Consider the following 143,607-nt stretch of genomic DNA (forward strand, 5'->3'; position numbering starts at 1 on the left):
AGGGAAGGGAAGGGATCACACCCAATATTTCCTTTTATACATCTAAAAGATTGGCTGATAGACAAAGGGGATAACTTGCTTGCCACTTCCCTGGAGTTTGACCTTGAACTTTCCCTACCTCCCATTTTCCCACAACCTGGGTCGAGGTCTTTGTGAACCAGCAAAATTCCTAACCCAGAGTGTGCCTTCCTCGCCGGCTGCCGCTTGTATGCCGACTCTCGCTCGAGCACGGAGGCGCCACCTCACCTTTTCAAACCCAGGGAAGCAAAATCGCTGGCCGCAAACCCATCTCTCAGCATTTTCTCGCCTGACACTTAGGCTCTGATATATATTATGAAGAGGCTCTTGGCTGGCGATGTTCCCCCTCCTGCTGCAGAATGCTTGGATGGTTATTTTTGCATAGCAGCTAGTCAATATGTTTCCCTTTGGTGATATAGTAAGTATTAGGAAGCAAATAACTGCAGGCAACTTTCTATAATAACTTGGGTAATAACAATATTGCCGGCTTTAAAAAAAAAAAAAAGGAAAAAAAAACACTTTGGGCCTGGAGCTTATTGTTTAATCATAACAAAAGGCAGACGGGGGGTGGGGGGTGGGGGGGGTGGCACATAGATTTGCCAGGGTCTAGAGCTCACATCCCCATTTCTAATTAAATTGCTAGTAGCAGAAAGCGATGACCTCGGCAAAGACAGGTTACAGAAATAATCCTGTTCGCTAAGCTTGGCAATACGGAATTCTTCCTAATTTTACTTTTCGGGTCCTCTCATCAGAACGAGAGCTTATTCTGGGCCTGGGGTTTTATTTATTATTTATTTATTAGTCCAATTTATATGCTGCCCTTCTCCGTAGACTCAGGGCGGCTTACAATGCATTATAGCAATAGCCTGCATACTTTTTTTTTTTGGTATATACCTGCTTATTAGGGCTTTCGGCCCCCCCCTAAGCGGTGTTGTTCTATACAAAGCTGGCTTATTGCCCCCACAATCTGGGTCCTCAATTTACCTCCCTCGAAAGGATGGAAGGCTGAGTCAACCTTGAGCCTGGTGAGATTCGAACTTGCACTAATTGCAGGCAGCTGGCTAGCACTTAACAGCACTTTAGTCCGCTGCACCACCGAGGCTCTTCTTTTGCAGAGAAATGAATGCTGCCTGTCACGCCCTGGCCATGACCACCATGGCCACATCCATCCAGCCGGTCATTAGGGCAGAGAACCGGTTGTTAAATTATTTGAATCCCACCACTGATTGAATAGAGCTAGCAGAGTGTTTTAATGGCCAGATGCCCTTCCTGTTGCAATGTGTTGCCAATAACATCTGCTTTTGTTCAGCAGATCTATTCTCAGTGTGCCCAGAGAGAGAAGTATCTGCCTCTACCTAGGATCGAACTCACAGCCGCCTGATTGTGAGGTGAGAGTTCCACCTCGCACCTCCTCTCACAAACTTAGATGCTTCTGATAAAGCACCCCGGCTTTCTAAAGAGGGGTTCCTCCACTATTTTATCTCATGCATCTCAATGCTATCTCATTCATAGCTTCTCTGCTAGCAATTAGGAATCTTGAGCATTGCTATAACCATTGCTCGAGGTCCTTCTGGCTCTCCTGTAGGACAAAGACCTTGTTGATGTCCACGGAGAACTTCACATCTAAATATACCTTGGATGCTAAAGGCTACAGTAAAAAACCACAGAATTTGAAATAACGTGGAGTCTCTTTCCTTGAAGCCATGTCTGAGATGGTCCCATCACACCAGGAAAGTAACTCCTGGTCCTGTAATAAGCCTAAAATGACTATGTAGCTGTAATGCCTCCAACCCAAGTAATTGATGTGCTAGAAGCCGTGTTGCACTTGTAATCCTTAAAACATATTCCAAGCATGCTATGGAATCAGGAGATGATTGTATTTCACACACACCTTGGAGAACATCACAAGGATCGGTGTGTTACTACTAAACAACTGGTGGATGGGACACAACGTAGTCCAGGGCTTGCAGGAGGAAAACAACGATGCTTGGCCATCGATGGACAGGATCTGTCCTGATTCACCATATGTCTATTTATCATACGAGACTCCCTGTCTATCAACTATCAACTTGGAAATGAAACCTCATATTCTTCTTCATCTTCTTCCCCAAAGGTTTAAGGAAGCAGGATGCACAAGCTATTACAGCCAGGGGTGGGCTGCTGGGGGTTCGCAAGGGTTCGGGAGAACCTCTAGATAAGATTCTGTGCAGTTCGGAGAACCCCCAAATCCCATTCCTTGCTGGCCGCGCCCACCCTGCCCCACCCAGGAGTCCCCACGCAGCCCGTTTTAGATGCAGGTAAGTGCAGGGCATGCATGGAGACTCTGAAGTTCGGGAAGGACCTCCAGAGCCTGGGGAGGCCATTTTCGCCCTCCCAGAGGCTCGAGGAAAGCCTCCGGAGCCCGGCGAGGGCAAAAACTCCCCCACCTCCACTGTGATGCAGGAGGACAACTAGGCCATGCCCACCATGGCCACACCCACCCAACAATTGGGCAGTGAACCCCTTGCTAAAAGTTTTGAAGCCCACCCCTGGTTATAGCTACAAAGTATGTTCCAAACGAAGAAGAAGGAAATTTCTCTACAACCTGAAAAAATCATTTGACTGTCCCTCGAACAGGGGTCTATCAAGGTCTCCTGCCTCCGTTTCTGCAGCTGGAAGTTGCAATAGTTGCTGAAACATAACTAACGCTCAATAAAAGGCAGCAGGGAGGCTCGACTTGATTAAAAGCAAGGTTTTCAGTTCCCCCTCATCAGCATCCTCTGCTTTAATTTATCTGCCCCTGGGCCAGTGAAATACTGGCTTGTCTTAGAAAGATGCGCCGAGGATACGGACAATGTAGATACTGGAGATGACATAATGGGTCATAGGGGAACCGGTAAAGGAAAAGCTATCGAGAGTGCATTTCCTCCATGGGAAGTAGCCATCCATTCTGAGACTTAATGAAAACTCCCACTCAGATCCAGCCTCGCATCAGCAGAGCCATTTCTTTTCAGATTCCCAAACAGTCAGGGGCAGCTCTGTTTTATGTTGCTGGCTCAGCTCCAAAACTGATCCCTTACTTGTAAGGAGAGGGAGGGGGAGGAAGTCACAGGAGCTGAGTAGAGATATTATAGCTATTATTTAGGAATTGAAAGGAATTCTAGAAGCCATGCTTGGCATGCTTTAACTGTCTCTTTCTTTCTTTCTTTCCTTCCTTCTTTCCTTCCTTGTTTCTTCTTCCTTCCTTCCTTCCTTCCTCCCTCCCTTTCTTCCTTCTTCTTCTTCCTTCCTTCTTCCTTCTTCCTCCTTCTTTCCTCCTTCCCTTTCTTCCTCTTCCTTCCTTCCTTCTATCTTCTTCCTTCCTTTCTTCTTCTTCCTTCCTTCCATCTTCTTCCTTCTCCTTCCCCCCTCCCTCCCTTCCTTTCTTACTCCTTACCTCCTTCCTTCCTTCCTCCCCCCTCCCTCCCTTTCTTCCTTCTTCTTCTTCCTTCCTTCTTCCTTCTTCCTCCTTCTTTCCTCCTTCCCTTTCTTCCTTCTTCCTTCCTTCCTTCTATCTTCTTCCTTCCTTTCTTCTTCTTCCTTCCTTCCTTCCATCTTCTTCCTTCTCCTTCCTCCCTCCCTCCCTTCCTTTCTTACTCCTTACCTCCTTCCTTCCTTCCTTCCTTCCTTCCTTCCTTCCTTCCTTCCTTCCCAAAGAAGACATGAGACCATGTGAACTCATCCTTCATGGCTCCTGCACACGCTATTCCTCAAGTGATTTTTCCAAGCACGTCAACGTGGAACACAAATTCTTTGGGACTGATCAGTCATGCAAACTCTTGGGTCACCATCCAATATTACTATTAAATAGAAAGAAATGGAAAGTTTGTGCTGTGATAATGCAGGCTATGCCTAGGGCCTGATTTCATTAGGCAGGCAGCCTGAGAGCTGGACTGTAGCACTCAGCCTACTGGAGAAATCTCATTATATAACACTTACAGAATACATGAAGTGCACATCTTAACCCCAGGACAGTATAGGATGTGAGAGAAAAGATAAGACTTCACAAAAAGCCATGCAACCTATAAGCAGTTTCTGGAGACCTGCTCGAAAAGTTTCCATAAAATAGTTGGAAAGATTCTGTAGGAGAAGAACAGGCAGAGTTGGGGAGGTGGGTGGAATTTAATGCATTATCAGCTTAGCATCATTGCATTCCCAAACCCAACCTTTCCTGAATTCCATTGACCCTTATCTGGCATCAATTTAGTGTTGTACTTTAGTTGACCAGATGGTATATAGATTTGTGTCTATTCTATTCTATTCTATTCTATTCTATTCTATTCTATTCTATTCTATTCTATTCTATTCTATTCTATTCTATTCTATTCTATTCCCTATTCTACGCCACTCCACTCCACTTCACCCTACCCTACCCTAGATTTATCTACCTGCAGGTAGCCATCCTGACATTATACACAGGAACTGACTGCACCCACTACAACGATAAGCACAATAACAATCTGCAGAATAACAGACGGAGAGCAGTTAGTCCTCGCTTCACCGACATCTGCAACTTTACTAGAAGTTTTTTGCCCAACAAAACAGGCATCTGTTTTTCTTCTGTACTCTTTGGGTGCTTAAAACTTTCTTTCGTGGCTCTTTTTAGCTTGCTTTATTCTTGGAAGTGGCAGATACTACCCCTCCATGCTGCTATTTTCTGTTGCAGAGTGTCTGCAGCTTCCTTAGCTGTCTACACTTCAAGATCTAAAAAGAATTTCCTCCAGATCTTTTGCCTTAAGATTTAATTGCTGCATTGGAAGCCAGAGATCCTGCAGATCACTGGAGAGATGATGGAGAGATGATTAGTTGCAAGAGTCCACAGCCTTTGGACTCTTGCAATTAAATCCCTGCGAGAACATTAATTTCCACTTGTTTTTCTTTGCCTTTCCAAGAAGTGTGAAAAATAATAGCAATAGCACTTAAAGTTATATATGGCCCCATAGTTCTTTACAGCACCCTCCTGGCAGTTTACAAATATAAGCATATTGCCCCCCAACAATCTGGGTCCTCATTTGACCAGCCTCAGAAGGATGGAAGTCAACTTTGAGCCCCATCAGGATTGAACTCCAGGCGGTGGGCAGAGTTAGCCTACAATGCTGCATTCTAACCACTGCATCACTAGGGCTCTTAAAATAATAGCAATAGCACTTAGACGTAGTGCTTTGCAGCCCATTCTAAGTGGTTTACAGAGCCAGCCTATTGCCCCAAATAATCTGGGTCCTTGTTTTAACGACCTTGGAAGGATGGAAGGCTGAATCAAATTTGAGCTGGTCAGGATCAAACTGCTGGCAGTGGGCAGAGTCAGCCTGCAATACTGCATTCTAACCACTGCAAGAGAGAGGGGGGAGAGGGAGGGAGGGAGGGAGAGAAGAGAGAGAGAATATAGACAGTGATAGATATTGTAGATAGACAGAAGATAGAGAGATATATGATAGATTTTAGTTAGCAATAGCACTTAGACATATATACCGCTTTACAGCCATCTATAAGCAGTTTACAAAGTCAGCATCTTGCCCCCAACAATCTGGGTCCTCATTTTACCCACCTTGACAGGATGGAAGGATGAGTCAACTTTGAGCTGATCAGGATCGAACTGCTGGCAGTGGGCAGAGTCAGCTTGCAATACTGCATTTTAACAGATAGATAGATAGATAGATAATAGATAGATAGATAGATAGATAGATAGATAGATAGATAGATAGATAGATAGATAATAGAATATAGACAGATAGAGAACCTGATAGACAGTGATAGATATTGTAGATAGACAGAAATAGAGATATATATGATGGATGATAGATAGCAATAGCCCTTAGACTTATATATCACTTCACAGCCCTCTCTAAGCAGTTTACAGAGTCAGCCTCTTGCCCCCAACCATTTCGGTCCTCATTTTACCCACCTCAGAAGGATGGAAAGCTGAGTCAACCTTGAGCCGATCAGGATCGAACTGCTGGCAGTGAGCAGAGTCAGCCTGCAATGCTGCCTTCTAACCACCACGCCACCAGAGCTCCTAATAATGCAGGTACTCCTTGACTCACAACCATTCGCTTAATGACTACGGCACTCAAAAAAAGTGGCTTATCACCCATCCAGACATTTATGACCGTTGCAGCATCCCTACTGTCAGACGATCAGAATTCAGGCACTTGGCAACAGGCATGTATGTACTTACGACAGTTGCCGCATGTCAGGGTCATGTGATTGCTACTTGTGACTTTCCCGGCCAACCTCTAGCAAGCCAAGACAACGGGGGAAGCAGATTCACTTAACAACCCGCGTGACTCACTTAACAAGTGCCGTGATTTGCTGAACAGTTGAGGCAAGAAAAGGGCCCTTCACAGAACTACTTGTGGCTGTTTACTCAAGTGGAATAAGAGCTACTGGAAGGAAACGGCATCATCGTGGCATCCATGAGCTCACTGGCCCCAAAGCCTCCAGAAATGAGCCATTGCTGCTGGTTTCAGGCTTAAGAACTGAAACGATGTCAGCCACTAAACGTGGACCTTTGTGGATGGAGGAATTCAAGGTGCTTGCCTGCCCATTGAATGATGAGTTACATTCTGTGGTCCATCCACAGCATTGTAGAATTTCCCCTCCAATCCAGATTAGAACCTGTTTTCTCTTCCTGCGTTGCCAGATTTTATTTTCCTACTAACGTGCAATGGGGACCTCTACGTACATGTAAAAGATTAGCTTCGGTGCAGTTTTAAAAGGCTCCGCTAAAGCCAGAAAGTGTATGTCCAACCAAATTTGTAGCAGTGACCTTCCCTCTCTCTCCCCCCCCCTCCGTATCCCCCTCCCACACCACCAAGAGTGGGGTTTATTTGTTCACAAGCTGCCCAGCTATGCCTGATGGATTAAACACTCCCCCCCCTTCCTCCTCCTCCTCCTCGGCTTGCAAGGTTTTTCAGGATGCAGCTGGAGTTTATATTCCCTTCCACGGATAGAGTGAATTTTGTGCCACGCTCTTCAATTAGCAAGTGGATTGATCACTTTTCTGCATTCAAACAATACACAGAATGTTAAAAGAAATGCCATATGCTGGATTGCACCACATGCTGAAATAGACACAGGCAGAAGGACTGCTAACCCAAAGTCAAACTTGATCATGCCTGGCATAACGTGGGGGCTGGCATAATGTTGTGGCAGGAGCTTTTTTTGCCTCCAAATCCTAAATCCAGAGGATTGTGGTCTTTCTTAGGAGCAACCGAAGGCAGCAAAACAAGAGAGGTTACGAGGTTTTTGAGCCATTTTGGTTTATCCTGATCAAGCTATTGCCTGCCTTCCTTCCTTCCTTCCTTCTTTCCTCCCTTTTTTCTTTTCCTTTCTTTCTTCCTTCCTTTCTTTCTCCCTTCCTTCTTTCCTCCCTTTCTTTCTCTTTCCTCCTTTTCTTTGTTTCTTCCTCCATTTCTTCCTTCCTTCCTTCCTTCTTTCCTCCCTTCCTTTTTCTTTCTTCCTCCATTTCTTTCTTCCTTCCTTTCTTCCTCCCTTCCTTCCTCCCTTTCTTTCTCTTTCCTTCCTTCCTTTCTTTCTTCCTCCATTTCTTCCTCCCTTCCTTCTTTCCTCCCTCCCTTTCTCTTTCTTTCTTCCTCCCTTTCTTTCTTTTTCCTTCCTTCCTTTCTTTCTTCCTCCATTTCTTCCTCCCTTCCTTCTTTCCTCCCTCCCTTTCTCTTTCTTTCTTCCTCCCTTTCTTTCTTTTTCCTTTCTTCCTTCCTCCATTTCTTCTTCCCTTCCTTCTTTCCTCCCTCCCTCCCTTTCTCTTTCTTTCTTCCTCCCTTTCTTTCTTTTTCCTTTCTTCCTTCCTCCATTTCTTCCTCCCTTCCTCCCTCCCTCCCTTTTTCTTTCTTCCTCCCTTTCTTTCTTTTTTCCTTTCTTTCTTTCTCCATTTCTTCCTTCCTTCCTTCCTTCCTTCTTTCCTTCCCTACTATAATGCTGCTACCCCCACTTTCTCCTTAAAAGTATCCACAGGGAGTGAGCAGCAAGGGGAGGTGGGGAGGAGATGAGCCCGGTTAGTTATCTGAGAAAGAAGAGGAGGGGGGGGAAGAGGTTCCAAACGCCCCCTGCCCACATTCAGCAATTCAAGAGGAGGGCATCGGGTGAGCATCGCCAGCCCCTCACCCCCACCCCCGCCCCACCCTCTCCAAAGTCCCTTCACGGAGGATGGAGAAACCCCCTTCGCTCCCCCAGCCCAGCAGCAGCAGCAGCCGTTCATCCCCAGCCGGAAATCGGTCTTGAACTGAATCAACTAGTCTTTCTCGCTCCTCTCGCCCCCCACCCCACTCCCATCACTCACTCACCCACCGCCGCCGCGTCTCCTCGCCCCCAGTTCGAGCTCCGGCAGCCCTTCTTCGGCCTTTCCAATGCAGACTTCCAGCTAGGGGGAGACGGAGAGGGCGAGAACCCCCCCCCTTTTTTTTCTATTTCCCTCCCCCCCCCCAGATTTCTTGTTCCCTCAGCTCCTCTAGAGGGACCCACACATCCCATGTTTGAACAAGAGCCTTGGTGGCGCAGCGGACTAAAGTGCTGTTAAGTAGCACCAGCTGCCTGCAATTACTGCGAGTTCAAATCTCACCAGGCTCAAGGTTGACTCAGCCTTCCATCCTTTCGAGGTAGGTAAAATGAGGACCTGGATTGTGGGGGCAATAAGCTGACTTTGTATAAAAAAAAGAACACCGCTTAAGGGGGGCCAAAGCCCTACTAAACAGGTATATACAACAATATGAAAGCTATTGCTTAACGCATTGTAAGACGCCTTGAGGAAGGGCGGCATATAAATCGAACCAATAAATAAATAAACCCAAGGGGACCATATTTGGGTATTGGGGAGGGCGGGGTGGCGTCTGATTGACCTCCCGACTATCTCAATCTCCTTCGGGACTCCCCTCCCCTGCCCTGCCCCCCACCGGTTCATTTTCCTTTCCTTTTAAACCCCCCCCCTTTCCGGGGTCTCTCCGGGTCATGAATGGCTTTAAAAAAAAAAAAAGCAGATAGGAAAAAAAGGGAAAGTGACGGCCACTATTGCTGGGGGACGGACCGGGGGGAGGGGGCAGGGGGGGTTTGTGTGGAGGGGGTCCCATTCCGCCCTGCAGCCAGGATACACCAGTGGGTTTGCAAAGGGGAGGGAAGGGGAGGGGGGCTCTTCCAGGCGTCGGAGGATCCCTGGCCTGTGAAATAGGGGGTGGGCTTTTGAGAGAAGGGTCTTAGCTTGAGGATAATACTCCACCCATCCACCCACTCGATTTATTTATTGTTTGGCTGAAACTTGAAGCACAGTTTGCGCTTTTGCGGAGGGGGGGAGGAATCAAGGGAGATCCACCCAAAGACCCCCACATACACACCCCGCCCCTCTAAGGATGTTAGCCCGGATGGCTCGGGAAGGCTACTGCTTTGCAAAAAAAGAAAAAGAAAAGAAAAGAGGAAAAGGGGGGCTTCGTGGCAGGCGACGCCTCCCCCTCCCCACTTGGGACAAGGCTCCCGTGGGATGAACGTGGGGAAGCGCCACTTGCGGGACCACCAAGCGCTGGTCTCTCGCGGAAGGTGCTTCCTCATCGGCTATCTTTCCCCTCACCCCCACCCCCACCCCCACACACTAGTTCCCCCCTTCCTCCCATCCAGCCCCCTCCCTCCGGCTTCCTCTAAAGCCTTTTCGAAGCCAAGCAGCCAAGCCAAAACGCCTCTCCGAAGCGGACAGTTTCGGGGGGGTCTGCCTTTCCTTTCCACCTCCCCTCCTTCCCTCCTCAGTTTGGATGGCACGATGGGATGTCGGGGTCTGGGGGGAGGGGGCGTGTCGCTTCCCGATGCAACCCTTTTGGATTTCAGGGAGACACCATTTAATTTTGCTCTCTTCCTTCCTTCCTTCCTTCCCTCCCCTCCCTCCTTCCTTCTCTCCCTCCTTCCTTCCTTCCCTCCTTTCCTAACCCCACCCCACCCCTCCCCGCCGTCTCTCCTTTTCGGAACCGGCCTCGCTCCGGAACGTCAGCTGGCGAAGTCCCTCGCATAGGTTGAGCGGTGTGTTGGTTGGAGACTTGAAGCGAGGGGGTTAAAAAAAATTTTTTTTAAAAAAAAGAAAGGGAGGAAAAAAAAAACAGGAGGAACCCAGCTTTTTGATTCCTGCGTTTAATTCGGACCTTGCATCGCTAAGGAGGTGGTGGAGGGGAGAGAGAGAAAGAGAGAGAGAAAGAGAGAGAGAGAAAGAGAGAGAGAAAGAGAGAGAGAGATTTCAGATCTGACTGGCAGGAGCAAAGCAGAACGAAGCGGAAGAGGGGGAAAAAAAGGAATATTGCAGAGACCAGGCGTCTCCTTTGGAAGAAGAAGAAAAAAAGATCACCCCTTAAGAGGAAAGGGGGAGGGAGGGAGGAGGAAAAAGCCAAAAATATACGACCTCAAATGGGTCTGGCTAGCAGATTCTGGCGTTCTTCCTTCTCTTTGGACACCGGAAAATCCCATCCGACGCAAGGAAGTTGAATGGGAGGGTTTGCTTTGCCCTAGGAAAGGGGAGAGAGAGAGAGAGAGAGAGAGAGAGAGAGAGACGAGAGGGGAAAAAAGAAGCCGTCCAGATTTCCCATTCTGTGCTCAGGAGGATCCAAGCTTCCAGACCTCATGACCATTGGATTTCCTTGGGGCCACCTGGATGTGGATTTAATTCGAGCTTCCAGAAGCAAAGGAGGAGGAAGAGGAGGAGGAGTGGAGGGGAAAACCATACTGTTCAGCCTGTTGGACTTGGAAGGCGCCTTGATGTTGTAGAAGCCATCTCTTGTTTTGTTTTGATGATGATGATGATGATGATGGTGATGATGATGGTGATGATGATGATGATGATGATTTAACCGAATCCTGGACCGGGTGGCCAACTCTCTTGTCTAGAGATCTACGCTTTGCCATGGGATTGAAGATTTCCTAGCCTGGCGGCGGGGACCCTTCCTCCAAATTTTTTTTTTCCCTCTCTTGTTCATTTGCACCTTAAAGGATACATTTATGAGATGGAAAATCGAGGGCTCTTCAGCGCCCTGTCTTACTTGATGCTTAATGCTCCCTTACTGCTCCTTGTACAGGGTAAGTCGGCAAACTTCTCCCCCTTTTTTTTTTTTACTATTTTTTTTTTTTTTACTCTAGGTATAGCAAAATAAGGCAGCCGGTTGAACGTGGATAGCGAGGGGAGGAGGGGAAGGGGTGAGTGTCAGAGAGAGCCTATCCTTCTGCACAGTTGCCACAGTTATTTTTTTTTTAAAGAAAGAAAAATCAGTGCAATGTTTATTAACACATCTGTTTCCCGAAAGGCAAAACACTCGGCTAAATTGCTACGCATGTTTGTGGATAGAGAAATCAGAGAGAGAGGGAGAGAGATGGAGGAACGGAGGGTGGGGAAAAAAATATGACTCCCTGTTAGGGGCAGCTATGGGGTCGTAAGCAGCCCCCCCCCCCTCTTTCACGGTTGCAAATGGCACGGTTTTGAGGCTGAAGGCAAAGGGTGCATGCAGAAAACACAGCCAAAAGCTGCAGGATTGGGGGGCCAGCAGCTGCACTCTGCTGCAGAGAGTCAGGGAAATCAAAGCTAAACCGGAGACGGTGGAAAATGGTGGGGGAGCAAAGGACGCCCGTCCCCCAAAGCCGCACAGCTGCCGAAAGGGGGGGGCAAAGCAGGGGTGCTGGCAGAGCCGAGGACGTGGGCATCCGAAGGGAGGAAAAGAGGAATTTCTGCAAACTTTTAGGGGCTCCTTAGCCACTTGTCTGACATGGATGGGTGCCGAGACTGCAGTGATGGGGAGGGAGCTCTACCTGATATTGGGGAGGGGGGTTCCCAGTCCCTCATTCAGAAGGAGAGGGAGGACTGGTGAACTTACTGGCTGGCACGGCAGGGAGATATGTGTGTGTGCCCTGTTCTGAATTTGAAGAATGACTTCAGTAAGGTTTTTGGCATTCAGAGGGTTTGCTCAGATTTCTTGCACAGGTTTCCTTGGTTTTTTATTTTTTGTTTTTTTTTCTTTCTTTCTTTCTTCGGTGTTTGTGATTGTGTACCTCCAGGGAACCTGTTTGTGGCAATAGCTCCACGGGTTGAAGGATGCTGCTCTGGTGCAGTGTTTTGCCTTGCCTTTCTGGTTTCTTTTAGCAAAAGTACTTGGGAATGCCTTTCTTTCCTTCGTTCCTTTCTTTTTCCCTTCCTCCTTTTTTTCTTTCCTTCCTTCCCTCCTTTCTCCCTTTCTTCTTTCCTTCCCTCCCATCCTCCCTCCTTCATCTCTTCCCCTCTTTCCTCCCTCCCTCCCTCCTTCCCTTCCTTCCTCTATTCTCTCTCCTTCCTCCCTCCCTCCCTCCTTTTCCCTCTCTCTCCCTCCCTCCCTCTTTTCCCCTCCCTCCCTCCCTTTTTCCTGTTCTCCTTCCTTCCTTCACCTCTCCCTCTCTCCTCCCTCTTTTCCCCTTTCTTTCTCCCTCCCTTCTTTTCTTCCTTCCTCCCATTGCCTCTCTCTCCCTCCCTCCCTCTTTTCCCTTCTCCCTCTATTCCTTCCTTCCTTCCTTCCACCCTTCCTCTCTGCTACCCTCTAGTTTCCTTGTCCTTCTTTTTACCTTCAGCTACGTTTACCGAAGTTCCTAAAGATGTGACGGTTAGGGAGGGAGATGATATTGAGATGCCTTGTGCTTTCCGGGCCAGTGGATCTGCCTCTTACTCCTTGGAAATCCAATGGTGGTACCTTAAGGAACCAGCGCGAGAGCTCGCACACGAGTTAGCCATCAGTGGTCCTGGCAGCAGAAGCAAGGTAACGAAAAATAAATAAATAAATAAATAAACGAACCCACTTCCCCAATGATGCAATTTACATTCTCCCACTATTAATTAAACGTGATTTGCTACACAGTCTGTATGGTTGGTAGAAACGGAGGAGGACTTCAAGCAGCATTTTAGCAACGTAAGGAGAAAACTGCATTTTCTGGGCTAATTCAGACACACAGGCGAAGTACAGAATCAACCCAAGTGGGTTGGGGACCATTTATGCAGTCCTTTCCATGGGTGCTCAAAATAATGATGGATCTGTGTGCCTAGTTCAGGAGTGCTGATTAGTATCCGAAGGGTCAAAGGTGTATGAGATCTCAAAGTTCATATCCAGGAACATGATGTCACCACCTAGAGACTCCGGTGTGCATCTGGCTGCAATGTTCAGACATTTCTGCTAATTCTGTATGTTATGGTGCCCGATAACTAGCGAACAACATCCTAGTTGCAACGTATTAGCAAAGCAAATGGTTTGCATCCTGGGAGTGAACTGCTTTTTTTTTTTTTCAATTTGTCGAGCTGAGATTCGTGCTTTCAGTTTTCAAAAGACTTCTGAGAGGCGATGAGCCTTCGTCTAATGCTTCACCCTGCAGCTTTCTACAGGAAAGTTTGCCACGCAGATAAAAATCACGTTGGGGGGGTTGGTTATTCACCATCTTTTCCCTGGCCTTCTGAATCCACTCCGGGGTGAAAGGGTTTGACCCAGCCAGACCCACAGTTTAGATATCTTTGGTACCGACGTGAGAAACGTGTAAGCTTCTAGAGATAGAATGGGATAGCAGAGATGGGTGGTGTTACTGATAACTAATATTATGTCAGTTCTGGTTAGGGTGGAGGCAGCCCTCCAGTCCTCTCGTACGCAGAGACAACGTACACAGTGAGAGGCGAGCAATCTCTCTCTCGGTGAATGAGACTTAGGTTGGTTTAGTGGTAGGCTGGAAACCAGGAGACTGAGAATTCTAGTCCTGCCTTAGGCATGGAAGCTGCTTGGATGATTTGGGGCCCATCACAGACCACCTCACAAGATTGTGGTAGGCAAAATAGGAGAAGGAGGGAATATTAGATGCTATATATTCGCTGCCTTGAAGGTGGGATGTAAAAATAAATAATAAAATGAAATATAAAAAATAATAAAATAAAATAAGATTGTAGAATTCGAGAGGATCCACTCGGATCATTACTAAACTACACTGGGAAAGAATAGATGGGGAGGTGGGGAATGAATTCCATGCACCACAGCATAAATACTGATTTCCATCCATTCTCAGCTTCAGGATGAGAACAGGATGGCATGCAAAGTACAATGTTCCAGAAAGATAGTATTCCAGAAATTCTTGTTATTGGCTTCTACCGGCACACTTTTTAGGATTATTGTAGAACTTTACTAAGAAAAATTTTTTAGAGAAATGTTTTGGTGACATTTTGGTTGGCCCTAATACCTTGTTTGTATATTTTCTTGCCTTTCCTCTAACTTAGATAGATAGGTGACAGACAGACAGACAGACATATGTTCGATGAGATGGGTGGGTAGGTGGATGGGTGGACGGACGGACGGATAGACGGACGGATGGAAAGATGGACAGATGGATAAATGGATGGATAGATGGATGGATAGATTAGGTGGATGGATGGATGGACGGATGGACGGATAGACGGATAGACGGATGGATGGATGGATGGATGGATGGATGGATGGATGGATGGATGGATAGACGGATGGAAAGATGGACAGATGGATAGATGGATGGATAGAGGGATAGATAGATTAGATGGATGGATGGACGGATAGACGGATAGACGGATAGACGGATGGATGGATGGATGGATGGATGGATGGATGGATGGGTGGGTGGGTGGGTTGGCAGACAGACAGAACTATATAGGCTACAAGTTCAATAAAGAGTAAAAAAATATGATTGCAATCAACTAAGGTAATATGGTAAGGTTGGACTTGGAAAGATCCCATTGGTTACAAACTGCCCTTTGAATCATAAAAATATAATAAAGTGGGCAGTCCTTTTATTGTGTTGATCTCCATTCCTTCATAGAATTGGAATGACTTCAGTACAGTGATAAGGGAGAGAGATACAGTCATCCAAATAGGCCTACACATTTGTCTTATTGTAGTGGTCCAGATGTTGGACCAGGATTGGGAAGATCAAATCTACCCTCATCCATGAAAATTCCTGGGGGGGGAGGGTGGTGACTTGGGCCAAGTTAATCTCTCTCAGCCCAACCCAACCTACATGGATGCAAGGAAAAAAGGAGAAAGAGATCCAGTATACACCACCTTTTGCTCCTGGAGGAAGGAAGGGCAGAATATAAACCTAACAAAAGTAATCAATAACAATTATTTAATAAATGTCCTGATTTTATTATTCATATTTCTATGCTGCCCACTCTCCGAGGACTCTCAGCGGCTTACACCAAAGACAGTATACTAAATAGCATATTGCCCCCAACAATCTGGGTCCTCATTTTACCCAACTCGGAAGGATGGAAGGCTGAGTCAACCTTGACCCAGTGAGATCTGATCCGCTGATCTGCTGAAGTAGCAGTCAGCTAATGTTTTACAAGAGGACGTTGTTTTCCCAAACAGTATTTACTTTGGACCATGAAATCGGCTGACGTCATAAAACAAATAACAGCACAAGGTTCAGCAGGAAGGGCCATCAGAAATAATTTCATTCAAGCTCAGCCAGTCAAGCTACAAAACCCAAGAACGCATTCATACATGTCGTCTTCTTTTCAGTGCAAAAGGGACCAGAACCAAGCTGCATTTAGGGCCTCTCTGTCCATCGACTAATCAATCAAACAAGAAAAGGAGCTGATTTAATTTCCCGAAGAGGAAATGTCATCGTTAAAGGCCTAACCCTTAAAAGATTTTAAAATAATCTTCCAACCAAAAAGAACATCTACCAGGGTGGTTAAAAAAAGTCAAGATGGTGAGACACACACACTAAAAAAAAAAAGGAAAAGCCCTCATAATCATTCTAGAAGGTCTCTGGCTCGAGCAGGGGGTTGGACTAGAAGACCTCTAAGGGCCCTTCCAACTCTATGATTCTAGGATTATTTTAAAATTGTAACACACACACACACACCCATACACAGACACACTTGGACGCCTTGGCAGCCAAATCTTTCCTCCTCCTTCAGGCCAAGGTAGTAATTTTTCTCAAACCACCATAAGCTTTAGAGCAGTGTTTCTCAACCTTGGAAGCTTGAAGATGGGTGGACTTCAACTCCCAGAATCCCCCAGCCAGCGCTGCTGGCTGGGGGATTCTGGGAGTTGAAGTCCACCCATCTTCAAGCTACCAAGGTTGAGAAACACTGCTTTAAAGGTTCACAGCAGCATTTTGAATTGAGTCCAGATGCAAACAGTCCCCGGGGCCAATGCAAAATTATTTTAATGAAATCCAAATAATAAACGCTAAGTAATAAGGGTCTGAAAGGCAGTCATTATCTTAAAAGTCATATACTTCTTTTTCAGAGCTTCCACTTCTAACAGGGGTGTATTTAACAAGCATTTTTTAAAAGTGCGGGCGCGAATATGTATACGGACAGATTTTATTATGATCAACTTGAATAGTGTAGTGCAGCCCTTTTAACTATTACTCTCACTACCGAAATGAGTCAAATGGTTGGGGGTTGTTGTTTTTGTTTGTTTGTTTGTTTGTTTGCAACAAACCTACATAAAGATGACTTAATAATTAAACGGTGAGATTTAAGTGGAAGACAAACATAAAAGATTAAGATGATTGACTGGAATCTCATACTGTATGTATTTAACCATTATCAGTGGTCTGTCATCTATCATCTGTCTATCTATCTATCTATCTACCTATCCATCTATCCATCAATTCCTGTCTCAACATTTGTATTGAAGTTACTGAGAGGTTGGTTCTCAAACTGAATTTGTGTGGAAAGCTGGTTTTGTCTTCTTTGCAAAGCCAATAAGCCAATCCTATTGAGATCTTAAAATTCATTGCTGTTAAGCATGAATTAAATCCTTCCTTCCTTCCTTCCTTCCTTCCTTCCTTCCTTCCTTCCTTCCTATCTTCCTTCCTCCCCCCTCCTCCTTCCTTCCTTATTTCCTTCACTCTCCACTTCCTCCCTCCCTCCCTCCCTTCTCCTTCCTTCCTTCCTTCCTTATTTCCTTCACTCTCCCCTCCCTCTCTTCCTCCCTCCCTCACTTCCTTTCTTCCTCCCTCCCTTCCTCCCTCCCTCCGTCCCTCCCTTCTCCTTCCTTCCTTCCTTATTTCCTTCACTCCCCACTCCCTCTCTTCCTCCCTCCCTCCCTCCCTTCCTCCCTCCCTCCCTTCTCCTTCCTCCCTTATTTCCTTCACTCTCCCCTCCCTCTCTTCCTCCCTCCCTCCCTCCCTCCCTCACTTCCTTTCTTCCTTCTTTCCTTCCTCCCTCCGTCCCTCCATCTCTTCTCCTTCTCCTTCCTTCCTTATTTCCTTCACTCCCCCCTTCCTCTCTTCCTCCCTCCCTCCATTCTTTCCTTCCTTCTTCCTCCCTCCCTCCCTCCTTCTTCTCCTTCTCCTTCCTTCCTTCCTTCCTTATTTCCTTCACTCCCCCCTCCCTCTCTTCCTCCCTCCCTCCCTCCCTTCTTTCCTTCCTTCTAAATAAACAAGATCTAAAGAATAGTTTGTTGCTTGACAAAATAGAGTTCAATATGCAGATGATTCATTCTAAATATTGAAGGGTTGTAGGGTTTTCCCCCTCCATTCTAAACTCAGTTGGGACTGTGCTTGTCCACCCTCTGGAGACATTGCGGGCGATCTCTGCAGAGGGATGATTTATGTCTCCTCTTGACATGTGATAATTAAATGTAGTCCAAGGGAAGCAGGTGAAGACTTCAGAGGCTGTTTTCCTAGCAGCACTCGGAAGCAAAGCTCTGAGCTCGCCGTTGGGTTTGAAGGGGCTCACTTGCCTTTAATGCATGAGCATCAGTCACAGCAAGGACCGATCATCCCTCGGCTGAAGGAGAAGCGCCTAAAGATCCACTCGCAAGATTTATGGATCTGTAGGTGTGGTCAGACAGGAGTGTCCAGTGGGGGAAGGGCAGGGAATTGGGAAAGTAAAAAATGGCAGCTCTGAGTTGCTACCATCTTGGCATTTTTTTTAACCCTACCCCTCGTGGATCTCCCTGCAGGCAGGAGCAGGGGTGGTATGCACTTACCTTTACTACCCATTCGTAAATGGGAGAGCAGGATCTATTCACATGCGCAGAGCATCAAAAACAGGACGTGATGACGTCCAGGCGGGTGGGCGGAGCCTCCCGCAGTCACCGTTACCAGTTTGCCCAAACCGGCTGAATAGCACCACTGGGCAGGACCCTCTGTAGAAGGGATTTCAAAAGATCTTTGAACAAAAAAATCTATTGATCCTTTAGATTCCCCCCAATCTTAGAAAAAGGGGAGGGTTTGCACAAAGATGCACCCTGAACCCTCAAATGCATTCAAAGGAAATGGTCACCTACATGCAAAGAAGGAAAAAAGGAATTTTTATGGAGGTGGGAATCCTTATTTGTCTTTGTGACGGATATGCAAGTTCACCGCCCTTCCAGCTGGCTCCCAGAAAATTACACTCAGCCATTCCCGCCTCTGTAAAATGTCCTGAGAATTATTGAATAGGTCTGGGGGGTGGGGTGCACTTCATTTGCAATAGGTCTGGGGAGGGCTGCACTTCATTGGCCTTCGCCCTGGCACCTATTTCTTGCTGGTAGTACAATGGGAAAGGCTCTGGCCTTGCAAATCAAGCTGCAGCAGGGAAGGCTCGGTTGAGAAGTCCACTCTATGCCTCTCTCCATAATCCTGCCACTCTAGGCTTTCCACTTGTCTCCTGTCGGGCAGCCAACAATGTTTCACCACGATGGAGATACCGAACCCTCATTGGGCTCTTCTTTTGGATGCCTCGCCATTTTTGTTTTTTTCCCCACCCAACCAACTCCTGCAAACTAATTCCTCACCATTGTGCGCGATTGTGTGACTTTTGACTACTTCAGCCGATGGGATGGGCAGTCTGATTGGTACCTAACGCGGCAGTATCAACAGAGCATGGAAAGTTGATGCAGGATGGGTCAGAATGCAAATGAGTATTTATTGAAATTCTGAAAACCCCGTGCAGCTCACCGAGTCGCTGACTGATAGGCAATCCTCTGGAGTCGTCAATCTCCCTTGAGATTCCAGTACTGCTGGAATTGATTTGCAAAGCCATACAGATACCCAGCCACCAGCTGCTCTTGACGTGGGGTGGCATGTTAAGAGAACGGAATCGGCAAGGAAAATAACAATTCCACGTTGGCGAGAGACCTCCTTTGGATGCACGGAACGCACTGAGCCAACTCAAGCTTGACTGGATCTCTGCAGAGCCGAGTCTGTGATTGTGATGGGTTCTGCTTGTCTAGTCTTAAAACAAAACTCAAGTGGAAATCATGGGAAGTTGCCTTCCCAACACATCTGGAAGGCAGCCTGTTGGAAGAAGTTGTCCTAAATGCAAAGATCTAAAATCAGTTAGGGGAAAGGATTATTGAATGTAGGACTGTGGGGCTGAGAGGTATAGCTTTTTATCCATACCTGTGGCCCAGTTCAGAGTTAGGAATAGCAATGGCACTTAGACTTATATACTGCTCCATTGTGCTTTACAGCAGTCTCCGAGCAGCTTAAGCATTATTTGCACATTGCCCCCAATAATCTGGGTCCTCGTTTTACCAACCTCAGAAGGATGAATCAATCTTGAGCCGGTCAGGATTGAACTGCTGGCAGTCAGCAGAGTTAGCCTGCAACGCTGCATTCTAACTACTGCGCTACCACAGCTCTTATTAGTACAATCTTATTTGTTTGACTTAGGTACTTCCTTAGGGAAGGGGAGAAGGGAGAAATACAACATGTTTTTTTTTTCTCCTCTGTTGCAACTGTGGGCTGCTAGAAGGGAAGGCAGATCATATCAGAGCATTGAAAAGGAAAGGAAAAATCAATATAGCAACATCACTGAGACTTACAGCCTTCTCTAAGCAGCGTACAGAGTCGGCCTGTTGCCCCCAACATTCTGGGTCCCCATTTTACCCACCTCATAAGGATGGAAAGCTGAGTCAACCTTGAGACCTGGTGAGATTTGAACTGCCAAATTGCAGGCAGCTGGTAGACAGCCGAAGTAGCCTGCAGTACTGCACTCTACCACTGTGCCACCGTGGCTCATATCCAACCCACTTAATCAAAGCTCCTCCCCTTTCTTTTTATATATATATATATATATATGTCACGTGTAAAAAAAGAAGAGGTCTTGATCTCAGAGTTGCAGCTGCCATCTTGACTTTTTTTGACCCTGCTCCTGATCAATTTGGACCAGTTAAGGCAGTCTCTCTCTCTCTCTCTCTTAAGCCAGGATCATCCTCCTCTTCTTTTAATGACCCCATCATCCCTTGTGGGGTGGAGTCTGGGCGACTGAATGGAGCTGAGTGTTTACTGGCCGGTTGCCCTTCCTGTTGCCAATGAGGAGTTTTTTTTTTTTTTTTTTCTCTTTTTTTTTTTTTTTTTTTTTATTGAAAAGGTTTTCAAATACAAATTTTTCCCCCTTTTTCCCCCCCTCCCCCCCCTCCCTAACCCCCCCTCCCCACCCTTCCCCCCCTGTGACTTCTTCGTAACAAAAAAAAACCCTAATTCATAACAGATTACTTACTCCCTCCTCAAAATACTGACCTTTACTTACTAAAAATATTATAAATCCCCCTTTATCCATACATTTCAGAAAAGAAGAAGAGAAAAAAAAACAAAACAAAAAAAAAACAAACACATTATACTATAACTATTATAAAATAACTCTAATTTAGCATAATAGTGTTTTATATCTATGCATTATTGCAACAATTCAAAACCACCTTCCACTTTAAAACTATACAATAAGTCCTACTTTAATAACATTTCAAAGCGGGCTCCCCATAAAATCTAATTTAACATTTATTCCACTCTATCCATTTCCTCCACTCCCCTAAATGTATCACTTAAAAATCCCTTTTCTTAAACTAATCAGTCTGTAGCTAGCTTATTCACCCACTGTCTTACAAATTTACCATACACAACAATTCTTGATATCTTTAATTCACTGCCCACACTACTTAAAAATATATATATATATATATTCCATTATATCTAAATAAAAAAAGAAAAGACAATAACTTTAAATTTATAGTCCATATAATATCTTCTTGAAGTCTTTCCACTGGATTGTTAAAACCAACATCCATAATAGGGTGACATAGCTTGCGGATGCAACAGTTTATTCAAGATCTCCAATCATATCTGCCCCCATCAGTAGTAAACATCTTCTTATATATATAAAAGTAAAAACAACCACCCGAGTGACATTATAATTGTGTTCCATATAATAATAATTGTGGGTTTCATCAGGATTAATAATTTCCATCATCGTATTGGGTAACAACCCGATCTTCTGCATGTCCCAATGTGATTCTCTTGCCTTATAATTCAAGATAATTATAATATATTTATCAACACAAAAAGAAGTTTCAAAATAGATAATTCAAAACCATCAATTTGAGGCTCTTTCCATGTCCCAAAATTACGGCAATGCAGAGATCTGCCACTATCCTCAGGATGATATTGACCAATATGTCGCCTCCTCTATGTTTTCACATAATCATTCATATTTTAAAATCACTGGCTTCACTGTTGCTTGGGTTAGAAATTTCTATTTTTGTACAACCTATTTCTTTTTTTGTTTTCTTTTTTTTGTGGGTTTGACCTCCATCCTAATTTTTTGTGTCTCGCATTTCTTTTTTATCCCTTGTATATCCTCTAATTGGTTTCCATGCTTGTCCTTGCCTTGATAAGTCATCACATTAAAATCAGATGGCACTTCTCTCAAATTTGTAGATAATCCAGCTGGGGTATCCGATAAATCCAAAGGCAATTTATCTGGTACAGTCTCTGTCTTTAGTTCCAGCTCCTTCTGCTTATCCTGTATTATATCTGAAGACGTTAAATTCATTTTCAACCTATTTTGATAAAATTCTTCCGCCCTTTCAACAGTATTTAACTGGTATCTTTCTCCTTGATATCTCAATATAATACCAACTGGGACGTCCCACCGGAATTGAATATTTCTCCTTTTTAACTCAGACACCAGAAAGCCAAATTTCTTCCTTTCCATTAGTATCTTAGGTGGGAGTTCCTTGTAAATCCAAATCTTTCTTCCATACAATTGCAAATTAGAATTGAAGGAATTTTGCACAATTTTATTCCTAATTTCTTTATCTGAAAAATAGATTACCACATCTCTAGGCAATTGCCTTTGCTTGGCAGTCCAAGAGTTTATTCGATAAGCTCTGTCAATCCTACAAAACACTTCCTCAGGTTGAATCTTTAAAATCCCAGCTAGAAATTCAGAAGATATTTTCCTTAAGTCATCTCTGTTATTTTCCTGCAAACCTCTAAGTCTTATTGCATATTCTGTGAAATTATATTGTATCTTTAGAACCTCTTTTTGAATCCTCTGTTCCAGATATTCTACATTACCAGACTTTTGGTCAGCATCCATTTTAAATTTTTCTTCTGAACTATAATCCTGAATATTTAACAAATCATTTTCAATTTTTTGAATTCTATTGTCCAATTTATCTTGAATTTCATCCATTTTTGACTCTAGTAAATTAATATTTGTATCCAACCGAATCATGAATTCTGGCAATTTTAAAATTTTTTGCTGCAAAAAGTCAAACTTGGATTTCACCAATTCCTTAGTTTCCTGCTTAAATTTTTCAAGTTGCTGATTCACAATCTCATCCCTTCTTTCAATCTCCTCTAAGAGAAATTCTATTATATTAAAATCAGGTTTCTGGGACTGAAGAGTTAAAACATATTGCTTTAAATTCTTGGTGGGGGAATCCCCCCCACCTATTTGTTTGTCTGACTTCACAAGCCTCAGTGCCATGTTTCCGCCTAAGCAGGCTTTGTTAGAAGAAGAAAAAAAAAAAAAACAAGACAAAAGACTTCCAGCCAGCAACACTCAAGCCTCCAGGGAAGAAAGAGAAAAACAAAAACAGGAGCGGAGTTTTGTCTACAAATGTAGCCAGTGGTATTTATTCCGCTACATTGTAATAATAAAAAACGGAAGAACTTTCCCTCTCAAACTCTTCTCCAGCCGCGGCAGACGCCATTTTAAAAAGAAACTTTTTTCCTCTTTCTCTTCCTCTATTCTCTTAAGTAATTTTTAAAAGATAAGTAAAATACTTGCGCTTCAGTATTACAGGTCCAGCTCACATTTTCTTTGAGTAATCTGTCAAATTCGCAGGCTTGCTTTTGACGCCTGGCTCTGCATTAGCAGAGGTCTCCCAAAGCCCGGAGCAACGGCTGGGGATATGGGGCATCTCATCCGCTCCATCCCAAAAGTAAAAGAAAAACTTTTGGGACTCTGCAGAGAGTTCTACCCACCCCTGCCGGCTCTATCTCCGTTTCCTCATGGGAACGGAGTTTTTTCGAGCCGCCGTTCCGTTGTGAAGGCGGCTCTGACAGGCAGTGGAAGCTGACGATCCCGAAGGAACGTCTGGCAGCGACAAACAGCAAACAGGAAGTCGCCAATGAGGAGTTTTGTTCAGCAGATATATTCTCATTGTGCCCTGAGAGAGAAATATCTAACCTCTACCTAGGATTGAACTCACAGCCACCTGATTGTGAGGCGAGAGCTCCACCTCTAGGCCACTGCACCGCTCCTCTCTTAAGCCAGGATCCTGCTCCAAATTTCCCCACTATTCCAAGCCAAAAAAGAAAGACCACGACAGATTTATTTTATTGGAAAATAATGTAATTCTTCTGGAAAAATTACAAGGAATGTATCAGCCATTTATTCTTGGATGCTGCTGCGAAACCTTTCTTTGATTAAGAAACACCGACACCCACTTGCCGCCGATCAAAACTGACTTCACCGAGAGCGATGCTCTTAGCCTGAATTAGCTTTGCTCTCTGCCAGCACAGTTGTGGCACAGCCAGCTGCGATCAAGGAAAAGTGCATGTCTCCTTTTTTTCCCCCTCCAATATCTCCAAGCACGCAACTTTTTTAAAGGATGCAGAATAGGTTAATTGTGTCTATTTTTGCATAATCTCTTCGGTCTTCGTGCTTTTCTCATCGCAGTCACTACATTGGTGCAATTTTTTTTTTAAAAAAAGCAGAGACTCGCACCGCTGTAGCTTAAACGTGCCCACGCTTTAAGGTTCACACTTCATATTGGGTGGCTTTCTGTACTAACTTATTGCTGTTTGTCTCTGTGTTTGTTCAATGGGCTGCCCGTCAAAATATCCCAAGGTGGTGTACAAAGCTATAAATGTGTAGCACGATCATTTTTAATAATCCAATAAGAAGCACAAAGGGAAATTCATCCATTAGCCAGCAACATTAAAATGCTTCAAGCATCATTTCGAGGCACTGTTTTATCTTAGGGTAGTATTCTTCCTTCAGCAAAATGGGCGGCATACAAGTTCGATCAATAAATTATTCCACAAACTCTGCTTAAATTATGGCAGCAACTGGCTGATCTTGTGTGAACTCGGAAGCTAAGTGAGGTTGTACCTCGTTAGGACCAAATGAGAGACTACTAAGTATCCAGATTGATTAGAAGGTCATAAAACAGCCTAAGAGAAAGCTGTAGGAGCATTTCTAAGAGAGCCACTGGCTCTCCTGCTCGAGCAGGGGGCTAGACTAGAAGGCCTCCAAAGTCCCTTCCAACTCTATTATTCTATGTTCTAAGCTTCAGCATCGGTGGGTTTCAAAAAATTTTACTACCGGTTCTGTGGGTGTGGCTTGGTGGGCGTGGCTTGGTGGGTATGGCAGGGGAAGGATACAATAAAATCCCCATTCCCTCCCCACTCCAGGGAAGGTTACTGCAAAATCCCCATTTCCTCCCGATCAGCTGGGACTCAGGAGGCAGAGAATAGACGGGGGCGGGGCCAGTCAGAATTTTTACTACCGGTTCTCCAAACTATTCAAAATTTCCGCTACCGGTTCTCCAGAACTGGTTAAAACCTGCTGAAACCCATCTCTGTTCAGCATCCTCTGAATGTTGTTGCTTTTCTCAGCATGACAAAAACCATGTTGTGACATCAACCACACGCCTGGAGGGCGAGAGATTTTGTAACCCGTGTAGAAAAAGGACGGGGGGGGCTTGTATTATGGTGCCCCAATGTTTCTTTCCTCAACCTGAACCCCTTTGTGGATGCCCCTTCCTGGAAGTGGCCATGAAATCTCCAGGAGCTGAGTTTGACTTGAACAGACTTTGATCTTTTCATTCGGCAACTGCTCTGCACTCAGGAGGCAATCCCATCGTTGGGATATCTCCACTGAGAAAGACCTGTTGCGTTGATGGCGAACCTTTTCAGCACCGAGTGCCCAAACCAGAACGTGCATGCATGTGCGGGCATGTGCGCACGCCAGAGCGCCAGAAATCTGAAGACCAGCTGGCCAGTACATGTATGTCCGTGCCAGCCAACTGGTCTTCAGGTTTCCAGCATGTGCATGCACGCCAGCCAGCTGGTCTGTGCATGGGTTGGAGCACTGGAAACCCAAAGACCAGCTGACCTGCATGTGCATACCTGTTTTTTGGCCTTTTTTTGGCCATTTTCAGGCCATTTTCTGAGCCGCTTTTCAGGCAGCTTTGGGCCAAAAAACAGCCAGAAAACAGCCTGAAAATGGCCCAGAAAACGGCCCAAAAATGACCTGGTTTTTGGCCATTTTCAGGCCAATTTTCGGCTCTCCAGTGCCTGTGAATACCAGCTGGCTGGCAGGCATGTGCGTGCCAGAAACCAGAAAAGTAGCTGGCGATGGCACCTGTGCCCTCAGAGAGGGATCTGTGTGCCACCTCTGGCACGTGTGCCATAGGTTCGCCATCATGGACCTATTAGATTCACATCCTGGGGGGCAGAATCAAGATGGGACCACAAACAGGGCTTTTGCTGGCATGGCTCAACCCAACAGTTGGTTGGCAGAGGAGAAAATAGAGGCCTTGGTGACTGTGATCGATGCCCTGCCCTGCCCTTGTTTTGACATGTGCTACATGCCAAAAGGGATGAGGACCTCCATCAGGTAGTCACAGCAGCCATTTTGACTTTTTTTTTTAACTTTCCTTGCCAGGAGCCTTGGTAGTACAGTGGTCAAAGGCACCCTGTTATTAAGCTGGTTATTAAGACCAGCTACCTGCAATTACTGCAGGTTCGAATCTCACCAAGGCTCAAGGTTGACTCAGCCTTCCATCCTTTCTAAGGTAGGTGAAATGAGGACCCAGTTTGTGGGGGCAATAAGCTGACTTTGTATAAATATACAAAAGAATGAAGGCTATTGTTTAACGCATTGTAAGCCACCTTGAGTCTCTGGAGAAGGGCGGCATATAAATCAATTTTTTTAAAAAAAATGCCCCAAAAGGAAACACCCTTCCAGAGCCTCTGCAACCATCCTTTTCACAATTTGTATTGTGGACGCGGATGCTGCCTTCCCTTCTCTTGAGTCTTTAAAGCTTATTTCGATGGGTTAGCTCGGCGTTTGAAAGAGCCTCTTTTCAATGGCTTTGACAACAGACCTGCAGGGTGGGAAGAAAAAGCTTAAATCACGTATAAAGACATTAAAATGATTGCACGGTAGGAAAATTGATTTTCAAAGCTAATATTTGAATGCCGGGTCTTTCCCCAGCTTCACGCCATTGCAATTTCACATGCCTGTTGGAATTGTATTTGCTTGAAATATAATAAATTAAGTGATTTCTAGTTCTCCTTGCCCTCAGCTGCTGCTTTCTGGTAGCAAAACTATATCTACACTGAGCCACAGTGGCGCAGTGGTGAGAGTGCGGTACTGCAGGCTACTTCTGCTGACTGCTGGCTGCCTGCAATTTGGCAGATCGAATCTCACCAGGCTCAAGATTGACTCAGCTTTCCATCCTTCCGAGGTGGGTAAAATGAGGACCCAGATTGTTGGGGGCAAGAGGCTGACTCTGTAAACCGCTTAGAGAGGGCTATAAAAGCACTGTAAAGCAGTATATAAGTCTAAGTGCTTTTGCTATTGCTACATAACAGGAATCTTCTCAATTCAGCTGTGATTCACCCAGACCATCTACCCAATGAGTTAAGAGTCTACTCCCAACCCAAATAAATTGGCACCACATAAAAGGATTTTGAGAAGTGCTATCCATTCCATCTTTGTGGAGAGGGAAAGAAGCATTGTCCCTGATCTTCAGAAATCTCTTGTTTCATTTTTTTCCCCCTTCCTTTTCTTTTTCTTTTTCAGGCAACCAATAAAGATGCAACTAAGATCAGCGTAAGTACCTATCAAAATGCATGCATGTCTGCATGGGGTTGTTTGTCTGTCTAAAATATTGCAGGGGTCCCTCGAGGTTAGATTTCTACCTGCCCTGAAAACGGACGACGAGGCGCCCAAAGGCAGCAGAAGTCATTGAACATGTTCGGGAAACGAATGCCTTTCTATCAATTCATTCCACGCTCGTTATCAATTAGCAGCGAGGCTTTTATAATTAGCTAATTGCCCTGCTGATAGAGCAGAGTCTGTCTTTGGCATGCAGATACTGTAGGTGACAGTTTGGGAAAGTCCACCTTCCTCCTGAAGTCTGTTGATCTTCAGCTAGTAGAGAGACTAATTTGTCTCGGGGGTTTCTCATCTCCTCAATTTCTAGTCTCATCCCGTAATAGGCAAAGCCAAGAGATCAGGAAGCCACGTCCCCCCCAGGAGATGTTCAAAAGGAGATAAGCCACTGTTGGGAGAAGCCAGGGTAGAAAGCATGGATCTCTTCATTCTCTCTGTTGTGGCCTGCCAGTGGCCAGTGGAGCTGGCAGCAGATTCGGACAGTGAGGAGGTTGGGGAGGAACATGGGCCAGTCCTGGAGTCTGGGGAAGGCTCTGATGAGGGCTCTGCATCGGAGGCAGAGTGGGGGCCAGGGCCATCTGACAGTTATCAGCTGCCTTCAGAGTCAGACATCAGTGGGACAGAAGAACAGCTGGAGCCTGTTCCCAGTATGCGCATGCACAGAGTTGCCAGACGAAGGGAACAGCTAAGGAACAAGGGTCGACTTGGCAGTAAGGCCACAGGTGGACGATGAATGGCCCCTCCCAGAAGGAATAAAAGAGGAGCGAAAGGGGAGGGGAGTTTGCAGGAGACAATTAATTCGCCTAATTGGTTCATGACTCTCTGAGGCTCCTTGCCAAGTTTTGAAAATGTCGGCCTGGCAGCTCTCCAAGCCAGATAAGGTCTGTGACTGCAAATTCACCCTTTGCTGGATGCAAATGAGAAGAATTCACAGTAACTTAATAAAAAGGGGTTTTTGTTGGGATAAGGAGTCTGCTTCGTAGTTTGGGTCAAAACACTCTCTTCCTCTCCATCCAGTAGGAAAAGGGTAGATCATTTTGCCCTAAGCTTACTCTAATGACTTGTGGAGCACTTTTGAAACTGAGCCAAGGACCATCTGAATTTAGACCAAGGGCTTCGTGTAGAGGTAGGGCCACCAGCTGCCTAACTGAAGAACAGATTATATTTATACATTCAGAAGAATTAAAATACTCTCTCCTTTCTAAGCTTGTACCGCTTCGAGGTACAGATGGGAATTCTACCTATTTGGATGAAAATGCTGGGGTTTTGTTTCAATGGCAAAAAAAATATCCTCCCCATTAATGGAGAAAAGAGGACTCCAAGAAACATATGGCCCCACTGTTTTTACTAAAATCCGAAGGCATCTTTTTCATCAGAGTTTTGCTAAGGTTTCATCTTGTACTTAAAGTCTTAAATGATTGGAGAAATGGTAGGACAGATACAGAAGACCGTAGAGCTAAGGTTGAGCCTTTTACTCCCCCAAAACATAATGATCTGTGTAGACTGGAGGGTATAAGTTTAATGGATATTCTTAGTACCTCCATTCTTTCTTTCTTTCTTTCTTTCTTTCTTTCTTTCTTTCTTTCTTTCTTTCTTTCTTTCTTTCTTTTCTTTCTCTCCTTCCTTCCTTCCTTGTATTTACCTTCTTTCCTATCTTCATATTTCCCTCCCTCCCTATCTATCTATCTATCTATCTATCTATCTATCTATCTATCTATCTATCTATCTATCTTTAGATTAGATTAACCGAGTTGGAAGGGACCTTATAGGTCATCTAGTCCAACCCCCCGCCCAAGCAGGAAACCCTACACCATTTCTGACAAATGGCAATCCAATCTCTTCTTGACAGTCTCAAGTGCTGAAGCTCCCACAACTTCCGAAGGCAACTTCTGTTCCATGGGTTGATTGCTCTCGCTGTCAGAAAGTTCCTCCTTATTTCTAGGTTGAATTTCTCCTTGGTCAGTTTCCATCCATTATTCCTTGTCTGACCTTCAGATGCTTTGGAAAATAGCTTGACCCCTTCTTCTCTTTGGCAGCCCCTTAAATATTGGAAGACTGCTATCATGTCTCCCCGGTCCTTCTCTTCACTAGACTAGCCATGCCCAGTTCCTGTAACCATTCTTCATAAGTTTTAGTCTCCAGTCCTATCTATCTATCTATCTATCTATCTATCTATCTATCTATCTATCTATCTATCCAGTATCTATCATCTATCATCCATCATCTATCTATCTATCTATCTATCTATCTATCTATCTATCTATCTATCTATCTATCTATCTATCCAGTATCTATCATCCATCTATCATCCATCATCTATCTATCTATTTATCTATCTATCTATCCTTCTTTCTTTCTTTCTTTCTTTCTATTTCCCTTCCCTCGTTTTCTTCCTTCCTTTTCTTTTCTTTCTCTCTCACTCTCTCGCATGACAGCTAAATAATTCAGATGCTGTAATGAATGCCAACTTTAAATTTGTGTTGTGTGTCATTCTGGTTTCCAAACTGCTTTCTCTTCTTCTATCAAAAGGATCACATACTCTTTTGGGCCTGCTGAGTGAGCTGGCATGAGTTTGTCCTGTTGCTGATTGCACCTTAGACTTCAGGGACTAATCCATCATTCACCCACCTCTGTCAAGTTCATTTAGACTATATTACAACGGAACTACGCTTGTTGATTTGAAACACCTTTCTGTTATATATATATATTGCACTATTCTTTGTCCCTACTTTAAGATGCAGCTTAGTCATGCTAGCTAAACCCTGCCAGGCCCTGCTTTTGAAGTTACGAGCTATTCAAATACAGGAATAATAATAATAATAATAATAATAATAATAATAATAATAATAATAATAATACCCTCAAAAAATTGAGGTGTGCCATTTTTTTCATCTGAAGACAACAGAAACAACGTAAGATCCAGGTTTTAAGTGGAGAGCAGCTAGACAAAAACTAGATTTTATTTTACATTTACATTTCATTAAATTAACAGAATGCGGTTGATACGTTATACGTTGAATAGGGTGAAGACTTGAATTGGTCTCTTCTAGCTGTGTGATGCTATAATTCTGTGGATTCCCCCCAAGGCATTTCAATGTTTCCTTTCTTTTGTTCTTTTTCTTTCCACCTCTTTCTCCTTTTCTTTTTTTTTTCCCCTTTCTTTCTTTCTTGGAGGGGGAAAAAAAAGGAGAAATCTTGGGCCGGCTGAGATTTTTTTTTTTTTTTGGTGAGCTTTTGCAGAGAGGATTAAATGCAGACACTGTATTGATACTTTATTGAGGAGAAACGAGCCCTGGGTTTAGTCTGGAGAACAGAAAGCACAGAATGAGTGTCTGGATGTGATTGGATCCTTTTCTTTCTGTAAAAGGATGAAGACAGGATTTAAAAAAGCCCCAGCACGTTGGGGGTTGATATTTTGACAGGTGATATATTTTAAATGCATTGTTGCTGGAAAGGGGAATGGCGAGGATTAACGACCCCGGCTGTTGACTGTAGTAGAGAGATGCATTTAATTAAGGGAAGAAGGAAATGGAATTAGTAGCTGATTTTGGAGGAGAGAACCCAGTGCTTTAGAAATAGTCAATGTGGGGCTGGAGAAATAGAAATGGACATAAGCAAAGACTAACAATGGCGATGCATTTCATTCGGGAGAAGGGCAATTCAATTTGGAAGATGAAGAGCACCCTCAAAAGGTATCTTTATGTTAGCTTAAACTAGATGAATCAAAGAACGGTTTGATTTTTTCAAGGCATGGAGGTTTTTTTTAGTAACCCCATCGTGAATATTGCTCGGGTTTTTTTGGTCTCTGTAAATAAACCAATCTTTGCCATTTTCGAATCTTGATTTGTGCTTTAAGGCAAGGTGGGAATGTGTTTGTCCTCTGTTTCATAAATCACAGTAAAACAAGCCGGGGCTTAAGCATAATATGTCAACCTAAAATGTAACAAAAGAGAAGAAGTAAGGTTCAAGCTCCTTGAGAAATTGCCCCTTCTGCCTTGGAAGTCCTGATTCAGGTTCTTTCCTGTACTGGGAACATTTACGGTCATGTGAGAGGGAGATAAAAAGAGCTTTTGCACTTAATTGGGGGCATTTTTGTGTGGAATGCATTAGAGCTTTTCAACTTTTCTGACACTAAAACAGATTCTGAGATGGCAACGTTATTTGTTATAGCTTTCAGTGAAATTCAGGTTAGTGCTACAAATCCTTCTCTGGTTTATCCATCCATAAAGAAAATAGAATAGAATAGAATAGAATAGAATAGAATAGAATAGAATAGAATAGAATAGAATAGAATAGAATAGAATAGAATAGAATAGAATAGAATAGAATAGAATAGAATAGAATAGAACAGGAGAGAGAAGAATAGGATAGGATAGGATAGGATAGGATAGGATAGGATAGGATAGGATAGGATAGGATAGGGATAGGGTGGAGTGGAGTGGAGTGGAGTGGAGTGGAGTGGAGTGGAGTGGAGTGGAGTGGAGAGTGGAATGGAATGGCATGGCATGGCATAGCATAGCATAGCATAGCATAGCATAGCATAGCATAGCATAGCATAGCATAGCATAGCAGAGGTGAGGTGAGGTGAGGTGAGGTGAGGTGAGGTGAGATGGAAGGGACCTTGGAGGTCTTCTAGTCCAACCCCCTGCTTAGGCAGGAAACCCTACACCACTTCAGACAAATGGTTATCCAACATCTTCTTAAAAACTTCCAGTGTTGGAGCATTCACAACTTCTGGAGGCAAGTTCTTCCATTGATTCATTGTTCTGTCAGGAAATTTAGATCTTCCTCCACTAAAAGCCAACCTCCTTCAAACCATAATCATTTGCTGTGGTCAGGAGGAGGAGGAGGAAGAGGCTTTAAAACTGAGGAGCAGATATGAATGACCTATGAAGATGGAAACGTTTAAGCAAAAAATCCCTAATTTCGTAGAAAGGATGGCAAAGTTTTCAACCAGGTTTCCTGGAGAGCATCATACACTGAATTGGAGCGTGTGTGCAAAATGCCAGAAAGGCTATGATAACGTGATTTGAGATGCACTGCTAGAAGCCATCTTATTTTCAAACCATGTGATGACAGGATGTGGATCAGAGGATGGATTTTGCAGAGAGATTTATCGTATCCCTCCATAAAAAGGCTGGGAATTTGAGAATTAAGAGCGCCGATAAAACGAGAAGGCAAGAGGGTGGCAATAGAAAGAAGCATTATGGAAGTGCTGCTTGTGTAAAAATCTGCGATATTAGCAAGACTAACTTTATTTCTTGCTACCTCTCCCAGCCCTTGAGACCATCCTACTGTATGATTAGTAGATCTTTGGTCCATGAAATGGACTTTGAATTGCACAACATGTTGCCTGACTGCTTAATTGTCTCGCCTCATTAAATCTTCTTTAGATTTGACTGCACAGAGCAATTTATAACTAAGAGAAAGCTATGGAGAAATAAGGCCATCTCACCCTCTCAAACCACAAAAATAGAACTGCGTACTAGGACAAACGCATTGTGGGATCAGCTTCAAAAAAGGAGGCAGGGTCACAGCACAGAAGAGGAAGAGCCAGTGATGACTTGATACACAATGTCATGCCTGGGAGATTCCATGGGAGTTCTGGCTGTGGAGACAGAAGGTCCAATGCTCAACGCAATGATAGCTTCAAAAAGATCTAATAACCCATGGAAGATCAGCAGTCAGAAGCCCATCAGTGTGGTTCCCACTAGAGTGCCTTGGACTCAATGATCCATAAGCCCCAATCGGTGTTCCTGCCTACTGGAAAAAAAAACAACAACATTGCACAGTTCAAAATATCTGGAGGGTGCTGGATGGAGGAGGGCTACTAGGGAAGGGAGCTCATGGTTTGTAGAACTGTATCGTGTAGGTATGGAATGAGTTGGCTGCTTCTGTCCTCCTCTTTCCATGTTGCATGTTGCTCTGATGGGAAAGTGATCTTACTGTCCGCAACCTTCAGGCTTCCTGAGGCTTTGTTCTGCCTAAAGAAAGAGTATTTATCTGCTGTCTACTAGGAAGCAAATCCCCTTGAGTTCAAGCAGGAATAGGGAGAGCACCTTTGGGCATTAGGTGTGATGAACATCAATAGGTCTTGCTTTGCCTCCTGTGATTTCCCCTTGGCTTAATGGTGGAGACTCTAGAGAGGACGAGAGTCACCTGAGACCCTCCCTCTTATGTCACCACTGTTGCTCCCTTTCCTCTTTCCTAATTTGTCCTTCTGGGTCTAGAAACCCAACAGGGAGAGCGTAGAAAATCTCCAAGGGTTAGAACACAGAGCCTTGGTAGTACAGTGGTCTAAAGCACCCCTGTTATTAAGACCAGCTGCCTGCAATTACTGCAGGTTCGAATCTCGCCAAGGCTCAAGGTTGACTCAGCCTTCCATCCTTTCTAAGGTGGGTAAATTGAGGACCCAGCTTGTGGGGGCAATAAACTGACTTTGTATAAATATACAAAAAGGATGAAGGCTATTGCTTAGCGCATTGTAAGCCGCCCTGAGTCTCCGGAGAAGGGCGGCATATAAATCAAATTTAAAAAAAACAAAAACAAAAACCCCAAGGCTTTACTGCCGTCTGATCGCCGCAGAGACCTCACCATGCTCGGTTACCCTTCCGCCCCAACGACCCCCACAGCGGACCCCCACCCCGCCTCAATAACCTCTTCTCTCTCTCTCTCTCTCTCTCTCTCTCTCTCTCTCTCTCCTCTTTCCAGACGGTGCGCGTCCAGGGCAATGACATTTCGCACCGGCTGCGGCTGTCGGGGGTCCGGCGGCAGGACGAGGGCATCTACGAGTGCCGGGTGTCGGACTACGGCGACGAAGACACGCAGGAGCATAAAGCCCAGGCGGCGTTGCGGGTCCTGCCGCGTTTCTCGCCTCCCGACGTGCAGGCGGCCGAAGCCGTCTCGCACATCCAGAGCAGCGGCCCGCGGAGAAGCAGCCCGCCCGGGCGAGCCACGGCCGAGCCCGGTTTGGGAGACAAGCGCCTCCTACCGGCGCAGGGTGAAACTGCCGCTGCGGCCGCCGCTTCCTCCTCCCTCTCTTCCTCCTCCTCCTCCTCCTCTTCTTCTTCTTCTTCATCCTCGGCGTCTTCAGCGTCCGCCGCCTCCGCCTCTTCCTCTTCTTCCAGCCCCGCCACCGTAGCGGCGGCGGCGGCGGCGGCGGCAGCCTCGTCGGCCTCTCCTCGGCCAGCCTCCGCGATCGTCCTCCCGCAGCAGCGAGGATCAGGTAGGTGGAGCCGCAGCGACACCCGGCGGCGCGTGGCGGAAGCGCAGGGGAGCTGTCCGTGGTGCTGAGCGCCGGCTTGATTGGGCGGCCCCGTAAGACGCGTCCAGACGCACCTTGCTCTGGCTTGTTCAGCCGGAAGACTCGCTCCTTTGATGCTCGGTTGGAGTTCTACTTGAGCTCGTCTTTTTGTGACCCGTACAATCCTCCTTTGATGGTTCAGATGAACAGCCCTCTTGTTTTTATTTGGGATGCTCTTCTATCAAAGCACAGGGCAGGATGTGGGTTGGCTTTGCCCGCCACTTTAGGAAATGGTTTGGTTTTTTTTAAATTTGATTTATATGCCGCCCTTCTCCGAAGACTCAGGGCGGCTTACAATGTGCTCAGCAATAGCCTTCATCCTTTTGTATATTTATACAAAGTCAGCTTATTGCCCCCACAAACTGGGTCCTCATTTCACCTACCTTAGAAAGGATGGAAGGCTGAGTCAACCTTGAGCCTTGGCGAGATTCGAACCTGCAGTAATTGCAGGCAGCTGGTCTTAATAACCAGCTTAATAACAGGGTGCCTTAAACCCCTGTACTACCAAGGCTCTTGGGTTAAGCTGGGAAGAAAGCAATTGACCCAAAGGTCTATGGAGATTCTCAGTCATCCGGGACATGGTTGTCCCAAAGGTGTTTTTTCAAGAGGCAACTGGACTTTCTGGTTTTTCTTTGAAGACGTTTCACTTCTCATCCAAGAAGTTTCCTCAGCTCCTTCTATTCCTCACCATCCCGTCAGAGGTGAAGAAGCTTCTTGGATGAGAATAGCAATAATCAACCTTGAGCCGGTGGGACTTGAACTGCTGAACTGCTGAACTGTTGGCAATCAGCAGTCAGAAGAAGAAGCCTGCAGTAGCCTGCAGTACTGCACTCTAACCACCATGCACCATGCTTTGAAGCAAAACATCTTCAAAGAAAAATGAAAGTCCAGTTGCCTCTTGAAAAAGGGCCTTTGGTACAATTGACCCAAAGTTGTCCTCTGAGTTTGGGTGGATTTGGGTGGAAGCTGGGTCTTCCATTCCAACATTGTATAACCATAGGTCACTTTGGCTCTCAGTATGAACTCAATATATTTTCCCAATAGCTTTCCGTTCAAATAGGAAGCCTTAAATAATTATCAATGCATGCTTACTACCCCAGGTTGCCTTGCACTAAATTTCAAAGAATTTAGCCTGATGAAGATAAAAAGTATTTAAACTGAAAAGGACAAAAATTGGGCACGGCTTGTGATACATTGTGTTTGAGTCATGTCCAGAAATGTTCTTTTTGAGGAGGGATGGAAATGGTTCTTTGAAGGATGAAAATATTTCTGTGATTGGATGGTGTTTTAAGACTTCGAATATATTTCTTTCAATGAAGCTCTTACCCTATGAATATTGCCGTAGAAAACCTCTTAGTTGATCCAAGAGAAAGCTTTGTATTTCTCACAGCTGGATAGTAAGTGAATGTAATGCTTTAAAAGGTCAGCTGAGTACTTGCCTCCCTAGGACTCACTATAGAAACAATATAGACTCATTGTACAAAGAAAACTATATTACAAATTATTATATAAAGCATTTCCCCGAAGCACTAATGTAGCATTAACCAGTAATGGTAATAATAGCAGAGAAGCCACTTGGTTCTTTCATAGAACTTATTGTAACAGTTCTCTGGATTTATTTTCAAATATCAGCAAGATTATAATTACAGGACATCACTCTATTTGAATGTATATTCATGCAATTCCTCAGTCTTCCCCTTCCATATTTATAATACAGGTAGTCCTCAACTTACAACAATCCATGTTGCTAAGTTGACAACTTGCAGTGATTCACTTTAACAATTCTGGCAAGAAAAGTCATAACATGGAGCAAAACTCACTTAACAGAAATGTTGGGCTCAGTTGTGGTCAGAAGTCGAGGACTGCCTGTCTGTATATATTATAATGAGTAATGTTATATTTTAGGCCCACTGCAAATATTGCGAGGAGGAAAATGTCCTCTTGTGAAGGCATTCAAGAGCCATGGTGGCGCAGTGGTTAGAATGCAGTATTGCAGGCTCATTCTGCCGAATGCCAGCAGTTCGATCCTGACTGGCTCAAGGTTGACTCAGCCTTCCATCCTTCCGAGGTTGGTAAAATGAGGACCCAGATTTTGGGGGCAAGATGCTGATTCTGTAAACTGCTTAGAGAAGGCTATAAAGTACTGTGAAGCGGTATATAAGTCTAAGTGCTATTGCTATTACTATTCATTTAACTGTGCTTCTCGTGATCAGCATGTTTTATTTAAGGAAATAAGTTCAATCAGTCTTCAAAGAGGAGCGATTATTTATTTTGAAGTATGATTAGGATTAGAATGTACAGTTTAGACTGGGATTTCAGAATAATAGAAGGGAAATAGGCAGAAGGTAGAAATGTTAAGAAAAGAAAACATTCTTATCCGTGACTGTGTTGGATCCATATCCTTAGCTTTTTTTTTTTAATTTGATTTATATGCCGCCCTTCTCCGGAGACTTAGGGCGGCTTACAATGCGTTAAGCAATAGCCTTCATACTTTTGTATATTTATACAAAGTCAGCTTATTGCCCCCACAAACTGGGTCCTCAATTTACCTACCTTAGAAAGGATGGAAGGCTGAGTCAGCCTTGAGCCTGGTGAGATTCGAACTTGCAGTAATTGCAGACAGCTGGTGTCAATCACAATGCTATCAGTCTGCTGAGCCACCAGGCAGCTTATATGCTCTAAAAGTCAAAAGTGAGATTTGTAAGTATCAGATTATCTCTTCATTTCCCTCACTAGATGGATGTAATGTATATACTACTAAAACTTCTTGTGCCTGTTTGATTATTTGTAATCTTCAACTGGTGAAACAGTGCATCATAGGGTAGCAAATCTTGAAACAACATGCCTCAATGGGCCTAACTTACAGAATGCAACCAAAATCAAAGTTGGCAGTAAGGACTGGAAATAGCAATCGCATGACTGTGGCTGCCACCCTGAAGCCATCACACTTCTAGTGGGATAGAAATTTAGAAAAGTTGTGGATGGCTTCGGTGGACAGCCAGAGCCACAGCGGATTGTCATTTCCAATGCTTGCTGCCAACTTGCCGCAAGGGAAGTCAATGGGGAAGCCAGCAGGAAATTGGAAGCTGCTTCCATTCCCACTGCTTTTTTTGCCTGACCTTGGTCATCTACTTAGGTATGGAAATATCTCTGAAACTATGATCCAGTGCAGTGGTGGAATTCAAATTTTTTACTACCGGTTTTGTGGGCGTGGCTTGGTTGGGCGTGGAGTGGCTTGTGGGCATGGCTTGGTGGGCATGGCAGGGGAAGGATACTGCAAAATGTCCAGTCCCATCCCACTCCAGGGGAATGATACTACAAAATCCCCATTCCCTCCCCACTCCTGGGGGAAGGATACTGCAAAATCTCCATTCCCACCCCACTCCAGGGGAAGGATACTGAAAAATCTCCATTCCCACCCCACTCCAGGGGGAAGGATACCGCAAAATTTCCATTCCCAACCCACTCCTGGGGGGAGGATATTGCAAAATCTCCATTCCCAACCCACTCCTGGGGGAAGGATATTGCAAAATCTCCATTCCCTCCCCACTCCTGGAGGAAGGATACTGCAAAACCTCCATTCCCACCCCACCCCACTCTGGGGCCAGCCAGAGGTGGCATTTGCCGGTTCTCCAAACTACTCAAAATTTCCACTACCGGTTCTCCAGAACCTGTCAGAACCTGCTGGATTTCACCCCTGATCCAGTGGATCATGCGTTATCTAGTGGTTTATAAAGGTGTCCGTTTTGTAATAGGTAGCAAGTCCTAAGAATGGAACCCACAGTCTGGGTCAGCACAAAGTGTGTAGAAGCAGAGATGGACCTTCATCTTGCAATCGAAAAACACATCTTTTTTGGGGTGGGAGGAGGAAGTTTGGAAGATAATGGTCTATACACCATAACTTACTAAGGCTTTCATGGCTTAGGCCTTTAGGACAGTTGCTCCAGATCGAATCTACCCACCCAAAAGCAATTTAGTTGGAAGAGGGTGCCATGCATACCCACTCCCTGAGAAATCATATGTCAGGTATGAAAGTCCAGATCCACACATGAAGTTCAATTAAACTGATGTATTGCTGTAGCCTATGCACAAAAGTATTCTCAACAGTCAGCATCTGGCGAGAGTTAGATAAGGGTCAACGGCACTCAAGGATTGTTGGCTTTAGTTTGTTGTGGCTACATAGGGATTCTAGGCTGATTCCTCTTTTCACCCTGCCCCCAGGTTCTGCCACCCCTTCTCCCACCTCATGAGAGTACAGTAGTGGCCAAAATTGTGGAAACCTTTTGGGAAAAGTGTATTTTTGATGGCTAATAACACCACTTTTTTTTGGGAGTTTCAAGATAATTCTATTCCATTGCTGGAATGGCCTGGGAATAGCCCAGACCTTCACCCAATTAAAAATCTATGGAGCCAATTAAAGAAACTTGTTAGTCAGAAGCGATCCAACAATAAAACCTGGTTAATAGAAGCAATCATTCAATCTTGGTTTCACATTAGAACAGCTGCAGAACTAAAAGACTTGGTTCACTCCATGGGAAGATATTGTAAGGCCATAATTCATGCTAAGTATTAACTGACATGGTGATAATTTTTGTACATCTTATTTTTTCTATGGTGATAATTTTTGTATATCTCGTTTATTCTAATGGTGATAATTTTTGTACATGTTATTTTTTCTATGGTGATAATTTTTGTATATCTTGTTTATTCTATGGTGATAATTTTTGTATATCTCGTTTTTTCTATGTGTTTCATTTTTCTTCTTTATACTGTAACTGCTGTTCTAATAGCAAATCCTTCATAAAAGTTATTGCATTACATTCTTGATTAAATTATCTTTCCATTGATATATAATTTTATGGTACTACTCCCCAAAAAAAGCGGTGTTATTAGCTAGTTTTAGAAAATACACTTTTCCCAAAATGCTTCCACAATTTTGGCTGCTATTGTAGGATAGCAAGAGCATAGCTCCCTTTCTTTGCAATGCTCAGCCTTCCCAAGTCTAAATGAGCCCACCATTTTATCATTCCAAAAAAGAATGTGGTAGCTGTTCTATTTTGCAAATACAGTAAATGTGATGTGTTGTTTTTTTTTTATCTGGCCCTCTGACCTGTATTTATTTAGAATATCGTAAGCCACCTAGAATCTAGTAAGTAGTGTATAACGAGGCTGGTTGCAAATAAATAAATCTGTAAAATAAAAGTAAACAATTAGAAACACCTTCCACACACACACACACACACACACACACACACACACACAAAAGCTTACATTTTTGGCAGTCTAGCTTAACCTGGGGATGCCAAGTATTAAAGTTGAAGTTTTTAATATCCAAAGTAAAAGTGTTTTTTTTTTCCTTTATGGTTTTTCTCCTCTGCTTTTTTTATTTTTCCATCCAATTTCCAAGTCATCCATTTCCCAAGACAGAACTGCTGTTCCAATACTATGAGGGATGGATATGCATGACTGGCAATTCTGGAAGATGTTTCTATCAAATAGAAATACAGTGAGCACTTGAAAAATAGGAACCACGCACAGAATATGAGAGCGAGTTGTGGTGGAAGAGCGGAAGTAGGATTTTTCAGTAACTTGACAGACTGCTGACACAACCATAAATATAATACCTCCATTGGAAAAAATATTTATAAAAATTGAAATAGAATCCTCAATATATTGTAGGTGTCATCACAGGCACCACAATACGATTGCCAGAATGATCTAGATTTAATCATTTGCAGCTTGATGCATATGGCATACGGAACATTGTTCCTATCAATTGCATAATAATGTTATGACAGGCATGGTGTCAATTGCCTCCTCTGGAAGTATCCTTGCTTTCCAGGATCAAATATTAGAATGACAGAATAACAGGGGTGGAAGGGACCTTGGAGGTCTACTAGTCCAACCCCCTGCTCAAGCAGGAAACCCTATACCAATTCAGACAAATGGTTGTCCAATTTCTTCTTGAAAATTTCCAGTGATGGAGCATCTCACAACTTCTGGAGGCAAGTCGTTTCACTGGTTAATTGTTCTCACTGTCAGGAAATTTCTCCTTAGTTCTAGGTTGCTTCTCTCCTTGATTAGTTTCCACCCATTGCTTCTTGTCCTGCCTTCAGGTGCTTTGCAGAATAGCTTGACTCCCTCTTCTTTGGGGCAGCCCCTGAGATATTGGAAGACTGCTGTCATGTCTCCCCAGTCCTTCTTTTCATTAAACTAGACATACCCAGTTCCTGTAACTGTTCTTCATATGTTTTAGCCTCCAGTCCCCTAATCGTCTTTGTTGCTCTTCTCTGCACTCTTTCTAGTCTCCACATCTTTTTTACATCGTGGCGACCAAAACTGGATGCAGTATTACAAGTGTGGCCTTACCAAGGCCTTATAAAGTGGTATTAACACTTCACGTGATCTTGATTCTATCCCTCTGTTTATGCAGCCTAGAACTGTGTTGGCTTTTTTGGCAGCTGCTGCACACTGCTGGCTCATATCTAAATGGTTGTCCACTAGGACTCCGAGATCCGTCTCACAGTTACTACTATTGAGCAAGGTACCACATATAATGTACCTGTGCAGCCTCTTATATTCTAGATGAGTTTCAAGAAACTCTTTGAAGGCAGGATCCAGGGACTTTTGGATGCTTTGGTTCAGCCTCCAGATGTTCAGTATGGCACATGAAGATTCCGACTCAGCTGGCAGCCAAGAATTGTTTGTCTGCTAGGAAAGTTTTTGATTCACCTAGAAAGGTCTTGATTCACCTGCAGCCCTTTTGGCTAGATAATTTCTGATGGCTTCTGGATGGAGCTGAAGAGGTGCCTTCTGAAGACGTAGCATAAATACCTACCGTTCATAGCAGATGGTGCAATACAGGGCCTTGAGATTTCACTGGTGCATCTTGATTACCTTGTTTCTGACTTTTTGTTCCCAAATTCTGAAGCCATGCTTCTTACTTAGAAAATGTATCCACCAGCTGTTTCTTAAACTGTAATTAGGAAGTCTCTGATGGCTGTTTATTCCACAACAGTGGAAAGTCCCAAAGAAAACAAACCCCATATTGGCTGTTGATATTAGTCCTAGCCACGATAAGGCATGCAGAAGATGCCTTCTGGAAAATCTGAAAGCACAGGGTGAAGAACAATTGATCCTAGAAGTAACCTGGGTTCAAACTCTATGCAAAAAAAAAGATGCTGAGACCATTAAAAGTGTACAGAAAAGAGCAACAAAGATGATAAAGAGGATGAAGGCTAAATCGTATCATGAATGGTTGAGAAAACCAGATGGGTCTAGCCCAGTGATGGCGAACCTTTTCAGCACCGAGTGCCAAAAAGGGAGCGCACACGCATATCTGGGCCACAACCCGGAAGAGGAGCTGCCCAGGGCGAATGCGCGTGCCTGAAAATGAACTTCCTGTTTCAGCTACTGAACTTCCGGTTTCAGCCAGCTACTCTTCTGTGTTTCTGGCATGCATGTGCATGCTGGCACATATGCTCACGCAGGAAAATGGAAGACCAGCTCTTCCAGTCTCCGCCACTGCCGCATGCAAAAAGGCCAGCTGATTGTCGTGTGCACATGCGCACCAGAAACCCGGAAGAGGAACAGGCAACGCTGCACGTGCCAGGCGACATGGCTCCACGTGCCACTTCGGGCACACATGCCATAGGTTCGCCATCATGTGTCTAGCCTATTGAAGAAAAGGGTCAGGGCTGACAAGATAGCAGCTTTCCAGGACTTGAGGGGCTGTCACGAAGAAGAGGGGACTGACTTATTCTCCAAAGCACCAGAGGGAAAGACAAGAATTCACAGGTGGACGATCATTAAAGACAGACCCAACCTGAAGGATTTTCTGACTGTGAGAACACTTAATCAATGGAAAGCTTGTCCCCTGGAGTTGTGGGTGCTTCATCACTGGAGGCTTTCAAGAAACCAGACAACCATTTGACTGTGATGGTATAAGGCAGAGGTGTCCAACTCAAGGCCCACCGACCAGATGTGGCCCATGGAGTGCTTAGATCTGGTCCTTGGGGCCACCCTGGAAACAGCAAAGGACCGGCCCGCGGTGCCTCTGCCAGTGAAAATAGAGCTCCCATTTTCGCTGGGCAGAGGAGAGCAGGAGGCCATCGCAGCCAAAAACGGGGCCCAGGGGAGCCACACGCATCCCCTACCACCTGCAGCTCCGTTTTCGCTGGCAGAGGGCTAGCAAAACAAACTAAAAACAAATCAAAAGGAGAAATGCTTCCCCTTTTGCAAGAAGGGACAGGAAAGGAGAAAGGGAAAGAGGAAAGACAAAGAAAAAGATGGGAAGATGGGAAGAGAGCAAGGAAGGAAAAATAAGGAAAGAGGGGAAGGAAGGAAGGAAGGAAGGAAGGAAGGAAGGAAGGAAGGAAGGAAGGAAGGAAGGAAGGAAGGAAGGAGGTTATAACGAGAATGAGGGAGGGTCAGAGGGAAGTCCTTCCTTATCACTCAGCCACCACAGGGCCCCTGACGTCAAACTGACCACACCCATCCTACCCCACACCTACCCCAGCCACACTCACCCCAGCCCCCTGAGGTCAAACACAACCCCGGTGAGGCCCTCAATGAGATGGAGTTTGACACCCCTGGTATAAGGTCTAAGAGCCGAGGTGGCGCAGTGGTTAGAGTGCAGTACTGCAGCTACTTCAGCTGACTGCTAGTTCAGCAGATCAGCGGATCAAATCTCACCGGCTCAAGGTTGATTCAGCCTTCCATCCTTCCGAGGTGGGTAAAATGAGGACCCAGATTGTTGGGGGCAATATGCTATTTAGTATACTGTCTTTGGTGTAAGCTGCCCAGAGTCCTCGGAGAATGGGCGGCATAGAAATATGAATAATAAAATAAATATAATAAAAAAGTCTCCTGCCTTGAGCAGGGGTTTGGATTACAAGACCTTCTTTTTTTTTTTTTTTTTTTAAATTTGATTTATATGCCGCCCTTCTCCGAAGACTCAGGGCGGCTTACAATGTGCTCAGCAATAGCCTTCATCCTTTTGTATATTTATACAAAGTCAGCTTATTGCCCCCACAAACTGGGTCCTCATTTCACCTACCTTAGAAAGGATGGAAGGCTGAGTCAACCTTGAGCCTTGGCGAGATTCGAACCCTGCAGTAATTGCAGGCAGCTGGTCTTAATAACCAGCTTAATAACAGGGTGCCTTAAACCCCTGTACTACCAAGGCTCTTCTATGTCCCTTCCAGCCCCGTGATTCTAAATTCTGTGTTTCAGAAAGCAAGCAACCATTTCCAGCCCAGAGATTATTAGGCAGGACCCAGAAGTAACATTGACAGCCTGCCTTGCCTTACATACATTATGTATGCAAAACATACATTACTTTTCACGAGCAAGAGGAATCATCTTGAAGTCACAGTGACTATTTTGCCTTGCTTGTATCCTCCTTCGGCTATTTCCCCACGAAATGTACCTTAATTGGAGTACTTCTTAACAGGGTGGGTCATTATAAGCTTTCAGTAAATTATTAAAGGGCTGATAATAACAGTAAACTCCATCTTCCTCCACAACTGATTAATTTATGCAGAGTGCTTGTGGGTTACATATATAGGACATGTGCCTTAATGAAACAGCCAAATTGTAATCGGCGGAGAGCCATGTTAACCGTTAATAGATGGGCACAAACATTTGCAGCAAAAATAGCAAGTGAGGGTAATATTTTCTGCCCAGATAATTTCATTTTAGCTAATGTATCCGTTGCACTGTTTTCTATCTCTGGTGGGTTTTATGTCTGGGGGGGAAAAAGGACACAGTATTAATACAAAGTCTGGGTTGGGCCAAAACTGAAGCCACCAATGGCAGATAAGATATTTGGGACCCAAAGCACATCACCTGCAAGAGGTGAAGGTACCTTAGATGAGATATTAAGTTCCATTGTGATGTACAGGTAGTCCTCGGCTTACGTCCACAATAGAGTCCAAAAATTATGTTGCTAAAGCAGGACGTTTGTTAAGTGCGTTTTGCCCCGTTTTACGACCTTTCTTGCCACGCTTGTTAAGCGAATGACTACAGTTTGTTAAGTTAGTAACACAGCTGTTAAATGAATCTGACTTTCCCATTGAATCTGCTTGTCAGAAGGTCAGAAAAGGGAATCACATGATCCCGGGATATTTCAACCGTCATAAATATGAGTTATTTGTCAAATTTTGACCACGTGGGGAGGCTACCACGATTCTTAAGTGTGAAAACTGATCACGAGGCCACTTTTTTCAGTGTTGTTGTAACTTCGAACTGTCACTAAACGAACTTGAGTTGTAAGTTGAGGACTTTCTGTAACTGACCTCAAGCTGCTTTTGAAAGCAGCCTGACCTAGAGATCTTTGTTTGGTAATGGTCTTGAAGGTCCATCATAAACGCTACTCTGATGTAAATCTAAGAAATAAAAGGTGACGAAGTGGTGGCTCAGAGCAAGAAGGGTTTTCATGGGACTGCCTGAAAGAAGAGGGAGTCAAGTTATTCTCCAAAGCACCTGAGGGCAGGACAAGAAGCGATGGGTGGAAGCTAATCAAGGAGAAAAGCAACTTAGAACCAAGGAGAAATTTTCCTGATAGTGAGAATAATTAATCAGTGGAATAACTTGCCTTCAGAAGTTGTAAATGCTCCAACACTGGAAGTTTTTAAGAAGATATTGGACAACCATTTGTCTGAAGTGATGTAGGGTTTCCTGTCTAAGCAGGGGGTTGGACTAGAAGACCTCCAAGGTCCCTTCCAACTCTTCTATTCTATTTACTCTACCCTACCCTACCCTACCCTACCCTACCCTACCCTACCCTACCCTACTCCATTCCATTCCATTCCATTCCATTCCATTCATTCTATTCTATTCTGTTCTGTTCTGTTCTGTTCTGTTCTGTTCTGTTCTGTTCTGTTCTGTTCTATTCTATTCTATTCAGCAAATCTATATATCCCATGATAATGTTGCAGGATTCAATCTGGGTCAGTCACCGGGATCAGAGGTTTAGTCTTCTGAGCTTTCAGACTTGTGCTTCCCAGCCTCAGGGAACTTCCCTCTACCAGAATGTGTGCTTTGGGCTATTCTATGCATAGAACCCCAATCAACGACTAAAAAGCCACATTCAACGAGGCACCGTATAAATACCACACACAGAATATACCCCAAATCATACACTCTGCTAGAGAGAAGTTCCCCAAGGATGAGATGCAGCATACGTCCGAAATATTGAAAGACCAAAACTCTGGTCCCGGTGACTGACCCAGATTGGATCCTGCAAGAAGGATTTTACTTCAAATGTCTGTTTAATCATGAAGCATCCTGAATATCTTTGATTCGGTAGCTATTTGTCATGATTTGAAAGGATAGTTCATCAGGACAGCAATTAGAATATAATTATCTCTTCAGAGATATGCATGAGTCAGTGTAATATCATTATTTCTGGAAGAGCCTGCATTTCCAGAAACTCTTCAGCTTATGATACATTAGCATCATTTGGTACACATATTGTTTCTTTGGTAAATGCTAAAGTGCAGTGAGCACCTCTGGAATTATTTGATTTAGCAAATAGATCTATCTATCCCTTTTTCCCCCTGGGGTTAGTAGAATATATGCAGTTGGCAGCGAGTCCATGAATAATGTATTTAGAAGGCAGTTGCACAATAAATATATGCCCAGAATTCAATTCATTAAATGTTTTAATGCATTTATCCAAGATGGGTTTCATTACCTAGATTCAACCCAGCTTTTATTACTTGTATGGATTTCGAAAAGAAAATATTTACTACCCTTTAAATAGGAAGCACTGATTGATGGCATAAATGTATCCCTGGAATCTACTGGTTTTTTTTTTAAAAGAGCAACCATTGAATGCAGGGATGAGATTCAAAAATTTTAGCAACCGGTTGCTGGGTGGGCGTGGCCATGCTGGGTGTGGTCTATTCAGCCTCCTGCACCACGGTGGGGGGGGCAGCATTTTCGCCCTCCCTAAACTCCAGAGTTTAGTTTATTTGATTTGTTTATTTGATTTGTTTATTTGATTTGTATTTGATTTGTATACCGCCCTACTCCCGAAGGACTCAGGGCGGTGAACAGCCAACAATAAAATACATAGATACACAAAATTTAAAAACCAGATAAAATCAAATTAAATCATTTTGGCCCAGACAGATTAAAACACCCCAATAATTTAAAAACAGATTAAAATTTAGATATTTAAAAAGGGAAGCTCCAGAGGTTTTTCTCGAGCCTCCAGGAGGGTGAAAATGGCCACCCCAGGCTCTGGAGGCCCTCTGGAGGCCAGAAACGGGCCTGTTTCCAGACTTCTGGGAGGCCCTCCCAGAGCCTCCGTGTGGGCCCTGCACTTACCTGGCATCCAAAACGGGCTGCGTGGAGACTCCAGGGAGAGGTGGGGCGGGGTGGGCAGCAGTGGTAGGTTGCTCCCGGTTCTGTCCAGTTCTTTAGAACTGGTAGTAAAAGCAGCGGGAGGCTCCACCCACCCACCCAGATATCATAATTGACAATCTGCGCACGCACGCTCCCGTTGCGAACCAGTAGTAAAGATAAGTAGAACCCACCCCTGGTGGGCAGGGACAACCAGTCCTTGCAACTACCGGTTCGACGAACCGGATGTAAAATTTGCAGCCGGTACGAACCAGCTGAATCCCACCCCTGCTTGAATGTGAGATTTGCAATGTGTTTTACCAGTTTTTGCCACTTACTTCTGGTTTCCAGCCAAAGACAACCCATTGGGGAAAATGGGTCCACTTAATAACTGCCACATTTACTTAACAACTATTGTTAAAAATAGCTGTAACTGCAAACCTGGTCCTATTGTACCTCAATTTATGACTCCAAACAACTCATAACTGTTATTTCTGGGCTCAATTACCTCATAAATCAAGGATTGCCTGTACATCAGTGGTGAAATCCAAATTTTTTTACTACTGGTTCTGTGGGCATGGCTTGGTGGGTGTGGAGTGGAAGGATACTGCAAAATCCCCATTCCCTCCCCACTCCTGGGGGAAGGATATTGCAAAATCTCCATTCCCACCCCACTCTGGGGCCAGCCAGAGGTGGCATTTGCCGGTTCTCCAAACTACTCAAAATTTCCGCTACCAGTTCTCTGAACTATTCAAAATTTCCAGAACCTGTCAGAACCTGCTGGATTTCACCCCTGCTGTACATATATTGTGGGATACCATCAAGGAATTCTGTCAGAATTCTTGCATCAGATTCAGATAAATATATCTCAAATTCTGGGGGTGGGGAAGTGAAAGTGATGAGCTCCTCCTGATCCCGTCTTGAAATGCTTAAGATGACCAAGACAGAAAAAAATTAAATCCATGAGAAAAAAAAATATATCACCTGGGATGGACTGTTTCATTAATTAACCGAAATGTCAATTCAATGACATTTAGCCTTCACGCTGGATTATCCCCAGTTTTTAATCTCTGAATTTTTTTTAGGGCTGCTTAAAGGATGGATTCACAGGTTTTCACATTGTGAGGTTCAAACCCAGAGAGGACAGAGTGAGATTCAATCAAGTCCAGCCCTTTATTTGCTTGCACCAAATAGACAGAATCTTGCCAGAGTAAAGTTATAACGTTCTTAAACTGCTAGATACATCTTGAAAGATTGTAGGCCCTTTATTTGCTTGCACCAAATAGACAGAATCTTGCCAGAGTAAAGTTATAATGTTCTTAAACTGCTAGATACATCTTGAAAGATTGTAGGCCCTTTATTTGCTTGCACCAAATAGACAGAATCTTGCCAAAGTAAAGTTATAATGTTCTTAAACTGCTAGATACATCTTGAAAGATTGTAGGCCCTTTATTTGCTTGCACCAAATAGACAGAATCTTGCCAGAGTAAAGTTATAATGTTCTTAAACTGCTAGATACATCTTGAAAGATTGTAGGCCCTTTATTTGCTTGCACCAAATAGAGAGAATCTTGCCAGAGTAAAGTTATAATGTTCTTAAACTGCTAGATACATCTTGAAAGATTGTAGGCCCTTTATTTGCTTGCACCAAATAGACAGAATCTTGCCAAAGTAAAGTTATAATGTTTTTAAACTGCTAGATACATCTTGAAAGATTGTAGGCCCTTTATTTGCTTGCACCAAATAGACAGAATCTTGCCAGAATAAAGTTATAATGTTCTTAAACTGCTAGATACATCTTGAAAGATTGTAAGGTGTGAGTACCCTGAACCTCTCCCCACCTCTCCTCCATCCAACTGTGCAATCTCTTAATCCAGGCCCTCTCTAGAAAAACCGTGTTGGCAAAACTCTCCCTGTTGCTCCTCCATCCCATCCCATGTATGCTTCCTTCTGGCTGAAAAACATCCCACAGCCCTGGTTCAATGACAACATTCCAATAAAAAAGAGATACGGATGCCAACTAGCCCACTCCAGTGGTGGAATCTTACAAATGCAGCATCTCTGAAAGACACCAATATGTACTGATGATGCACTGATAATGTTACCTAGTTTGGTCATCTGAAAGAAATCCACCTATCAAGGTTTCCGACTAATGAACCGAAATGAGTCATTACTCTGAAACTCTCCACTTCCTCAAAGAACTGCTTTATTGAGTACATCATTTCGGCACGGATGGTCTTAAAACCAGTTAAGTTTTAATCTAGTTATTTCCTGCGATTTCAGTATACGTAATTAAGCATTAGAGATTCCCCCTCTCCTAGTGTCACAGGTCACATTGTCCAGTAACTGGTGTCTCATTGGAGACCAGTTTCAGTCTCTGGCCTGCACCATTTGGAAGCGACCTTGGTTCCCACGAGATAGTAGGTTGTTTTGGCCAGTGGTGGGTTGCCCCCGGTTCGCACCGGTTCTATAGAAGCGGTAGTAAAACTGGCAGGAGGCTCCACCCACCAATCCTGATGTCATCAAAACGCGCGCACGGCCCCATTGCGAACCGGTAGTAAAGATAAGTAGAACCCATCCCTGGTTTTGGCTAGCTCTCATTCCACTCCTCTTCCCCCTCTCAGAGCTGTGTGCCAACTTGAGAAATGGAAGATGGCTGCCGCAGGCTCGATCCATTTCAGAGTTGACACCACCAAGCTCAGAGAACACCCAGGACCCCAGAGAGCAGTACCTTCATCAGGAGCATTCATCGGGTACAAATGCCCATTTAAAAATGGGTGGAGTTTTTGATGGTACTGTCAGGCCATTTTTTGCATTGGATCTTCGGGCCTGACACATTTACTGCTGTGGGAAACTGGGAGGGAGGAGTATATGGAGCAGAGGGTGATATAGCAATAGCAATAGCACTTAGTCTTATATACTGCTTCATAGTGCTTTACAGCCCTCTCTAAGCGGTTTACAGAGTCAGCATATCGCCCCCAACAATCTGGGTCCTCATTTTACCGACCTCGGAAGGATGGAAGGCTGAGTCAACTTTGAGCCTGGTGAGATTCGATCTGCCAAACTGTTGGCAGCCGGTGATCAGCAGAAGTAGCCTGCAGTCATAATAACATTTCTTTCTCGGAGAGTCAAGGACATCTTGCCCTGCACCTGGAGAGGTGTGGCTGGGAGGCATCTCCAGTTGGGACGGTGCTTTGATTGGACCATGTGATGGATATGTGGGTGCTGGGCAGGGACTTGGACTTTCCTTTGGGTGGGGAAAACCTGAAAGCTTTCAGATTCGGGTTTTCCCAGATGTGCCAATATGACATTTCTAATAAAATGGAACTTTGAGGAACTTTGAGTTTTCCTTTGTTGGGGGTGTTACTTGGAACCTTGACAGGTACCTTTGTGACATCTGGATGTTTTCAACCGTGCCATCATCCCTGATCTTCAACGCAGGAGAAAACCACTGCCTCAACAGAATTTTGCTTTGTTAATTTTAGCAATTAAAACACTAAGGGTGCTATGCTGTTTCCATGGTACAAATGGTCCCAGCAGTGATTCTGCTTTCACTAGGTCATAAACTACCAGAAAGAGTATTCAGCATAAATGAAATCAGAATCAGGTTTTTAAATGTCACGAGGTAATAAACATGCAAAAGGAACTTCTTAAACACATCCCTAGCGTTTTAAAAGCCAGGCCTATTAAGGGCTACCTTAGACCTCAATAAGGTCAAATGAGGGAGGAAGCTTTTTTTGCTATGGGATGTAGATTAATTCCTAGACTGAAGAATATAAAAATGTCATTGGCGTCTACAACAACTAGGAAGAAAAAAAAGAATTAGCTACAGGACTTTTGAGTCATGATGGCGCAGCAGTTAGAATGCAGTATTGCAGGCTAATTCTGTCAACTGTAAGCAGTTCGATCCTCACTGGCTTAAGGTTGACTCAGCTTTCCGTCCTTTCGAGGTTGGTAAAATGAGGACCCAGATTGTTGGGGGCAATGTGCTGACTCTCTAAACCGCTTAAAGAGGGATGTAAAGCACTGTGAAGCGGTATACAAAATCTAAGTGTTACTGCTATTGCCATTCTTCATTTGAAAAGTTAGTGCCAATCAGGAACTCTGTTCACCAGTTCTCAAGCCTTTAAAATAAGAAAAATACAGGTTTATCTGTGTTTGAATTGATATATACACCAGAGAGAGGGGGGGAGGGAGAGAGGGACAGAGGGACAGAGGGACAGAGAGAGAGAGAGAGAGAGAGAGAGAGAGAGAGAGAGTGAGTATCTAACCATCAAATATATTGCAATATATATTTTCATGGGGTGCAATTTACGTCATCTAGCATAGGAATGCTTCTCTCAGTCATTGCAAAAATGCACAGTTGATGCTTACAGTAACAAGACAAAATTGTAAGATGCTTTATTATTGTCCAACGTATCTTTAATTTTGTAACTCGGCTGCAGAGATCAGGAGGGAGGCAATTTGGGTGTAGCAGTTAAGGTGCCAGGCTAAAAACCAGGAGAGTTTCTTGTCCTGCCTTGGACACAGAACCAGTTGGTGCCAGTCGCGTTCTCTCGGCCCTAGGAAGAAGGCAATGGTAAATCACCTCCAAAACAGAGGTGGGTTTCAGCAGGTTCTGACCAGTTCTGGAGAGCCGGTAGCGGAAATTTTGAGTAGTTCGGAGAACCGGTAGTAAAAATTCTGACTGGTCCCGCTCCCATCTATTCTCTGCCTCCCAAGTCCCAGCTGATCAGGAGGAAATGGAGATTTTACAGTATCCTTCCCCTGGAGTGGGGTGGGAATGGAGATTTTACACCACTTGGTGGTGCCACGCCCACCAAGCCACGCCCACCAAGCGCCACCTCGATACAACCGATAGTAAAACATTTTGAATCTCACCACTGCTCCAAAATTGTAGTCACCAGGAATCAGGCACCCTGCCCCCCCCAAAAAAAGATAAGACAAATTGTGTTCTTCCAGTGAGAAATAAAGTGACTCATTTTGAAGTGGGTTCAAAATTCTGATTTCTCTTTGAAAGAACCAGAACTAGGAATTGTTCCTGGGAAAAAAAAAGAAAGAAATTACGTGCTTTAAGTCTATTGAATAAGGAATACATGTTTGGGATTGTGCTCCACATTTATTTCTGTAATATTTTTTTTCCCTCTTCTTTGTCCCTTCCCCACCACACCGCCCACAAGCGCAAGTATTTTTTTTTAATATTGTAAATTGTGAGGTTGCAAACGTGTTTTACAGATGGAACGTCTTGTATTTCGTAGCCTGAATCCCACTGTTGTAATTTTACATCCATTTATGCCTGAGTAGTAGAGCTTGAAAGTTACAAAGTGGAAGAAAGATAACTTTCCCCTATTTCCGAATTCCAAGAATGGATGCCAATGAAACGGTTGCCAAAACAGGCCCCTGAGAATCTGTTCAGAGCATGTACAGAAGTGCAGAAAAATTATTCAAGTAAGAGGGATAAAGCCATCCAAAACCAATCTGCTGTAACATACTCTGAAACTGTAGGACATCTAGGGGTGACATGATAGCAGTGTTTGGATATCTCAGGCGTTGCCACAAAGAAGAGGGGGGTCAGGAGTGTGCAGCAGCTGCCAGAAAAAGCCAACACAGTTCTAGGCTGCATAAACAGAGGGATAGAATCAAGATTTAAGGAGCCGAGGTGGCGCAGTGGTTAGGGTGCAGTACTGCAGCTACTTCAGCTGACTTCTAGTTCAGCAGATCAGCTGATCAAATCTCACCGGCTCAAGGCTGACTCAGCCTTCCATCCTTCCGAGGTGGGTAAAATGAGGACCCAGATTGTTGGGGGAAATATGCTATTTAGTATACTGTCTTTGGTGTAAGCCGCCTAGAGTCCTCGGAGAGTGGGCGGCATAGAAATATGTCTAATAAAATAAATAAAATCAAGATCACGTGAAATGTTAATACCACTTTAGGATGCCTTGGTAAGGCCACACTTGGAATATGTGGTTTTGGTCACCACGATGTAAAAAAGATGTTGAGACTCTAGAAAGAGTGCAGACAAGAGCAACAAAGACGATTAGGGGACTGGAGGCTAAAACATATGAAGAACAGTTGCAGGAACTGGGTATGTATAGTTTGATGAAAAGAAGGACTAGGGGAGATATGATAGCAAGCCTTCCAATATCTGAGGGGCTGCCACAAAGAAGAGGGAGTGAAGCGATTCTCCAAAGAACCTGAGGGCAGGACAAGAAGCAATGGGTGGAAACTAATCAAGGAGAGAAACAACTTAGAACTAAGGAGAAATTTCCTGACAGTGAGAACAATTAATCAGTGGAACAACTTGCCTCCAGAAGTTGTGAATGCTCCAACACTGGAAGTTTTTAAGAACAGATTGGACAACCATTTGTCCGAAATGTTATAGTGTTTCCTGCCTGAGCAGGGGGTTGGACTAGAAGACCTCCAAGGTCCCTTCCAACTCTGTTATTCTATTCTTTGGAGAATATATGTTGGCTGGATATAGATTGGGTTAAACTACTAGGGAAGCATATTTATGAAATTGCTTCCAGTTGGGTTGACTTAGTATGTATTCGGGTAGATTGCTTGGCAACAGTACAGATGTGATATGCTGTTGTCCACCATCTTCTTAAAAATTTCCAGTTGCTTGGTGGGCGTGACAGGGGAAGGATACTATAAAATCTCCATTCCCACCCCATTCCAGGGGAAAGATAATGTAAAATATCCATTTCCTCCCCAATCCAGGAGAAGGATGTAAAATCCCCATTTCCTCCCGATCAGCTGGGACTTGGGAGGCAGAGAATAGATGGGGGAGGGGCCAGTCAGAATTTTTACTACCAGTTCTCTGAACTACTCAAAATTTCCACTACTGGTTCTCCAGAACTGGTCAGAACCTGCTGAAACCCACCTCTGATTCCCATCCATTATAACCTGACACCATCCGGGCAATTGTAATGTTCACAAACTCGTTATTTGTCAAGATTTTGCCCGTGGTAGAACAACAGTTACCCCTTAGCGCTTGTCACTTGGAAATCCTTCCCCACTAATCCAGATGTGCGTAGAATGGATGGCTTACAAACATAATTAAGCAGTGATTGGAGTGGGAGGGACCCTCTGAAGATTTCTTCCTTTAAAAAAAATGAAATGAAACAGACAGAACCCAAGCCAAGCCAACAAAAGAGTCTAAAAGCTATCTTACAATGGCGACAGTATGAGTATCTGAAGTATCTATTAATACAGGAATAAAAGGCCCCCGAGTTTGGAAAGGAATAGATCTCAACAATTTCATTTCAAATGCACGCAGAGAGAAATAATTGATTCCGAGCCTGTTGATGTATTCTAGAAAGCTGTTGGGCTGGGTTTTTTTTTTTCCGCAGAAACAGTTTTACAAACACACAGTTTTCAGCAGGGCGAGTCTGGTTAAACCAAGGAAGGACAGCAGAGATAACCTCTCTTTATATGTTCGAGTGGAGAAACAAACGCTAAAGGGAATTAAATTGGCAAATGCAATTCAGAGTTAGCAACTGGCGGCACTGTATGTTAGAATGGCGAAGGGATCCCAATAGGCAAATCCAGTGGGCAGAAAAAGAAATTACGTAGACAAAGCAACTAAGGATAAGACTGCTGATAATCAATAGTGGGATTTAGCTGGTTCAGACCGGTTCAGGCAAACCAGTAGTAATGACATGTGGATGGCACACCCGCCCATCCACCCCGGCGCTATGCCATCCTGTTTAGCCATGTTTTCTAAGTTAGGGGTCACCAACCTTTTGGTCCTCAGGGACCATTAAATTCATAATTTAAAATCCGACAGACCACTAATATAATCTGCCTAATGACCAGATGGGTGGATGTGGCAAGGTGGTCATGTGACTGGGTGGGCGTGGCCAACTCGATGTCACTCACATTGAGGGGCACCTTGCTACTCACTACTCCTCGCCTGCCCGCCCGGGTTCCTTAGGGCCCCAACAGGAAGCAGTTGCTGGAGCTAAGCAGCCACCATGAGAAAGAATTGGCAAAACAGCTGGCTCAGTTCAAATTGGATCAAGAAGGAGGTTCAGCAGAAGCACCTCACTGAAGACTAGAAGCTTAGGCTTTCCAAACAGAGGGAAGACCTGCGGGAGTGCAAAGCCAGGTACCGGCACCTGGAGGCTCAGTGGGCTGAGATGGTCAGCCAGTTCCAGGCCATGAGGCAGTCCCACTGGAACGAGGCCCTCCAGCTCTTCACCACCAATGGCGCTTCCCTCCAGCCTTTGCCCAAAGCCCCCTCCCCCAGGAGGCTAAAGCAGACCCCGAGTTGGAATTTCTGCCCCCCTCTGACCCACACAAAAAGACCCCGAAGGGGGAGACTCTCTGCAGCAACACAAACGTTCATTGCACGTATCTGGCCCAGGGGCCGTAGTTTGAGGACCCCTGATTTAGTGCAATATAAAAAATGCAAATAATTTTTCTGGGGACCACCAAAATTTTCTCGTGGACCACTAGTGGTCCGCTGTTCTAAATCACATGCATGTGTGCAAGCCATGCGCATGAGCAAAGCACATTTGCGGAATGCCCCACACGCGCACCCCCATTTTCGGTGCTGGCCGAACCGGTTGTTAAAATTATGTGAAGCCCTCCTCTGGCTGATATCATGTCTTTATAGAAATCTCTAGTGTGGTTGCGGTCACCTTATTGTGTAGAGCTGCAGTCGGCTCATCTCGAGCAGAATGAGGGCTGCTGAACATTTGGCAGGAACGCTGCTAATACGTTTATCAAGAGGCCGGAGTGATTTCTACAGGAGTGAAAACGCTCACGCTTGCAGTTGAAGGGAGGCAGGTAAAATTAAGCAGGAAATGCGATAGGGATGTGCAAAGTCATGCATTTGTGGAAAAGAAGCTAAAACAAGTGTGGGTCTCTTAACTCTCTTGTAATTTATTTCTCATATTCAACTACTGATGTAATTTGCGCTGGTGCCCAGCAGTTTGCCTCCATTTAAAGCACATTAAAATGATGACATGCAGGAGGATTCTGAAAACCAAATTCTTCTGGAGTGAATTCTAACAAGCTAGGGAGTTTATCCATCGTTTATTTATTTATTTATTTATTTATTTTCTTCCTGTTATTTTTATCTTGATTTGCTTGGACCGTATGCTGTATTTTCTTTTCTTTTTTTTCATTTTTGCTACATTTGAAGATTGAACCAGGGATGGGTTCGTGTTTCTACAGTATGCAAGCTGGGGAGAATCATTTGGCTGGCAGATAGAGAAGGGAGGGAGGGGGAGGGAGGAAGGGAGAAAGGGGAGAAGGGAGAGGGAGAAGGAAGAAAGGGAGGGAGAGAGGGAGGGAGGGAGGGAGGAAGGAAGGAAGGAAGGAAGGAAGGAAGGAAGGAAGGAAGGAAGGAAGGAAGGAAGGAAGGAAGGAAGGAGGGGGAAGGGAAGGAAGGGAAGGGAAAGAAGGAAGAGAGGGAGGGAGAGTGGGGAGAAGGGAGAAGGAAGGGAGGGAAGGGAGGAAGGGAGGAAGGAAGGGAGGGATGAGGGAGAAAGGAAGGAAGGAAGGAAGGAAGAGAGGGAGGGAGAGTGGGGAGAAGGGAGAAGGAAGGGAGGGAAGGGAGGAAGGGAGGAAGGAAGGGAGGGATGAGGGAGAAAGGAAGGAAGGAAGGAAGGAAGGAAGGAAGGAAGGAAGGAAGGAAGGAAGGGGAAGGGAAGGGAAGGGAAGGGAAGGGAAGGGAAGGGAAGGGAAGGGAAGGGAAGGGAAGGAGGGAGAAGGGAGAAGGAGACATTCTTGCAGTGATGTTGTGTTTGTGGTCTTCCCAAAGAACATCACATCAAGATATGGATCTCTAGATCCAGCCCCATCTTCAACTTACCTTTGGATTAAGAGAAATCATGCCTGGACATCAGCTTTGGGAACTCTGAGCTTTTAGCTGAGCAATCATGTACATATTTAAGCAGAATGATGCATGCTCACATTTTTATTCATAAGATTATCAAACGTTTGCATAGCGGCTTTCTGGATGTTGGTAGGTATTTTGATACTTCCCCAAAAGCGAAGACTTGGAGGCGCCTCTCATCCCTACTTCAAGGCAATGACACCCTCGTATTGTAATTAGGTTGAGCTGATTATGGGTTCTTAATTTAAGGAGTGATTTGGGTGGGAGGTTCACAATGAGAGCATCCCACCACACGTCTGCAAGTGAGACAGTGACAAAACAATTGTGTGTTTCTATTTTCAATAACCCCGGTAGAGTTTGCACTGATGGAGGGAGGAGGGAGTGTCAGTGCAACAGAGTTATTATGGAGACAATCCTTAGTTACGGTTATTTTTGCATTGTGGGCTGGTTGTCACTGGAAGGCAAATGATTGTCATTTGAGAAGGGAGACATTAAGCAAATTAAGGTTTCTGGAAGATCTCTGTTATGCTATTTTGGGGTGATTGAAGAGCCTCGTAGACTGGGAGAACAGACTAGATGGGGCAGAAGTTTGATCCATCAGGATACTTCTTATCAGAGGTGGGTTTAAGCAGGTTCTGACCAGTTCTGGAGAACCGGTAGCAGAAATTTTGAGTAGTTCGGAGAACCGGTAAATACCACCTCTGACTGGTCCCACCCCCATCTATTCTCTGCCTCCCAAGTCCCAGCTGATCAGGAGGAAATGGGGATTTTGCAGTCACCTTCCCCTGGAGTGGGGTGGGAATGGGGAAGGTGACTGCAAAATCCCAATTCCTCCTGATCACTAATCTTGATAACCAGTGGAACAACTTGCCTCCAGAAGTTATGAATGCTCCAACGTTGGAAGTTATTAAGAAGAGGTTGGACAACCATTTGTCTGAAGTGGTGTAGGGTTTCCTGCCTAAGCAGGGGGTTGGACTAGAAGACCTTCAATGTCCCTTCCAACTCAGTTATTCTATCTCTAATCCAACTCTAACCAAGCCACTGGCCAAACCTAACTTGTTTGAAACTACCATGCTCCGTCATAATCCTTTCTAGGCTCATAGATGTCACGGTCAGATTCATTTAAAAATGACACCACAAGTTCTTTGTCTCTGAACTAGCAAGGAAGATAGCAGATTGTTCTCCAAGAATGGGAAATACTGCCGGAGATTCTTTGTACCATCTGTTGCACAAACCAACATTTGTTTCCCCAGTATTTTACAACATTCATAGTTTGCATGGAACCCATTCATAACTCTGTGGGTGGAAGAAGCACATACTGATAAGAGGGTTATAATTGTTTTGACAAATTGGAAAAGTGTCTTGCATCATCTAAGACTGATTTTCTACTGGTATCCAGAGAAGAGTATCAGAAGAAGAATATATATATATATTTAGGGTAGTGGTGGTGAGAGGAAGTGGTAACACAAACAATCAAAGGTAGCTACCAGAGGTGGGTTTCAGCAGGTTCTGACCAGTTCTGGAGAACTGGTAGCGGAAAAATTTGAGTAGTTTGGAGAACTGGTAAATACCACCTCTGACTGGCCCTGCCCCCATCTATTCTCTGCCTCCCGAGTCCCAGCTGATCAGGAGGAAATGGGGATTTTGCAGTATCCTTCCCCTGGATTGGGGAGGGAATGGAGATTTTACAGTATCCTTCCCCTGCCACACCCACCAAGCCATATTGACAGAACCGGTAGTAAAAATTTTTGAAACCCACCACTGGTGTTGGAGCATTTACAACTTCTGGAGGCAAGTTGTTCCACCTATGAATTGCTCTAACTGTCAGGGAAGTTCTCCCTAGCTCTAAGTTGCTTCTCTCCTTGATTAGTTTCCACCCATTGCTTCTTGTCCTGCCCTCAGGTGCTTTGGAGAATAGCTTGACTCCCTCTTCTTTGTGGCAGCCCCTGAGATATTGGAACACTGCTATCCTGTCTCCCCTAGTCCTTCTTTCATTAAACTAGACATACCCAGTTCCTGCAACCGTTCTTCATATATTTTAGCCTCCAGTTCCCTAATCCTCTTTGTTGCTCTTGTCTGCACTCTTTCTAGAGTCTCCACATCTTTTTTACATCGTGGTGACCAAAACTGGATGCAGTATTCCAAGTGTGGCCTTACCAAGGCATTTTTAAAGTGGTATTAACACTTCACCTGATCTTGATTCTATCCCTTTGTTTAGGCAGCTTAGAACTATGTTGGCTTTTAAGCAGCTACAGCACACTGCTGGCCAGCGATGGGTTTCAAAAAATTTTTACTACCGGTTCTGTGGGTGTGGCTTGGTGGGCATGGCAGGGGAAGGATACTATAAAATCTCCATTCCCACCCATCTCCAGGGGAAAGTTACTGCAAAATCCCCATTTCCTCCCGATCAGCTGGGACTCGGGAGGCAGAGAATAGATAGGTGCGGGGCCAGTCAGAATTTTTACTACCAGTTCTCCAAACTACTCAAAATTTCCACTACCGGTTCTCCAGAACTGGTCAGAACCTGCTGGTCAGAACTAAGGAGAAATTTCCTGACAGTTAAAACAATTAATCGGTGGAACAACTTGCCTCCAGAAGTTGTGAATGCTCCAACACTGGAAGTTTTTAAGATGTTGGACAACCATTTGTCTGAAATGTTATAGTGTTTCCTGCCTGAGCAGGGGATTGGACTAGAAGACCTCCAAGGTCCCTTCCAACTCTGTTATTCTATTCTATGGAGAATATACGTTGGCTGGCTATATATTGGGTTAAACTATTAGGGAAGCATAATTATGAAATTCCTCCCAATTGCGTTGACTTAGGATAGATTGCTTGGCAACAGTACAGATGTGATTTGCTGTTGTTTTCATGGCTTTTTCAACTTCCTAGTCTAGCCTAAGTCCTGAATGTATGTGATGGTGTGGCCATCTTAGTACTGGCCAGTGGTAGTGGTGATGGCGGTGCTTACTACCCCTCCAAGACTATGTTCTCAGAAAAAATGCCAACAGAAGAAAATACAATATCAAGCAAGCTCATGAATGGATTGAAACTGCAATTAAGAACAAAGTTAACGTATCTCATAATTGCAGGAAGCATGAAATAAGGAGCATACATTAAAATCCGCCATGAAAGCGGCATCAAAGCAGTGGTGAAATCCAAAATTTTTTACTACCAGTTCTGTGGGCATGGCTTGGTGGGCGTGGTGTGGCTTGGTGGGCGTGGTAGAGGAAGGATACTGCAAAATCTCCATTCCCACCCACTCCAGGGGAAGGATACTGCAAAATCCCCATTCCCTCCCCACTCCTGGGGGGAAGGATATTGCAAAATCCCCATTCCCACCCCACTCCTGGGGGGAAGGATATTGCAAAATCCCCATTCCCTCCCCACTCCTGGGGGGAAGGATATTGCAAACTCCCCATTCCCACCCCACTCTGGGGGCAGCCAGAGGTGGTATTTGCAGGTTCTCCGAACTACTCAAAATTTCCGCTACCGGTTCTCCAGAACCTGTCAGAACCTGCTGGATTTCACCCCTGCATCAAAGGCCACCTTGTCAAGTGAAATGCACTGATGCTTCCATTCCTATTTTTTAAAAATTTATTATGTTAGGCTTATTTGCCTCTCTGATCCTAACCAACCTTGAGGTGCCTTGAGTTCAGGCAACAACTAGGGTTGGATTGTGCAAAACCGATGTGACATACTTCCTGCAAGGATGAGGGCTATTACCTTTCCCGAGATCAGATAAGATCAGGCAGAGGGAGAGGAGGAGAAAACACCTGGAAGAATGGGAACAAAGATAACAATCCAAGGTCAATGATGGCAGCAAAAGAAAACTTTAATGCAAGGCATTGGTCTTAAACCAGGGGATGGAATAGGGTGGTGGAATAGAAAGATGGATGTTACATGCTCGCATTTAATTCTGCTCCAGAGGAGCAATGCCGAAGCTATAGAGTTCTCCCTTCTCTGTGGTTGAGCTTGCAAGTATTTCTAAAACGTGCTAGGAAATCAGATACTTTTGTTGTGTGACAGAGTAAGTAGACTTTTAATACAATCAACCAGTGGTAAAATGTAAAATTTGTTACTACCGGTTTTGTGGGCGTGGCTTGGTGGTGATGGTAGGGTAACGTGACTGGGTGGGCGTGGCCAACTCTTTTTTTTTTCTTTAACTTTTAAAACCATTTTTTCTACAACCTCTTCAGCCGAAGAGGTTGTAAAAAAAATGCTTTTAAAAGCCTCTGACAGTCCCAGCTGAGCCGTGCGATCATCAGAGGCTTTTTTTTTTTTACTTTTAAAAGCATCTTTTCGGCTGAAGAGGTTGTTAACAAAAGGAAGAGAGAGCTTGATATGCTTCTGTAATTTCCAAACCTCTGATCTTCTGATAGTCCATAGAGGTGTGTAACAAGTTCCACGCACAGCTGCATCAGCACAGATAAATTGTCTGCCTCTTGAACAGTCCTGCCACATCAGGATTCCTAATTGCACGGTGGTATCGCATCCAAGCAAGCATTAGAAAGACTCTTGTGAGTCTCCAATAGAGAAAGTCAGAGATGTTGTTTGCAACTCACTCCTTTTACCCGTCTTAGTAAATCCTACTCAGGTCCAGGTGAAATGCAGAAGTAGAAATGACACATCCACACTGCAAACGTGAACCAGTTTCTCATCGCAGCTGGGAAATCTGTGGAAATGAGGTCTTTCAGATCAACAAAACAGTCTGTAACATTTATTTATTTTTTTGAGCCACGCTCACTTCATGGACAAGATTGTCCTCAACTATTGAGGAGGGCAGAAAGCTGTCGTTTAAGTGAGATCCAAGAATAATTAAGTAAAGCTGTTTTGTCAAGGTACCCACGGAGAGAGAGAGAGAAAAGAGACAGAATGGTACTGAACAGATGGGGACCAAGGTAATTGCTTCAATTCCCTGTCTCCTTAGTCAAAACATCACGTAGATCAGTTCTTAAAAAGCAGAAAAGGCCGTGTGATGTTCTTCTGTCCGTTTATTTATCGCATGCCATCGAATGAAGGTTCATGATGAAGGGTTTAGGAGGCCATGCTCTTGCAAATGTTGGCCTTTATCCAATTGGGCAGAGCTAGGAAGCTCATGATGTCAACACGGATTGGCAGTTGCTTCCCCAGACTTGAAACCCTTCCAAGCCCTACCTAGAGATGAGAAAGAGACCTGAGATCTCCCAAGAGCTGAGCCACCAGCTCCACCACACTACCATGAGTCTTTTCCCAACTGTGAACAATGTGTGATCCTCTTAGGAGAGCCCCAGCTGGTTCCTGTTTACCTATGTGAAGTTTTGCAGAGTGGTTACAGAAAGATTGTTTGGGACTGGTGAACTGATGGCTCAATTCGTCCAAAGAAATCCAATAAATTCCAGTATTCAAGGTCCATCAATCACCATGGGATTTGCAGCAGATGCCTACAAAGGCTTATTCTGATGCAACCCGTGGTGGGGTGCTGCCGGTTTGGACCGGTTCGGGAAAACCGATAGTTCCAACCAGCGATTGGCCCCACCCACCCACCTGCCCTGGCGCTATCACGTCCTATATCCATGATGGCAAACCTATGGCCCGTGTGCCCAAGGTGTCACCCAACTCACCTGCATTTGCTCATGTGCATGCGCCCAAGATGGTGTTCAGGCCTCCGGTGCACATGTGCACAATTCCAGAGACGCACCTGGTCTTCGGAGGTCTCCTGTGCATCCACATGCATTTGTGCATGCATGCACAAGTACCTGCGCACAGTGCTCACATGCGCAGATGGCATTCTGGTGTGGTTGCACGTGCAGCGCACGGGGAGGGGCCGCACATAAGCGAAGGGCGTACCTGTTTGGCACTCGGTGAGTAAAAGGTTCACCACCACTGTCCTATACAATCGCCGGTTTTTCGATGCCGTGCATGCTCACATTTTCGATTCCAGGTGAACCAGTTGTTACAACCAGCGGCAGCCCACCACTGTGCAACCCTTTTTGAAGTTCAGCGACACTGCATCTCCTCGAGGGTGCATCAAATCTGGCCTTATCGGTCAGGTAGTAGAAATCTTTGGCGGGTGTTTTGCATAGTGTGCCGAGATGAGCAAAGCATTTCCCTGTCAAGCAGTGAAATAGGCACATGCTTTGAGGGCCCTCCTTCCAGTTTCTCTCAGCAGGTATACTGAGAGTGCAGGCACCAGACAGCAATTCTAGTGGGACCGCTAGTCAGCTGAAGAGGCTTTACATGGACAGGCAGGGACACCTTGGGGAAACCTTCAGAGTACTTACGGTGGAGAACAAGGATGCCTCGACACTTCAAGTATGAACATGTTGTTCTTTGCAATGTGCTTTGAAGGACCCTCTTGGGATGCTTTGCAGGCTGTACTAGACCATGGCGGTTATGATGATACTGCTTTACTAACTTATTTACCTACGGCACATTATTGTTGTTGTTGTTGCTGCTGTTGTTGTTGTTGTTGTTTTTATTATTATTATTATTATTATTATTATTATTATTATTATTATTATTATTTAATCTTTAGTGAGTTTAATGAATTGTAATTTGTCAAGCAGAAATGAAAACTGGAATAAAATAAAAATACAACGACAGGGACGATAGCAGTGGTGATATTCAGCTGGTTCTATCCAATTTGGGCGAACCGATAGCGGCAGCTGCGGGAGGCTCCACCTACCTGCCCAGACATCATCACGTCCTGCTTTTGACTCTCTTCACATGCGTAGAAGGCTTTGTACATGCACAAAGGTAGCGCATGTGAGTAAAGCCAGAGTGTGCACGCGCATGCATAACCGGTAGCAAAGGTAAGCGAATATCACCCCTGAACGATAGGCAGGTTAGTGCACTTATGCACACCCCCTCTGCAGACCTCTTAAGTATGAAGTCAGTTTATGACTAAAACTGTGAAAATTTGCAGCTGAGACAACTGGATCAGGTAGAGCATTCCAGACTTTGACAACTCTATTACAAAAATCATATTTTTTACAGTCAAGTTTAGAACGATTTACTGTGTTTCTCCGAAAATAAGACCCTGTCTTTTTTTTTTTTTTGAACCCTGAAATAAGCACTTGGCCTTATTGCCATGTGCTCAAAAGCACAATTGGTCTTATTATCAGGGGATGTCTTATTTTGGGGAAAACAGGGTAGATAGATAGGATAGATAGAGATAGATAGATAGATAGATAGATAGATAGATAGATAGATAGATAGATAGATAGATAGATAGATAGATAGATAGATGATAGATAAATAAACTGAAATATACATATTATCAGGGGATGTCTTATTTTGGGGAAAACAAGGTACATTGAGTTTAAAGCAGTTGTTTGCATGCGTATTATTGCGATTAAAGCAGAAAAAGTCACTACGTACAATTTTGTATGCAATACCTAGGTCTGATCGCAAGCGATGCAGTTCTAAGTTAGCCAAACCGAGAATTTCAAGCCTAGTAGCATAAGGAATTCTATTGTGTACAGAAGAGTGCAAGACTTTTCTCGTGAAGTACCTCTGAACCCGCTCGATTGTCCTGATGTCAGATATATGGTGGGGATTTCAAGCAGTTGCACAATGCTCTAAAATTGGTCTAGCATCAGTTTTATAAGCTCTAATTAGCAATACAATGTTTTCAGAAAAAAACAGCTTCGTAGAATTAAGTTTACAACTCTTAATGCTTTTTTAGCAACCCTGTTACAGTGAATTTTGGAGCATAGATCGTCCGAGATAAGTACACCTAGGTCCTTAACGAAGTGAGGGTCATCTGCTAGATCAATGCCACCTAGTTTATACTTGACATTCTGATTACGTTTACCAATATGTAAGACGGAGCATTTATTAACCGAAATTTGAAGTTGCCAGTAGAGGACCATTCAGACACATAGCCGAGATCACTTTGCAAAACAACAGAATTATCTGTAGAATTGAATAATTTTACGTCCTCGGCAAAAAGGACACCATTGCTTTTAAGTTGATCATATGAATTGTTGATATAGAGCAAGAAAAGCGTGGGAGCTAAAACGCTGCCTTGCAGAACTCCACTGTTAACTGATGCAGAATTACACAGCGAGTTCCCCATTTTGACTTTCTACAGTCTATTAGACAGGAAAGCAGCAATCCACTTGTGCAAAGGTCCAGAAATGCCGTAAGAGTTTAATTTCAACAGCAGTTTTTCATGTGCTACTGTATCAAAAGCCTTACAAAAATCTATGTAAATTGCATCTACAGCTTTACCTTGATCAAGACATGTAATCCAGATGTTTTTACAGTGCAAAAGTGATCATAACAACATTGCCCAAGGAATGACCTCACTGCTGTCATTTGTGGCTGATGCAAATGACACAATTCGTATCATTTGTGCAATGACACTGTGAGGAGTGGTGCGGTGGCCTAAAGGTGGAGCTCTCGCCTCACAATCAGGAGGCTGTGAGTTCGATCCTAGGTAGAGGCAGATATTTCTCTCTCTGGGCACAGTGAGAATATATCTGCTGAACAAAACTCCCCATTGGCAACAGGAAGGGCAACCGGCCATTAAAACACTCTGCTAGCTCCATTCAGTTGCCCAGACTCCATCCCGCAAGGGATTATGGGGTCATTAAAAGATGATGATGTACAATGACATTGTGACCTGCAGAGCAATAGCAATAGCACTTAGACTTATATACCACTTCATAGTGCTTTACAACTGTCTCTAAGCAGTTTACAAATGTCAGCATATTGTCCTCATTTTACCAACCTTGGAAGGAAGGGAGGCTGAGTCAATATTGAGCCAGTCGGGATCGAACACCTGGCAGTCAGCAGAGTTAATCTGCAATACTGCATTCTAACCACTGGGCCACCATATTGCATGACATCATTCTTACTTCTACTAGAAACCTATGGATGGAAATCACACCCTTTCCCTGGGTTTATATTTATTCATCCATGACTTGCTTAAACATGTCTTGTGGAGCAAACCCCAGCTGGCTAATTCAGCCATAATTTGAAGCCATGATTCTTATTTAGAAAGCCTAGTAGCTATGTTCGTATAACATCCTAAGCCAAAATGGAATCAAATAATGGTTTCTCATGATGTGCACAGCAGCACCTGAAGAGGTCCCACTGCAGATATCCATCTTCCTATCTTACAGCAAAAGCACATTTGATACACCGGCAAGGAACGCTTCCCTGAACTGCTCACCTAGTGAATCTCAATCCACAATATTGCTCTTGTCCCTGTGTGTAGGTAGGAAGCGGTGCATTGCTTTCTGTAGAAATGTACTCTCTCGCTTGATCTGCCTTTTAGAGGTGACTTATTTTTAGTGACTAGCTTGGACAGGTTCTCAGAAATTAGATCCCTCGCTGGTGTTCCAGCATTTGACAATGGTGCAGCATGAATCTCCATCGTAATAGTCTCGACACTTGTGGCCAAGCATTGAAATGATTTTAGACCACAGCCAACTAACCATTCTCGTTGATTCTGGTTGATCTGCATGGCAGTGTTCGGCACTTTATTTTATGATCGGTCCGATTCTTGTTGAGTAATAAATGGTGTGAGAAAAATTCCGGTTCGCCAAGAGTGGGGAAGGTGACCTTGGAGGTCATTTCATGTTTTTTTCCCCCCTTCCATTTCTGTCAAGATTCCCTTAGTCTCTCCCTTTAGGCCTAATCCTAAATCCATTTTAAACGTTTGCTGGGTGCCCAAAGCCACTTATGTTTCTTTAATTTCAACATTGCTTACAACCAAGAGGCACTTAGGCTCCTGATAGCTTGTTGACTTAAAAGAGATCGCCAGCCACACGGCTGCCGTATTTGGGCTGAAAGATCCGGAAATAGTAGAAAGAAACAAAGGATTTGCCATCTAGGGATCAACCTGATTTTTGCAGGCTGGATTGTCAAACTCTTCTCCCCCTGAGAGATTCCAGAGAGCCAATCTAATCTCTTCTGGAACTAGATGTTTTTAAGAGGAGATTGGTCAACCATGTGTCTGAAGTGGTGTAGGGTTTCCTGCCTAAGCAGGGGGTTGGACTAGAAGACCTCTAAGGCCCCTTCCAACTCTTGTTATTCTGTTTCTGTTTTCTGATTTAGAGTTAGCTTCGGTTTGTTTGTTTGTTTTTCCCCTTCTGGTCTTCTGGATTCAGGAAGCAAGAGGTGAGCTTTTTCTTTAAAAAAAAAAAAAAGCTTGGTTAGCTTTTTTAAAAAAAGACAAACCAAGAAACAAGATCTGGAAGTTGAAGCAAATCCTCTGATTCTCTTGGTAACAGAGCCAAGCCACCGAAGGGCAACCAGTATCAGAAATTATGCAAAGCTTTTAATTAAAAATTGCCCACGAGCAAAGGAGGTTAGCTGTCTTCCTGCCAGGGGCTTCTTGGAAAACTTTTCAAAATGCTGCAAATTGGATTGCACTGAAATCTAATAGTGGAGCAGCAGACTGAGTGATATCGATTGACAGATTTTTTTTTTTAATAAAAACAATGAAAGACAGCAATGAGAGGGAAAGTATATTTTTTCCTGTCTCTCTCTCCCTCTCCCTCCCTCCCTCCCACCCTCCCTCTCCTCTCTTCCTCTCTCTCACCCTCTCCTTCCCTTCTTCCCTCCCTCCCTCTCTTCCCCTCCCTCTATCTCCCTCTCCCTCTCTCTCTTTCTCTCTTGAGCTAAGCTGAGCTGAACTACCAACAAAGACAGAACTTAGCAATAGCTTTTAGCAATAGCAATAGCACTTAAACTTGTGGACTTAGAGAGTGCTTTACAGTGGTTTACAGTGTCAGCATCTGCTGCCCCAACAATCTGGGTTCTCATTTCACTAACCTCAGAAGGATAGAAGGCTGAGTCAACCTTGAGCTGGTCAGAATCAAACTACTGGCTGTGGGCAGGAAAAGTTAAGGTCCAGTTCGGAGAACCCCAAATCCCAATCCTGGCTGACCCCGCCCACCCCACCCCTCCCAGGAGTCCTCACGTGGCACGTTTCAGATGCAGGGAAGTGCAGGGTGCACACGGAGGCTTGGGGAGGGCAAAATTGGGCCTACCGAAAGTTCGGGAAGGCTGGCAACAGGCCCATTTCTGGCCTCTGGAGGGCCTCAGGAACTTGACGAGGCCGTTTTCGGCCTCCCAGAGGCTCGAGAAAAGCCTCCGGAGCCTGGGGAGGGCAAAAATGCCCCCCCCATGGTGCAGGAGGCCAACTAGGCCACGCCCACCATGGCCACACCCACCCAGCAACCGGGCAGAGAACCCCTTGCTAAAATTTTTGAAGCCCACCCCTGGATATGATTAATCTTGCTATCCATTTGGTTAAAAAAAGAAAAGAAAAGAAAGAATGCCTGTCTTTTCCAGATATAACCACTAGGCAGCTTCATCCAAGAGATGAATGGGATGTAAAAGCAGAAAGTATGGAAATAATGGTTTGAATTAAGACTGGGAAGTTCTGGGTTCAAACCTTTACCCGGTGATGAAATTCGCGGTGCAGTTTAGACTAATCCTATTTTCAGAATCTTGACTTTGGAGGAGCGCAGAGCATAAAAGTTGGAAAGGAAAAGAAACATGTATGTTGCCCCAAGGAACAGTAATCAATAAAGAAGTCGTACCACATCAGCCAAAGGCTTATCCTACCCAGCATTCTGCATTTCGTGCTTACTGACTCGCACGTTATTTAATTGTCCTTGAGGCCCTATGTCTAGATTTATTTATCCCATATGGGTTTATTTGTTTTTAACTTGGTATATGTATAGCCTATCCAGAAAATGTATTATCTTCCTATAATGGAAATTGTCAAGGTGAATCTTGCTTCCTGTAGCCAAAGACAACATTGGTTCACATCCTATTAATCAAGAAATGCTGGAATCATGCCATCTTGTCTTAGTTTCCTGGAAGCTCAGTGCCAACTCAGTTCTATATATTTTAAAAAGACAGAGTCCTATCAGTTGCTCTGGGGTGTGGGGGCTAATTCATTCTCAAGAATTAGCTGTTTAAAAATAGCCAATTATTTGTATTTATTTGTATTTATTTATAATATATGTATGTATATTTCAGTTTATCTAGATGGTAGAGTTTATCCCTATCATCCATCCATCTATCTATCTTATCATCTCTCTCTGTTTATCATCTATCTATCTATCCATCCATCCATCCATCCATCTGTATCTATAATCTCTATTTATCTTCTATCTATCTATCCATCCATCCATCCATCCATCTATCAATCATCTCTATTTATTTATCATCTATCTATCTCTATCAATCTATCTATCTATCTATCTATCTCTCTATCTATCTATCTATCTATCTATCTCTATCTATCATCTGTTTATCTATCTCTATCATCTCTCTGTTTATCTATCTATCTCTATCATCTCTATTTATTTATCTATCATCTATCTATCTATTTCTATCATCCCTCTCTATTTATCTATCCTCTCTCTCCCTCTCCCTCTCCCTCTCTCTCTCTCTCTCTCCCTCTCCCTCTCTCTCTCTCTCTCTCTCTCTCTCTCTCTCTCTCTCTCTCTCTCTCTCTCTCTCTTTTGCTTTCTTTTATTCTTTATCATTCAGAATTTTAAGGATAGGAGTAAGAATCAGAAGCTCCTAGGAACTGATTTTCTGCCACACTGGTTTTGTGTGTCTTTTCTGCCATCTACGGGTCATGTATGTTATTGCAGACCATAGATTGTAGATCCAAGCTGTAGCTCTGTAGCGCCACCATCAGGTGGCGTGCTGCTTTCCTTTTGCAGCAAGCTTTTGAGATCTTAAATTTCACCTACTTGTTTTCTATTCGATGCAGTGGCAGGCAATGCAATGCAATGCACATTGGGTGACCTGGCTTCCGTTCTTGTTTTTAAAATGTTGATTTAATTAGAAATACAAATTAAAAGGGAAGCCGAGATGCTGCAAAAAAGCAAGATGCCTCTCATATTACCTTGATTTGAAGAATCTCTTTGAACTCTTTGCACCTGTCATGGAGGCATTCTCAAAGGTTAAAAAACAATGGCTTTGTTTGGAATTAAATCCTTTGGAATTAAACCCTCCTGCCTAAAAGGAAAGACAGAGACAACAAGGAAGAATTTGTGATGTGTAGTACATTTTAGAAAGCATTTGTGCCTTTTGGCAAATGGATGTTTTGTGACGGGCCATGCCCACTGCAGTAGCAATTTTGTAAATACACTTACCGTATTTTTCGGACTATAAGACGCACCAGAGTATGAGATGCACCAAGATTTCAAAGAGGAAAACAAGAATAAATAGTTGTTGGCCTCTGCGCATCACGTTTCTGCCCTCCCCAGCCCCCAGGAGCCATTTTGCAGAGGGTTTGGGAGGCCTGCAGAGTGCTCCTGGGGGCCGGGAAGGGCAGAAACGCGACACATGGGGAATTTGGGAGGCCAAAAATGGCTGTATTTGGTGTATAAGATGCACCAACATTTCCACCCTCTTTTAGGGGAGAAAAAAAGTATGTCTTATACTCTGAAAAGTACGGTGATCCTTGTTTAGCAACTGCCTCATTTAGCAACCATTTTCAGGTTCAGCAGTGATGAAGAAGTAACTTTCCAAGCAATCCTCTCATTTTGTAGGCCTGTAAAGCAAAGCAAAGCTGAAGTCAGGTCATAAACGCTGTCATGGTTTCATTCAGTAACTGCTTCACTTAACAGTCATGTTGCTGGTCCTCAATGTGGTTGCTAAACAAGGATTACCTATAGTCAAAGCTCCTGCACATGCAGACAGACAGGTAATCTATGAATGGGTGGAGCGATCTGAAATTCTTACCATTCCAGCTGTGTTCTTTGCCCCCCTCAAAGGGTTGACGCTTCCTGGATTCTTCATTTTGAACATCTCTATCTGTAGACTTCAAATTATGAGGTGGTGAATGGATGCACCTTCTGTATATAACTTGTTTTTAGGCTAAATATGTTATCTTGCCACCTCTATTTTTTACCATGTGATGTTTTTATTCTCCTATACATCCCATCACTCTCTATCTCTACCTCTACCTCTACCAAGACACAAAGGTGCTTTTTCAAGAGGCAATTGGACTTCCTTGTTCTTCTTTGAAGACGTTTCGCTTCTCATCCAAGGAGCTTCTTCAGCTTGGATGAGAAGTGAAACGTCTTCAAAGAAAAACAAGAAAGTGCAGTTGCCTCTTGAAAAAGCACCTTTGGGACAACCACGACCTGGATGACTGAGAATCTCAATAGTGTCAACTTGCAAAGCTTTCAAGTTGCCATGAGCAGGAGGGAGGGAGAACTGAAGTGAATTCCACACATTCTTCCTGACCGCAATCAGAAGGAGGGTGTTAGGTTTCACAGCCAGCCAAAGTGGTTAATTGGAGAATGTGATTTATGACATGGCCAGAGAGGAGGGGAGAGACAGGGTCATAGGGGAACGTAAATCTACGTTGGATTAGTCCTAACTGCAACCGAGTATTGCCGGAATGTTGCTCCTAATAAATGACTGTATTTCCTTTGAAGTTTGGATCATGGCTCATGAATTAATTAGGGCATCTTTCAGAAACTTGACACATAGACATCTATCTCTACCATCTTTATCCCTCTCTATCTCTTACCTCTATCTCTATTTATTTCTCTCAATTTCTCTCTATATCTACCTATCTATGATTAAGGGACTGGAGGCCAAAACATATAAAGACCTGTTGCAGGAATTTGACATGTCTACTTTAATGAAAAGAAAGATAAGGGGTCACAGGATAGCAGTCTTCCAATATCTAAGGGGATATCACAAAGGAGAGGGGGTCAATCTAATCTCCAAAGCAGCTGAAAGCAGGCTAAGATGCAATGCATTGAAACTAATCAAGGAGAAATCTAACTTAGAATTAAAGAGAAATTTCCTGATGGTGGGAACAACTAACCAGTGGAACAGCTGGTTTGCAGAAGTTGTGGGGGCTCCATCACTTGGGGTTTTTAAGAAGAGATTGGACAACCGTTTGTCTGAAATGGGATAAGGTCTCCTGTTTGAGCAGGAGGTTGGACTAGAAGACCTCAACAGTCCCTTCCAGCTCTGTTGTTCTATTATCTCTTTTTCTATCTATATCTCTATCGTTTTCATGTTGTTCTCTTCCAAACCACAAGGTAATTGACCAATAATTCTGTCCTAAACGCTATGCCAATAATTTCCAAACTTGTGCCCAATTAAACTTCATTTTTTCTCTCCTTCCCTCCTCTGATATTTTCCTTTTCCTTCGTTCTCTTTTCCCTAGGTACAGAACCTATTTATGCTACTCACTCATTCTTCTGTACGCTCCTCTTCATGCTGCATAAGCTTGTACACTTGTTATTAAACCACTGATGGACTCCTTTATCCAATAATCCTCAGCCAAATGGATGAGACCATGATTAGAACAAAATGAAGAAGGCAACAACCCTCAACAAGAACTACAATCTTAAAAGATGGACAGAGAAAGACTGGGAAGGAAGCATGACACATCCTACAGGGGAAGGGTAAAGCATATTTTTGGGGACATTACATGAAAGGCTTGTCACCTGACATGATAAATTTAGTTTTAAGATCCTGTGGCATCAATGCCCTATTTCACACAAGGTAGCTATAATTTTCTCTTTTTCTTTTGCAATTGTTTTCTTTTTTTAAAAAAAAAAAATCTTTCCTCTGGTAATTAATTTTGCACGAACTGTTGAACAGAAAGGTTTCTGAAGAAAGGTTCTTTTTTTAATAGATACTTGTGGTTAGGATTATTATTATTATTATTATTATTATTATTATCATTGCCTCCCTCTCCACTCTCCTCTTTTTAAATTATTTCTTTTTGAAAACATTGATTTTAAAAAAAAGGCACATCTTACCGTGATGGATATTCACTGTCAATAATATTTATTTTTAAATAGAAAAAAAAAATAAAAGATTGGAAACAAGGTAAGACATTTGTTTATAAACTGTATTGTATATTGCTGAATAACAGTTGAATAATAAAAAATGGAGATTTTGAAATAAGGGGTTGTTTTTAACCAAGATCTAAAATGCCATCTTTTCACCCTGATATTGGTTTTCTAGAAGAACAAAAATTGCTAAAGGATTTTTCTTCTTTTTATAGGGGGGAAAAAAAACCACACCAAGTAGCTTGTTCTTGGGCAGAGTGTAATAAATCAGTGATTGTGGGTCAGGACCATGGAAAGCTCCTAAGATTGCATACTGAATATAACTCAATAATAAGGCAGGAATTTGGCTCAATGTCTGAATTGATCATTACAGAAATAGATGATATCTCGCAAGAAATGGTTCTTGCCCATAACAACTAGTTTCTGAGCTGTGCAATAGCTTGCTATTCACATTTTCTGTTCCAAATTATCTTGGACATCCTTTCATATTTGCCCGTAGCTAATACATTTACAAGGGATGTAACTGTTCCCCATTTGATTGCTGCATTGTGAAGACTGAATGAACAGATCTCACCCAGCTGATAGAGTGGTTTCAGTTTCAAAAACATGGTTTTTATGCTTTTGTTAAAGACACCCAGTACTCCCAGCCCTTGACAAGTCCTTAAAACGCTGAGTGCTCTTTGAACAAGTTGTTTGAAACCAAAGAAAGAGTCCCTGGTATAAACCACTTCTGAATCCTTCTAATATTCCTTGACAATGCCTTTGATTGAGGAATTGTGAAGGCTACTAACCCACAATGCTTCAGCTCTTGGTTTTTGGCTAAAACCAAAGTGCCTTGGAGATGGCAGCAACTGTGAGACTGGCTCCCACAAAAGACACTGTGTTTAGACTCACAAAGTAAGCCCCATCTGATTCGCACTGTGAGCTGAACCCTTGAATAAAACCTTAGTAAGACCACACCTGGAATACTGCATCCAGTTTTGGTCACCACGTTACAAAAAAAGATGTTGAGACTTTGGAAAAAGTGCAGAGAAGAGCAACTAAGATGTTTAAAGGCCTGGAGTGTAAAACACATGAAGAAGGAATGCAAGGTTTGGGTATGGTTAGACTAGAGAAAAGAAGGACTAGGGGTGACTTGATAGCAGTATTCCAGTATTTGAGGGGCTGCCACAAAGACGGGGGGGGTCAACTTACTTTCCAAAACACCAGAGGGCAGGACAAGAAACAATGGATGGAAACTAATCAAGGAGAGAAGCAACCAGGAATTAAGGAGAAACTTCCTAACAGTGAGAACAATTAACCAATGGAACAGCTTGCCTTCAGAAGTTGTGGGTGCTTCATCACTGGAGATTTTTAAGAAGAGACTGGACAGCCACTTGTCTGAGATAGTATAGGGCCGTGATGGCAAACTTATGGCATGTGTGCCACAGGTGGCACGTGGAGCCATATCTGTGGGCACACAGGCGTTGCCCTAGCTAGCTCCAGCGTGCATGCGTGCACCAGCCAGCTGATTTTCAGGCCTTCCAGTCCCACCGGAAGTGGGGAAATGGGCCGTTTCCAGCCTCTGGAGGGTGGGGAAAGCTGTTTTCGCCTTCCCCAGGTTCCTAGAAAGCCTCTGGAGCCTGGGGAGGGTGAGAAACGGTCCCACCGGAAGTCAGGAAACAAGCTGTTTTCAGCCTCTGGAGAGCCTCAGGGGGGTGGGGAAGGCTGTTTTTGCCCTCCCCAGGCTCCAAGAAAGCCTCTGGAGCCTGGGGAGGGTGAAATACGGGCCTACCAGGCCCACTGTGCCATTGTGTGCCAAAAGTTGGGGGAGCACGAGGGGTACCGCATGCATGCGTGGGGGTGAGGCTGATTGAATTATGGGTGTGGGCACGCGTGTGCATGACCCCCCCCACTCCCCCCCCGATTTTGGCACGCAACAGCAAAAAGGTTAGCCATCACTGGTATAGGGTCTTGTAGTTGAGCAGGCAGTTGGACTAGAAAATCTCCAAGATCCTATCCTATCCTATCCTATTCATATGGGGCACATATAGAACCTGGAAAGTCACATCAGAACTCTGTGCTCCCCATGCAATAAATGACTATTTATTGCATTACTATACTTCAGCCAAAAGATGAGAGTTGATATGAAGGCATACCTTTTGCTATGTCCTTAAAATCTTAACAGGAAAGATTTGGGGAGTGGGGGAAGGTCGTTGTTTGTTTATTTCTAGCAACCAGATGGTCTCCAGAGGCCCTTAGTCCTCTCAACCCAATCTACCCTTTCAAATTACAGGTTCTGGATGAATGCTGATTTGATCCACATTTTCTGAAAAGAATCACATGGCTAGATCTGAATAAATTGTCCTTGACTTTCTGTTTTCTCTCTGCATTTACATTCTACATATTAGTCACAGAATCAATTATCTGCGTAAGGAACTGACATCAATTAAAAGGTTTTGTGTGTGTGCTGGAAAACCATATGTAATAATTGGGTGAAAGGGGCTCTATCCCACTCCTACCCTCACGCCCCGCTGAGCTTTTAATCGTATTAGTCGACCAGAAGGACATGGAGGTATCAATCCAAGGTAATGAGGGAATGTGTGTTTGTTTGTGCATGCGTGAAAAAAAAATCAACAATAATCACATCAGAATTCAACTGTATTGTGGAGAATATAACTGTGGTGTCAAAAAAAAGAACAAGGAAAAGGTTGAAGTGATCTGAAAAAGTGGAAGCAGGGAAGGTTTCTACCCTTGGTCATCTCTGAGCCAGGGGTGGGTTGCTACCGCTTTGCCCTGGTTCGGGCAAACTGGTAGCGGCAGTGGTGAGAGGCTCCGCCCACCCACCCAGACATCATCAAAAACGCTCTGTGTATGTAATAGCGAACTGGCAGCACCGGGATTTGAAACCCACTCCTGCTCTGAGCATGTCTAGTTAAAAGCTGACTTTGTATAAAAATATACAAAAGTATGAAGGCTATTTCTTAACGCATCGTAAGCCGCCCTGAGTCTCCGGAGAAGGGCGGCATATAAATTAAATTTAAAAAAAAAAAAGAATTGGATCCCATGAATTGGGTAAGGTCATTCTATCTGAAGCTTTGGAGAGCCGCCACTAATCAATGATAGTAATATTAAATTTTACAAAGCCTAGATTTAACCCATGTAACAACTCTACAAGATAGGTGAGGATAAGATGGACTGCTTGGCTTAACATTGACACGTGTGTTGAAAATGAAATTATGTGACCAAGTGGAATGTCTGGATTAATGGCTCTAGGTCGACTCTCTACTACTCAATCTTCTCCAAAATTGGAATCTTCAGGATGGTTGGAACAGAGACAAAGAATCAAAATCATGTGAAATATTAGTACCACTTTATAAATCTTTAGTAAGACCATACCTGGAATACTACATCCAGTTTTGGTCACCACGTTACAAAAAAAGATGTTGAGACTTTGGAAAAAGTGCAGAGAAGAGCAACTAAGATGTTTAAAGGCCTGAAGTGTAAAACACATGAAGAAAGATTGCAGGAATTGGGTATGGTTAGACTAGAGAAAAGAAGGACTAGGGGTGACAGGATAGCAGTATTCCAGTATTTGAGGGGCTGCCACAAAGAAGAGGGGGTCAACCTATTTTCCAAAGCACCAGAAGACAAGACAAGAAACAATGACTGGAAACTAATCAAGGAGAGGAGCAACCTAGAATTAAGGAGAAATTTCCTGACAGTGAGAACAATTAATCAGTGGAACAACTTGCCTCTAGAAGTTGTGAATGCTCCAACACTGGAAGTTTTTAAGAAAAGACTGGAGAGCTACTTGTCTGAAAGGGTATAGGGCTGTGATGGCGAACTTATGGCACGCGTGCCACAAGTAGCATGCAGTGCCCTCTCTGTGGGCACGTGAGCCATCGCCCCAGTTCAGCTCTGCCACACATGCACGCATGCCTCCCACTGGCCAGCTGGTTGTTGGGTCTCTGCCGTGCATGCACGGGGGGGCAGGGCACCTGTCAGGGGGCCACGCACATGCATGGGTTGGAGCATGTGCGGGGGCCCGAGCGCACATGCACGGGGGTGGGGCGCATGCGGGGACCATGTCTGCACGCAGGGGGTGCATGCAGGGGAGTGCATGCAGGGTGCCACACACTCATTGCATTTTGGAGTTCAGGCACGCACGCACGCACGCATTCACACACACACACGCTTTGGGCACTCGGTCCGGAAAAGGTTAGCCATCACTGGTATAGGGTCTCCTGCTTGAGCAGGGGGGTTGACTAGAAGACCTCCAAGGTCCCTTGTAGCTCTATTCTGATTTATTGGAATTACAAGTTTTCTCAGCCAATAGGTACCAAACTGAAGAAGGTGATTGCAATGGTGTATCCCGCTGGGATACTGGGTCATCCTATTCTTGCCAATGCAGGTAAGAAGTAAAGTCCATTGTATCCGATAGCCCTTTCATCATTGAAAGGATCCCATTCATAGGATTCATTCATGGGCACAAATTTTGAGCAACCAAGCTTCGTCTTATTCGCTGTGCACAGGTAGCTTTGCTTTTCGTTTTAATGGTGGGGAATTTGGGAATAAATGTTGCTCTTTCAGAAGATTTAATTGGCCTTATCAGTACGGAGTCTCACAATATTAAAAAATGAACATTCTCTTCTTGGCTTTAAAAGAAGACTCTTCTGGTATCTTCTCACCACTAGCATCAGTGGTGAAATCCTACCGGTTCGCACCGGTTCGGGCAAACTGGTAGTGATAAAACCTACCGGTTCAGTGAACCAGTAGTAAAAAAAAAAAAGCTACCGGTTGATCCAAACCAGTATTTCCGATGATCAGCTGTGCCGTGCTAGAAAGCAGGAAATCCTGCTTTCTAATGAATCTAAATCGCATGGCACAGCCGTTCCCCCCCACCCCGTCGCTGTTCTACTTACCTTCCCAAGCCTCTTTTTTCCATGTGCAGTGTGCGTTTAGCACATACTGTGTATGCGTGCATACGCAATGTGCATTTGGTACACATTTTGTATGTGTGCATGTACAGTGTGCATTTGGCATGCACTGTGCAAGCATGTGTGCAGTGTGCAATTGGCACACACTGTGCATGCGCGCACACAGCGCATATTTGACGCACACCACGCATGTGCGGGCAGCAAACCGGTGGCAAACTGTTTTTTGCCACTGGTTTTTTAGAATAATAATGAATACGATCCCATCCACGTGTTCATTTAAAAAAAGTACAACTTACTTTTAAACTAAAGCAGAAGCTGAAGATGCGTAGCCTATGAACATATCAAAAGCAGAAAAAAACATGAATGTAAGAGCTTCTTTTAATTATTTTTGGTTTTAAAAAAAGAAGCACGGCTTCTTTAAAAGCCCAACTAACTACAATATATCAACTCATTAAAGCAGCCTTTTCTTTTTTTCAGGGTTATATGTGCCCTCCTCCCCCGGTGGCTGCTTTAATGAGAGACTTTGGCAACGTTCATTATTCGCTGTCACAGAAATTCAAGTAGTTACTATTGCAAGTCTCCCGCGATTTATTATTTCATTAAAAAAGAGGAACCGAAAAAATATGATGGGATCAAAAAAAAGTCAACGTCTTAATTAATGCATCTAGCCAAGACAGATTAGTGGAGCTTAACTTGGAGAATATTAATTCACAAGTGCAGAGCGCTCATTTAAAATCGTAAGAGCATTCACAGCCAGGTAAAAAGTAATGAGGATGTCTCTAGCAAATTTAAGTACTTTGCAGTTGACACTCTCCTAGTAAATTCAGGGAAACTCTGAGTACAATTCTATTCGTGTTTGCTCAGACGTAGACTCCAAAGTCCAAGGCACTCAAGTTCCACAAAAGAACAGTTTTTTGGATACATCATATTGGCACGAACTGGTGAAAGCCGACTCTGAGGTTTCCAGCGGCTTTTACCTAATTAAAAAGTAAACGTTTTCCCTTTCCTCCTCCCCCCCAAGTCACTGGTTACACTATCCAATCGGTTGCTTAGTTACTTCGCTCCTCCTCTGGCCAGCTACTTGTGAGAATGTCCTTGGTTCCCACAGGAAAACTTTATTGTTATGGCTACAAAACCCCATCTAACTATTTCTCCGCTCCCACTGCTGTGTGGCAACTTTGGAGCCTCCAAGGTGGCTTCAGCCAGGCTCACTTCAGGGTTGAGGACTGTCTAGAAAGATAACAATAAAGAAGAGATCTTGCTACCCTTTTTTTCTAGAAGATAATATTTGTAGCTCAGGGTTGAATTGTGGAGTCCTTTTGCCCTCTGAGCTTGGCTGTTCTCTTGCAGACATTTCATTACCAAACTAGATAATATCATCAGTAGTTAGGTGCTAGCACTGATGACGCCCCCTAGTTGGGTAATAAAACATCTCCAAGAAAATCACCCAGCTCAGAGAGCATCAAGGACCCCGCACAATCATTTCTAGTACTGGTGCAATTTAGAATAGAATAGAATTTTTTATTGGCCAAGTGTGATTGGACACAGAGAGGGTTATTATAATTGATTTATTTATCACAGTTTTGGAAGCTGCCACAGCCCTCACAAGAGCAGCTCTGGGGGTATTCAATAAAATATGAAAACATAAAAACATACCAGGAGCCTTTCCCAGCAGTGGCCTATTTATGGTCATCCTAGGAGAGCCCAGGTTTCTTTTTAAACAATCTGTAAAAGTTAAAAATTAAAAAGAGGCAGAGATGATGAAAACAATGTTAAAAATTAATTAAAAGACAAAGAGAGGCTTTCAGGATGCCAACCAGCTCCAGGGCTGCATGCCTCTCCATATGTTCCACGCAAGGCCGCAGAGCCATGTTTTCACACCTTCCCAGAAGGCCAGGAATGATTACACCTTTATACAGGTAGCCTTCGAACTTACAACCACAACGGAGCCCAACATTTCTGTTGCTAAGCGAGACGCTTGTTATGCGAATTTTGCTCCATTTTGCAAGCTTTCCTGCCACCGTTGTTAAGCGAATCACTGCAAGTTGTTCAATCAGTAACACGGTGGTTAAGTGAATCCGGATTCCCCTTTGACTTTGCTTGTCAGAAGGTCGCAAAAGAGGAATCACGTAACCCCGGGACACTGCAACCGTCATAAATACGAGTCAGTGGCCAAGCGTCTGAATTTTGTGTAGAAAGTTAGCACCCACCCCTCTCCTAGAAGAATGAAATATTTTGAGAAATATTAAAAAGGCAGAATCTTATATTTCCCTGGACGAGAAATGGAGAAACCCGGAAAGCAGCCTCCGACCTTTCAGCAGATGTCAGCACTTAAGAGATAATGAGCTTATTGAAAGAAGCCAAGTATCTAGGTAGCTCTATCCATCGGTAAAATACTACAGGCAAATACTGCAGGCAGAAATCCATTCAAGACAGGATATTTTGAAACAAAGGCAGAGTGATAGGAGTAGCCTTCACTCAAGATCCAAACCAGGACAAATCCATTAAGCCAGGGGTCCTCAAACTACAGCCCGTGGGCCGGATACGGCCTGCCGAAGCCATTAATCTAGCCCGCACAGGACCACGAGACTTCCCCACCCACATCGCCCCGCCCACCCGCCAGCCCCCGCCTGCCTTCTGGAGGCTTCTGGAGGCCGAAAATGGGCCAGTTTTTAACCTCCCCAGCCTCCAGAGAGAGAGGGAGGGAGAGAGAGAGAGGGGGGGAGAGAAACACACACACAAACAGAAGTCCCTCATACACACCCGAAGGCAGCCACATCCCTTCACTAACCTGCTTTCCCCCGTCAGGAACATAACAAATTAAAGTTCAATTTGTGTGTATTGTTTGGACTGCTAAATTGGCCATGCCCACACAGTCACATGACCACCTAGCAATGCCCACACAGCTGATCTGGGGCCCCGCACAGTCTAAGGGACCGTGAATTGGCCCCCTGTTTAAAAAGTTTGAGGACCCCTGCATTAAGCCATAATAGGAATTGCCCAACACCCTTTTAGAACACAAGCCCTTTCATTGCATCATCTCAGTTGCACCACCCCCAGCAAACTTCAACCAAATTTAGCTCAGGCAAACTCCTAGGATTTGTACATTGGCCCCATTGGAGTCTGACAACAGCCAATAGGATACATGTTCGTGCACAGGAACAGGAAGCTCAAGTGCAAAGCCCAAGAGACGGTATAAATACCCCCCACTCTCAACTCCATGTGGTCAGCTGCACCAGAACCATGTGCTTCGTGGTTCTGTTCCTCATTAAACCTTCTTTCCAATCAGCCTCCATGTTTCCAGTGTCTTTCTGGAATTGAACCAGGTGGATATTTCTTCCAACAGATGATCATGGAGTGTGAAAAATGATCAAAAATGGTCACTTTTTTCAGTGCCTTTGTAACTTTGAACGTTGTCAGTTGAGGGCTATCTGTATCATAACATATCAACACTCATTATTTCATTATTTTCATATTTTATGGCTGCATTAGGCACAGAGGTGGGATTCAGTTACCTTCCCTACAGTGTCCTGCAGTCGCCACTACCGGTTCGTTGAGAACCGGCTGAATCCCACTTCTGATTAGGCATTCGAGAGGCTGCTTGACTGCCTGCTGACCAAGCAGATGATAAGATACATCGCAACCATAAATGTGATAAGCTTACTTCCAAATTTTCACAGGTATTTGGGCCTTTAAGGCATTTTCCCCATTCAGTGGCAAATTTAAGTCTTGATTCTGCCTCGTCGCCCGCAAATTAAGCAATGGAAGCCGTTCCCTTACGCCAACATTTCCCTTCAGATTATATGGCGGACGGCAGACAAAGAGTGCTTAGCAGATTCTGCTCATGGTATGTTTGTCTCAATTTAAAGTCAGACAGAGTAATAACTATACCAGGCAATGATCCAGAACAAGCAGTGCTGGTAGTGACTATTGATCACTCTGTTGGAAAACAAAGAAGCCAGGAGCTTCCTGGAGAGACAGGACATGTTCGGATGCCAAAGGAAACATGAGCTAAAGAAGCCAAACGACGTCTCCCTTTCAATTTCCACTGTTGAGAGCATGACTGTTTCTGTGTAGGTCACCTGAGTCAGGTGAGCCGAAACAAGAGGGAGGAAACCCCAAATCTGAAAAGACGTCCAAAAACATCTTCACAAGGAAAACAACCGGAAGGAAGTAAATGAGACAGACATCCCGGCCAAATCATTCTGGTTGTTTGGCCTAAAGGAGGGGGAAAAAATGTACAAGACCAGCTCCAAGGAGATGTCCTACAAGGTCACCAATGTGTATGGCTGGAGAACATGAGGATGGAAGAGCAGTGATGGAATTCAATTTTTTTTTTTTACTACCGGTTCTGTGGGTATGGCTTGGTGGGCATGGCAGAAGAAGGATATTGCAAAATCTCCATTCCTTTCCCACTCCAGAGGAAGGATACTGTAAAATCCCCATTCCCACCCCACTCCAGAGGAAGGATACTGCAAAATCTCCATTCCCACCCCACTCCAGAGGAAGGATACTGCAAAATCCCCATTCCCACCCCACTCCAGGGGAAGGATATTGCAAAATCCCCATTCCCACCCCACTCCAGAGGAAGGATACTGCAAAATCCCCATTCCCACCCCACTCCAGAGGAAGGATACTGCAAAATCCCCATTCCCACCCCACTCCAGGGGAAGGATATTGCAAAATCCCCATTCCCACCCCACTCCAGGGGAAGGATACTGCAAAACCCCCATTCCCACCACTCTGGGACTAGCCAGAGGTGGTATTTGCCGGTTCTCCAAACTACTCAAAATTTCTGCTACCGGTTCTCCAGAACCTGTCAGAACCTGCTGAATAGCACCCCTGTGGAAGAGGACAGATAATCGATAAATAGTTATAGATGGCCAGTAGAAGCCGTGATGCTTCCATGCACACTGTGGTGCAAAGTAAAAAAATGAATCTCACAGTGTTTGATGCATTCTTCAGCCGAGGTGTGTCTTGTTTTAGCAAAACGGATTTTTAATTTGTGGCTGTAATTGACCCCAGAATTATAATTGTAAGTTGCGGAAGTTGTTAAGGGGTCACCACATTACTGGGCCTGATGTTACTTTTTTTTTTTTTTTGGCAGCAGTCTTTAAGCAAGTGCTTGCAGTCATTATGCAAACTCATATTCACCAAAGGGTATTTTTTGATGGAAACCAGAAGTAAATGCCAGAAAGCGTCAAAAATCGCTGAAAATCACAGTCGTGTGATGCTACAAATGACCGTAAATGTGATCCAGTTGGTAAGAATAGAATAATAGAATAGAATAGAATAGAATAGAATAGAATAGAATAGAATAGAATAGAATAGAATAGAATAGAATAGAATAGAATAGAATAGGGGGGAGAGGAGAGGAGAGGAGAGGAGAGGAGAGGAGAGGAGAGGAGAGGAGAAGAGAAGAGAAGAGAAGAGAAGAGAAGAGAAGAGAAGAGAAGAGAAGAGAAGAGAAGAGAAGAGAAGAGAAGAGAAGAGAGAATATGAATTAGAAGAGAGGAGAGGACAGGAGAAGGGAAGGGAAGGGAAGGGAAGGGAAGGGAAGGGAAGAGAAGAGAAGAGAAGAGAAGAGAAGAGAAGAGAAGAGAAGAGAAGAGAAGAGAAGAGAAGAGAAGAGAAGAGAAGAGAAGAGAAGAGAAGAGAAGAGAAGAGAAGAGAAGAAGGAATATGAATTAGAACAGAACAGAATAGAATCTTTATTGTCACTTTAAATGTACACTAATCAGCCTACATTAAAATGAAATTTTGTTGCCTTCAGCTCTCAAAAGATCATCATTATGCATATTCCCACATACACATACACATACAACACAGAGAAACATCACAGTCTAATTCGAATGTATGCATATTCAAGGCGAAAAGAAAGAATTCTGCGAGTTTGCAAGACGGATGGCATAATAAGCATTCAAAATGTAATCACATGACTTCAAGGGCCAGATGTGGCCATCAGAACTTCAAAAAAAACCCAGTCATAATTAGCTCTGGGGAAGGACTGTCACGACTTCAAACAGTCGTTAAGCAAGGACGACCTTGGGGAGGTGAATTTTAACTTCCTTAAATTTTCCTCAATTTTAATTTTCTTAAAAATCGGTATATGAGCAAGTAACGCATCAGTAGAACTGTAGCCTTCATAGCCATTCCTGGCAGCAATTCTAGGTTCCCCCCGCAAAACATCAGACATTGCAAATCCAAAGACTTTGGTGCCTCTCTTCATCCGTTTTTTTTTTAAAGAAATTAAAAAGATCTACAGTTGGGTTCCAAAATCCAAACCCCCATAAAACTCAAAACTTTCATCCAAGGAAAACATATTCCATTAGTCTCCTCTTCTGCAGAAACTGGGTTTGTCAACAGGATCGTAAATATGCATGGGTGATTCCAAGCAAGTTTTAGGATCATTACTCAGGGTTAATTTAAAACTTCATCACTGCAGTGCAGCACGGCGGAGACCCCAAGCAGAAGCGCACTGCCGTGAAAAGGCCAAGTGTTCCACAGTCCGTGTCTCGCTCGAATTGGCAACCGTGTGCGGCTGCCGCCGCCACCGCCGCTGGCTTTTGCAGAAAGGCAGGGAGGAGAGAAAAGAAAAGATTCGTTGCAAGCAACCCCCAAATGCCATTTAAGTCATGCCACTGAGCTGCTCACCTGGACGTACCTTCCCACGAGACAGCTGTGTGCGGGAAGGGAGGGAAGGAATGCAATAAAACTTGATATTTGAAATGATTTCGTTCCCTGAAATGGAACGTTCCCTGGCTGAGATTATAGCTTTCTGGTTCACCTGCACCTTGTTGGTGGGGAGGGGAAAAAAAAAACCTCCCTTTCGGTAACCTTCAGGTAGGATAGAGTTCAGTTTCCACCTAGGTGTGGGGATGATGGGGGGCTGAAACCAGGGGTGAGATCCAGCGGGTTGTGACAGGTTCTGGAGAACCGGCAGCGGAAATTTTGAGCAGTTCGGAGAACCGGCAAATACCGCCTCTGGCTGGCCCCAGAGTGGGGTGGGAATGGAGATTTGGCAGTATCCTTCCCCTGGAGTGAAGTGGGAATGGAGATTTGGCAATATCCTTCCCCTGGAGTGGGTGGGAATGAAGATTTGGCAATATCCTTCCCCCAGGAATGGGGAGGGAATGGGGATTTTGCAGTATCCTTCCTCTGCCACGCCCACCAAGCCACACCACGCCTATCAAGCCACGCCCACAGAACCGGTAGTAAAAAAAAATTGGATTTTACCACTGGGTGAAACCCAACATAGGTAAACGGGGGAAGGTTAGCACATGAGAAATATTGAACAGAAGGGGATGTAGGCCTTCTTAGACCGTTCACGGCACAGACAAGATAATAATCCGTGATAATAGGATTTCTTCAGTAGGCCAGGCAGGGGAAGAAGATAAATCTGGATTTTCTGGCTAAATAATCTGCTGTATTATTTCAGACCCCTAATTCTATAGAAATTGCAATAACAACAGGATTCTTTTCCGCCGGCCTTCCTCCTGCCCATCCCCCCACCCACCCACCCACCTATAAATTATACGGCGTGGAAGTAACTACAGAAAAACTGCAAATAGCCCTGAAAACTAATTCCTAGGCTCAACGTATTTCCATTCAAACCGTAGATTTTTTTTTTTGCAGCAGGCTGTAGTCGCAGAAGCGCGAGTGGAGGAGGAAAAAAAAGAGAGGTGGATTTCATAAGCTTGCCATCTGCTCACCTCCGCAGCAGAGTTATGAAAAAAGCTAATCCTTATACAAGGTGTGCATAAACAGGGAAGGGGGAGGAGGAGGAGGAGGAGGAGGAGGAGGAGGAGGAGGAGGAGGAGGAGAAAGAGGAGGAGGAGAAAGAGGAGGAGGAGGAGGAGAAAGAGGAAGAAGAGGAGGAGGAGAAAGAGGAAGAGGAAGAGGAGGAAGAGGAGGAGGAAGAGGAGGAGGAGGAGAGAGAGGAAGAGAAAAAGGAAGAGGAGGAAGAGGAGGAGGAGGAGGTGGAGGAGGAGGAGAAGGAGGAAGAGGAGGAGGAGGAGAAGGAGGAGGAGGAGGAGAAGGAGAAGGAGAAGGAGAAGGAAAAGGAGGAGGAGGAGGAGGAGGAGGAGGAGGAGGAGGAGGAGGAGGAGGAGAAGGAGAAGGAGAAGGAGAAGGAGAAGGAGAAGGAGAAGACCCAAACACCAATTTTTTTCCACAGCAACTGGATATTCTTAGGTCAGTAGTGAATTTGAACCTTACACCCCTTCATCCCTCAAGAGCAATCCACTGGCAGTGTTTAGCTTTCCTTGCAATTCATTTGACTTAATCATTAACTGTGATGCAGCCATGAGTGATTCCCACCGGTAAATCACTTAACACCTTTCATTCCCCCATAATTGGAGTCCAATGAAGTGGGTAATGCAAAGGGATCTAAAAGCAGATTTAAACCGTCCTTGCAACATGCATTATGCTTGCTCTCAAATGACTGGCCACACTGGCAACCTCAACTTTCAATACGTGGCCCAAGAAACAGGAGGGCAGGGGTGCTGTCCGTTTCTGAATAAAAAATCACAGCTCAGGTATAATATGGACTTTCGCTTTTTTTTTCCTGCACCAAAGAAATTTTGTTTAGGGATTAAGAAGGTGAAATATTCCTCGAAGGGATCGAAGAGAGACTTAAACCGCTTGACAGTCAAAAATCCTTCGCAGCTAGGTTGACATTTGAACGTATTTGCCAGGTTTACAAATGTTTCTTGGGTTCAGCAGACCAGGAAGAGAAACGTGCCAAAACTGATTAGGAGAGAGAATACCGTCACTAAAAATCAGGTGAAGCCTTGTTTTCAGCATTTTAGCTCTGAAGATACCTTTGAAAAAGATGCAGTTGTCAAAATAAAAGCAGCTTTTGCATAAACAATAAAAGCGACTCTTGAATTATACCATTTTAGCAATAGCCCTTAGACTTATATACCGCTCCATCGTGCTTTACAGCCCTTAAGCGGTTTACAAAGTCAGCATGCTGCCCCCCCGACAATCTAGGTCAGGGGTCTCCAACCTTGGCAACTTGAAGACTTGTGGAGTTGAAGCCCACAAGTCTTCAAGTTGCCAAGGTTGGAGACCCCCTGATCTAGGTCCTCATTTTACCAACTTCGGAATGATGAAAGGCTGAGTCAACCTTGAGGTGGTTGGGATCGAACTGCTGGCAGTGAGCACAGTCAGCCTGCACTACTGCATTCTAATGACTGCGCCACCACGGATCTTACGATGCGTATGTTTTGATGACTACCAAGTTTTGGATGAATGTTTATGGAGATTCTTAATCATCAAAGTCATGATTGTCCCAAAGGTGCTTTTTACGAAAGGCAACTGGACTTTGTTTTTTCCTTGAAAATGTTTCACTTTTTTTTTTTTTTAATTTGATTTATATGCCGCCCTTCTCCGGAGACTCAGGGCGGCTTACAATGCATTAAGCAATAGCCTTCATACTTTTGTATATTTTATACAAAGTCAGCTTATTGCCCCCACAAACTGGGTCCTCATTTCACCTACCTTAGAAAGGATGGAAGGCTGAGTCAACCTTGAGCCTTGGCGAGATTCGAGCCAGCAGAAATTGCAGGCAGCTGTGTTAATAACAGGGTTCACTAAACCACTTCTTATCCAAGAAGCTTCTTTGGTTCTGACTGAATGATGAGGAATGAAAGTTTTTATATTCTTTTGAAAGAAAGTAAGTCCAGTTGCCTTTTGAAAAGCACCTTTGGGACAAGTTTTGCATAACTTCGTTTACAAAGACTTCTTTCTAGACTCTGTCAAGTCCTGGAACTGTCTTTGATACCGATCCTTTTATTTATGAAATTAAGCGATGTCAGAACAAAAATACATTGAACCAAATATTGTATGGAACTGGAACTAATCCCACCCTTTCTGAACTGGCCTCTAATTTATTAGTGGTTTTCTAATTTATTAACGTATTTCTAATATATTCTCAGGAAAGAATAGAGCACCTGTGAAAATGTTAAGATGAAGTTGCAAACACAGCTTCCAGATGTGTTAATTTAAACTTTTCAGAACTGAAATTGTGATTATTACCAAAATTTACAAGTGCTAATTAGTGAATATGTGCATATTTATAAAACCTAATAGCCATTCAATGGACAATAGCTAGTTTGCTGTACCAAGTTTCTTTTTGGCTAAGAAAGAGTAGAGGTGGCATTCTTGGAGTTATGAAGACTAAACTTTCCAGATTGGGGGTAGGTATAAGTCACTCTCCAGATGTTATTGGGCAATAACTCCCATTGTTCTTTACTAAGAGTCATGTTATATGTTAGCCATAGGGGAGTTAACTTCAACAACATCTGGAGGGCCATATACAAAAGCCAACAAAACTTAAAAGCACATACACATAAGACTCCAAAACTCTTGTATTTTCTTTGGTTTTATATATTCCAAAGCATCCATTGTTTGCACAACAGAAGCCCTTATCTGGATTTGTTAAAAAAACAAGCAAACCCAAAATATAATTCCTTACTAAAAGCATTCTATTAAATTGCTCTCTTCTTCCTCTGCACTGAACCTCAGAGTTGGCTAATATAATTCACTTCCTTAATGAATGTACAGCATTGCAATATTAAATGCCATAATTTCAACTGATCTCTTTCTACAACCTATTTAGCTTCAATAATTAGAATGATTTATAAGGTCAACCCAAAGACTTTAGGGATTAAGTGAATCGCTTTGCTGCTCTTGAACTTGCAATATTCAAGGGACAATAGAGAAATCGACATCCAATAATTGGTGAATAATTTAGCCCAGCCCAGAAATCAAATGTTGCAATGATTGTTAGGAAAATTGCTTGATGTACGATTCTTATTGTCTTTGTTAGTAATAGTATTCATCTTTGGCCTGGAGAAATTGGGGAAGATCACACAAGATGACTTTAGAATAAGAAGACTCTTTCAACTAGAATTGAATCTAGTCCTCAGAATTACTATTTTGGGGTTAAGATTAGGAAAGATTTTCAATGTCTGTCACTTGAACTTCCCAAAAAAAGGATACACTCTAAATGCTGTATATCTCCTATATTTATTTTATAAAATTTATGTGGCCACCCAGGGTTCCACTGGTCTGATGGCCATATGAAACTGATAAAACAGACAGACAAACAGACAGACAGACAGACAGACAGAAAGACAGAAAGACAGAAAGACAGAAAGACAGAAAGACAGAAAGAAGAGGAGGGAGGGAAGGAAGGAGAAAGAAAGAGTGAGAGTGAGAATGAGAGTGAGAAGGAAGGAAGGAAGGAAGGAAGGAAGGAAGGAAGGAAGGAAGGAAGGAAGGAAGGAAGGAAGGAAGGAAGGAAGGAAGGGCTAATACATTGCTTGGTTTGTCTGATGCAGAAAATCAGACTTTTCAGTGTCTGTGCAAAGACAAGCGATCATGTCTCCTCAAATATATGTTGTAGAAAAAGTCACACAAATTGCCTTTTTGTCTGCCAATACTTCTATAAATATAAAAATATTTAAATAACTAGCAAAGCCCTTCCTTGTGAAAATATAACTCCATTATACCAAGGCTTGTTCTTACTCAACGGTTAAAAAAACAAACTCACTTGGAATCTCAAGAAAACAACAGCACTAAAATTCTGAAATCTCATCCAGTCCTGGAGAATTTCCAAGCTTCCTTTGAAGTTTGATGTGTAGTAGGGACCACCCAAATTCTGTCTGAAGAAGGCTCGAATACTGAAAAATAACCTTGTCCGTGAAGAAATCTGAAATCCAATGGATTGTAAGTGGATATATAAAGATAAGGATATAAAGATTACAGCCTGCAGTCTCTTTTGTCCGGACTGCTTTGAGAGTTTGTATTCATGACAGGTGAGTCTGTAGTAGCTTACACAGCTTTTAGGATCGTTACCAGATTAGAGGATTACAGTGGTAAAGGATTTATTAAAAGAAGGTGGGAAACTGTCTCATTCGGTGTTCAAGGTACAGTAAGGTAGCTTAACTGACTCTGGTACGATTTGATGGCAGGAATATCTAAATAGGAGGGTTTTCTTGGACATATTTAACACTATTTCTATCCTTTTTTATATCTGGTTCGTGGTTGTGGCTCTTTCAGCGTAGATTATGGTGAAGTCCTAAGGAGGTTCTTAGTAACTACAACCAGGCATAATTTGTACAGTTGAGGTTCTTTACTGAAACTCAGTACATTTGAAATTTGTAGAGTTGAATTCCTATTATCATTTTAGATATATTTTTTTCCTTCCCTTCTTCATCCATGTGCATCTTTCCCGTCCCTTCTTCATTATTTCTCTTTTTTCCCTTACTTTGCTTCTTTACCTCCTTCTCTTCCCTTCTTCATCCATTTATCTCCTTCCCTTCCCTTCCCTTCGCTCCCCTTCCCTTCCCTAACTCTTCCTCTTTTGAAGAGACATATAATAAAAAAATAAGCCAGCCTCAATTCAACTGAAAATCCAAAACAACTTAAGACCATTATTTCTGCTATGTGGTCCGAAAGTCATGAATTATGAAATACACGATACTAGAGTTCTGATTTTTTTTTTTTTAAAGCAAAGTGTTATCAATCAGACCGCTTAGAAATGCATCAGCTTCTGTCTTCCGTGTGCTTTAAATCATATCTTCCCCTCCCATCTCCACCCTTGGTTCCTGGATTTTTGCAGAAGTTTTAAAGTAACCTATAACCAATGCATTTCTGTTTGGGCGGTGTCCAATTATTTGTTCAACTTCCAAAACTTATCACACTCTGCCCTCTAGTGCAAAAACGCAATGGTTGCACTACAAATTAAAACCCAAGAGCGCCAAGCTTTGCTTAAAGACAAATGAGAAATGAGAAACGGAAATATGGACAGTGTTTTCAGAAAAAGAGGCAAAACGCCTATATCGCACCTTTTTAGTCCGATTTTCAATACTGAAGGTGGAAAAGTGACATCCTTAAAATGGCAAAAACCCTGCCTCCTTTTGTAGACTTTATGTTGCATGGAATAAAACGTTTGTGGCTTTTGTAGACACGCTTACCTGCATTGCTATAACAAATTCAAAGTACGTAGCCATAAACACTGATATTCAGCCCTCAATTAAAAATCAATAGTTTAGAACCACTCCACAAAATCAATTTTCTTTTTTCCACGAAGGCTTTATATACAGTATTTGTAACAGATGGGGTGGTGTGTTTTTGTTTTTTGTTTTGCTTTCCATCTTGTTATAAATGGAATCTTGATTTTATTACTGTATTTAATCCACTAGAGATAGAACATTGGGCTTTGCCTAGCTCAATTCCAGTCCCCTTTAAAACATGAACACTCTGCATGAATTCAAGATTAAATATATATATATATTCATTTATTTTATTTTATTTTATTTATTTATTTCATTTAATTTCACTTATTTCATTATTTTATTTTCCTATTTTATTTTGCTTTATTTTATTTATTTATTGTTCGCATCTCTGAAGTGCCCCTCTCCCTCAGACAGGGACTGTGGCAGGGGTGGGTTTCTACCAGTTTGCCCCGGTTCGGGCAAACTGGTAGCAGCGATGGCAGTGGGAAGCTCCGCCCACCCACCTGGATGTCATCACAGACCCTCTGCACATGCACAGAAGCATCGCGCACGTGCTCACAGTTTTGAACTGTAAGGTAAGTGAAAACCACTACTGGACTGTGGGCAGCGTAAAACAAAGGATTAAAATATAAAGAGAGTACATAAATGTTGAAAAAAAAAATTAGAAAGTGACAATGGTGATGAAAACACTGCTAAAATTAATTAAAAGGTGAAGGGAGGACACTCCCACGGCTGGATGTTCCTCTGTGCTCCCCACGCGAGTCCACAGATCCTACTTTTTAACTCCTTTTTGGAAGGCCAGGAGACTGGCTCCAGCCTCACCTCCATATTCCACATGGTAGGAACAACGGCAGAGAAGGCTCACTTCCTGGACTCCCACCAGTGGGAGTTTTTTAATTGACAGGCTCTGCAACATATTTTCCTTGCCTGGCCTGGTGAGACAGGAGACTGTAACGGAAGGAAGATGGTTCAGTAGATAGCCTGGTCCTAGGCCATGTAAACGGGACGCGGTGGCTCAGTAGATAAAAATAGAATAGAATTGAATTTTTTTATTGGCCAACTGTGATTGGATACACAAGGAATTTGTCTTGGTGCATACGCTCTCAATGTACATAAAAGAAAAGATACGTTCATCAAGAATCATAAGGTATAACACTTAATGATAGTCATAAGGTACAAATAAGCGATCAGGAAATAATATCAATATAAATCGTAAGGATCCAAGCAACAAAGTTACAGTCATACAGTCATAAGTGGGAGGAGATGGGTGGTGGGAACGATGAGAAGATTAATAGTAGTGCAGACTTAGTAAATAGTTTGACACTGTGGAGGGAATTATTTGTTTAGCAGAGTGATGGCGTTTGGGAAAAAACTGTTCTTGTGTCTAGTTGTTCTAGTGTGCAGTGCTCTATAGCATCGTTTTGAAGGTAGGAGCTGAAACAATTTATGTCCAGGATGCAAGGGGTCTGTAGATATTTTCTCAGCCCTCTTTTTGACTCGTGCAGTATACAGGTCCTGAAAGGAAGGCAGGTTGGTAGCCATTGTTTTTTCTGCAGTTCTAATTATCCTCTGAAGTCTGTGTCTGTCTTGTTGGGTTGCATAGCCAAACCAGACAGTTGTAGAGGGGCAGATGACAGACTCAATAAATCCTCTGTATGTGAATGATGTTGCAAATGATGGAAGAAGTTGCACAGAGATGCTTGTACCCAGATGGCACAATGCTTAAGGAAAGATGGAATGTTTATCTTTGTAATTGAAAAATAAAAAAAAACCTTTTTATTTATATTTTTAAAAAAACTCAACATCAGCTAACTGTTTTTAGCACTCCCTCTTTTAACAACTCATGGGATGGAGAAGCTAGGAATGAAGCTGGCGACTATACATGCTTGCCAAAAATAAATAAATAAAAATAAAATAAACTATGAGGACATGGTCCACAGTATTTTTTTTTACTCTTGCGTCCGGCAAGAAAGCAAGAATGTTCAAATGAGATTTTCTTGGCAGATACAAGCTATGAGTTCGCCTACCGCTATCCAATACGTGATGCTTGTGTGAGTGACAATAAAGACCTCGCATTTATTTCTGACTGTGCTTCACCTCTCGCGTGGAATAATCCTCAGGGAAAGAGAAGAGGACATTTAAGCATCCTTCATCCCATGATAAATTCTAGCTCATCTGGAAAAGAATGAAGATGTGAAATTGCTGGAAGAGATTGGCTTCCCCCAGGCACCAATTTAGTCTGGATCATTGGATTTACAGCCTGGTATTGCCAATACTGATTTGACTGCTAATGCCTTCAATGCTTCACAAATTATGACATAAATCCAATAAAGGAGCACTCATATGACTCCAAAGACCAATCTCACTTATCTTGATTTTCCATTCATGAAAAATGCTGCTGTTCTTAGCGGAGGCAGCCATTCAAGGGGTTAGATCGAATTAAAAGGCAAGGGAATAAATAGATCACAGTAGATTTTTGGGTGGTGAGTAGCAAAATGTGGCACAGAATTCTGAAAGAGATTTAAAAGGTGGAGGGGCGGGGAAGAGGGATGGATTGGCCTCTCGTATGACAATAAAACCTGGCCTTTTCCATGGGTGAGTTTGGAGAACATTAACCAATACTTCATTCTGAATGTAGAAGCAATCGAAAAAAATGTACCCTTTTCTAGGAAGGCTGGAGAAGACAGATGGAATCTGTTCAGGTGCAGAATATGACAATGACAAACTGATTTCCTTGATTAAATATAAATCAACAGGTACTTTAATGGGAAACTTTTAATGGACTCCTTGCTGAAAATGATAAAAATGAACTACAGGTAATTCCTCAATTTACCATCACAATTGAGCCCAAAATTTAGACCCCCAAGGCTTATAGATAGATAGATAGATAGATAGATAGATAGATAGATAGAGATAGATAGATAGATAGATAGATAGATAGATAGATAGATAGATAGATAGATATAAGAGATAAAGATAGATAGAGATAGAGATAAGAGATAACGATAGATATAGAGATAAGAGATAAAGATAGATGATATAGATGACAGATAGATGATATAGATGACAAATAGATAGATATAGATAGATGATAGATAGATGATAGATGATAGATATAGATAGATAGAAGATAGAGATAGATAGATAGATAGATAGATAGATAGATAGATAGATAGATAGATAGATAGATAGATAGATATAGATAGATGATATACTGTAGATGATAGATGATATAGATATAAAGATAAATGATAGATGATAGATGATAGATAGAAGATAGGTAGATGATAGAAAGATAGATAGATAGAAAGGAAGGAAGGAAGGAAGGAAGGAAGGAAGGAAGGAAGAAAGAAAGAAAGAAAGAAAGAAAGAAAGAAAGAAAGAAAGAAAGAAAGAAAGAAAGAAAGAAAGAAAGAAAGAAAGAAAGAAAGAAAGAAAGAAAGAAAGAAAGAAAGAAAGAATTCTTTATTGGCCAACAAGGCCAATAAGGAATCTGTCTTCGGTGCATATGCTCTCAGTGTACATAAAAGGAAAAGATACGTTCATCAAGAATCATAAGGTACAACACTTAATGATAGTCACAGGGAACAAATAAGCAATCGAATCATACTAGGAAACAATCCTAGATTAATAACAAACAACAAAGATTAAAAGGCAATGCCGCCTCTGCCACGAAAAACCAGGCCTGCAGACAACCATGCCCACTTTTAAGACGCCTGGACTTCAATTCCCAGAATTCCCCAGCTAGCCAACGTTAAGAAATATTCCTTTAGGGCAGTGTTTCTCAACCTTGGAAGCTTGAAGATGGGTGGACTTCAACTCCCAGAATCCCCCAGCCAGCGTTGCTGGCTGGGGGATTCTGGGAGTTGAAGTCCACCCATCTTCAAGCTACCAAGGTTGAGAAACACTGCTTTAGGGCTTCTATGATAAAGCTGAGGTGGGGAACGTTGGCCCCCTTCATGACTTGCGGACTTCAACTCCCAGAATCCCTGAGCCCAGCATGGAAGTCCCACTTTCTACCTCAACGTACCGCGTAATTTCACTCGCTCCGCACTTCGTTCTTATTGGCGGCTTTCTTGCCTCCGCCTCCCTTCCCCTCTAAGCCAATCGGAGAGCGGCGGCCACGCATGCGCCTTTCATTTTACTTCGTGAAGCGGACAGGCGAGGGAGAGGCTCTTCAGCCGGGGGCTGATTCCGGCTTTTTTTTTTTTTCGCGTTTTAGGATAAAATTTTTGACGGAGATGGAGAGTAAGTCTTTGCGGGAGCCTAAATTCGTGGCCTGTTCCTTTCTGTGCCGGCGTGCGCAGAGGGTAGCCCTTAATCCGAATTAATTAATTAATCCGAAGTGACTCCGGTTTGGGTTGAGGAGGCGCCTTTTTGGGGAAGTGGAGCCTCGTTTCTAGCAAGGGATGCAAAGATGATCCCTTTTACAGGATTGGGTTGGGTGGATTTTTGGGGAGGGTTTTTTTTTTGCCCCTTATTTAAGGAGTCTTAATCCGATTTAACTGACTTTGCAAATGTAATTTTTGGAACCAGATTCTCTCCAGGGGCTAATTAAGTGGGAAGGGAAAATTAGGGGAGAATTAGGATTTAGGGAATCTCCAGGCACGTGTTTGGTCTGGAAGAAGGCACCGCCTGAGACTGGAGAATCGGATCTTGTTAGCACAGGGATGGGGCACCACCTGGAAAGCCCAGGGCTCAGGGGTGAAATCCAGCAGGTTCTGGAGAACCGGTAGCGTAAATTTCGAGTAGTTTGGAGAACCAGCAAATACCACCAGTAAAATCTCCATTCCCGCCCTGAGAGTGGGGTGGGAGTGGAGATTTTACAATATCCTTCCCCTGCCGTGCCCACCAAGCCACGCCCACAGAACAATTTTAGGGAAAAAATTGGATTTCACCCCTGCCAGGGCTGCTCAGAAGAAAGAGGTGGCAAACCGTTTTTGTCCTGTTTTTGTACAGGTAGTCCTCAATTTATGACCCCAATGGAGCCCAAAATTTCTTGTTGTTGAGGTCAGACTGTTGTTAAGGGAGTTTTGCCCCCTTTGGTGACTTTTCTTGCCACAGTTGCTAAAGTGAATCGTTGCAGTTGATAAGTTAGTGACCCTTTTTGTTAAGTGAATCTGGCTTCCCTATTGATTTTGCTTGTCCAAAGGTCGCAAAAGGGGACCACCTGTCCTTGGGACACAGCAACGGTCATAAGTATGAACCAGTTGCCGAGCATCTGAATTTTGATCAAGTTTTCATGGGGATGCTGCAATGATTGTAACTATGAAAAGTCAGAGAGAGAGAGAAAGAAAGGAAAGAAAGAGAGAGAGAAAGAAAGAAGAGAGAGAAAAAGAGAGAGAAAGAAAAGAAAAAAGAAAAAAGGAAGGAAAGAAGAAAAAAAAGGAAAGAGAGAGAGAGAGAGAGAAAGAAAGAAAGAGAGAGAGAAAGAAGAGAGAGAAAAAGAGAGAGAAAGAAAAGAAAAAAGAAAAGGAAGGAAAGAAAAGAAAAAAAGGAAAGAGAGAGAGAGAGAAAGAAAGAAAGAAAGAAAGAAAGAAAGAAAGAAAGAAAAGAAAAGAAAGATGAGGCTATTGAAGATTACTGTGAGTAAAACTATTACCCCCTGGATGATAGAATATTGCTAGAAGAGTATTAAGTATAAAAAGAGAAAGCAGTGGTGAAATCCAAATTCTTTTACTACCTGTTCTGTGGGCGTGGTGTGGTGTGGCTTGGTGGGCATGGCAGGGGAAGGATACTGCAAAATCCCCATTCCCTTCCCACTCCTGGGGGAAGGGTATTGCAAAATCTCCATTCCCTTCCCACTCCTGGGGGAAGGGTATTGCAAAATCTCCATTCCCACCCCACTCTGGGGCCAGCCAGAGGTAGTATTTGCCGGTTCTCCAAACTGCTCAAAATTTCCGCTACCGGTTCTCCAGAACCTGTCAGAACCTGCTGGATTTCACCCCTGGAGAGAAGGCAGTAGATTAGCAGTAGTCATTTTCCCAATTGATTTTTTATTTTATTTTTTTGCTACAATTTTACAAATTACTTTTTATGGAGTAACTTTTCAACTCAAACAATAAAGTTGCCATTTTTGTTTGTTTAGCCTTTTTTGAAGAAGTATTTGTTATTTTGTGTTGCAACCTACAGAAACAAAAAAGGAAGCATCTTTGTACAAAAACAATCAGTTTAGGCCTTGTAACAAAATACATACTCTGAGTTGGCTTTGGCAGGCGTGCCTCATCTTGAAAAGTCCGGCATCAAATACAACCTGGATTGAGCGTGTTGGATGTCATACGCCATAAGAGCAAAATCTCATCTTCCCTAATTGTTCTGTCTTTATAGCAACATGGTTTAGATCTCTGTTGTTTCATAACTTCAAACATCCCCTGGAGAAAGATGGACATATCCCTGAAACAATATACTTTGCTTTGTTTTTAAAGTAAACTCTATATTTTATTTTCCAGAGGTGTTATATAAGAAGCTGCCCGAGTCGACAGCAAAACTTGTGGACCTTCAGGTATTTTTATCTTACGGTATTTATTAATTAGGGGACGCAGTGGCTCATGGGCTAAGACACTGAGCTTGTCGATCGAAAGGTCGGCAGTTCAGCGGTTCGAATCCCTAGTGCCGCGTAATGGGGGTGAGCTCCCGTTACTTGTCCCAGCTTCTGCCAACCTAGCAGTTCGAAAGCACGTAAAAAATGTTTATTTGTCCTCATCTTGTTCCCTCACCTAAAATCTCCTGCAAATGCAATGGTGAAGGACAACTGTGTGTAATTTCTACTGTGGACTCGGGTTAGGGTAGCTGTGGAACCCGTGCTCAGTTTTAATCATTAGGGTTGCTAATGAGTCCAGGCAATCAATATGGTTTCAATATTGATAATATTGGGACCTGAGCAACATGGTGGCCTATTGGTGGAGCTCTCGTCTCACAATCAAGAGGCTGTGAGTTCGATCCTAGGCAGTGGCAGATATGTCTCTCTCTCTCTGGATGCAATAAGTTATTGTCTGCTCTAAACTCTGCATAGGCGTCAGGAAGGGCATCCGGCCAGTAAATGCTCTAGCTCCCTTCAGTTCTCCCCCCCTCCCCCCCATTCCACTCCGATGCAAAGGATTTACAGGGTCATTAATAGAAAAAAAAATGATAATATTGGACCTATTATTCACAGCCTGGAGTCTTTTTGGAGTTAGCAGCCTTAAACAAATCTAATAAATAAAATATTTCCATGGGTTGGGGGGTAAAGAATAACCTAATCCTCAAATTAGAATTTGATCTTTGTTCAAGATGCTTCTTTCCTTTCTCTTTCTCAGCCACAAGCATCCAACAAGGCGGAGGCCTTTGTTAAGGCCTTTCTGAAACGCAGCATGCCCGGGAAGAGCGAGGAGGACATTGAGAAACACTTAAACCACAAAGCGGTCGTCCTTGAGCACCCGCAACCGAGGAGGACCCGGCAGAAGGTCAAACGGAGGAAAGGGTTATCGGCCAAACAGAGGCGAGAAATGCGTCTCTTTGAGATTGCTCCAGAACAGCAGAGGTGAGAAAGGCAAGCTGGCTCTCCTGCGATTCGGTTGGAGTGATTGATGATTGATTGATTGATTAATTTGATTTGATTTTTGGGTGGTTTGATGCCCTCTGGGATTGCAAGAGCTGGGATCGGCTGTAATGATACGTGGTAACCTTGGGAGACAGGAAGAAGAGCTACAGGCAGGAAAGTGGTCAGATAAGAAGCAGCTGAGCCCACAGAAAAGAAACAGGCATGGCAAATGTCTCAGAAGGGATCCTCCAGAGAGAGAGAGAGAGAGAGAGAGAGAGAAAGAGAGATAGGTAGATAGATAAAGAGCCTTGGTAGTACAGTGGTCTAGGGCACTCTGTTATTAAGCTGGTTATTAAGACCAGCTGCCTGCAATTACTGCAGGTTCGAATGTCGCCAAGGCTCAAGGTTGACTCAGCCTTCCATCCTTTCTAAGGGAGGTAAAATGAGGACCCAGTTTGTGGGGGCAATAAGCCGACTTTGTATAAATATACAAAAGGATGAAGGCTATTGCTGAGCACATTGTAAGCCGCCCTGAGTCTCCGGAGAAGGGCGGCATATAAATCAAATTAAAAAAAAAAAGATAGATAGATAGATAGATAGATAGATAGATAGATAGATAGATAGATAGATATAGCGATCGATCAATCGATAGATTAGAGAGAGAGAGAGATAGCGATAAGATAGGTAAGTAGGTAGATAGAGCGATAGATAGATTAGATAGAAAGATAGAACGAAAGAAAAAGAAGAAAAAGAAAAAGAATTCTTTATTGGCCAAGTGTGATTGGACACACAAGGAATTTGTCTTTGGTGCATATGCTCTCAGTGTACATAAAAAGACAAGATACATTCGGCAAGTCTGTTGGATAAGCTGCCTCTTATCCAACTGTTTTCCTCCCTGTCACTTTTCCTCCTATCTTCCAAGGTCGCGAGAGTGAAAAAAGTGCACCACCACCCCAAGTACATGAGTGGGCCTTTGCGGATTCTTAAACCCCTTTTGACCTCTTTGTATCCAAATATTGCACACCTGTCTTGGGGAATCCCTGCTATAAACCGTCCCCATATATAGCTGCTTTCTGGCAAACCCCTAATCTGTGATGGCTCATTTTGGGGGTTATTTTCTGGAATGGTAGTTCACCACAAGAGGGCAGTAGGTTATTTTTTTTAAAATATATATATATATATATTATTTAAGCTGCCTTCTTTTAAAGCTGTGACTGTTTTTGCTTTATTTAAAAAGATTTAAAGAGGTTTGAATTGTAGTTTAAGGGCCTACACTTGGCTGAATTTAGAAAGGAAGAAGAAGCTGGAAGCCTATCGCTGTGGATTGAGCTCCCCCTTCCCCCCAACAGTTAACACTGCGGGGAGCAAGTTAGGTCCAATAGAAAAAGAAAAAGAGTCCAGAAGCAACATTAGCAGATAATTACCCTGTTTCCCCCAAAATAAGACATCCCCTGATAATAAGCCCAATCAGGCTTTTGAGCGCATGGCAATAAGGGCAAGCGCTTATTTCAGGGTTCAAAAAAATATAAGACAGAGTCTTATTTTGGGGGAAACACGGTAGCTCAATTGCCATAGAGTTAGAATAGGTCTAAGGCAGGGGTCAGCAACCTGCGGCTCCGGAGCCGCATGTGGCTCTTTCACCCCTCTGCTGCGGCTCCCTGTCACTCAAAATATGCATCCCAACCGCCAATGTGCGACACCTGCCAGCACACAGTTTATTGAGCTTTTCAACCCCTGATAGGCCAACCATGGATAAATCCAAGAAAAGAAAAGTTTTAGAAAAAAACAGAACGTTTAATTCAACTACATGTGCTAGTTTAGTGGCCGCTCAAGAAATAGTCAGGAGAGGAAGGGTTTTGTGGCTCCTGGTGTTTTCTTTTCTGTGGGAAACAGGTCCTAATGGCTCTTTGAGTGTTTAAGGTTGCAGACCCCTGGTCTAAGGTGTCAAGCAGCCTAAATTTTCAAAGGAAAATTAAAAGCCACCATTAGCAACATTGATTATGGGGCTGGTGTGATGCTACAATAGTCATAAGTGCAAAGATCAGTCACAAGTCACTTTTTGCAGTGCCATTGTAACTCGGTTATAAGTCAAGGGCTATTGTTAGTTAAACCAGGAACAAATTCCGTTCCAATGAAATACTTTACAGAGGCCCTGGACAATTTATCACATATGGTCCTTGCTTTTTTTTTTTTTTTTTGCTTATTCTGCAGATACGAGATATTTATCCCATTGCATGAGCTTTGGAAACAGTACATTAGAGAACTCTGCAACGGATTGAAACCCGATGCGTAAGTTCAGTTCTTTTCATTCATTCATTCATTCTTTTTTTGTTGTTGTTGTTGTTGTTGTTGTTGGAAGAAATATCCTTCTGGGTTCAGTTCCAAGTAGGGAAAAAGACACTGGAGTCATGGAAGTTGCTTGGAAAGAAGGTTTTATTGATGAACAGGATCACATGGCTTGAGTTCCTGAGCAGAAAAAGGGCCGAGATGCTGAGAGTGCCTTGCTTTTATGCCCTCTGTTGGGCCCTGAACTTGAGCTTGTATTCTGATTGGTTTTTATTTATTTATTTATTTATATTTGAATTTATATACCGCCCTTCTCCCCCTAAGGACTCAGGGCGGTGAACAGCCGAAATTAAAATACATACAATATAAAAGTTAAGATAGCTAAAATAAATTAAATCAATTGGCCCCCCATTTAAAACCCCAAAGCTATACAATTAAAAACTAACCCATAAAAAACCTAATTAGGCTAGGCCGGCTTGCTGAAATAAAAACGTCTTTAGGGCCTTAAGGAAAGTGCGGAGATCCGGGATCAGTCGTATTCCGGGAGGAAGCTCATTCCAGAGGGCGGGTGCCCCCACAGAGAAGGGTCTCCACCTGGGGGCCGCCAGTTGACATTGCTTCACCGACGGCACCCTGAGGAGGCCCTCTCTGTGAGAGCGTATTGGCCGGTGGGAGGTTATCTGTAGCAGAAGGCTGTCTCGTAAATACCCTGGCCCTAAGCCATGGAGCGCTTTAAAGGTGAGAACCAACACCTTGAAGCGCACCCGGAAGACCACCGGGAGCCAGTGCAACTCGCGCAGGAGAGGTGTTACATGGGAGCGCCATGTCGCTCCCGTAATCACCCGTGCAGCCGCATTCTGGACCAGTTGGAGCCTCTGGGTGCTCTTCAAGGGGAGCCCCATGTAGAGAGCGTTACAGTAGTTGTCAAACTCCCATGGGGCCATGCAGGGGCAAGTCTGTAGGTTGTCTTTTGAGTCCCAAGCTTGGTTGAGCCTTGCTGGGTGATGTTATCTCCCCAGGTGCCATATGTTGAGTTCTGTTGCTAGGTGGGTAGAGGGCTAATGCTACCTTTGTTGGATCTTGGGTGAGGGCATTTGCCTATGAATAGACCTGGCTATCTCTTTATCTCTTAAGTGCTAACATCTGTTGTGGGCTATTCAGGAGGGTGGGGGCTACTAAGAGTGAGTCTGCTTCCTGCCTAAAAACATGTTTCTCCATTTCTCATCCAGGGAAATATAATATTCTGCCTTTTTACTATTTCCTAGAATATTTCATTTTCCTAGGAGAGGGTGGGTGCTAACTTCCTACATTGCAAACTGGTTGCGTATTTAGTGGGGATGGAGGCCATCCCTCAGAAGGCTGGCGATTTCTTCTCTGGCGGGGAAAAAAAAAACTTTCAATAAGACCAAATGGAATTGGCATTCTAGAATTGTTCCGTTTCAGAGCTTGAGAAAGGAAACGTTTATAATGAGGTTTTTAAACTTTTTTAAAGTTTGAAAAGATGGCCATTGAACATCTTTTTTTAAAACACACACAAACACACACACGAACACACGTTCCTGGAGTCTCTACAGAACTGGCTGTATTGGTGTCTTGGTGGGATCCTTGCTTTTTGCAAAACACATTTTTAAAAGAAACCCTGGTCTATGTGAATGCGTCCTTAAGTCTTTTATATGAAAACCCAGCTGATGGGGAAGAGCTGAATCACAGTTTTGTGTGTATAACTATATTACAAACTATTCTAAAAATATGAGTTCCAGGTATATTAATAAAGAAAGAAGCAGACATTCTGTGAGCTCCGGAACTTAAAATTTTAAAATAAAAATTATAACAACTATATTATTTAATATTTAAACCTGGAACCTCTTCATTTAGAATCTGACCTCAAATAGTTTTGCAAAGCCAGGCACTGGAAGTTTGTTTTATTTTGTCACTGGGTTAGGTTTATGCTCTGTATTTAATCACTACTGTGATCATTGCCGTATTTTCAAGTGAAAATTGCATCTTGTTTACCGTAATTTTCGGAGTATAAGACGCACCTTCCCCCCCCCCAAAAGAGGGTGAAAATTTGGGTGCGTCTTATACACCGAATGTAGCCTTACCGGCCCCCACCCTTTGGCCTCTGCCTCCCAGCAATTTGCCTCCTTGCAGCAAACAGCAAACAGCCCGTTTCAGCTTCAGCACAGCCTGATTACCACAAGCACCTGATTGTCAATTGGATCGGCCTCCCGACCATCGGCTGTTTCAGGCTGCAGGGATCGCCATTGCCCATTGCCTCACGCCCCATTTGCTGCAAGGGGGGAAATTGCTGGGAGGCAGAGACAGATTTTTTTTTTCTTGTGCTAATCAGGCTGTGCTGAAACTGAAACTGAAACTGAAACTGGCTGTTTGCTGCAAGGAGGCAATTGCTGGGAGGTAGATTTTTTTTTTCTTGTTTTCCTCCCCAAAAAAGGTAGGTGCAGAGCGTCTTATACTCCGAAAATACAGTAATTGTTTGCATGTATTGTAACTCCAAAATTACATCTTGTACTCTTACCTTCCTTTTGTTTAACTTTCTGGAAGAATTTTTAATCTATTTCTACATGCGTTTTGCAGACAACCACAGATGATTCAAACCAAGTTGCTTAAAGCCGATTTCCACGGAGCACTCATGACAGGTATTCCTCTGCCTTTTTTTTTTTTTTAATTGAAACTTACACTATACCCCCCAAAAAATTTAAATCACATTTCCCTCCCCTTAACTTTACGTAGTGGATTTTGTTTGAATTTACTTGCACACCATAGAAAGAAGTTGTTGTTTTTTTTGTCTGACCTGTATATCAACTTCATTGAGGATCCCTGTGAAAAGTTCTTACCGTTTATTTATTTTTTTTCTCCACACTGGGGATAATACTACACATCTTGCGGGTACCTTAGAAGTTAGGTTTTACAAGGGTGAGGAGGACAAAGGTCGTGTTGAACCTTGAGAAAGGTTGAAGGGGCAAAAGTTAGTTTTCTGGTATCTCAAAGGGTGTGCCAGGCTGCAGAGAAACCTGTTCTCGATTATTGCATTCCCAGAAACCAACATCTTAAGTTACAGGAAGAGAGTTCCCTTGAATGCCAGGAAAATCTTCCTAACAGTGAGCACAATTTGGCTATATATCATCTTCTTTTAATGACCCCATAATCCCTTGCAGGGTGGAGTCTGGGCAAGGGAATGGAGCTGAGAGTTTACTGGCCGGATGCCCTTCCTGTCCCCAGTGCGGAGTTTTGTTCAGCAGATCTATTCTCATTGTGCCCAGAGAGAGAAATACCTGCCTCTACCTAGGATCGAACTGACAGCCTCCTGATTGTGAGGCGAGAGTTCCACCTCTAGGCCGCCGCACCACTCGAGCAATTTGGTCATATATCCCTTTACCAAAAGAAATAGCGATGGGTTCTCTTTCATTGGATAGTGGCTGGCTAGCCATAGGATTGATATATTTTTATTTATTTTAAAAGATTGATACGGCCGCCCATCTGGGGAGGCACAACCCTCAAGGACTAATGGCAGTAATAACAACAGAAATAAAACCATCCCTAATCCAGGAAAAACCCAGCATCCAATCCCTCCTTTTATGCAGTTCTCCAGGCTGCAGTCTTGTTATCCCAGAGAAAATGCCAATTCTCAATGGCTTTCCAGAAAGCTAAAAGGATTTAACTGGATTTCAAGGGGAAGAATGTTCCCCAGAGCAGGGATCGCTACAGAAAGGTGCTGTCAACTCGCCTGCTCTTGAGTTGCCATAGGCAAGGGGGGATGGGAAACAGATGATTTATTTTATTTAGCGTATGGCTGGTCACACACAATATTAAAAGACTTCATTTTTACAGGTTAAAACAATTAAAAAAAGAACAGTAAGAAAACCTAAGAGGAAAACAGAAATAACATTTCAGAGTTTAATGTCGAGTTTGGAGATGCACATTCTAGACTTATCTCTCAAGGCTGTCTCCCAGGGTTACCCACAGCGGCCAGAGGGGAGTGATCGCTACAACCCGTGAAATTGCTTCATTGCCGAATATGATTGATGACACACCCTGGGGGGGAGGGGGGAAACAGGGTCATGATTGGGGCGTAAATTACGTGGGGTCAGAGCTGGCTTCACTTGGGAACGTGCCGACAAGAAGCTCCTAATATCTGGATTTCTTCTGAAGCTTGGCTCAAAGCTCATGATTTAAGTAGGGCATCCGTCGGAACCCTGACAGGTGCCCTACCCCAAGATAGCATTTGAAGGGAGCGACCTGGATTGTGTCCTCTCTGTCTGTTCTCATGGAGCAGATACCCTCAAGGAAAGGCAGTCCCGTTGACCTTAATAGAAATTACTTTAATAGGGGTCTCTGTGCTGAACAGGAATTTGGACCCAGCCACGCAGAAGACACCTTTCAAAGCTGTGATTCTGGTTTCCATTTTTTCCCCCTATGCACATATGCACTTTTTTTTTTTTTAAATTTATATGCTGCCCTTCTCCGGAGACTCAGGGCGGCTTACAATGCGTTAAGCAATAGCCTTCATCCTTTTTGTATATTTATACAAAGTCAGCTTATTGCCCCCACAACTGAGTCCTCAATTTACCTACCTTAGAAAGGATGGAAGGCTGAGTCAACCTTGAGCCTGGCGAGATTCGAACCTGCAGTAATTGCAGGCAGCTGGTCTTAATAACAGGGTGCTTTAGACCACTGTACTACCAAGGCTCTTGGTAGTACAGTGCATTACAGCAATTGCAACAGGGAGCTCTTTTCAACAGATGGTCCAGTTTGAATGTTAGGACCTTCTCTTTTTTTTTTTTTCTTTCTTTCTTTCAGTGACCAAATCCAGATGTCCTTCCTACGTTGGCATCACAGGCATCGTTGCCCAGGAAACGAAGTACGTGTTCAAAATTGTCACAAAAGAAGACAGGCTGAAAGGTAGGCATACCTGATTCGATCAGTATAGAGCAGTGATGGCTAACCTTTTTGCCGTTGTGTGCCAAAAGCGAAAAGCGGGGGTCGCGTAGGGGGGGACGCACGCATGCGTGCCCACACCATATTTCAACGCGCAGAGAATTTCTCTGTTCGTTCCTTGTAAGACCTGTGCCCTGTGTTAAACCATTTAACCAAAAGGTTAATTTTCTGGACTCCTTTCAGTTATTCCAAAGCGGAACAACATCTTCAGCATTGAAATGGATGGGTTTGTGTCTTACATCTACGGAAGCAGGATCCAGTTCCGAGCGAGTGAGCGTTCTGCGAAAAAGTTCAAGGGGCAAGGGACCATGGACCTGTGATTTTGCTTCTTTTGGTCTGCAAAATTGGAAACTTTGGTTTCCAGGGGTTTCCGAGAGTCCACCACAATCTTTTTTCTTCTAAGAAGAAAATGAGCGCAAGAAGCAACAGCAGCAGGAGCAAAGATGATTGCCTCTGTATCTTCACAAACCCAAAGTGGGTTCTTGCTTGTGTTGATTTTGGCTGGCAAAGACTGGCAGTTTTGAGACTGCAATTCTCCAATTTACAAGTCTAGTTCTAATTCTACGCTTATGCCATGTTGGATTTTGCATTATGTTATTGAAAATGTTCTTGTTTGTACTATGGAATGAAAAAACCTTTGAATTTTTTTTTAAAAATGTCCAAAGCAGCAGTGGGCTCAGAGTTGGCTATTTATGGTTTATAGTAAGCATTATACAGTTGGGTCAGGTTTCAGTGGTAGGCATTATTTTGGAGACAGACAGACAGACAGACAGACAGACAGACAGACAGACAGACAGACAGACAGACAGACAGACAGACAGACAGACAGACAGACCGACCGACCGACCGACCGACCGACCGACCGACCGACCGACCGACCGACCGATCACCGGCTGCCAGCAATTTGGCAGATCAAATCTCACCAGGCTCAAGGTTGACTCAGCCTTCCATCCTTCCAAGGCGGGTAAAATGAGGACCCAGATTGTTGGGGAAAATAGGCTGACTCTGTCTTACAGCCCTCTCTATCTTAGAGAGGGCTGTAAAGCACTGTAAAGCAGCATATATGTCTAAGTGCTATTGCTACTATCTATCTTTATCTATCTATCTGTCTGTCTATCAATCTATCTAATCTATCTATCTATCTTATCTATCTATCTACCTAATCTATCTTATCTATCTATCTAATCTATCTATCTATCTTATCTATCTATCTACCTAATCTATTTTATCTATCTATCTATCTATCTATCTATCTACCTAATCTATCTTATCTATCTATCTATCTATCTATCTATCTATCTATCTACCTACCTAATCTATCTTATCTATCTATCTATCTATCTATCTATCTATCTAATCTATCTATCTGTCCAGGAACCGGTGAGTCCTAGTCCCACATTAGGCCTGAAAGGCAGCTAGATGTCAAGTGTGGGAAATCAGGAAATCCAGGCAGTTCAAATGAATATATGCATTGATTGTATGTTAAAGCTCCCTACAAGAATCTGAACTACTAATGGTCAAAGCAAGTTGGCAGTAGATAGGAGTCAATGGAATTCAAGGTTGGACTTAGATCTCTTTGAGCTTAAGGAACTTAAGTTCTGATGGTGCATTTGACCCCTCCCTCGGGTTCAACCTGGTCCTCTCCTACACTAGGTGACTTTGGGCCAATCACTAAGAGTCGGTGAGTGCTAGTCCCGCCTTAGGCATAGAAGTCAGCTGGGTGTCCTTGGGCCAATCACCAGGAGATGGTGAGTTCTAGTCTTGCCTTAGACATGAAAGCTGACTGAGTAACCTTTGGCCAGTCTCTCTTTTCAGCTCGAGCCACCTCACAGGGTCGTTGTGGGGAGAATAGGAGAAGGAAGGAGCATTAGGTATGTTCGCTGCCTTGCGTTATCTATAAAAATAATAAAGGCAGGAAATAAAAGTAGATCCATATTGGTTATAATATATATATATATATATATATATATAGCACAAACTTCCCCTTGAACAATGACTTGACTCTGATTTACTTCATTCCATGATGTAACATCTAATTAGGACATCTGTTAAATGCCTACCATATTAATTTAATAGGAAGGGCTAATAGAACTTTATTGGCAGAGTCCAGTTAATTAACATTATGGGCCTTTTTAATGGACGTCTTAAATCAACATCGTTAGTGAAGATGCTATCCAAATTAAAGTAAGGACTGTTTCATTGGACTGTGAAGGGCACACAAAGTGAGGTGTGGATGTGCGACTTGGATTTATGCCCAACATGCACATTCTGAAACTTATTCTTCAAGGATATTATTTTAACAATAATTACGTATGTTGCAAGATTTCAGTAACTTCTTCAGATGGTGGTTTTGACAGCGCTGAAATCCCAAGAAAAGTGCAACAGACATCCTCACAGCAGAAAGAGAATAGATTTCACAGATTTTTCTCATCTTTCCTGAGAAGCGTTAAACCACTCATGGAGAAGGACAGCTATGGTTCCAGGGGAGGGGTAAAATGAATATTAATAACCCTGGATCCGATCCAGGGTGGGATTCAGTTGGTTCAGACCTGTTTGGGTAAACCGGATACTAATTTTACATCTGGTTTGCTAAACCGGTAGTTGCAAGGTCTGGTTGGCCCCTCCCCTCCCTCCCCTCCCAGGAGTCTCCATGCAGCCCATTTTGGATGCCAGGTAAGTGCAGGGCCCACGTGGAGGCTCTGGGAGGGCGAAAAACGGGCCTCCCAGAAGTTCTGCAAGTCCAGAAACGGGATCATTTCCAGCCTCCGGAGAGCCTCCAGAGCCCGGCAGAGGCCGTTTTCGCCCTTCCAGAGGCTCAAGGAAAGCCCCCGGAGTCTGGGGAGGGCAAAAAACAGGCCTCCCAGTAGTTCTGGAAGTCTGGAAACAGGCCTGTTTCTGGCCTCAGGAGACCCGCATCCCTCCCAGGAATCCCCACGCGGCCTCCCAGGAGTCCCCACGCGGCCTGTTTTGCATGCAGGTAAGTGCAGGTCGCACGCGGAGGCTCGGGGAGGGGGAAAAACAGGCCTACCGGAAGGGGTCTCCGGAGGCCAGAAACGGGCATTCTCAAACTTCCGGTAGCCCCGTTTTTCCCCCTCCCCGAGCCTCCGCGTGCGACCTGCACTTACCTGCATGCAAAACAGGCCACGTGGGGACTCCTGAGAGGGGTGGGGTGGGGTGGGGAGGGCGGGGCCAGCCAGGAGTGGGATTTGGGGCTTCTCCGAACTGCACAGAATCTTAGCTAGAGGTTCTCCCGAATCCCTGCGAACCCCCAGCAGCCCCACCCCTGGAATTGGGACGAAATTAATTCAGTCTCCAGAGAGACCACACCGAGCTCCCATCATGTCAAGCAGGAGAAAAAATAACCAGGAGGCAAACCATAATTCATCGCTTCCTTGTTACTTGCCTGGCTAGTCACGTTGGCCGTCTACTGGCTTGTTTCAAAAAATGATGGCCTTGGAACGTTCAATAGCCGGATAGCTGGAACCACTCGCGGAAAAATTCCAATGCTGTTGCTGCTTTTGAACACTCCATTAGGTGCCTGCCTAATTAATGTAAATGATCATTATGCCTCTCTCACGGAGGGTTATTTTACTCAGAGGACCACCTACCCGCTGCCACAGTAGCCATCGGAGGGGGTTTTATAGGGAAGCTGGCACGGCGGTTACCCGTTGAATAAAAGGTAAGGAGCCATCCTAGATAATGCAGATGGAAGGTTTAACGGTCTCCATAACATATTCCGGCAGTTATTTTATTCCAGGAATTAAAGAGTTTGATTGCAGCCCTGCGCTAATGAGGGGGAAGCCGCGTTGGCAAATGGGAAGCTTTCAGCAAGGCTGAATCTGCGAGAAAGGCTCAGGCAGAATATTTTGATAGAGCGGCAAGAAGCAAGGTAAAGGTAAAGGCTCTCCTCGCACATGTGTGCTAGTCGTTCCCGACTCTAGGGGGTGGTGTTCATCTCCGTTTCAAAGCCGAAGAGCCAGCGCTGTCCGAAGACGTCTCCATGGTCATGTGGCAGGCATGACTCAACGCCAAAGGCGCACAACGCTGTTACCTTCCCACCGAAGGTGGTCCCTATTTTTCTACTTGCCTTTTTTACCTGCTTTCGAACTGCTACGTTGGCAGAAGCTGGGACAAGTCACGGCAGCTCAGCCCGTTACGCGGCACTAGGGATTCGAACCGCTGAACTGCCGACCTTTCGATCGACAAGCTCGGCATCTTAGCCACTGAGCCACCACGTCCCTTACGGCAAGAAACAAAGTGAGCCACAAATCGCTTTTGGAACGCAGGTGACACTTCTAAATCAAAGAAAAACAAAATCACACAGCCTATAGACTTTATCTCTTCTTGATATAGGTCTGTGATGGCGAACCTATGGCAAGCATGCCAGAGGTGGCACGCAGAGCCCTCTCTTGCTGGCACATGTGCCATCGCCCGAGATCAGATCTCCATGGCATTTCTTTCATGAACTTCTGTTTTCCTGCAAACGACGGAACAGACGCTCACAAAAGAAAAAGATCTTGCCTCTTGCCGCGCTGCTGGTGTTGGGATACCGCGCCTCTCGCCGGCCAGCTGGTCTTCAGGTCTCTGCTGCACATGCACGCATGTCTGTACATGTCTGCACATGTGCATGTCCGTGCATGTCCCCCAAGCATGTCCGTGAATACGAACAACCGTTCACCTTTCAGTTTGGGCATGCATGCGCACGCAGTTTGGGCACTCGGTGCCTAAAAGATTCGCCATCACTGATATAAGGTTGTATCAAGTTGGAAAGAACTGGTATTTTGGCTTTGGGGTAAATCAACCGAAGGCAGAGTCACCAAGAACAGATCCATTTTTTATTTTTTATTTTTTTGGCCACTAAGAATGTAGGAATTCTGAAAACAAAGCTGGTCCATCAGCCCCCGCAGGGAGAACAAATCAGATCACAGTAACCCACAGAAGGGAATATTTGTAGCTCAGGGTTAAACTACAAATAGTTCAATCTCTCCCAGCTTGGTTGTTTGCTTGCAGGCGTTTCATTACCAAACTAGGCAACATCATCAGTGTTAGAAGGGAGCTAGGCAGGGGTGAAATCCAGCAGGTTCTGGAGAACCGGTAGCAGAAATTTTGAGTAGTTTGGAGAACCGGCAAATGCCATCTCTGGCTGGCCCCAGAGTGGGGATTTTGCAATCTCCTTCCCCAGGAGTGCGAAGGGAATGGAGATTTTGCAGTATCTTTCCCCTGCCATGCCCACCAAGCCACGCCCACAGAACCAGTAGTAAAAAAAAATTGGATTTCACCACTAGAGCGAGGTTTGTTTATATACAAGCCGCTTGCCTTGTCAGCATTGATGAGAGCGGACTTGATGGCTGTTCGAATCAGCTGTTGTTTTACTATTAGCTTGTTTGGCTGAACTGCCAATCAAAGATCACTCCCAACCACGTGACTCTGGGACATTACGAACAGTCATAAATGCCGCCCAGTTGCCGAGTGCCTGACATGCAGTCATATGTCCGTCAGAACTTTGGAACCAGGGCATAAGTACTCCCAATAAGATGCATTGTAACTATAACCAACCAGTTGTAAGCTGAGTAAACTTATGTCATTCGTATTTCAGTTCTCTGCGGAATCTAAACCATAAAACAAGAAATATTCCTGCTTCCTTTTTATTTAAAGCAAAAACATCTCTACATTATTAGGAATAAAAATGAAGCTGGAGCCAGGTTTATGTAGTGTACAACGCTTATTACTGATACAGGCATCCATTGAGTTAGATTCTCTCCAAATCTCAAGATTCCAATAATAAAACCGTCTCAAGATTTTTCCCGTCTCCTGCCCAATCGTTTTCTGAAAACCTGGATGTTCCTATTCCTCCCACAAGGGGGCAGAGCATGCTTTCAAAGTCGCTTCCGTACATCCTCTGAACCTCATCTGCCAGTTCCAGAACGATATTATAAGGCAATTTTACATATAATTAAACAAGTCACCCAAATAATCGTAGAAGAACCTGGGATGATAAAAAGAGAAATACATCTATTCCTGTGTCGTTGGCCACGTCTCCTGAAATCTCTCAAAGAAATAGGCCCATTGCACACGGAGAAACCTTTGGAATAAATTTTTTCTTTAAAAGTCTGCATCTCTCATGCCCCCACTTTCATTCTGCTTAAAGGTAAAAGGTAAAGGTTCACCTCGCACATATGTGCTAGTTGTTCCTGACTCTAGGGGGCGGTGCTCATCTCTGTTTCAAAGCCAAAGAGCCAGCGCTGTCCAAAGACGTCTCCGTGGTCATGTGGCCGGCATGACTCAATGCCAAAGGCGCACGGAACACTGTTACCTTCCCACCAAAGGTGGTCCCTATTTTTCTACTTGCATTTTTTACATGCTTTCGAACTGCTAGGTTGGCAGAAGCTGGGACAAGTAACGGGAGCTCACCCTGTTACGTGGCCCTACGGATTCGAACTGCTGAACTGCCAACCTTTCAATTGACAAGCTCGGCATCTTAGCCACTGAGCCACTGCGTCCTACACACTGACCCACCATGTCCTACTCATTCTGATTAGTTCTGGGCAAATAGCAATAGCACTTAGACTTATATACTTCTTCATAGTGCTTTTACAGCCCTCTCTAAGCGGTTTTACGGAGTCAGCATCTTGCCCTCAACAATCTGGGATAAAATGGGAAGTCCTTGGTGTTGTAACCACCTAGAAGCCTTACGCATCAGTGTATGACTGCCAATACTTTGGGGGGAAAAAGAAACGGAATTGTCAAGACAGCGAAGAGCTTAGAACAGTGTCTTTCTCAATCTTGGCAACTTTAAGATGGATGGACTTCCAACTTCCTGAATTCTCCAGCCAACAGTCCACACATCTCACAGCTGCTAAGGTTGAGAAAGTCCGGCTTGGAGGCTAAGTGTCATATGAAGAACGGTTGAAGAACCTGGGTAACGCTTAGCCTAAAGAAAGGGAAGGTTGAGGAGCAACCCAACGGTCATCTTCCAATTGTTGAAGAGATGTCACTAAGGAAGAAGGTGGAGATTTCTTCCTCACTAGCTCTCAAGGGTAGGACGAGAACGGTTGGGTGGAAGCATTAAAGAGGGAGATCCGGATTCAAAATCAGAAGATAACTTCCCAATGGTGGATCCCGTCGTCCTTGACATACAACTAAATGTTTGATACTAAGTGATATTATTATTTTATTATTATTTTTATTAATCATATTTCTATGACGCCCACTCTCCGAGGACTCTGGGCGGCTTACAACAATCGACAGTATGCTAAATAGCATATTGCTCCCAACAATCTGGGTCCTCATTTTACCCACCTCGGAAGGATAGAAGGCTGAGTCAACCTTGAGCCGGTGAGATTTGATCTGCTGATCTGCTGAACTAGCAGTCAGCTGAAGTAGCTGCAGTACAGCACTCTAACCACTGCGCCACCTCAGCTCTTAAGTGATATCTAAGTGATATCATCGTTTCAACTCCTACCCTCAAAACGACGCTATATAGCACTGCATACCAGAACAACTAGATACTAGGACAGGTTTTTTCCCGAACGCCATCACACTGCTAAACAAATAATTCCCTCAACACTGTCAAACTATTTACTAAGTCTGCACTACTATTAATCTTCTTATCGTTCCTATCATCCATCTCCTCCCACTTATGACTGTATGACTGTAACTTGTTGCTGTATCCTTACGATTTATATTGTTTCCTAGTATGATTCGATTGCTTATTTCTACCCTATGACTATCATTAAATGTTGTACCTTATGATTTTTCACGAACGTATCTTGTCTTTTTATGTACGCTGAGAGCGTATGCACCAAAGACAAATTCCTTGTGTGTCCAATCACACTTGGCCAATAAAGAATTCTATCTATCTATCTTAAGCGAATTGTGCTTGATTCTAGGACCTCAAGTTTATTTTTGACTTTTTTTTTCTCAAGCTAAATAGGCAGCTACGCAGCTCCGGCTTTCCTTCCTACTCGAAAAAAGAAAAGAAGTTGGAAGCTGTTCCTTTGATTCATGCTTACTTCTCTCCCCTCCCAGTTGTTTCTTGTTCTTTCATTAAAATTGTTTCTTAAAAAATGGTGCCTGCCCCCGGGCACCACGTTGCCCACCTGTGCCCCTAGCCTTAGCTACTGCTTTCCTTTTTCCTCATCCCTCCAAGAGATCCTTCACTTCTTGCCGTTCTTCCTTTCTCGCCATAAGACAAATCTAAGGAAAATGGGAGCTCCAGGGAGCCATCATCGTATCACAATCTGGGGGTGATTTGAAGCCGCTCATCGGAACCAAATGCCTTTCCTAACCTTCGCTAGGGGTGATTTTACTGCATGGCAGGGAGAGCCCATCAAGCCTGATGGCTTAATTAAAAACAAATTCTCCAGCAGTTTTCTCCTCCTTTTTTCTCCCAGGGTTCCATAAAACCGTTGCCGCGTGGAGTGCGCCGAAATGCAAATCTGCGGGAACCACAGGCCCAATTCTTTCTCGCTTAGGGTTAAACGGGAAAGCGTTCCCCCATCGCCTGCTCGCTGCTGGGACACCCAGAGGACAGGAAAGGAGGAGGCATAGTTCAGTCATGGGGGTTTAGCATGGGGGAGAAGTGAGGATTTCAAGATTGAATCAGCCTTCCGTCCTTCCGAGGTGGGTCAAATGAGGACCCAGATTGTTGGGGGCAAGAGGCTGACTCTGTAAACCACATAGGCAGGGCTATAAAGCACTGTGAAGTGGTATATAAATCTAAGTGCTATTGCTTAGGAAGGAAGGAGGAAGGAAGGAAGGAAGGAGAAAGAGGAAGAAGGGAGGGAGGGAGGAGGAAGAAGAAGGAAGAAGAAAGGAAGGAAGGAAGAGGAAGAAGGAAGGGAGGAGGAAGAAGAAGGAGGAAGGAAGGAAGGAGAAAGAGGAAGAAGGAAGGAAGAGAGGGAGGAGGAAGAGGAAGGAAGGAGGAAGGAAGAAAGGAGAAAGAGGAAGGAGGGAGGGAGGAGGAAGAAGAAGGAGGAAGGAAGGAAGGAGAAAGAGGAAGAAGGAAGGAAGGGAGGGAGGAGGAAGAGGAAGGAAGGAGGAAGAGGAAGAAGGAAGGAAGGGCTGTGTGGCACAGTGGTTAGAATGCAGTATTGTAAGCTAACACTGCCGACAGCCAGCAGTTCAATCCTCATCTGGTCAAGGTTGACTCAGCTTTCCATCCTTCCAGGGTTAATAAAATGAGGGCCCAGATTGTTGGAGACGAGATGCTGACTCTATAAACCACTTAGAGAAGGCTGTAAAGCACTGTGAAGTGATATATAAGTCTAAGTGATACTGCTATTGCTATTTCCTATACAGGGAGCCCTTGAATTATGACCACAATTGAGCCCAAAGTTTCTGTTGCTAAGCGAGACAGTTCAGTTGTTCAGTGAATTTTGTTCCATTCTACGGCTTTCCTTACCGCAGTTGCTTCGTCAAGACCAGGTTAAGAGTCACCAGGCTCAAAGTTGACTCAGCCTTCCATCCTTCCGAGGTGGGTAAAATGAGGACCCAAATTGTTGGGGGAAAGAGGCTGACTCTGTGAACTGCTTAGACAGAGCTATAAAGCAGTGTGAAGCAGTACATATGTCTAAGTGCTATTGCTATTGCAGGCAAAACTCTGCTCACTGCCAGGAGTTCGATCTTGATTGGCTCAAGGTTGACTCAGCCTTCCATCCTTCCGAGGTGGGTAAAATGAGGACCCAAATTGTTGTGAGAAAGAGGCTGACTCTGTAAACCGCTTAGAGAGGGCTGTAAAGCACTGTGAAGCAGTATATAAGTCTAAGTGCTATTGCTATTAATGAGAATACTTCCAATAATATTGGGCATAATCGTAAAAATTAGGGAGACAAAAACCTCCTACAATTTTGGACGTTGCATTCCATCTGCAAGGTTTCAGAAAGGGAATAACTGTATTTGGTGCTCTGTGCAACTTGGATACTATAAAACAACTGTTCATGCCACGTGATTTTGGCAGTCTCTTAATCACAAGCCTAAAGTTCCCTTTACCTTTTAATCAAGGCAATTTTTTTTTTGCTACGTACTCCAGTGAAGATTTGTGCCTATCGTGGCGAACACCGTTACAACTTTTTAAATTAACTTATCAAGATCGCACGCTTGTTCCTGGCAATATTTTTTTTTTCTCCCAGTTCTAATATTTGCACTGGCTAATCTACCTAAGCTTTAGTGTTTGAAATATCTAATCATTTTGTCAGGATTTCCTTTGTACAATAAAAAAAAAGGGGGGGGAAGGGCATAAAAGATGGATTTTTAAATAAAACAGGTGCAAGAGAAAAATAAAAATTCGAAAGAGAAAAGTGCTCTCTTCCATAGTAAGGCTAAAGTCAACAAAGGCACGATAAGTGGCTCAGCTGAAGAAAAATGAAACCAGGTTGAAATATTGCTTGCAAACAGGCAGGCCTGGAAATTGATTTTGACACTGTGACAACGTTGGAGATTTACATTACAGAAATACATTTCATCAGCGAGGTGGAAATCTCACCAGGCTCAAGGTTGACTCAGCCTTCCATCCTTTCGAGGTAGGTAAAATGAGGACCCGGATTGTGGGGGCAATAAGCTGACTTTGTATAAAAAAGAACACCGCTTGGGGGGGGGGCGGCGAAAGCCCTACTAAGCAGGTATATACAAAAGGATGAAGGCTATTGCTTAACACATTGTAAGCCGCCCTGAGTCTCCGGAGAAGGGCGGCATATAAATCGAACTAATAAAAATAATAATAAAATAAACCAGGGGTCCTCAAACTACAGCCCCTGGGCCGGATACGTGCATTGAAAGTTTATGTTGCTGCAGTGTCTCCCCCTTTGGGGTCTTTTTGTGCGAGTCGGAGGGGGCAGAAATTCCAACTTCAGCCTCCTGGTGTAGGGCTTTGGGCAAAGGCTGGAGGGAAATGCCACTGGTGGCTTGGAAAAGGCCTCCAGAGCCTGGGGAGGGTGAAAAATGGCCCTACTGGAAGTCTGGAAATGGGCCCATTTCCGGCCTCCAGAGGGCCTCCAGAGCCCAGGGGAGGCCATTTTCACCCTCCCAGAGGTCGAGAAAAGCCTCCAGAGCCTGGGGAGGGCAAAAAATGGGCCTACCGGAAGTACAGAAATGGGCCCGTTTTCGGTCTCTGGAGGGCCTCTAGCGCCTGGGGGAGGGTGTTTTTGCCTTCCCAGAGGCTTGAGGAAAGCCTCCAGAGCCTGGGGAGGGCGAAAACGCCCACCCTCCCACTGTGTTGCAGGTTGCTAAAATTTTTGAATCCCATCCCTTGCGTGCATGCGTGGGGGTTGCATGCACATGCACGGGGTGGGGTGCATGCATGCAGGGGTGGCACGCATTGCATTATGGGTGCTGGCACGCCCGTGCGCTATCACGAGCGTGTGCTTGTGCTTTTGGCACACGAAGAGAAAAAGGTTAGCCATCACTGCCGTAGACCATTTCAGACCAACTGATGTCCAATCTCGTCTTAAAAACCCTCCAGTGTTAAAAACCCCCACAACTTCTGGAGGCGGGTTGTTCCACTGAGTAATTGTTCTGACTGTCAGGAAAAAGAGAAGAGGTGGAGAGGACACCACTTCTGGTTCTTGGTCTACTAGATTCTCGCCCTCCTCCCTGTGAAAGTTAATGATTGGTTGAAGTTATCAAGGACATCTTCTCAGTCGGTTGAGATCAGATTAAGGGCATCCCTTATTCTAAACACAGGATGGGACAACTACAATCTTTGGAAGGGACTCCAATCTTCTCTTCTTTTAGGAGATCCATTCACACCTTATTTTTTTGGTCACTTGACTGAACTTCTGCCTAGGTTTCTCCACTCCAGATTCTTCCCACCGGAAATCTTTTCTTATTATTTATTTGTTTGTTTGTTTGTCAAACACATATAAGATTGCAGATATAAGTATAAACATGATTATGAATACATAAAATGGATACGAATAAATGGGGACATTAGGACAGGGATGGTAGGCACATTGGTGCGCTTATGCACACCCCTTACAGACCTCTTAGGAAAGGGGTGAGGTCAACAGTAGACAGCCTAAAGTTAAAGTTATGGGGGTTTGGGGAAGAAACCACAAAGTCAGGTAGTGCATTCCAGGCATTGACCACTCTGTTGCTGAAGTCGTATTTTCTGCAATCGAGTTTGGAGGGGTTTACCTTAAATTTGTATTTATTGTGTGCTCATGTATTGTTGTGGTTGAAGCTGAAGTAGTCATTGACAGGTAGGACATTGTAGCAGATAATTTTTTTTTTAATTTGATTTATATGCCGCCCTTCTCCGGAAACTCAGGGCGGCTTACAATGCGCTAAGCAATAGCCTTCATCCTTTTGTATATTTATACAAAGTCAGCTTATTGCCCCCACAACTGGGTCCTCAATTTACCTACCTTAGAAAGGATGGAAGGCTGAGTCAACCTTGAGCCTGGCGAGATTCGAACCTGCAGTAATTGCAGGCAGCTGGTCTTAATAACAGGGTGCTTTAGACCACTGTACTACCAATTTTGTGTACTACGCTTAGGTCAGACTGAAGGCGGCATAGTTCTAAATTGTCTAAGCCCAAAATTTCAAGCCTGGTGGCATAAGGGATTCTGTTCTGAGCAGAAGAGCGGAGGACTCTTCTTGTGAAATACCTCTGGACTCACTCAATTGTATTCATGTCCGATATGCAATGCAGGTTCCAGACAGATGAGCTGTATTCGAGAATTGGTCTAGCAAATGTTTTGTATGCTCTGGTTAGCAGTACAATATTACCAGAGAAGAAGCTACGCAAGATTAGGTTTAGAACTCTTAATGAGGATCCAGTTTGTGGGGGCAATAAGCTGACTTTGTATAAATATACAAAAGTATGAAGGCTATTGCTTAACGCATTGTAAGCCGCCCTGAGTCTCCGGAGAAGGGCGGCATATAAATCAATTTTTTTTTAAAAAAAAATGCCTTTTTGGCAATGCTGTTACAGTGGGCTCTGGCACTTAGATCATTAGAGAGGAGTACTCCAAGGTTCTTGACAGAGTAAGGGTCGTCTACTAGGTCCATCCAGCTTGTATTTTATGTTCTGATTTATTTTATTTACTTTGCTTTTTTTTTTTTAATGTAAACTTCTGCCTAGGTTTCTCCGCACCCCAGATTCTTCCCACCGGAAATCTTTTCTTCTACTACGTGGGCTTCGCTACGTCTCCCGTACTTTGCTGTCACATCTCTGCCCCGACCGCACCCCGTGCATCTTTTCCTCCTCCTTCCTCCTCCTCCTCCTCCTTTTTCTTCTTTTGTTTCTCACCCGCCCCACCCCAAGTAAACAAACAAATAAATAAATCACCAGGCTCCGATTGTCCCTTTTCTGATTGGTTCCTGTCGTTTTCTTCCTTTCTTTCACGATTCTTCTCTCCTGCTCGGGGTGGGTGGGGGGGGCGGGGGGGGCGTGGTTAAAGCGTTGGAACGCTGAGCCTGAGCGTTCCAGAACCGGATGGTCTGGCTTCCCAGGCGCCGCGCTGATTGGCTGCCCAAAGCCCCCCCCCCTCCCCACATCAAAGGGAGGGCGTGGAATGTTGGAGAGTCCGAGCGTTCCAAAGATACTTTTTCCCTTCTAACTTTTTTTTTTTCTGGTCTTCTCGCCGCGGAGCTCGCAGAGAACGCGAAAAGAAAGAAATAATTTTATTTTTTTTTATTTTTTTTTAAAGCAGGCATTTGATCTTGCATCTCTATTGGGATCTACTCCGAAATAAGCCTCCGGGGACTTCACTGGATCTGGTTTCCAGCCGGATTCCAGTGGATCTCTTTCGTTAGCCACTTCCAAGTCTCAGGGGTTGCCACTTCTCCGCCTTGCTCTTCTGGCTTCCTTCCAAGCGGATTGGAGCGAAGGGAATCTTTGAACTGGACCCTTGGGATCTCAGGGATCGAGAGAGCGGCCGAGGCCGCCTCGGTTTGGAGCGGAGCCAAGGAAGTCACAAGAAAAGGTAGGTTGGGAATTGGGTTTGGCTCGCCCGCCGATCTCCGCCCCGCGGTTTGCTTTCGGAAACGGAGAGGCGCGCGGGTTAAACGGAGTTTTAAACTTTGCACCACCGCTGAAGAAGTTGGACTTGGGGGAAAAATGAGAAAAGGGGATTTAAATACAATGCATTCCGGTCCCATCCCTTCCTCCCTCCTCCCGCCCGCTCCCCCATACATAAAGTTCCAACTTCATCAGATGGAATTCTTATGGGTAGCTACTGACTGACCTGTTGCAAGATTTCCCTCGTTTTCTTTGAAAAAGTACAGAAATAACCGGGATGGGGGCAACCTGAGCGCGTATTGTGTACACATATATCCCAAAGGTGCTTTTCTTCAAAAGGCAACTGGACTTCTTGTTTTTTTTTTCCTTGAAGACGTTTCGCTTCTCACCCAAGAAGCTTCTTCAGTTCTGACTGAATGGATGCTCCTCCAGCAGTCAAGAAGCGAAGGAAGCTTCTTGGATGAGAAGCGAAACGTCTTCAAGGAAAAAAACAAGAAGTCCAGTTGCCTTTTGAAAAAAGCCTTCCGAATGGTTTTTTCCCCCCCACCTAGCTTCTCATTGTACTGGGGGGGAAATCCCACTTATAGAAAAGTTTAATAGGTTATAGCAGTGATGGTTAACCTTTCTGGTGCCGAGCGGCCAAAGCGTGCGCATGCCCGAACCCCCAAAATGCAATGCAAGTGCCCCCCCATGCATGCATACGGCCAGCCCCCCTGCACCCTGTTTTGGTTTTGGGGCATGTATTGGGCCTGGAAAGCTTCCTGCACCAACCTGGAAGCCAAAACAGGGTGCAGGTGCACAGCATGAGCCCCCCCCCCCGCCATGCCCCGTTTTGGGCCTGGAAAGCCTCCTGCGCCAATCTGCAACCCCCGCGCGCATTCGTGGCAGAGTCCCAAAGACCAGCTGGCTGGAAGGAGGCGCGCGCGCATGCACAGTGGAGCTGGGCTGGGACGATGGCTGGCATGCCCACAGAGAGGGCTTTGCATGCCACCTGTGGCACACATGCCACAGATTCGCCATCACGGGGTTATAGTATGAGTGTTTAGATACCTTGTTCAAGTAATGGAAGATAGCTTTTCTCCTCCTGAGGCCCCCTCTAGTTTCTACTTCCATGAAAGAGTGCTGGCTAGGACAGGGGTCTGCAACCTTAAACACTCAAAGAGCCATTTGGACCCGTTCCCCCCAGAAAAGAAAACACCGGGAGCCACAAAACCCTTCCCGTGCCTGACTATTTCTTGAGCAGCCACAAAACTAGCATATGTAGTTGAATTAAACGTTCTGTTTTCTTCTGAAACTTTTCATTTCTTGGCTTTATCCATGGTTGGCCTACCGGGGGGCTGAAAAGCTCAATAAATCACATGCCGGCGAGTGTCGCACATTGGCGGTTATGAAGCATATTTTGAGTGACAGGGAGCCGCAGCAGAGGGGGCGAAAGAGCCACATGCGGCTCCAGAGCTGCAGGTTGCTGACCTCTGGGCTAGGAACTGAAGCTTGGAAGATAGCAGGCTGAAAATGATCATGTTAGAGATTCTAAGATCTAAAACATCGATAGACCCAAAGCAAAAAACTTGGGTTGCATCCAAGCAGTGCCTTCTCAGAAATCAGTGATGTTGATCTCGAAGGAGACTTCTGATGAAAGTCCCTGTCATGGAAAGTGATTTCAACTTGATCTCAACTGCAGAGCCAACTTTTTACACAGCTGGACTTCTCTGCCTTTCACAACAGCCTGAGTCACACAAAGACTCAGATCTTCCCACCAAACTCCGTCATATCCAAGTGCTCAAATAACTGTTTTAAAGGCAGAGACTTGAGCCTCACCAACAAAATAGGAAGGAACATAACAAGTAATAAAGGCTTTGGCAGCCACTCTGTTGAGATTGAGGGTTAATTTAACGCAGAGGTCTTCAAACTTGGCAGCTTTAAGACTTGTGGACTTCAACTCCCAGAATTGAAGTCCACAAGTCTTAAAGCTCCCAAGTTTGAGGACCTCTACTCTAGAGAAATGGTTGCCCATTTGGGATGAAGATAATTTCTAACAGAACCCATACTTGTACTAAGCTTAGCTTCAGCCTATGTAAAAGAAATACATCATTGGACAAAAATCCCACTAAAATAACCCTGATCTTCCAACCAAAGGGCTATTTCCCAAAACCAACTCCATGGTTCCTTACACCCATTTCTTTGAAAACACTACCACTACCACCAACCCATGTGTGCATTGTTTTGGGTTGGGGGGTGGAGGTCAAAGTCTCCAGCAGATTGCCACGGTCATTTCCAGGGGTGGGATTCAACCAGTTTGGACCGGTTCAGGCGAAGCTGGCTGAGGAATTCTGGGAGTTGAAGTCCACAAGTCTTAAAAAGCTCCCAAGTTTGAGGACCTCTGATTTAATGGGTTCTAGACAACCCGTGACCCATTGGGTCGTTGTTTCAGAGATACCTATTTCCCTAAACAGAGAAACAAAATGAACACAGCTGGGCAAAAAAAAAAAAAAGCAGCGGTAACAGGGCTGACTTCCGACTTCCTGCCGGCTTGCCCAGTGACGTTCCTTGTAGGAAACTGGCAAGGAACATTGGAAATGTTGACTGGCTGACCACAGCAATGCAACAGCATTTAAAGTGGCCAAAACTTTGCCACATTTGAATTCTATGGGAGTCGTGAGTTTTTGGTCTTTGGGTGCATTCTTTAAGTTAGTTCATTTGAGGTAAATTGATTCAAAAATGGTTGCCTTAAGATGCATCAGTTATTATTATTTATTATTAGTTCGATTTATATATGCCGCCCTTCTCCGGAGACTCAGGGCGGCATACAATGCACTAAGCAATAGCCTTCATACTTTTGTATATACCTGCTTGGTAGGGCTTTTTGGCCCCCCCGAGTGGTGTTCTATTTTATACAAAGTCAGCTTATTGCCCCCACAAACCGGGTCCTCATTTTACCTACCTTGAAAGGATGGAAGGCTGAGTCAACCTTATGTCAACTTGCAAAGCTTTCAAGTTTCCATGAGCAGGAGGGAGGGAGAACTGATAGAGCTGATTGATTTCCCTAACTGAAGTGCATTCCATATATTCTTCCTGACCGCAATCAGAAGGAGGGTGTTGGATTTCACAGCCAGCCAAAGTGGTTAATTGGAGAATGTGATTTATGACATGGCCAGAGAGGAGTGGAAAGACAGGGTCATAGGGGAACGTAAATCTACGTGGGATTAGTTCTAACTGCATCCGAATATTGCCGAAATGGTGCTCCTAATAAATGACTGTATTTCTTTTGAAGTTCGGCTCATGGCTCATGAATTAATTAGGGCATCTTTCGGAAACTTCACACCTTGAGCCTGGTGAGATTTGAACTCGCAGTAATTGCAGGCAGCTGGCAGCTAAGTGCTACTTTAACAGCAGCAGTTTAGTCCACTGCGCCACCAAGGCTCTTTTTTGGTTCCAACGTTCACCCAGTTGAAGGTTAAAAACAACCAAACAATGCAAGAATGTTAGTGGTACATAGATATTGTGAAGTAGAGAGCTTGCTTTGTGAGTCGCATTCTTCCGTTGGCAGAGAGACGCCAACAACAAGAGAGTGGGACGAGAAGGGCATACAATGGTTGAATTGACTATGAAATGGGGAAAAAAAAGTGTCAGCTGAGGGAAGATTGGCAGAGGAATGGGGTTTTTCATAATCAGAGGGTTAAAATCCAATACCCTGCAAGGCTGAGCTGCGAGAATAAGAATCCCTGCCTTTTCTGCCCAATTTAGAGTTACGAACTTCTATTTTTTTCCCCCTCTACTTTTTCCTATTATTTTGAAATAATGGCAGAATTTGACGCAAATAGCTAGGCCTCCGCAGAAAGGGGTTGGGGGCCACTCAAAAAAGAAGGTTTTGCAAGAGTTCTCCTTCTTTGCAGTTTTATCTCTGATGAGTCACAAATTACTCTGTAGAGGCTAACCTTTGACAGATAACCCAGCAGCCCCCATCGATTGGAGGAGAAAGTTCCAGAGAAGTAAGTGGCTTTTTAAGTTAGTTCTAGACCAGGGGTGTCAAACTCGAGGCCTGGGGGCCAGATCCGGCCAGTGGGGTGCTTAGATCTGGCCCACAGGGCCATCCTGGAAACAGTGAAGGACTGGCCTCCAGGACTGCATGCAGCCCTCCCAAGCTCCGTTTTCAACGGCAGAGGGTTGCAGGAGGCCGTTACAGCTGAAAACAGAGCTCGGGAGGGCAGTGGGCGGCCCTCGCAAGCTCCGTTTTCACTGGCAGAAGGTTGCAGAAGGCCGTCGCAGCCAAAAACGGAGCTTGCGAGGGCCGCGAGCAGCGCTCCCATTTCCGTTTTCACTGGTTGCAGGAGGCCGTCGCAGCCGAAAACGGAGCTCGGGAGCCTGTTTTCGCTGGCAGAGTATGTGGGCCATCACCATGATGTCGAGCTGGCCACACCCACCCTGTCCACACACCCCTGCCCTCCGCCCCCCAAGGTCAAACACAAACCCTGATGCAGCCCTCAATGAAATCAACGCTCCCTGTTCTAGACCTTTATTCTAGCGATTCCATCTCAGTACCGCTTGGCTCGTGAAGTTTCTTCAGAAGCCAGTAGAATGGCAGAGCAGAGAGAAAGGGATTCCCCACCCCACCCGCCACCCACATCCCCAGGGAAGATGGAGTAATAGATACACTTAGTCATTCTGCCCAAGTGACACGCAGGGAAGCCCGGGCTACGTTTCTTGACTCATCCTCTGATTTCTGAGCTAACAGCAACCACCCTTTTCTCTGGAATTAATTCAAGGATATTATTAAGTGAGGCAAAACAACTAAGGATTTGTTCTGGCCTTCATTTCTGAGTTGGCTTCTTGCACGGGGTATGCTTCAAGCTTGGGTTTTCAAGTCAACCGAGAAGAGTCCTCGGGCTGTTCTCCTGTGGCTCCTTTAGGTAAAGGTAAAAGTTCCCCTCGCACATATGTGCTACTCATTCCCAACTCTAGGGGGCGGTGCTCATCTCCGTTTCAAAGCCGAAGAGCCAGCGCTGTCCGAAGACATCTCCACGGTCATGTGGCTGGCATGACTCAATGCCAAAGGCGCACGGAATACTGTTCCCTTCCCACCAAAGGTGGTCCCTATTTTTCTACTTGCATTTTTTACGTGCTTTTGAACTGTTAGGTTGGCAGAAGCTGAGACAAGTAACGGGAGCTCACCCCATTAACGCGGCACTAGGGATTCGAACCGCTGAACTGCCGACCTTTCGATCAAAGTTATAATGGTGCTGGAAAAAGTGACTTATGACCATTTTTTTTTTTACAGTTACAACCTTTCCAGCATCCCCCAACTCACAGGATTCCCCAGTCAACCAGGCAAGGCTTACTCTGTAATACAGATAGTCCTCGACTTACAACATCCATTTAGTGACCGTTCAAAGTTACGACAGCCCTGAAAAAAGTAACTTACAACCGCTTTTTCATAGTTATGACCATCGTAGCATCCCCACAATCATGTGATCAAAATTCAAACACTTGGCAACTGGTTCATACTTATGATCGTTGCTGTGTCCCAAGGTCATGTTTTGGGACCTTCTGACAAGCAAAGTCAGTGGGGATGCCAGATTCATTTAACCACCGGGTTAGTAACTTAACACCCGCAAGTGATTCACTTACCAACCAAAAAGTCATAAAATGGGGCAAAAGTCACTTAACAAATGTCTCACTCAAGAACAGAATTTTGGGGGTCAATTGTGGTCGTAAGTCGAAGACTATCTGAACAACGTTTTGAATCCAGTGCTGGGGTAAGCGGTGTATATTTAGAAGCTCAAAACATCTCTTTGTCGGGCACAAAGGATGAGGACCCTTCATTAAATTGCAGCTCAGAAGATTTAGTCAAGTTTATTACACAAAAATCTAGTTTGACTCTAATGATAGCTCGGCAAGCCACTGGAATTTGAATGTGCATTTTTTTCCCTTCGTTTGAATATTATGTATTCTTTCAGGTTTCGTTTATAGGCTGACCTTTGGATGAATGAACCCAGTGTGTTGAAATTGAAATCTAAAGGATGGCTTTGTGTAAATTAGGCTTGGATTATTATTTTGTTCCGCAGGGAGTTGCAAACTTGCAACTCCTTATCTGCGGATAAGCCTCCTCCCAATCTCAAGAAGATATGAACAGAAAGAAAAAACAAAATCTCTTGTAGCTCCTTATCCAAAGGGTGAGATAGCTAGGTGAAATGGTGACCGTATCTGTTCACAAAACAAATAAAAACCAAGTTATTTATCTTACGGTAAAGGTAAAGGTTCCCCTTGCACACATGTGCTAGACATTCCTGACTCTAGGGGGCGGTGCTCATCTCCGTTTCCAAGCCGAAGAGCCAGCGCTGTCTGAAGACGTATCCGTGGTCATGTGGCCGGCATGACTAAACGCCAAAGGCACACAGAATGCTGTTCCCTTCCCACCAAAGGTGGTCCCTATTTTTCTACTTGCATTTTTTACGTGCTTTTGAACTGCTAGGTTGGCAGAAGCTGGGACAAGTCACGGGAGCTCACCCCGTTATGCGGCACTAGGGATTCGAACCGCTGAACTGCCGACCTTTCGATCGACAAGCTCAGCGTCTTAGCCACTGAGTCACCACGTCCCTTGGGAGGAAGATATGGAAGTTGAAATTACCAGAGACAAAGGAAGTATACAGTGGGAAAAGCTGTACTAAGCCATAGCCTTACAAACCGCAATGCAACTCATGTGCAAACGTGTGACTTGAATTTTTCTTCTGCAAAAAAAAATATATATTCCCCTCTTTTACTTTCAAAGCACTCAGTTTTGAAGGGGCTCTGGGTTTTGGGGTTTTGTGGGGGGGGTGTTTTGCAGCGTTGGTTGGCTCTTCGAACTCAAAGAGAACTAGTTATTGCAAAAGAAAATCTTTCTTACAAAAACCACGCTTTGGATTGGCTGAAGCGATAACAATAGTTCCTTGAATTTTGCTCAGCCGATCCATCTGACGAAAGCCACGATTTTGCAGGCTCTGGGAAGGAAGCCCGGGCCGAAGAGGAGAAGCGTTATTTCGAAGAAAGACAATGTAGGGCTCTGTTGTGAAAGAGCCTCTTTTAGCACTTCAAGATCTCTGCAGCGGTTCAAGCCAAGGAACGGGCGCTCTCTTGTTTTAAAGTATACTTTCCAGAAATGTAAATGAAGGTTGAAGTCTTTAAAAAGCACTGTGTGGTGAGGAGAATAATTGCCTGCCAGTAATTGGAGAGTTGGAATGTTTTAAGTCAGTTCCTGCAAATGATTTCCAGAAGGTGAATAAAATAATTGTCTGCTATGGCTCCTAAATCCTTTTTACAAAATTTCCTTCCTCCCTTCCTCCTTCCCTCTCTTTCTTTTTCTTTCTTTCTTTCTTTCTTTCTTTCTTTCTTTCTTTCTTTCTTTCTTTCTTTCTTTCTTTCTTTTTCTTTCTCTTTCTTTCTCTTTCTTCCTTCCTTCCATCCTTTCTTCCTTTCTCTCTTTCTCTTCCTTCTTCCTTCTGCTTGCTTTCTTTTCTTATCTTTCTCTTTCCCTTCCTTCCTTCTTCCCTCCCTTTTTCTTTTTTCTTCCTTCCTTCTTCCTTCCTTCCTCTTCCCTTCTTTTCTTTCTTTCTTTCTTCCTCTTCCTTTCTCTTTCTTCCTTCCTTCTTCTCTCCTTCCTCTTTCTTTCTCTTTTTCCCTTCCTTCCTTCCTTCTTCCTTCCCTCCCTCCCTCCTTCCTTCCTTCCTTCCTTTTTTGCTTCCTTTCTGTTTTTTTTTCCTTTTCTAAATTGCCCCAGTATATCCTCTTTGTTGCTCTTCTCTGCACTCTTTCTAGAGTCTCCACATCCTTTTTACATCGTGGCGACCAAAACTGGATGCCGTATTCCAAGTGTGGCCTTACCAAGGCATTGTAAAGTGTATTAACCCTTCACGTGATCTTGATTCTGTCCCTCTGTTTAGGCAGCCTAGAACTGCGTTGGCTTTTTTGGCAGCTGCTGCACACTGCTGGCTCATATTTAAATGGTTGTCCAATTAGGACTCCAAGATCCAAGAGAACGGTATAATTTCTCAATCCCTTGAATCGGTCCCTTTCATGGGACGGAAACCTTCACGTTGCTGGAAACCTCTTGGAAAAAACTCCATCAGCAAAAGCGGCCTGTGAGAATCATGAAAACTTGGCTGCCTTTTACAAGGACAAGTTCCCACTTCAAATGAGCCAAGAGGTTAGAGGTGCTGCCGGTTTTTGGTTTTTTCCATCCTGCTGGAGTGTGTAAAAAAATCATTATAGCTGTAAAGGAAAGAGCAGGAGGGGAAAAAAAAAAAGGCTTGGCAAGCTTTATTGTGGGTTTTTTGTTTCTCTTGAAATGAACACAATTCTTCTAAATGAGCAAAGGGAAACTCATCAGCCCAGAAAAACAAACTAGTTCTGAAAGCCAATTTGAGCTAGTGGTTAAGGCACCAGGCTGGCTGGGTGATTTTGGGCCATTCTTTGTCTTTCAGCCCAACCATCTTACAGGGAGAAAAAGGAAGGAAGGAAAGGAAAGGAAAGGAAAGGAAGGAAGGAAGGGAAGGAAGGAAGGGAAGGAAGGAAAGGAAAGAAGGAAGGAAAGGAAGGAAGGAAGGAAAGAAAGGAAAGGAAAGGAAAGGAAAGGAAGGAAGAAAGGAAAGGAAGGAAGGAAGGGAAGGAAGGAAAGGAAAGAAGGAAAGGAAGGAAGGAAAGAAAGGAAGGAAGGAAAGGAAAGAAGGAAGGAAGGAAAAGAAAGGAAAGGAAGGAAGGAAAAGGAAAGGAAGGAAGGAAAGGAAGGAAGGAAGGAAGGGGGAGGGAGGGAGGGAGGAAGGTGCATGGCATTGAAGTTTACCGAATAGAATATTAGGGTTGGAAGGGACCTTAGAGGTCTTCTAGCCCAACCCCCTGCTCAAGCAAGAGATCCTATATATCATTTCAGACAAACGGTTGTCCAAGTCTCTTTTTAAAAGCCTCCAGTGATGAAGCCCCCATAACTTCTGAAGGCAAGCTGTTCCACTGGTTGATTGTTCTCACAATTTTTCCCTGGTTCTACGTTGCTTCTCTCCATGATTAATTTAGAACAAATGCATATTATGACTAAGACAGAACAGATACCTGTGGTTCCTCACCAGCACTTCATCTGGCCTCCCTTTTGCTGACTTCTTAATAAATTGAAAGAAAAATAGGAATAAGGATGAGGGGGAGGTACCTATTTTTTCTTTTGCTGTTGCAAAATTATTTTGCAATAGCAAAATATTGCAGTGTTTGAAACAAAATTGTTTCAAACATGGATCGTTCTGGAGACAACCTCCAAAACAGAATATATCACAGAAAATCCCCTTAGGATATAAAAGGGCAGTAGATGCTCTAAGATATGACATCTTAGAAGACCCTTTTAAACGGGTGACTGTTGCAAAGCCTCCCTATAGCATAAACAAGAATTAAGACATAGTTTCCTTCTGCTGTTGGGATCACAGGCGAAATGTATGAAGTGTGCATGTGTGTATTTGTATGTCCATGTGATATGACATACATTGAATGGTTGCAAGAACTGGGCATAGCCTTGGTAGTACAGGGGTTTAAGGCACCCTGTTATTAAGCTTATTAAGACCAGCTGCCTGCAATTACTGCAGGGTTCGAATCTCGCCAAGGCTCAAGGTTGACTCAGCCTTCCATCCTTTCTAAGGTAGGTGAAATGAGGACCCAGTTTGTGGGGGCAATAAGCTGACTTTGTATAAATATACAAAAGCATGAAGGCTATTGCTGAGCACATTGTAAGCCGCCCTGAGTCTTCGGAGAAGGGCGGCATATAAATCAAATTAAAAAAAAAAATAGCTAGTCTGGTGAAGAGAAGGACCAGGCAAGACATGATAGCAGTGTTCCAATATTTGACGGGCTGCCACGGAGAGGAAGGGGTCATGCTATTTTCCAAAGCACCTGAAGGCCAGATAAGGAATAATGGATGGAAACTGAACAAGGAGAGATTCAACCTGGAAATAAGCAGAAATTTTCTGCCAGCGGGAGCAATCAACCCATGGAACAGAAGTTGCCTTCGGAAATTGTGGGAGCTTCATCACTGGAGGCTTTCAAGAAGAGACTGGACTGCCATCTGTCAGAAATGGTGGAGGGTCTCCTGCTTGAGCGGGGAAGGGTTGGACTAGATGACCTACAAGGCCCCTTCCAACTCTGTTAATCTGGTACAAGTGACTACATTTGTTCCAGCTCTTTTTTTTGTTTTTTTTTTGCCAAATTGTGGGTCTTGTGAAAAGTTATGAAAATTAAGAAAGTGTAAGGAGAGCTAAATTCGATTGAATGCCAAATCTGTTGCAACTCGAGACTTTCCACTGCAAATACATTTCTACCCTCCATGACAAAAGTAAAAGCTGGTTGGCATATGGTTTTGAGCCGGATATAACGAACCACAAGATTGAGATTATGCTGTAGGTTAGCTTTTCTTTGGTTAGAACCTTACTGTTCTGTTTCTTACTTTCTTAAGCTGACGATGTCCCTTATTACACTTCGTACACTTAAACCACTTAGGGATGTAACATTCATAAAAGTCTCTTCTTTTTTATATATATATATAAAAAAACAATGCTTATTTACACACTCATTGTAGATAAGAATCCTGCCCCAATATGACCTTTGTTTCTTTGTGAAAGGCCAGTTATATTAGCAATTGTATTTGTCTCTGGAAGGAAAATATGGGAACATTCTCTGTGAACTTCAGTTTACCTTGGTTGATGAGGAAATGACTCATATATTTTTTTTTCCATATCTAAGAGGGTTTTGCTTGAGACCAGCGCTGTTAAGCTTTGTTTAAGCAACTCAAATGTGACATCTAAGTCCCTTGAGCTTGCATATCGGACTACCTAATGAAGTTTGCCGTGGGTCGTATGGGATTCTTAAATGGAAAAATACTATGGAGAGGATCCCATTTTAAAAATCTTACATTGGGAAGGGACAATCTGTGAATGAGCCCTGCTTTTAAAAAACAAGGAACTCTCTCATACCCAAAGGAAAGTAGAACAATGTCTCTTTGCTAATTTTCTGTCTCTGCTGGACGTTCTTGAATCACAGGAAAACATGTAATTTTCCGTCCATAGTCTAGGAAGAGAAACACCAAAAGATACGGGCAAATATGTAGATTTGTTCTATGCAGACTTATGACCACAATTGAGCCCAAAATCCAGATTGCTAAGCAAGAGCGTTGTTAAATTAAGTTTTGCCCCATTTTAGGACCTTTCTTGACACAGTTGTTAAATGAATCACTGCAACTGTGAAGTTAGTGACTTGTTAAGTGAATCTGGTTTCCCCATTGACTTTGCTTGTCAGAGGAGCACAAAAAGTGATCACATGACCTCAGGTCACTGCAGCTGTCATAAATATGAACCAGATGCTAAGTGTCCAACTGAAAAGCTATAGTGGCGCATGTGGTTAGAATGCAGTATTGCAGGCAAACTCTGAATTCCACTGCCAGCAGTTCGATCCTGATCGGCTCAAGGTTGACTCAGCCTTCCATCCTTCTGAGGTGGGTAAAAAACCCAGATTGTTAGGGGCAATAGTCTCTGCAAATCACTTAAACAGGGCTTTAAAGTAGTAGGTTAGTTTACTTTATTGTCATTGCACACGGTACAACAAAATTAAATGCCATCTTTGGTGTACATTAAAAATAAAAACACAAACATACATCCTTTACATTCTGTATAATAGAAATTGAAAACCCGATATTGCCCTATACCGTAGAATTCAATATGGTTATTGCCCTGGGATAGAAGCTGTTTTTCAGCCTATTTGTCCTTGTTTTTATTATCCTGTACCGTCTGCCAGATGGTAATAGTACAAAAAAAGGGTGCCCAGGTTGAGATGGATCTTTAAGAATGTTTTGAACTTTCTTAAGGCAGCGGGAGCTATAAAGCTCTTCCAAAGAGGGGAGAGGGCAACCAGTGATCCTCTGGGCAATGACGCTGACTCTCCGGAGCCCTCTGGAGCGCTGTCCTATCTACCACTGTGCAATTGGCAAACCATACACAGGTGCAGGAAGTTAAAATACTCTATGATGCAGCCGTTTTTCATTCAGTTGTTGCTTCCTGAGAAGTCTCAGGTAGTATAATCTCTACTATGGAATGTTATTAAGCCTAAGTGCTATTGCTGTTTTGTTCACCTGATCACGGGGATGCTGCAATAGTTGTAAGTGTGAAAAACAGTCGTAAGTCACTTTTTTCAGTGCCATTGTAACTTTGGTCACTAAACGAATAGTGGTAAGTTGAGGGCTACCTTGTATAGATTCTGTTCTTGACTTAACCTTAAAAGTTACACTCCAAGGGATGATTCAGGAAAGCGTTTCAGTATCGTGTTACTGTAAAAACTGGTTGCTTTTTGAAATCCTGGATCTTGCCCATGGTGAAATCAGCTTTTAAGATCGAGGGGTTTATTTTTCATGGCTTGATGACACTGTAGAACAGGGGTGTCAAACTGGATTTCTTCGCGGGCCAGATCAGGGAGCTGGGACGGACGCCTCCTGCAGACCTTGCCAGCCAAAAAGTTGCATGAGGGGGCTGCGTGAGGCCCCCCCGGGCCAGTGGTGAAATCTAAACCAGTTTGCCACCAGTTTGCTGGCCGCGCACATGCGCTGCACAACAAATGCTCGCCGTGTGCACATGCACATTGCGCACCAAACACATGATGCGCATGTGCGCATGCACAGCACAGCAGGATTTCCTGCTTTCTAGCACAGCTAAACTGCATGGCACAGCTGATCTTCGGAAATACCAGTTCAGAGGAACGGGTAGCTTTTTAAACTACAGGTTCGCCCGAACCGGTAGCTTTTTTTTTTACTACCGGTTCATCCAAATCGGTAGTTTATATCACTACAGGTTTGCCCGAACTGGAGCGAACCAGTAGCATTTCACCCCTGCCCTCTGCCCTGTTTTGACCAGCAGAATGTTGCAAGAGGCTGTCCAGGCTGAAAATGGGGCAGCGGGAGGGGGAGGGGGGGTTAGGCACCACGAGCCAGTCCTTTGCTATTTCCAGGCCAGACCTACAGGCCAGATTTAAACACCCCGTGGGCCAAATCCAACCCGTGGGCCTTGAGTTTGACAGCCCTGCTGTAGAACAAACGGTACCTGGTCTTGTCATTTAATCTTTGGGTTCTCTTGCAGGTGACTTCTCAAGATGGTAGACTACTTGGCTAACACGGAGATCAACAGTCAACGGATTGCGGCAGTGGAAAACTGCTTTGGGACCTCCGGCCAGCCCTTAGCTGTTCCCGGAAGGGTTCTTTTGGGCGAAGGGATTTTGACCAAAGAATGCCGTAAGAAAGCCAAGCCTCGGATTTTCTTCCTTTTCAACGACATCCTGGTGTACGGCAGCATTGTGATCAACAAACGGAAGTACAGCTGCCAACACATCATCCCCCTGGATGAAGTCACTCTGGAGATTCTCCCGGACACCTTGCAGATGAAAAACCGATGGATGATCAAGACCTTCAAAAAATCCTTCGTGGTTTCGGCAGCCTCGCTGACCGAGCGCAAAGAGTGGGTCAGTCACCTGGAAGAATGCATTCGACACCTTTTGTCCAAAACGGGACAGCAGCCCCCGACGGAATACGCAGCCCCTTGGATTCCGGATAAGGCGACGGATATCTGTATGCGTTGCACCCACACCAAGTTCTCGGCACTCATCCGAAGACACCACTGTCGAAAGTGCGGCTTCGTGGTGTGCGGCAACTGTTCCCGCCAGCGTTTTCTCATGCCTCGGCTATCCTCCAAACCGCTGAGGGTTTGCAATCTTTGCTACAAGCAGCTGATGGCCAAAAAGAAGGAATCTGGAGACGAGGCAAAGCCACTTTATTCCCCTCTGCCTGGCTATGAAGTTTCTAGCGGGGATGAGAGTGACAGGTCTGACGAAGACAAACTGGAACAGTGGCCAGCCGAGACAGAATTTTACACGTCGGATATGAGCTGGTCATCCTTCCACAGTTGATTGCTCCATGGACTTTCTTCTCTTTAAAAGCTGTCGTACTTTTCAAAACGACGGAAAAGGCTGGGTCATTCCTGGACTGGGGAGAGAACTAACTTCGTACTCTGCTTCATCTGTTTTTTGTTTTTAGGAATAACAAAGAAGAACTATCCTCAAGCCAATTTGTAAACTTTTGATCGGGTCCTCTTAAGACTGAGTCATTCTTCTTGGAGCTCCAAATTGGATTAATATATATATATATATATTGTGTATTTTTGGAAAATGTTGGTCCTCTGTATTTAATTTTGAAGTTAGTCAGCATCCGTACTCATCAAATGTTGTATTTCCATCCTGGGAAATTTTAACAGAACTGTATGTAAAAATATTCCCGAGTTGTGTCTCTTGAAGAAATCCAGTTTTTTAAAAAACCAAAACATGAGTTCTGATGAGCAATCCAGAAATCAAAAGAATAATTTCCAGAAGATCACTCAGCCTTGAAAATTGAGGGTACTTTTTAATGAAGCACTAAATGGAAGTTATTTGATGAAATTTACAATAGTATTACATTTAAAAAAACTGAGCTGCTTATTTAATTTTTTTTAATCAACTTGAGGCGATCAAGAAGAATTAAAAACTGACATTGCTTTGACTGCTTACTTTTGAGTAAATTTTTTAAAAAAAGCTTGGGGAACTAGGTTTAGATATTTGGGGTCCTTTTCTAGGTTATGTCCATGCAACCCATGATACTGTGGTTTGTTGAATGAGTTTTTCACTTGGAGTGTTGTTGAACTTAACCAGTAAACCAGAGTTTAGTGCAATTTAGGAATACAACTAGTGACTTGTTTGTGATGAGCAGAGAATTTTGATAACTAATTATCTTTTATCACACGAAGCAGATGTCTTAGAACACTAAAAAAAAAAAAAGAAGTTGGATGAACAGAAAACTGATTTGTAGGCGGTATTGAATTATATTTATGAGAAAGAGCCAATTATTTTTAATAAGCTGAGTGTATTCTAAATTATGCTTTTAACATATGCTACTTCCTGATAGAATAGTACCTCTCTGAATAGAATTGTCATTAGAAAAAACACATACACACACTCTACATGCCATAGATATGGACTTTGGTGTTAAAGAGATTATTATTGTATGAGTTTGCATGTAAAGACCTTAATTTTGCTGATCAGCTGAAAGCACTTTCATCTTTCCAAATTGCAGAGAAATATCAGATGTGGATAGCCAAAGTAAAAACAATAGCTCTGACCATCTAGAGCAGGGGTGTCAAACTCACGCCGTCATGGCTGCGTCACGTGATGTATCAGGACTTTTTTCCTTCACTAAACAGGGCATGGGTGTGGCCAGTGCGTGACGCATCCGGGCTGCGGGCCTGGGAGTTTGACAGCCCTGATCTAGAGTAGGAATGCATCTGTATGACCTGTGGACTTCGACTCCCAGAATTCCTGAGTCATCCATGCTCAGGAATCAGAGAGAGAGAAAGAGAGAGAGAGAGAGAGAAAGGAAGGAGGGAGAGAAAGAGATATATGATATATGATATAAGATAGAAGATAGATAGATGATAGATATAGATAGAGAGATAGACTTAGATAGACATTGATAGATGGAGATAGATAGATAGATAGATAGATAGATAGATAGATAGATAGATAGATAGATAGATAGATAGATAGATAGATAGAGACAGACAGACAGACAGACAGACAGACAGACAGACAGACAGACAGACAGGATGGATATACGAACAAGCAGGCAGAGAGAGACAGGCAGGAGAGATAGAGATAGAGATAGATAGATGGATATAGATATAGATGGATATAGATATAGATAGATATAGATCAGTAGATATAGAGATAGATAGATAGATAGATAGATACAGACAGACAGGATGGATATACAAACAAGCAGTTAGGCAGAGAGAGACAGAGGCAGGATAGATAGATAGAAATAGAGATAGATAGATAGATGGATATAGATATAGATAGATATAGCAGTAGATATAGAGATAGATAGATAGATAGATAGATAGATAGATAGATAGATAGATAGATAGATAGATAGATAGATAGATAGATAGATACAGAAAGACAGACAGACAGAGGATGGATATACAAACAGGCAGTTAGGCAGACAGAGAGACAGAGGCAGGATAGATAGATAGATAGATAGATAGATAGATAGATAGATAGATAGATAGATAGATAGATAGATAGATAGATAGATAGATAGATGAGTTGAAGTTCACAGGTCATGAAGGCAAGCAAAAAAAAAATCATTTTGTCGTAGCTGGTCCTTGCATGCTCCAATTCCCTAAAGCAGCCTTTCCATCTAGATACCCTTCAATTATTATCGGTCTTCCATCCCATAATTGTCACCCTGCTTTACCCACTGCCTCCTTGAACTGTCTGTAGGGAGGTGTTCTCAATCATAAGCCAAGAATCCTAAAGATAAATTAAAAACAGACCATCTTTCCTTTTTCTGATGTCGAAATATTTTTTTCCCCAACTCAGTCCATAAAATAAAATAAAAAACAATGAAATTTTAATGAGGAACAGAACATCCTGTTCCAATTGCAACAGCATGGGACCAATGACACCAATGAATTCAACAACATTTGTGGATTTTTTACTTCTTTACCTCCCACCGAGAAGTGAAGAAGATTCTTGGATGAGAAGTGAAGCATTTCCAAAGGAGGGAGGAACCCAAGAAAATTCAGTTGCCTTTTGAAGGAACCCCCCCACCTCCAACCTTTGGGATGTTCCTAGGATGGTAGAGGGCAAATACATAAAACTTGGCTCATGCACCCTTTTTGCAAAATCAGGCATTGTCTTATTGAATGCAAGGTACCGTTGTATCTCTTGGAAACCCATTCAAGCCATCTTGTATTTTGCAATGCTGCTTTTTTTTTATGTGCCACCCTGCCTGCAGAGCTCAGAGACAGGATCAGGGGTGACACAATCCAGCAGGTTCTGATGAACCGGTAGCAGAAATTTTGAGCAGTTCAGAGAACCAGCAAATAACACCTCTGGCTGGCCCCAGAGTGAGGTGGGAATGGAGATTTTGCAGTATGCTTCCCCTGCCATGCCCACCAAGCCACGCCCACAGAACCTGTAAGTAAAAAAATTTGGATTTCACCACTGGATAGGATGATTGCGAGGCCCACGTCTGGGGGAGGCTACAGTAAAATTTCTGCTGCACTGAATGTTCCTAAGAGCTCAGTGGCCTCTATAATTCTCAAACAGAAGATGTTTGGCAAAATCAGGAGTCTTCCATCAGCTGGTCCTCTGGTCAAACTGAACAATCGGGAGGAAGACCTTAGTATGAGAAGGGACCAAGAACCTGATGGTCACTCTGACTAGCTCCAGAGATCCTGTGTGGAGCTGGGACAGTTTTTGCAATGCTGTTTTTTTTATGTGCCACCCTGTGGCAAACCATAGTGGTCAAAAAGGCTTGCCACAGGTTGGCACGTCCCGTGGCTATCTCTTGCCACGTCAAAGACAAATTACTTAACGCATTGTAAGCCGCCCTGAGTCTCCGGAGAAGGGCGGCATATAAATCAAATTTTTTAAAAAAATGCATTGAGGATCCACTCTCTATTCACACTCGATCAAATCATAGAAAAACAGCAGCGCAATTAAGACGAGCATCGGCCCAAAAAATCAAAAAACAAAAAGGTGATTGTTGGGTAGAAAAGGTGGCTTTTGTGCAGAACAAAAACCAAAAGAAAAAAAAATTGGAAATCAGCTCTTGAGTTTAAAGGCTGAAGCTACGGATGAAGTGAGGCAGGCATGTGCTCAACTTATCAGAAATCAGATCAGCTAGCAACACTCTATGCAGCACGCTAAGGCTGAACGGGAAACAGGTTCCTTTTCTTTTGTGTAGTTTTGAGACATCTTTGGGTTTACACGGTTTGGATGTATTCTGCAAAACCGAAAATGAATTAATTCAGCAATGGGTTTAAAGCTGTGCGGAAATGATTTCACGATGGGTGAAAGATAATGGGTAACTGACTTTTTTTTTTTAAATCTTTTTAAAGTTAATGATGGTCCTTCATTTAAGAGAGAGTGACAGCTGCCCGGGCCCCAAAGAGCTTGTCATTCTGGACTGTCTCTCCACAATTATTTTGTCTTTCGAAAAAAGGTAGATTTGATCTTATGGACCTTGCAGAAGGTCGGCTGCCCAGATGCGCAAACTGAATCATTGTTTTGAATTTCTTGTGCTAATTAAGCTACAGTAGTGGCCAAAATTGTGGAAACCTTTGGGGAAAAGTGTATTTTTGAGGTTTGATGGCTAATAACACCACTTTTTGGGGGGGGGGGCGAGTTTCAAAATAATAATATTCTATTGCTGGAATGGCCTGGGAATAGCCCAATTGAAAATCTATGGAGCCGACTAAAGAAACTTGTTAGTCAGAAGCGACCCAGCAATAAAACCCAGTTAATAGAAGCCATCCTTCAATCTTGGTTTCACATGATAACAGCTGCAGAACTAAAAGACTTATTCACTCCATGGGAAGACATTGTAAGGCCGTAATTCATGCTAAAGGTTACCCAGCTAAGTATTAACTGACATGGTGATAATTTTTGTAATTGGTTTTTCTATGGTGATAATTTTTGTATTTCTCGGTTTTTCTACGTGTTTCACTTTTCTTCTTTATACTGTAATTACTATTGTGACCGCAAATCCTTCATAAAAGTTATTGCATTATGTTCTTGATTAAATTATCTTTCCATTGATATATAATTTTATGGCGCTAGTTTTAGAAAATACACTTTTCCCAAAAGGTTTCCACAATTTTGGCCACTACTGTAGCTCACAAGGACGAATGTGAATTTTAGGCTTTGGTGCATTTTTCACAAAATGCACCAAAGTTAAAAAAAAAAAATTAAGTCAACTTAAAATAGTTCACTTAGTGACTGAAGTTACAATAGCACTGAGAAAAAGTGACTTACGACCATTTTTCACACGCATGACCATTTTTTTTATTTTATTTTTTTTTTAATTTTGATTTATATGCTGCCCTTCTCCGGAGACTCAGGGCGGCTTACAATGTGCTAAGCAATAGCCTTCATCCTTTTTTTATATATTTATACAAAGTCAGCTTATTGCCCCCACAATCTGGGTCCTCATTTTACCTACCTTATGGAAGGCTGAGTCAACCTTGAGCCTGGCGAGATTCGAACCTGCAGTAATTGCAGGCAGCTGGTCTTAATAACAGGGTGCTTTAAACCACTGTACTACCAAGGCTCATTGCAGTTTCCCCATGGTCATGCGATTTCCATTTGGAGGCTTGACAACTGGGTCATATTTATGACGATTTATGAGAAAGTGAGATTCACTTAACAATGGAATTGCTAATTTAACAACTGCAGAGATTCACTTAACAAACGTGGAGAGAAAAATCGTAAAACGGGGCAAAAGTCATCAGTTCTTCATCAGTGACTTACATATTTTGGCCAAGAAATATAAAGCTTAAAAGAGCCCTCTTGTGCCTCTTCTTAACCATTACACTTAAGTACAATTCTTCCTGCCCGTCATTCCACCTGCTTGGGATGTCTGAAAGCTACGATCCAACAAACCTTTGGAAGATGCCAAGCTGGGGAACAGATGGTACTCATTCATAAACTGAGTAAGGTAAAGGTAAAGGTTCCCCTTGCGCATATGTGCTAGTCGTTCCTGACTCTAGGGGGCGGTGCTCAGCTCCGTTTCAAAGCCAAAGGATAGTGGGGAATGGAAAGATTTATATTCCTTGCAGACAGCCAGGAGTGGACTGCTGAGGGTTCGCAAGGGTTCGGGAGGCTCCGAACTGACAGGACAGGCAAGCGGCTGTTGGCCGGGATGGGGGGGCAGAGCCCCAAGCCCTACTAACAAAATACCTTTGCCGCCTCCCACCCCCTCTTCCACAGGGAGATGCCCTGGGAACCTCTACAGCCCCCCTCCCCCATCTTTTGTGGCTGGATCCCTCCCCCGCGCTGCTCTCAGCCGCCTCGGGAGGCTCCAAACTGACAGAGCCTCCCTCTGAACTGCAGCCCCCGCTCTACTCCCAAAGCCCCCGAATCCCTGCACCGATTGGCTGGCTTCGAACTGTCCTCTGTGCCCAAAAACCCAATGTGAACTGTAGTGCGACGATTGGGCCGCAGTGAAGGGACTTGGACGGAGGGGCCGTGGCCCAAAGTGCCGAGACGTAATAATGCGGAGGCAAAATCCTGGTGGAGAAACAGGTAGCACCAAGAGTTCGAGCCGAAAAGTCCTAGATCCGTATAGGGATATCCCCAGTGAACATTTCTTCCAACAATTGAAAAGCCAAATGTAATTTACTTAATAACCCAAAATGAAATAGACTATATCTTATTGTGCTCTATACACCTGGCCTTTATATTTCGTTTGAACCAATGTGTTTTTGTTTGGATTAACACCTGACTGATATGCAAACACATTTTTAGGAAGGTAATACTGGCCACCTAGAGTTGCTTCCAGGCAAGATGGGCACCATACAAATTTAATACATAAATAAATACCACTGAAACATAGAAAAACCCATTTCATTAGAATTCAAATCAATTTATTGTAAAGCTGCTAGTCAGAGTACAAATACTACTAGCTTATTGGGCTTATTTAGAGATTGGTGGAAACCTTATCTAAAAGCTTGAATCTGTCAATAAAGCTATGAATCTTACACAGATATGATTTTATGATTGGCTTATATTCTCCATCATTGCAAGCACATTATTATCATGTTTCAGAGTAGACTTTGAAAGAAGCCTTTGCTGGAAACCTTATCTAAAAGCTTAAATCTGTCAATAAAGCTATGAATCTCACACAGATATGATTTTATGATTGGCTTATATTCTCTATGATTACAAGCACATTATTATCATGTTTCAGAGTAGGCTTTGAAAACTTTGGTGAAACCTTATCTAAAAGCTTGAATCTATTCCCTTCCTGAAACGTACAGCCAGATCCTGCACGATAGACCTTTAATCGTGTATGATTTCTAACTGGGAAGGCATCTCTAAAGGAAGGGGAATAACGGTCCTAAAAACTTGGTAGTTCACATTAAAATTCAGTTCAATTTGTATTTCTCTTCAGGAAAAATTTCTGAGATGAATCATCTGCTACATAGCCAACAATGGTCAGATTTATATCAGAGAATCAAAAATGTATGTGGATAGGACAATTGGTCCCAAATCCAGAACTTCTAACAGGCCAGGAAAGGGTGACTACATCTGTTCAGTCTACCTTTATTCAGCTAGCTGATGCACATCTGCTAGAGGACAGCAAACAGTGATGTCATCCTGGTGCAAAGGTAGGGACTTCTATCTTTGCACCTTGATGACATCACCACTTGCTCCCATCCTAACAGAGGTGTCTCATTCTAACTTAAAGAGGATTCACTGAACATACAATGTCCAATATAAGTCACTTGGCGTTCCTTAACCACCCCTTGGAGGTCATTAGCAACATAGTCTTCCAACATTTCAACAAATCTCATTTTAAGGTTACTGTTCTCCTTGACTTTGTTTTTGAATTCGGTCATGTTCCTGAAGCCCATATTCTGAATAACAGGAGTAGTACGTTGGCGAAGCAGCATCTTCTGCTCATAAGACAATTTCCTGAGAAGCTGAGGAATGGACAGGATCGTTCGAGACTTTTTCCTGTCCCCAGCTGCAGCATCGCCACCAGCACCAGCTCCTAGAAAAACAGAACCAACAGTCTATCTTTCAACTCTCTGGCAAACCATCCTTGGACAATAGAAGCACTCTATTATTTGCAAATTCCAGCAGCAACTTTTCTAATGCACCTAAAAATCCAGCTTGGCAGCCCACGGCTCTGGGATATTTTTCAGCTACATTGTCCTCTTTTGCATCTTTTTAGTTTATCCATGTATCTTTTGTATGCCATTCCCTTTAGTTTCCCACTTTTTCTCTGCCTTCTATTCTCTACTGTGTATTCAGAAAATATTCAAGAGCTCAGCGGCCTCCATAATTCTCAAATGGAAGAAGTTTGGCAAAACCAGGACTCTCCCATGGGCTGGTCCTCTTCTCAAACTGAGCAATCAGGGGAGGAAGACCTTAATATGAGAGGAGACCAAGACCCCGATGGTCCCTCTGACTAGCTCCAGAGCTCCTGTGTGGAGATGGGAGAGACTTCCAGAAGGACAACCGTCACTGCAGCCCTCCACTGATCTGGGCTTTATGGCAGCGTGGATAGACGGGAGCCTCTCCTCAGTGCAAAAGACATGGAAGACTGCAGGGAGTTGGCAAAAGAAGCCCCCGTAGGACCATCAGGCTGCCAAGAACGAGATTTCTTTCTTTTTCTTTCTTTTCTTTCTTTCTCTTCCTTCCATCCTTCTTTCTTTCTTTCTCTTCCTCCCTTCCTTCCATCCTAACTTCTTTCCTTCCTTCCCTCCCTCCCTCCTTCTACTTCTCCTTTCTCTTCCCAGAATATTCTGCCTTTTTCTACTACAGCAGAGCTCGAAAGAATCAAGCCAAGAGTTGACAGAGATAAATATTTCTAGCACCCCACACACCCAAGATAATGGATTTTAAAGAGAAAAACAGAGCCAATCATCTCAGGGCTTCCCTGAGCCCTAGCCAGGTAGCATGGCCAATGGCCGGGGAACATGGGAGCTGTAGTCCATATCCCGGAGGACAGGCAAGGGCCACTTGTCAAAGTTGCCACATGAGCGTGGACTAGTGCCTTGGAATTCAAGCTGCCTGCCAGCTGGGGACCTCCCCCCCCCCATTCCCCTTTGGCCAGACCGGTTGCTCAGACGCGGCCGATCAACGGGGGCTGCGCTTGTTTTCCACACTCATGACCTGAGACGGAGGGCCGGCGGGAAGCGTGGGTGGATTTGGCCTGGCCTGACTGTGGCTGGGCTTGAGAAAACCAGTGTGTGAGTTGCACTGCTTACCATTTATTTTGCCTTGAGATTCTGACCTTCCAGCAACCGGAAAAGGCTCCTCATCAGATAGGGCACTGGCAAATTTGCTGACCAATTCCCTGGCAGTTGCTACTTTCAAGAAAGAAATACATGGAATGCAGCTGTTAATGCCCCATCTAAGAAAGCAGAGGGTGACTTATTCCACCTCTCAGCTGACAATGCAGACTGTGGCAGAGCAAAAGCCAGGAGGTCAGAGGAAGTCCCTGCAGAGCTCAGAGACAGGATGGTTGCAAGGCACACATCTGGGGGAGGCTGCAGTAAAATTTCTGCTGCACTCAACATTCCTGCCACATGCCACATGAGCGTGGACTAGTGCCTTGGAATTCAAGCTGCCTGCCAGCTGGGAACCTCCCCCCCTCCTATTCCCCTTTGGCCAGACCGGTTGCTCAGACGCGGCCGATCAACAGGGGCTGCGCTTGTTTTCCACACTCATGACCTGAGACGGAGGGCCGGCGGGAAGCGTGGGTGGATTTGGCCTGGCCTGACTGTGGCTGAACTTGAGAAAACCAGTGTGTGAGTTGCACTGCTTACCGTTTATTTTGCCTTGAGATTCTGACCTTCCAGCAACCGGAAAAGGCTCCTCATCAGATAGGGCACTGGCAATTTTGCTGACCAATTCCCTGGCAGTTGCTACTTTCAAGAAAGAAATACATGGAATGAAACTGTTAATCCCATCTAAGAAAGCAGAGGGTGACTTATTCCACCTCTCAGCTGACAATGCAGACTGTGGCAGAGCAAAAGCCAGGAGGTCAGAGGAAGTCCCTGCAGAGCTCAGGGACAGGTAGGTTGCAAGGCACACATCTGGGGGAGGCTGCAGTAAAATTTCTGCTGCACTCAACATTCCTGCCACATGCCACATGAGCATGGACTAGCGCCTTGGAATTCAAGCTGCCTGCCAGCTGGGAACCTCCCCCCCTCCTATTCCCCTTTGGCCGGACCGTTTGCCCAGACGCGGCCGATTAATGGGGGCTGCACTTGTTTTCCACACTCATGACCTGAGACGGAGGGCCGGCGGGAAGCGTGGGTGTATTTGGCCTGGCCTGGTCATGGCTGGACTTCCAAAAGGATCACATGGTGGAGGGCAGAGCTGCCTTTACCCCCTTTACCCCTCTTCAGCTTCTACCGGTGGGAGGGTGAGTGGGGAGGATTTTTTGCTGCCTCCAGCCCCCTCAGGGCAGAGGCAGATTGCAGCATGGGAACATGAAGGTATTTGTGAATGTGTCCAGTGTGCAGGCACAACCTCCCCTGTGTTTTTGCATTCCAGGAGAAAACCAGTGAGTGAGCTGCACTGCTTACCGTTCATTTTGCCTTGAGATTCTGGCCTTCCAGCAACCAAAAAAGGCTCCTCATCAGATACGGCACTGGCAATTTCGCTGAAGAATTTCATGGCCTCATGACTTACGTCACTGGCAATTTCGCTGCCGAATTTCATGACAAGTGCTACTTTCAAGAAAGAAAAGAAATACATGGAATGCAGCTGTTAATGTCCCATCTAAGAAAGCTGAGGGTGACTTATTCCACCTCTCAGCTGACAATGGATACTGTGGCAGAGCAAAAGCCAGGAGGTCAGAAGAACTGCCTGCAGAG

The 143,607-nt window shown here is 43.9% G+C and overlaps 4 protein-coding genes across 6 annotated transcripts in view; 3 read left to right on the top strand and 1 right to left on the bottom strand.

Annotated features, from left to right (window-relative positions):
• The first annotated feature begins 10,884 nt into the window (after positions 1-10,884).
• On the top strand, positions 10,885-72,581 carry VSTM2B (V-set and transmembrane domain containing 2B). 2 transcript variants are annotated; one of them, XM_087877020.1, is made up of 5 exons: positions 10,885-11,091; positions 12,604-12,788; positions 27,089-27,118; positions 33,893-34,406; positions 71,836-72,581. In XM_087877020.1, the coding sequence occupies exons 1-5, from the start codon at positions 11,019-11,021 to the stop codon at positions 71,922-71,924; spliced, it is 891 nt and encodes a 296-aa protein (XP_087733146.1). In that variant the 5' UTR covers positions 10,885-11,018; the 3' UTR covers positions 71,925-72,581. The 2 variants fall into 2 exon arrangements, with proteins under 2 accessions (XP_087733146.1, XP_087733147.1); XM_087877021.1 differs by lacking the exon at positions 10,885-11,091 and adding an exon at positions 11,793-11,940.
• Positions 72,582-94,529: 21,948 nt separating this feature from the next.
• Positions 94,530-105,844, top strand: POP4 (POP4 ribonuclease P/MRP subunit). The gene is made up of 7 exons (XM_034425727.3): positions 94,530-94,664; positions 96,866-96,918; positions 97,712-97,935; positions 100,147-100,224; positions 102,817-102,878; positions 105,040-105,141; positions 105,361-105,844. The coding sequence occupies exons 1-7, from the start codon at positions 94,544-94,546 to the stop codon at positions 105,495-105,497; spliced, it is 777 nt and encodes a 258-aa protein (XP_034281618.2). The 5' UTR covers positions 94,530-94,543; the 3' UTR covers positions 105,498-105,844.
• A 12,495-nt stretch (positions 105,845-118,339) lies between these two features.
• Positions 118,340-133,709, top strand: PLEKHF1 (pleckstrin homology and FYVE domain containing 1). Of its 2 annotated transcripts, none has more exons than XM_034425729.3 (2): positions 118,340-119,102; positions 132,262-133,709. In XM_034425729.3, the coding sequence occupies exon 2, from the start codon at positions 132,275-132,277 to the stop codon at positions 133,082-133,084; it is 810 nt and encodes a 269-aa protein (XP_034281620.1). In that variant the 5' UTR covers positions 118,340-119,102; positions 132,262-132,274; the 3' UTR covers positions 133,085-133,709. The 2 variants fall into 2 exon arrangements, with proteins under 2 accessions (XP_034281620.1, XP_034281621.1); XM_034425730.3 differs by lacking the exon at positions 118,340-119,102 and adding an exon at positions 122,775-123,126.
• A 5,907-nt stretch (positions 133,710-139,616) lies between these two features.
• LOC117670493 (uncharacterized) overlaps positions 139,617-143,607 on the bottom strand; it is a 23,718-nt gene continuing 19,727 nt past the window's right edge. Inside the window, exons 20-23 of the mRNA XM_087877108.1 lie at positions 143,317-143,460; positions 142,552-142,653; positions 141,991-142,092; positions 139,617-140,768 (exon numbers count right to left, since the gene is read on the bottom strand). Of these exons, the coding sequence (XP_087733234.1) occupies positions 140,452-140,768; positions 141,991-142,092; positions 142,552-142,653; positions 143,317-143,460 (665 nt within the window). The 3' untranslated portion in view covers positions 139,617-140,451. The remainder of the gene's footprint in view (positions 140,769-141,990; positions 142,093-142,551; positions 142,654-143,316; positions 143,461-143,607) is intronic.

This window comes from Pantherophis guttatus, chromosome 11, assembly GCF_059756535.1.
Source record: "Pantherophis guttatus breed Tessera chromosome 11, ASM5975653v1, whole genome shotgun sequence".
In the NCBI taxonomy this organism is placed as follows: domain Eukaryota; kingdom Metazoa; phylum Chordata; class Lepidosauria; order Squamata; family Colubridae; genus Pantherophis; species Pantherophis guttatus.

Coding starts and splice junctions, on each gene's coding strand:
- PLEKHF1 (XM_034425729.3), top strand. CDS start 132,275: ATGGTAGACTACTTGGCTAACACGGAGATCAACAGTCAACGGATTGCG.
- POP4 (XM_034425727.3), top strand. CDS start 94,544: ATGCGCCTTTCATTTTACTTCGTGAAGCGGACAGGCGAGGGAGAGGCT. Junction 100,225..102,816: donor AACGGATTGAAACCCGATGC/GTAAGTTCAGTT, acceptor TGCGTTTTGCAG/ACAACCACAGATGATTCAAA. Junction 105,142..105,360: donor AAAAGAAGACAGGCTGAAAG/GTAGGCATACCT, acceptor GACTCCTTTCAG/TTATTCCAAAGCGGAACAAC.
- VSTM2B (XM_087877020.1), top strand. CDS start 11,019: ATGGAAAATCGAGGGCTCTTCAGCGCCCTGTCTTACTTGATGCTTAAT. Junction 12,789..27,088: donor GTCCTGGCAGCAGAAGCAAG/GTAACGAAAAAT, acceptor TTTCTTTTTCAG/GCAACCAATAAAGATGCAAC. Junction 27,119..33,892: donor AAGATGCAACTAAGATCAGC/GTAAGTACCTAT, acceptor TCCTCTTTCCAG/ACGGTGCGCGTCCAGGGCAA.